Here is a 114236-nt window from a genome sequence, read left to right as displayed (position 1 = left end):
CACACAGCTCTTGTGCTGCTGCTGCTGCCGGAAAGTGTCCCCTTCCAACAGCTTTTGCTGCTTAGGAACAAAACGCCCACACATGAAGGGAAGCCCGCCGGCACAAGGACACACATGGACAGCTGGCAATCCTTCTAGACACTTGCCAGCTGCACCACCCTCTGGATGAGAGCTTCAAACATCAAATCGCTGCCCTCCATGGTCTCTGCCCCCCTTGGGTAGCCAGCACTGTCTAAGGTGGGACTGGGTTCTGGTATGCACCCCTTTCCAACCGCATGCCCAGTCGCATAGTCTGCACATCCACAGCAGAAACATGTAGCTCCTCAATATCGTTTTGATCTTCATAAAATATATTTTTTATTTATATATCTTTGGATTCAGCAAAGAAAAAGTAGGTACTGGAAATATCCCACATTCTAAAAGCAAAAAGGTTCCTTATACTGTTCACCCCACAGATACCTCAGTTTATACAGGAGTGGGTGTGAGGAGAGACGGGCAGAGTACAGTTACCCAAACAAGATGAACGGGCTCCAAGTAAAAACAAGTTAGCCACAGATGGCATCTATTAAGGAAAATAAAAACTTTGAGCTTGCACCAGTAAAATCAACAAGTAGAAAATATAAAAACTTATAATAAACTTCATTTTCCCCCATACAAAAAAAGTGGGCGCTGCTGCCTTCCATTTGGCCTGGTGTTAGAACTGAGGTGACTGAGAAAGGCAGGCGGCCCCTCCCGCTCCCCCCACACACAGGTGGAGGGAGGAAGGAAGGTTCCGCTGGACTGTGTCCCGCCTGCCTCCAGCAGCAGAAGGCGTAGTAGGAAAAGCACAGACCAGCACAAGAGCAGTTCCGGATCTACCATGGGAGACCTGCTGAAGCTGGAGCAGTGGTAGGAGGTAAACTCGCGATGTCGCACACACACTGATGGATAAATAAAATCCACTCTAGTGGTGATTCTGGAAATACGGACTTCACTTGTTCTTAAGCTTGTCAAAGAAACTAAATGAGCTTACATTCTGAAACATCTAGACAGACTGGCTAAATGGTCAAATTTTAAAAAGTTCACTAGCTCTTGGTTACTAGAAAATGGCACCAATGCTATGAGAGACATTTGATATTTACAGATACTCTAAAAGCCCAGCTTCATTCAACTTTTTGAATCTAATTACCCAGATAAAGGTTCCCCCACTACAAGCCAACTAGAATGGGTGGCAGGGAAGCAAAGAGGAAATGGGGGGGGGGGGGGGAAGAGAGGAGGAGTACAAAGGCGCTGGGTGAGGACTGGCAGCTTTGGGTGCTGAGCCCCAGAAGAAACAATAGGACACTTGGGATTTGGACAACTGAACACCACATAAGCAGTGACAGGGCAGCGGGTGGACTCCGCTAAACAAGAGCTCACTCCTAAACTGAATGGACAGTGATTAACTTAGGGACTGCTTTAAGCCCAAAAGATTTGTTTTGAAAGCAAATTGCTCATTTCCTTAATTCCTGTTTTTTATTTTTAAGCCATTTCCCCATATCTTTTCTTTCCCCCCCAAATTAACAAAGTGCTTCGTTCTCTGGGAGAGTAATTTTAACAACTTTAAATGCTTCCATCTTAAACAAAATGATCTCTAAAAGAGCATTTAGATGCTGGGCACTGTTGGCTCAAACCTGTAATCCTAACTCAGAAGGCTAAGATCTGAGGATCACGATTTAAAGCCATCCCAGCCCGGGCAGAAAAAATCCCCTTAAAACTCTTTTCTCCAACTAACCACCCCCAAACCAGCAGCGGTGCTGTGGCTCAAGTAGCCTTGAGCACAATGAGGCTCAGGGACAGCGCTCAGGCCCTGAGTTCGCGCCCCACAACCTACCAAAAAAAAACAACAAAAAAAAACAATTAGATCAAGAGATTGAAAAGAGTGAGGCCAAGGCTGGGCGAGGAAAAGCTATGGACGCCAAGCTCCTCTGGCCAGGAGATTGGAGGAGCATCGCTTCTGCTGTAGCCTCAGCACAGGGGGCTCACTGAAATAGACAACGTTAAATACTTAGCTTCATGAACTCTGCAAAAATGAGCTGATGTGACCTACAAAAAAGGTATATACATATTTTACACAATACAATATCTTAAAGGTCATATTTACAAAAAAAAAATATTCACAGAAACACTGCGAAATTCTGATTCAGAATGCAGTACCTGGCCTTGGGTTTTCAGAAGTTTATTTTTAAAAAGCATTATTGCTCTACCATATAGGCAAAGGGTGACACCAGTACTTTTTTGTTTTTCCCCAAATCATGGCTCCTGTCCAACGGATGTGTTGACAAAAACCAGGAATGTGGCTCACCATTCCTCAAGACCTCAAGAATATTGCATTTTATCCATTATTTTTTAAATAAAGTGCACTCGGCTGCACGTTAGCATATGAAAAATTTGCCACTGCTGCAATTAAACACTGTCATCTCATTTTCCCTTCTGCAAAGCCATTTGACTCCAATGACAAGTCCTGGAGTGTTTCATGGCATCAAGGCTTAATGAAAACCTTCATGGGGAGGAAACCTAAGACAACAGCTAGAGACAGCACTCAACATCGATAAAGGACGAGAACACGGAATGCCAACACCACTGCATAAGAAGGGCAAACGCAGACCTACCTGATAGAAACCAAAACACGATAGAGGCCAGGCCTACACTCTATGTTAGACTGCTGCTAGAGAAACCCTTGCCCACCAACACTTATCTGCAAGGCAGAAAGAAGTGACACAGGAGACGGTTGTTATCAGGACCCCCCCCCCCCCCTCTCTCCAGAATCAACATTGCTATGAGGCAGAAGGCTGAAAACACTGGTTTGGAACACTATGGTGCACACAAGTAAGGAAACAGGTCGATACTGCACTTCGGCTTCAGATCCAGTCCTCATCCGGGCCTGTTCCAATGGCCTCGCTTGGAAGACCGTGATGAAGTGCAAGGCTGGTTTGCGCTTCCAAGATGGATATGTCGTCTCCTGATGACCCCAGCAGTGTCCTTTGGGCAGTGGTTTCTTTAGAGGTCCCAGTGTAGAGAGGTCAGCAGTACTTCTGTTAGAAACAAGAAAACCTGGGTGAAATATGCTCAACACAATATAGAAAACCTACACCTTGCACGGGCTTTGCCAGGTGCCCCAGCTAACGCACAGTAGTGTCCTCATGGCTCAGGGCCTCCAAACTTTCCTCTGTGTATTTTTTCAGTAAGTAATACAGTTCTAGACCCAAGCTGAAAGGTCCTGCCTAGGGCTGTTAGACTGCAGTGGGGGCCTTGGTTCTCTACACAGGAAGACCTGTCTTGAGTAGGGAAGGAACAGACCCCATACCTGGTCAGGACCCGCAGGCATGCCAGACATGGGCATGGAGTTCATGCTCATCTGTCCCAAGTGGCCGCCGCTGCCGTTCATATGCACCATGCTGTACGCGGCAGGACCGCCCTGGTGGGCAAACTGCTGCTGTGGAAAGGCGCTGGGAAGAGAGCAGCACATGAGAACAGTGCACACCGGGCCTGTCACAATTCTGTCCCCATACTTAAGCAGACACAGAAAACCTGTGCCTTCTACTCTTCCCAGCTGTGTGCACTCCACACTTTAACCGATACGAGCATACAGTCTAGACTAGAGCACTCGCCACACTTCATGCCACGCACCCTACTTTCCAGTAAGAACCCAGACCGTGTGACCTCTCCATGCCGAGTGTGTCCTCGGTCTCTGGCATTAGGATGTCAGTCATCTTTACCTGTTCCTGGCCAGGTTTGCTGACGGCCACCCCTTCATTTCTGAGGCCTGGTACATGGGTGCGGTCTGAGGGTGCTGCATCAGGGGGGTCTGGGTGGGAGCCATCCTTGAGGACATCATTGCATTAGGGGGACTAGATACTCGACCAAAGGCTGGATCTGGTTGTTGACCCATTCCTTGAAAAAAGAAAAAGAAATTGCAATGCTCAAATACTTACCAACTTGGAACCTCAAGGTTTCCATAGCAGCCTTCTGCTCTTTTCCAGAAAAACGGTGGGAGAAAGTAATAGTATAGGAGATAAAGTAGTAGAAAAGCTTGGGTGGCTGGTGGCTCACTCCTGTAATCCTAGCTACTCAGGAGGCTAAGAATCATGGTTCAAAGCCAGCTCAGGCAGGAAAATCCATGAAACTCCAATTAATTCTGATTAATCTCCAATTAACTACCAGAAAACCAGAAGTGCCGTGGCTCAAAGTGGTAGAACACTGGCTTTGAGCTAGTGCGCAGACCCTGAGAATTCAAGCCCCATGACCAACAAGAAAGAAAGTAGTACCAAAGCAATCTCCCAGTTACTCTTGCTTAAACAAGAACTTACTACAGGACAATACCCTGTCAAAGTCATTGGCTTTCATGACCACTACACATGGAAGAAAGCACTTCCTATCACTGACCCTCTGGAGAAGGCAGAACCTCTCAAAGGCTGAGCTGAAACGTGTTTAAGAGCCCACACAGTACATTGCTCTTGCTGACTTAACGAATGTTCACAGATTCATCATCATACTGGGACATGTAAGAAGGAAGGGATGGGGAAGAACTCCATAATCTTTCTCCTAAATGATGAGGTAGCTACCTAAAAAACTAAGGCCTGTCTGAAAAAAATAATTATAACAGAGTATGTCTGCCTTGATTTCCTGGGCGCTGCAGCAACCCTTTTTGTTTGCCATCACTGGTGATGGATTCAATAGTGTTTGGTTGGTTTTTCACACACAGCAGGCCTAGTGAAGACACACCCTTAGTAATGGAACTCGGAGGAAGGCACAGTCAGTCATCAACTTTACCATAATTTGGTGGATATGGAAACTGTTGTGGTGGTGCTTGTGGCATTGCGGGTCCTGTCAAAACTCCGTCCATGCTGGGAGAGGCAGTGACATTTGGGGGTGGGCTGAAGGCCTGGCTTTGCTGTTGCTGCTGCTGCTGCTGCTGCTGCTGCTGCGTCATCATCATTGCCACCCTCTGTTGTCGGAAGTGATGACTTAGCAGCTCTCTGCTGCGCTGAGCAACCATCTGCGCATTTAGAAAACCCTGCTAATGCCCAAGAAAGAACACAGTTACACATGTAGAGAACAACCAGTTCCATGCCAACAGTGCCCACAACACTCCTGTAGCCTCTTTGTAATTAAGACAGAAAGGAAATGTACAATCCTTTATGGTAAAGGCTGACTGAGCCCAGCATGCTGGCACGCACCCAGTCCCAGTACTTGGGAGGCTAGGAGGAAGAATGGGGAACTGACTAAGCCCAGGAGGTTTAGACCAGCCGGGGCAACTGTGAAACTCTTAAAAATGAGAACAAGGGTAGTGCTAAGAATCTGTTCGGGTGGAGGGAGGGAGGCAGGGGCACACTCACCTCCCCCTTTAAACAAAAAAGGATGGGGTTAGACTTGGATAAGCAAGGACCTCAGAAGATGTGATGACCCTTAAGCCTCTTGAATGGAAGGAGCAAAACTGCCTGGGAGTTAAGGTAGTATGATCAATGTCTGACAGTTCAGGTAGCATGATCAATGACTAAAAACACATTGACTTGAGCTTACCAAAGAGGAAGAGCATCCAAAAGCAAACTTTTATCATCAATTTGGAAGGCTTTATAAAACTTAAGACAGGGTGGTGATTATCAAGTGCAGTGATTCCCACTTGTAATCTATCTTCTCAAAAAGCTGAGAAACAGTCCACGACAAGCCTAGGCCACAAGTCTGTGAGATCCCTTCTCAACCAGCTAGCAGCTGGACCTAGGGCTACTTGCTTGTCACTCCAGCTTTATAGGAAGCATAAAAAGAAGAACTACTGCCCAGACTGACCCAGGCATAAATGAAAGACTACCTGAAAAGGAACTAGCAAAAAAGGCTAAAGGTGTAGCTCAAGTGGTACAGTGCCTGCCTGGCAAACTCCAGGTTCTGTAAATCAATGAATGAATGAATGAATGAATGAATGAATACAGGATCAGGCAGAAAAATAGAACAGCGAATAAAACAGCATGTTAGTGCTTCCACACAGGCATGCAGTAGTGACAGCCAGGCGCTCCGCAGCTGCTTTAAAACAATCACAACACTACTCGCAAGCACCGTTGAAGAATGCCATGAGGTTCCTTGTCTCTTGAACACTAAGAAGCCGCCTCCACGCAGCCTCCATCCTGGCTGGGGTGCAGAGCTGTCCCAGACCCTCACGCTAGAAGAATCAGTGGTCTCACAGGCTGTCACTGAGGATAAGATTATCTTTTCCTTCTTTACATTTGCTTTTCCAGTATATTACCCAGTAGGCATGTGGCTTCATAATCCAGGAACAGAAGCATTCAGTGTTGCTAGTTTAAATTCCTAAGAAGCTAGGCAACCATTTGATCAGAAGGGAAGTAAGATAAAGTAAACCCATTCACTGGTAGTTTTTACATTCACTCCTCTCCATCCCTACACTTAGTCAGAAAGAGTAAGAATGGTTAAAGGTGAAGTCCAATGGAACAAATTCTTCCGTAAGAAATTCAGCCACCAAGAACTGAGAACCAAGCAGGAGCCACCTGGCAATGGGAGTGACAGTGATGGGAGGGGCCTGCACTCACCTGGGAGCTCACCTGGGGCTGCATCATGGGTCTCATCACGGCGGCCGCACTAGCATTGGGGGTTTCCATTTTCATTTCAAGTGCCTGCCGGCTCTGGTTCAAAAACTGGAGGGAGACAGAATGGTTAGGAGGCAGGTGCGATGCATTAATGAGCCCCAACAGCACTGCAAACTCTCAGCATCGCCCAGGGAGGGCACGGTAACAACCAACTGTACGGCTTAAAGAATACATTAGTGGAAATACAAATTTAAAGTCAGTTTCCTCCTGAGATTACTCAGGCACTTGAAAGAAACAGCTTCAATTTGATGAGCGTAATGTTGAATAAAGTGCCATCTGTTATCTTCTCCTAAGTGACTTTTAGTGAAATTCCAAACAGGAAGGATACACGAACACCACTTTCCTGAGTACCTAAACTGATTTTTAAGACTACTCATGAACTAGTGTCTCTGGCTTCCTGGATCCTCAACTCCAGTCACTCTTCTATGCATTAGATTTCATTTCATCACCTTTAATAATTCAGTATACTTAGGACACAAAATACACAAGTAATTATATTTTTAAAGTACTAGTTGAGGATTAAGGAAATAATGGGTAAAATAGGGATTCTATCTTGAAACATTCAGGACGGAGGGTCTAGTTTTATAAAACATCTAGAAAGTAGCTTCCGTTTTTAAAACACTATGGAAATTGGGCTGAGAATATGGCGTATTGGCAAGAGTGCTTGCCTCGTACACCTGAAGCCCTGGGTTCGATTCCTCCGCACCACATATATAGAAAATGGCCAGAAGTGGCGCTGTGGCTCAAGTGGCAGAGTGCTAGCCTTGAGCAAAAAGAAGCCAGGGACAGTGCTCAGGCCCTGAGTTCAAGGCCCTGGACTGCCCCTCCCCCCCAAATGGTCAGCTATGGTGAAACACACCTGTAATCCCAGCACACATGAGGCTCAAGCACAAGAATTATGGGCTGGAAGTTAGTATAGGCTACATAAGATCCAGTCTACAACAACAACAACAAAAAAAAAAGGGGGGGGGGGGGCAGCGCGTACTACAATTGAGATAAGTTTCATTTGGTTGTTAGTATTAAGGACTTTAAAAGAAAACAAGGATATTTCAGACTAAATAGTCACCATCAAACACTTTTTTCCAGAACAACAATTCTTCCTGGCATTTTTAACCTATATGATGTAAAAGTGTTAATTCTACCACAAACACTCCTTAGCACAAATGAAATCTTATATAGAAATGAGAACAAAATGAATTTCTCTAGTTGGTGCAAGTAGAGACCAATGGAACAAGCAAGGTAGGACTGAGGAGCAGCAGTAATCACCAAGGCGGTTACCTGCTGGCCCTGCAGCCTCTGCTGAAGTTGCATTCGAAGCTGTTTTGGGGTGTTTGTGCGGGGTCTCATGATGCTGGCTCTAGGGTGCATTCCTTGGAGAGGAAAGGTGCCTTGCTGGTTCATCTGATTCATCATCGAGTTAAATGATGGTGATTGTCCCTGAAGATTGAAGCCTCCCTGCATTGGTGGCCCCTGGGTTGGGTACGTCTGTCCATATAATGCTGCCTTTTGATCCATCATGACTGCTGCTTCTTGGCCTTGGAAAGCATCTTGTTTGGGCTCCAAAGCCTGCCCCTGGACAGCAAATACATCAATGAGCAGTAAAGTTAGTACATGTGCAAAAGCAACCAAAAGCAAACATTTTGAAGATGATAAATACAGCCAATACATGTGAACAAATGCTGACATCTTAGAATTCCAAAAACAATCAACAAGCTTCTTGTCTGAAGTTTCTGTTCAGAAATGTGTTCTAGTGCCTAGCATAGAATCTCACATCAAAACAGCACTCAAATATCTTCTGAACTATAATGTTTTAAATGTCTGAAGAAAAATGTATTGTGATCAGCTGGGCACAGGGCGGTGCAGGCCTATAATCCTAGCTGCTCAAGAGGCTGGGATCTGAGTTTGAAACAAGCAAGGGGAAGGAAAGTCCATGATACTCTTACCTTTAATTAACAATCAAAAAATGTCAAAATGTGGCTCAATTCACTAGTCTTGAGCACAAAAGCTCAGGAATAGTGCCCAGGCCCTGAGTTCAAGCCCCAGGACTGGCAAACACGCAAACACACACACACACACACACACACACACACACACACACACACACACACACACACACCCCTTCATCATGATTAATAAAGTCTATGTAATTTGTGCACATATGATTTTAAAGGTTGACATGAAGTGGGTTTTTTTGTAATATGGGTAATTTAAAAACAAACAAACACAAAAAACCCTATGGAGGGCACAGGGATTTGAAGGCCTGGGGCAAGGCCCCTGAGTTCAATCCCCAGTAACAACCACTCCTCAAAATAACCAAAAGGAAAAATAGACCTCCTTTGACCACAATCTCGCTGACTCACACCTGTTTTGCAGAACCCCAAGTTCTCCACTGCCTAAGGACTTCTTAGTTTGCTGTACTTCTTCTGAAACTTTCTTTTGTCTTGGAGTTTTTTTGGGTTGTTTTTTGGGGGGGGAGGGGCGGGGAAGAGGTGTTATTTTGTTTGGGGTTTTGTTTTGGTACTGATACTGGGGCTTAAATTCAGGGCCTGGGCGCTATTTCTCAGCTTTTTTTGCTCACGGCTGGTGCTCTAGAAGCAGGAAAGAAAGGTACAGCATTCCTTGGGTCTGCTTTCCTGGACATGCAAACATGCACACTTATGTCACACACATACACTTTTATCTCCGTGTTAATGCAGCTCACCTGATTTACAAGCTCGGGGATGCCCAAAGCTCTGTCAATTTCCTCCAGACCTGTGGCATCTGTATTGCTCAAGAGTGTGTGTAACTGGTCCAACAAAGCTCTCTCATCACTCTGGCCTTCCAGGTTAGAAGGTGGTCCAAGAAGATCATCCAAGGAATTCCTAAGAAGAGGCCTAGGAAGAGGCTTGTGTTAGGGGCTGGGGTTGTAGCTCAGTGGTACAGAACTTGCCTAACATTCACATGTCCCTGAGTTCAATCCCAGAACCACCAAAGGAGCAAAAGAAAAATTAGAGCTGCTTTTTTGAAAAAAAGAAATAAAAGATCACAATAACCACACACAATGTTTTAATGTACAATCATAACTCGCATGCTATAGATATAAATAATAAACCATCAGCAGTGAACAGTAAATGGCATAAAATTTATTGTAAAGGCTCATTTATTTGAAAACCTCACCAGACCATCTTAACGCACTACTGTACCTAGCTAATATCCCCGATGCCAAAACAAATCTATAAATGCCAGATCCTAGGTATCTGGGGATAGCAGAGATGGAAGAAGGTGCCACTTTCAATACAAGAATACTAGTTATGACACTTGAGAGTCATCAGAAGAAAAGACATAAATATTGTTATCGATGAACAGAGTCTAGAGGACTGTCAACCAAGTTTTTGTTATACTTGGCTCACAGAACTTGTATCAACAAGTGTAATAAAATTACACACACTCAAAGCAACCAGTCAGGCCTTCAACACATGAAAGAGAAGAAGCAATGACATCTATCCTGCGTATGAAAAGTTGTGCAACTGTGAAACTCTTGTCTACTGAGAAGCAGTCTAGTTCATATAATTATGTAGTGATATCACTGTCTACTCAATCCAGTTTTTGTTTGGTGTTAAGAGCTGATATATATTGGGGCTGGGGATATAGCCTAGTGGCAAGAGTGCCTGCCTCGGATACACGAGGCCCTAGGTTCGATTCCCCAGCACCACATATACAGAAAACGGCCAGAAGCGGCGCTGTGGCTCAAGTGGCAGAGTGCTAGCCTTGAGCGGGAAGAAGCCAGGGACAGTGCTCAGGCCCTGAGTCCAAGGCCCAGGACTGGCCAAAAAAAAAAGAGTTGATATATATTGATAGTGGCCTCTTGCATGTAAGTAAAACATGAAATAAAAATAAAAACTATAATCCTGACTTTACAAAAAAATTAAATGATGCATCCATTCATTTTCACTACAATCCCTGAAATGTTTTAAATAATTTTAGAAAATATATTCAATCCTTAAAATTTCTCAGAAAATCTGAGGCTTATCTGCTGAATAGCTTTTATAAAAATGGCAAGGATCGGGGCTGGGGATATAGCCTAGTGGCAAGAGTGCCTGCCTCGGATACACGAGGCCCTAGGTTCGATTCCCCAGCACCACATATACAGAAAACGGCCAGAAGCGGCGCTGTGGCTCAAGTGGCAGAGTGCTAGCCTTGAGTGGGAAGAAGCCAGGGACAGTGCTCAGGCCCTGAGTCCAAGGCCCAGGACTGGCAAAAAAAAAAAAAGAAAAGAAAAAAAAAATGTCAAGGATATATGCCTTTAACTCATCATATGATTGCACCTTATCTCCTTGCAATGTTATGAAAGCAGTCATCTCACCTGCAATAGCTGAACAGTATAGTTCCGTCTCATCCCTCCTTCCCCAAAGACGAGGCTTCAGCAGCAAGTACCTGAGTACCTCAGTCATACAGAACTTTCCACATTCTCTTTCCTATTCTGACTCTTCTAAACCCAATGCTTATATTTTCTGCGAACACAGAATAAAGCCCCACCTGTTTTGTGTCCCTTGAGGACCTTGTTCCATGGACAACATGCTATCTGGCCAGGAAGCTGGTTGAGTAGATGGTGCTGGCTGGCCATAGGGATTGACTCCCATTCCCATGGGAATCTCAGCAGGCCCTGAGAGAACATAATATGGAAAGTTTAAATTTTCAAAAGAGCCAATAGTAGCAATTACCCTTAAAATGTTTTCATTTCTCTTCTTTTATAAAAGGTACACTTACTCATTTGAAGCATCTGCTGCTGTTGCTGCTGTTGCTGCTGCTGCTGCTGCTGCTGCAACATTGGTCTTGTACCCGGTATGCTATTAGACCGAAGAGGCAAAGTGGGCATAGAGCCCCCCATTGCAGGTCTGGGTATGGAAGCGTTGTAATCACCTCCAGGTCTTCCCATGGAATTTGAACTCATAGCTTCCATTCTGTTGGCTTTGGGGTTTGGTAAGCCCCAGTCTCCTGAAGATGGCGCCTGGCTCACAGTCACATTTCTGTTTGGTCCACCTAGAACAGATAAAAAGACTAAGTCTTTTCCATACATAACAAAGATCCTTCCAATATCACATAGGTACACATTATACACACACAACAGTGGCTTTGACAAAACACTGTCATCCTAAGAATTGGACTGGTGAACTCTGAAGATGGTTTCAATAGGCCCTCTTTCCACATACTCATCACAGGTTAGAAAGATGACCTAAGTCAGAAGATTTTAAATAACCAAGACACAGAATAAATGAAGGGCAGTCATGAAAGAAACATATTAGTGATATTATGTGAATGATATGAAAAAACTTGTTACTTAAACCCAAGTATTTAAATGGCCGTAAGTATTTAAAATTTGCTTTTTCCAAAGCAATTTTTAATCATACATATTAGAAGTGACCTACCAATATTTGAGCCATAATTTTCCTGACTATCTATCACTCGTGGATTCCCACCCAATACAGGTGGCTTTGGTAACATGGGGAAAGCATTGATATTTTTGACTGGAGGACTTGAGCCAACAGAAACAGGGCTATCTAGAGACACTGCGCGGTGATATGGAGGACGAATGGACTGTACAGACTGTGGACTTCTCAAACCTGTTGAAAACACAGAAGCACAATGCATAAATGTCTCTTGTTTCAATATATAAGCAATCAAACCAGACACAAACACCACTACTGGCCACACAAGAATGTCATTCTCACAAAACAAACACAAGATAAATAATCTTAGTGTTGGCTGAACTGCTTGGGCACTCTTCATTTCATGCTGAAATATCCACCAGGCTGGTGGGAGTGGCTCAATGTCAGAGGAAATAACGCATGCAAAGGTTCTGAGTTTGGTCTCCAACTCCATGAGGAAAAAAAAGGGAAGTTGGAGTGAGGGGACAGTATCTCTTCCAGACAAATATCCAAAAGGGGGAGAGAAAGAAAAAAGCCCTATATGTCAAATTAAGACAATAATATCAGAAGGAAATTTAATCTATGTTTCAAATTGCTCGTGGTTCTGCCATATGCACCATTTAGGTCTTCGTCAAATTCTCTGTGGTTGAACAAAGCACATGCTCTAGCATCTACTACTCATGTGGATTCCGAGGATCATGGCTACTAGAACATTACTGAGAAATTGGAATTTAAAGGAAAAAAAGGGGGGGGGTCAATACAAAAAGCTTTTAAAAAAACACAGTGTTACTGGCTGGGAATGTGGCTTAGTAGAGTGCTTGCATAGCATGCATGAAGCCCCGGGTTCAATTCCTCAATACCACATAAACAGAAAGGGCTGAAGTGGTGCTTGAGCAAAAGAATCTCAGGGACAGTGCCCAGACCCTGAATTCAAGCCCCAGGACTGGCAAAACGAAAAACAAAAAAAGGAAAGAAAGAAAGAAAGAAAAACACATGCATTGTAGTAGAGCAGTTAGTATATGAGAGTCAGGGTATTTGTTCAGGTTATTAATGCTAATTTTAATACCTGGTCTTAGTGTAATTATACACATCCATACAGTGCACAAAAAAAATCAAAATCTAGTTCTGACTTACCCAAAGAATTAGCTCCCTGAAACATGTGTTGCTTGGTCCCCAGGTGACTGCCATTTGTGGATATGGGATTATTATTGTAAAAGTCAGAACTCGTCAAGTCACCGAGAATGGCATCTAGATTATCCAAGTCTCCAGATCCCTGAAAGTACAATGTTAAAGATTAACTCACATGAGCTCCTAGAGACACTGCTATCGCTGTGGAAATAAAACACATGAGATGACACAGCAGGCACCTGAGATAACGTCTCATTTAAAGGTTGGTTTCTTATGATCCTTCCTCATTTTCCTTGAGCCACTGGTGAAACCACTGGATTTGGTGCTTTCAAATGGACCACTTTTTCTACTTCCCCTAGATATTTAAATTCTCAAACTGTAAGTTACTTTTCCAGCTAATAATCTGCACCAAAGGAGTCCTAATAAGTTGGCAATAAAATCTTGCTCTACACACACCTTCTATAAACAGTATGATTAACAAATAACAGTCTGGCACTTAAGAAGACATTACTGGGGCTGGGAATATTGCCTAGTGGTAGAGTGCTTGCCTTGTATACATGAGGCCTTGGGTTCGATTCCTCAGCAGCACATACAGAAAAAGCCAGAAGTGGCACTGTAGTCAAGTGGTAGAGTGCTAGCCTTGAGCAAGAAGAGGCCAGGGACAGTGCTCAGGCCCTGAGTTCAAGCCCCAGGACTGGCAAGAAAAAAAAGCATTCCTACGTAGCAATAAACAAGCTTGGTGCAGAAATTCGGCCAACAATAGGTGAAACAAAGCAGAATTCAAGACTTCTCAAGTGTATTTATATCTCCTAAAACACAGCTCCTCAAGTAGTTTAGAAATGCTGTATAGAGTGTATTTAGAACCTAAACTGGATCACTAGGTAAAAATCAAAATGATGATGCTGAATCAACACCCCCCCACCCCCGATTACTTCTAACAACCCCTTAATGAGCACATCTGCTCATTGCAACAACAAACCTTAATGAAACATAGCCATTAGCTGGAGAGCAGAGCATAGCTCAAGAGCTAGAGTACTTTCCTACAAAGCCCAAGACCCTAGGTTCAATTCTAAGCACCACTTTGTTTAAAAAAAAGAAGAAAGAAAAGAAAAGGTTGTTTGGCTCGGTGTGGTACATACCTATAAAGCTAACAACAGGGAAGCTAAGACAGGTGGATTCCAAGTTTGAGGCTAATGTGGGCTTCATAGTGAGACTTTGTCTCAAAAAAAAGTTATTTATACTCACATTTTAGAAAATATACACTTGATATTTCTAAATTGCATGATAACACTTTTCTAACACCCAATTACTGAAAATTTAAAAAAAATGAAGGTTAAGAATAACTAACTTTGCTAGGCATAGTGGCCCACACCTATGATCCTAGCTATTCTTGAGGTCCAAGGCCAAACTGGGCAAAAAAGTTAGCAAGACTCTATCTCAAAAAATAAGCCTGGCATCTGTAATTCCATACAAGACAGAGGCTCTCTACCCAAGGCTGGCTTGGGCAAAAGTGCAAAATCCTATCTGAAAAAAAAAGCAAAGGAAAAAGGCTATGTCTCTCAAGTGGTATAGTACTTGACTATGAAGGAGCCTGAATTCAAACTCAGTACTACCAAAAAAAAGTTTATCCAACAAATTATCCACTAATGCAGAAATAATGAAAATACAATGACTGAGAAAGCAGGAGAGAAAATCAATTACCTCTTCACTTGTTTCTGTCTTAATCTTTGAGTCTTTCTCTTGGCTCGAGCTGGGAATGGTAGAGCTGCTGCTCTGGGTTGCTTTACTGTCCATCCCTTCCACTGGGGGCTGTAACTCCCCTTTAGAGAGGGTGTCACTAGGATCGTCCCTGTCCAGCAGGTACCTCAGAAGCGCATTGTTCTCCTTCTTCTTTGGACTTAGCTGCTCCTGCTTGACATCTCCCTCACCACAGGCAGTGACACTGGTGGTGTCTTTCCCTGTGGCTTCTGCAGTAATCTTGGCTACTTCAGCTGGTGAGTTTCCATTCTGCAACAACTTGTGCAAAATGCGATGCTTCTCTTGCAACAGTGACCCATGCACATTGGACGTGGAGGACACGCCTCCGGGTGTTGAGGATGAGACTCCAGAGGGGCTGGTGACATTAGCAGAAGAGTCTTTACAACTTGAATCCAAGGGGGAGTTGGTCAAGGAGGAATGGCCTCGGTCATCAGAGGAGCAGGTAAGTAACTGCAGTAATTTCTTATGGCCTTTGCTTTCCAAAGGCCCCCTTGGATTTTCCGATCCCTCTCCACCGCTCTCCTTATTTTCTTTGTCATTGAGATGATCTCTGCTATTTGACTGACACCCTGAACTCTCCACTGGATTCTGGTCACAGTACAAGCCTAGGGGACTCTTTGAATCCTGACTACTGCTCCCTTTACTTGGCTGAGTCATATTCATATTGGGAGAATTATCCAATTTGGGGCCTGGTGAAGACAGAGTGGATAAGAGAGACGTCCCCACCCCCTCACTGATGGCTTGCAGGGCACTGAGAGAGCTGCTGGAAAAGCTGTGACTTGAGGTACTGCCAGAAGATCCCATGGGGGAGTGCACGCCTAGATGTGGAGAAGAGGAGAATTGCACTATGAGACATTATAAAAACAAAAACAAAAAAAAAAAAACACTACTTCAAAAGTATCTCTCATAAAATAGATTCACTCAGAATTACAGTGGTAAGGAAAGAAAAAAATAAAAGGAAATGCTAACAAGAATACCTGGAACAGGAGAAAACTGGTGTGAGGCCATCTTTGGGCTCCCACGATTACGAGGAGAGATCATGATATTCTGCTGGTTGGAGCCAAGACCAGGACTGCCATGTGGGGGGCTACTCATGTTCAGCCCATAGTTGTTGTTCTGGTAGGAAGACGGTGACTGCATGCCTGGCCCAGGGGTCAGTGAAGCTATGTTACTGGAAGCCCCATACCTAGCAGCACTCATCTGCCCTGTGGTGCTGGGCTCTGCCAAGCCATAGGCCCTGCCACTCAGCATCTGTAAGCTGTGGTTTGGCGACATGCTCATGCTGCCTACCGAACTGCCGCATCCGGCTGCAGAAGATCTAATGCTTTGTCCTACAGGATTTGGGTTTGGTCTATACCCATTCTGTTCTCTGCAAAGAAACACAAGATAAAGCTTTTACTAAAAAAACCACAGATACTATAAGCAGTGAGTCAGACTTAGGAGAAGAGAGCAAAATGGAGGGGAGAGAAGAGGAAGAAAGGAGATTGGATTATTGAGGAAGCAAGGGAAGGGTAGAAGAGGAAGAAGTAACAACTAATTAGGGAAATAATTTTTTTCTTTTTTTTTTTTTGCCAGTCCTGGGGCTTAGACTCAGGGCCTGAGCACTGTCCCTGGCTTCTTTTTGCTCAAGGGTAGTAAGTACTTTGCCAACTTGAGCTACAGCACCACTTCTGGCTTTTTCTATATATGTGATGCTGAGGAATCGAACCCAGGGCTTCATGTATATGAGGTGAGCACTCTTGCCACTAGGCCATATTCCCAGCCCAGGAAATAATTTCTTCTAATACCTAGTGACAAGTCCAATTTAAGTACTGATCACTAAGTTAACCTAATAACACTTTTTAATAAGCTGGGAATTCCAAATGAGCGGCACCACCACAGTACTGCATAGGACCAACGTAGCTATGTTACCTGGAATCTTTGGCACATATTTATTAGCTTACCCCCTAAGTATCTGGAAAATATTCAAGATAATCAAAGAATGAATATCCTCCTTCACATGTTCTTCATTCATCATTGCCAGCACCCATAGATGCTTTTTTTGTTGTTGTTAATTAAGTGTGCTTTCAAACTTTAGAGAGAGTCCTTAAAATCAGTAGAAATGAAAGGTAACACCAAAGTCATCACTTTGTGGTTACCTAAGTAATTATTTATGCACTTGGGGGAGGGGCAGTCCTGGGGCTTGAACTCAGGAGCATAAGCACTATCTCTGGCTTCCTTTTGTTCAAGGATGGTGCTCTACCATTGAGCCACAGCACCACTTTTGGCTTTTTCTGTTTATATGGTGCTGCAGAATCGAACCCAGGGTTCCATGCAAGCACTCTACCACTAAGCCACAGTCCCAGCCCTATTTATATACTTTTTTATCCACTAGTCTTCCCAATCTCCCAGAAAGTAATTATTTAGTGAATAGATATTTTTACATAAAAATATAACCTTAAAGAAAGCAATCTAAGGGGCTGGGAATATGGCCTAGTGGCAAGAGCGCTTGCCTCATATACATGAAGCCGTGGGTTCAATTCCCCAGCACCACATATATAGAAAACGGCCAGAAGTGGTGCTGCAGCTCAAGTGACAAAGTGCTAGCCTTGAGCAAAAAGAAGCCAAGGACAGTGCTCAGGCCCTGAGGTCAAGCCCCAGGACTGGGAAAAAGGAAGGGAGAGAGGAGAGGAGAGGAGAGGAGAGGAGAGGAGAGGAGAGGAGAGGAGAGGGAGGGAGGGAGGGAGGGAGGGAGGGAGGGAGGGAGGGAGGGAGGGAGAAAGAAAGAGAGAAAGAGAGAAAGAGAAAGAGAGAGAGAAAGAGAGAAGAGAAAGAAAGAATGAATGAATGAAAGAAAGAAAGAAAGAAAGCGAGCAATCTAGAAATCTAAAACCCAGATCACCAAATCCATCAATCTTACTTTCTCATTGTTTTTCTTTTTACACTAATAAAAATGGATGCACTTAACACAAATGTAAACTCTCTACCTGTGAAGAAAGTGGGTTGAGACAAAGCCATGGCGATCATTTGTTACAGGGTTTCGGAAGAGTTTGCTTTTTGTCTGTGCAGTCACTATAGTCCCATCAGCCAGGGAGAATCGATACACAGGGGTTTCTGCATGGCCATGAATGTAAGCTGTGGAAAAACACACTATTACTTACTAATATCAACAATTGGCAAAACAAATACACAGAGAGGAGGAAGGAATCATATTTCAAGTACAAAAGTTTTTAAACCATGTGAAAGATTAAATCTGCATCAAAAAAGTAGGTAGGCTCAAGATCATACACACAAGGTCATGCATACAGTTAGTGCTACAGAGCATACCCAACCAACAATAATCAAGACCAAGGGTCTACCCCAAATGTCTTTACCTTCTTGGTAGTGACGTTTCTGGGACCATGACTGCCCATCATTCAGACTAAAAAACCTCTGGATGCACCTTCGGATTATATCTTCAAAGCCAGGCCTCATGGACGATCTCAGAGAATTTGTATCTATATTGACCACCTTTCCTATTATACAGAAAATAAAAGATTCAAATCCTGCCAAGTATTTACTGTTGCATATCCATGGTTTAGCATTAGAGGACTAAATAAAAGATATTAAATCTTCACTCTGCCTTCTCAGAACCTCTGTTGTCTTTTCTCCTTAAGGACACAGTCCTGCAGGAAGCTCTCAGTGACCTGTTCTGCTTTGGGTATAATAATGTGTCTGTCCATCTGGATCCTAGGATTTCCTAATAAGAATATCTTAGTGGCTCATAAGAATCCTAGCTCCAGGAAGCGATTTAGGGTGGTACTCCTTCCTAGATGGCCCCAGGGAGGAGCTGGTCACCAGAAAGCCTAAGTGACTCTGTCCACTCAGGAAGGAAGCTTCAAGAAAAGAATGGGTAAGCCTCTGGGCTGGTGGCCACATGAAGGGACTGTGAAAGACGCATGTCTGAAAGGGGCATTCTCCAGGGGGTTTATGTTTTTGAAGTATACTTCATTAGCTTGCATTTAGAAAATTCAAACTGAGGGTGTCCAAATGAGAAACTGATCAACTTACATGTAATATAGAGTACTTAGGATAAAATGTGTCCCATAGGCAGAATGTGCATGGCCCTGAGTTCCACACCCAGCATGGCAGAGGGGGAAAGTGAATCACATGTGCAATGAGAAAGGACTAATATGGAAGGCACTAAAAGGGATAAGCTTCAAGTCCAAAGAAGCTGTTGCAAAATCTGAGGTTTTTGCAGTACTAAGGATGGAACCCAGGGCTTGCGCATGCTAAGCCAGCCCTAGAATTGAGCTACATACAAAAATCTAGAGTTCTACTGGTGATTATTTTTTTAAGCTTATTAATGGAGAAAAAAGTAACTAGAAAAAGGAACTAATGCAGTACAGGAAAGAGAAAATACTATGCACAACACAGAGATTAGGAAAGACCTTGGCTCTGGGCCATATGTCAAAATAAACCAGATGCTTAGGAAAAGTATATTGAATGAAACACATGAGGGCAGAGGACAGTTTCTCTAGCAGCCAAAAGAAGTACTGCGGAGTGCACCAAACCTGTGAAACAGAAAGCCAAACACCACCGCCTCTACCTGTGGTAAGAAGATAGCTCTCATTCTTAAAAGATGCTAACCAGGGGAAAAAAATTTCTAGTTTGGTAACTTGCAATGCTTTCATTATAATAAAGTAATGGATGAGATGATTTGTAAAGATACCAGTCACTAAACTGCTTAGGTACAAATATTTTTATTTAGCATTTTCAGCAGCAAATACATAGCAGTTATTTAGATAAAAATTAAGACTGCCAGCCAGGCGCCAGTGGTTCATGCCTGTAATCCTAGCTACTCTGGAGGCTAAGATCTGAGAGGATTGCAGTTCAAAGCTAGCCTGGACAAAAAGTCTGAGGGGTGGGATGGGAATGTGGCTTAGCAGTAGAGTGCTTGATTAGCATGCATGAAGCCCTGGGTTCCATCCCTTAAGGAGCGAGCACTGTGGCTCAAGTGGGTAGAGCACAAAGCAGCTCAGGACCAGCAACCAGGTCCTGAGTTCAAGCCCCAGGACCAACAAAAAAAAATAATAATTTAAGACTGTCAAATATTAAGAGGTAGAGAGAGATCCACTTTGGAAATATGACACATACAATTCCTGTCACATTATCAGAAGGCAAATAAAATTTAGTCAATATAAAGTAATATTCAACAGTGTGGCAATTCAAACTATTTTTTCATTTGTGGAAATTTATCTCAAACAGCCTCAAGACCATTAATTAAAGATGACATACATGGATGGACAGCATGAAAATAACTATTCTTACAAAGTATGTATGTTACTTATGTCACACACACACACTCCTATAATAGCCACAGAAATATTTTCTTTGTGTTTAAAACTATCCATTTTATCAAGTCACTTACCAAGGGCTCACCCTGTGGCTAAGTTAGTGTTACATAAAGCCAAGAATATAGGCCTAAAGTCAAGCAGGCCAGCTGCAAATTCTTACCAGTCATGATGTTAGACAACAGTCCAGTCTCACTGTCCCCAAGCCTAGGTTTCCTCATCTCTGACACAGAGCATACCTGACAGGCACCTGGTATCACTACTAGATGATCATCAAACTTGATGGTGAGTATGGGTAATGCTGATAGCATGTTTAACTATGCCAATGTGCCTTATCAACTAGATGTCTTTTCTTGCTTGTTTTTGTAAGCTTGTTTTAAGATAGGCTTTCACTAAGTAGCCCAGGACAGCCTGGAAGTCACAATTCTCCTGCCTCAGCCTCTGGAGAGCTGAAATTATATTATATTACAGGCATGCACCACCATGCCCAGCTCAACTATGATATCTTTAATTCTTGATTTCTGTGGTCACAAAAAATAACAGACTAAAGAATGGAGTTCACGATGACATCAAGAATTACTCTCAGGGGGCTGGGGATATGGCCTAGTGGCAAGAGTGCCTGCCTCGGATACACGAGGCCCTGGGTTCGATTCCCCAGCACCACATATACAGAAAACGGCCAGAAGCGGTGCTGTGGCTCAAGTGGCAGAGTGCTAGCCTTGAGCGGGAAGAAGCCAGGGACAGTGCTCAGGCCCTGAGTCCAAGGCCCAGGACTGGCCAAAAAAAAAAAAAAAGAATTACTCTCAGAAGCCCAGCACCAGTGGCTCATGCCTGTAATCCTAGCTACTCAGGAGGCTGAAATCTGAGGGTCTTAGTTCAATGCAGCCTGGACAAGAAAGTCTGTAAGGCTTATTTCCAACTAACCACCAGAAAACTGAAAGTAGTGTGGCTCAAAGTGGTAGGGGGGCAAAGGGGGAGAGTTACTCAGAGGCTGTTGGTAAATAATCTACTTTTTCAAAAACCTTTTTCTTTTATAATAAATGGATTACAAGTTATAGGAAAAAAATATTAAATTCTGATGCAAAACATTACTTGGAACAAAGGCCTGGTGCCTCTGTGGTTGTTTTTTTTAACTTGGAAGATTTTTTTTTTGTTTTTTTTTTGTTGTTGTTTTTGTTTTTGGCCAGTCCTGGGCCTTGGACTCAGGGCTTGAGCACTGTCCCTGGCTTCTTCCCGCTCAAGGCTAGCACTCCGCCACTTGAGCCACAGCGCCGCTTCTGGCCGTTTTCTGTATATGTGGTGCTGGGGAATCGAACCCTAGGGCCTCGTGTATCCGAGGCAGGCACTCTTGCCACTAGGCTATATCCCCAGCCCCTTAACTTGGAAGATTTTGAAAGGCAAATATATTCAACTTAAAACCAAAGGTTTTAGTAAAATTATTTCAGGGTTGTACAAGAAACACAGGATATGCACATGAAACCATTTAGCACAGTGGGCATAAATAACCCCTCAAACTGAGAGTCTAGAATGGTCAATTATTTGAACTGTGTGACTTTCTAGAGTGAAAATGCACATGCGCACGCGCGCACACACACACACACACAATATTTTTACCTGACAGATCATGTCTGGTAATAAAGCTCTCAGGATTTGATGGAAATGCTCGTTCTCCTGTAGTAATACGGCGTGCCACACAGATCATACAGGATTGCAGGTCTACAATATAAAATTTAACCAGATAATGAATGGCTCTATTTACTTTGGGATATATGTATTCACACAGGCCAGGACACAAATGTCAGTAAGAAAGTTAAAACAGTGAAGTCACAAAACTCCAAGTATGGCTGTTTTGGCAACAGATTCACAAACATGATGCTCTTACCCTCCCCTTCTTCCATCATAGCACGTGGCTGAGACAGGGCAAAGCACTGCATCGTTTCATATCGCTGGCGCATCTCAGGATTGGTGTTCATGTCTTCCAAAATATCATGTGTTGTTTTCATTAACATACGACAATTGAATGTGTGGCTTTTTTGTCTCTGGGTCTCATTTGTCCAGGAAACTCCATTAACTTTGGAAAACAAATTGAAATGACTTTTTACAAATATTACCCTGATAGACTCCAGTCTATCATCAAGAATTCAGGGTAGGGACTGGGAATGTGGCTTAGTGGTAGAGTGCTCGCCTAGTATGCATGAAGCCCTGGGTTTGATTCCTCAATACCACACACACAGAAAAAGCTGGAAGTGGTGCTGTGGCTCAAGAGGTAGAGTGCTAGTCTTGAGCAAAAGAAGCCAGGGACAGTGCTCAAGCCCTAAGTCCAAGGCCCAGGACTGGCCACCCGCCCCCCCCCCCAAAAAAAAAGAAAAGAAAAAGAAATGCATATCAAATTGTTAAATAAGGCTACATTTGCTATTAATCACTTACTTTCCCACAGAAATTAGTTTCCAGGACTTCCTAAAAGGCACATTCAAGTTTTTAAGAAATTAAAGAAATTTTTTAAAATGTTTTGAAAGCACACACTAAGCCTAACTGTAGTAGGGAATGTTTACAACTGCTATCCCCACAACTGAGAGGCAGATGCAGGAGGATCATCAGTGAAGTCAAGGTGAGCCTAGGCATAGAGCGAGACCTGTCTCAAAACACCAAATAGAAAAAAAGAAAACAGAGAAAGCTTACCTGTAGATTTTGGTAAGTTTTTGAGAAAATCCTTTCTGTCCTCTTCATGTAAGATATTGTAGACACTTGTGTTAACCAGGTCCTCTTGCTTATACTGCAGATACTGTGTAACATTTTCTGACACAAATACAATGTTTCCATCCCGATTCACCACAAACAAGAAACCATCTAATGCCTAAAATGGGATATATGAATGGAAGCTGATATGTACCAAACTGTAGCTCCATCCCTAATGAACTGTACATGGCTGGAGTACCTCCCTTTAATGTGACTTGTACTTGGAGGTAGGGCCTTTAAGGAGAATAACAGAGGTCACAGCGTAGGAACCTTATCCAATATAACTTGTGAACCTTATCCAACATAACTGGTATCCTTACAAGGAGAGACTAAAATGACAGCAGGAATGCATAGAAAAGCCCATAAAAAGACAGTGGCAAACCAGGAAAGAGAACGCAGGAGAAAACAATCCTGTAAACACCTTGATCTTGTTAGGGAGACTTAGCTGACTAATAACAGCCTTAGTAAATAAACACAACTGGTTAACATTACTGTTGATTTACAATCACTACAACCACCATTCTACATATTGGCATCATTACTACAGAATATAGAAAAAGCAAAAAGAATAGTGAAAGAAAAAAAGATAAGTATACATAGCACTAAGTCTGTATATGTCTAGACTAATGTCTAGACTATTTTTTGATAATTACAGATTCATAGGAACTTTTAAATAATGAGAGGGGAGGAGGGAAGGAAGGCTAGAGGCGTGTCTAGGTAATAGAGCCATTAAGCACATGACCCTAGGTTCAATCCCAGAGGAAGGGAAGAACAGGAGTAAGGTGGCAGATCAGAAGCTTCTTCCAGCCTCCATGAATGACAAGAGTCAGAGGAACTAAGGGCAGACTCAATTTCAGATACAGAAAGAATAGGAGAGCATCAGAGTCACAAACATGGTAACAAAGCATGGCTGGGAAGTATGGAGAAACAAAGGCTGCACAAAATCAAGGCACAAATACAGCTCCACTCAAAGAGGAGAGGTAGAGGCACAAAGCCAGAATATCAAGCAAGCCAGTTAGCCTTAGTGACAAATGTCTGGGAACAAAATCTAGGATAAGCCCACTCTGCCTTCAATGTAGCAGGCAAATTTGGTGTACAATGACTTGACTCAGTGTGTGCAGCCTGGTATCCATTTAGTCATTCTCTATGCCTCGTAGTGCTATGGTCAGTGCCATCCATGGTTTGGGAATGAGCTACTCAGAAGTTCTGGAAACAAGGAACAGTCTAACTCAAGGAGCCTGGGGACAGGCTGTCTAGGTAGGAAACGGACAGGAGAGGCAGTAAGTGAAGCCAGTTGTGGGGAGGGCTGTACACAAACCCACTGTTGCTAAGAAGTTTGAGCAGCAAGGTGCCTGGTCTGTGGAGGTGTGGTGACAAGCAGATCAGGAGTGAGCCCCATCACCTGAAGAGACAGTGCCAAACCTGTGGTTTGCTGATTCCTCCCCCTCTAGAGGGGAATAGAGGGTGGAGCTACCTGTCCCCCATTCCAGTCTGGTGGGTCCCTGAGTTCTCCCAGCCTCCTTCCTCTCACAGGGAGAATGCAGGGTGCACTTGGTATCCCCCTCCAGTGCAGTGCTCATTCCTGTTTGCCGCCACATACTACAAGAACACCCATAGACTACAAAACTCATTGGGCCACGAGCAGTTCCCAATACCCAAAGAAGCAAAGATTCTAAAGTGAATGCCGACATGAAGCTGGCTCACCCTTAACCACCTTCACCCTTTGGTCTGCCTATACCACCACACTAAACACTAACAGCTACAACAGACTCCACCTCCAGCCCACTAGGCCCCTCCACCTGGCACATTCCAGCATTACAGGAACCAGAAAGAAGCTTCTCTAGTTTTCTGTTGTCCTTTTGTTCTGTTTTGTTTTGTTGAGAGAGAGGGGAGTGACAATACCTAGGCTCACTGGGCTTGCTTGCCCAGATAGATGGCAGGCATTCTACCACTTGAGCCATGCCTCCAAGATGGCTTTTTGGAAACAGTCTCAAACTTTTCTGCCCAGCTGGCTTAGAATTTGTGTGGTCATTCTGAATCTCAACCTCGTGAGCAGTTAGGAAAATAAGTGAGAGACAGTTAAGATAATTAATTTTAGAGTTACTATTAAAAGAAATGTACTAATTTCTCCCTTCTCCCTTATGAGGTTTGCTGGTTTGCTAAGTTAATAATGTTTGATCCTTTCCTTCTTCTCATTTATCTATTGTCCTGATGAGATTTATTCTTTCCTGAGCTCTCATGCTGTGTATTATTTTCTGTGTGTAGTATTCCTTTACATGTGTTTTACAATGCTGACTTGACTGGAAGCTCTAATTCTTAAAGAATGTAGCCGTCTTGGTTGGAAGTTATTGTTTCAGAACTTTAAAGATATCAATACATGCTCTTGTGGCTTTCAGGATTTCTGCTTGATGTCTATTGTTATGATGGTTTTGTCTTTATAAGTAATTTGGTGCTTTCTCATTCTTGCATCTTTCAGTATTGCTTCTTGGTTCTGTACTCTAGGCACTTTAAAATAAAGCAGTAGCTCTTCTTTGGTCATGTGTATTTGAGTTTAAATGCCTCGGGTACTTGGGTGTCCATTTCTTTCATTTCTGCTATAATTTCATTTCTGCTATAATTTCTTTTGTTGTTATAACCTCGAGTAAGTTTCATATGCTTTTAGTCAGTATCTTGGCTCACATTTTTACACCACAGATTCAAAGATTTCATCTTAATTGTGTCACAAAGGTCTTAGATGTTGTGGTCATGCTTGCTTTTATTTTTGTTTTCTGAATGTAGTAACTAACCTGTGTCTACTCTTTATTCTGCCTGATCTAGTCTGGGTGATGCTTTCATTGAGTTTTTATTTGATTTACTCAGCAACTAATTCCCCATATTTCTCCTCTCTACCCACCTCTTAGAATCTCTACCTCTTGCTGAATTTTGCATCCCAGTTGTTAAATTTCTTGTCTAGGTTTTAAATTAACTTTTTTTTTCCTTTGGCCAGTCCTAAGGCCTAAACTCTGGGCCTGGGCACTGTCCTTGAGCTCTTTTGCTCAAGGCTAGCGCTCTACCACTTGAGCCACAGGCTTTGAGTCGTTCATTAGAGACAGAGTCTCGTGGACTTTCCTACTCGGGCCAGCTTTGAACCACGATCCTCAGATCTAAGCCTCTTGACTTGAATAGCTGGATTACTAAGCAAAATTACTAATAGCTAAATTAAATAGCTAAATGTGAGCTATGGCACCCAGCTTATTTGAATCTTTTTTGAGGTCACTAATCATTTTTAAAACTAGACCTTTGAATTGCTATAAAGTTCAGTATTTTGCATTCAATTATCAGGAGTTCATATTTCTTCTATTTCTAAGATGTGCTTTGCCCAGCCACTGAAGTGGATAACTCTTCCTGCTTTATTTTGGGGTACTGTCTGTCTGTGAACAGCCTTCCCCTGAGGCCTCAATCATCAGTGCCACTCAGAGAGGAGAAAACAACAACTATCATAATAGCAACAACACCAAAACAAGCTAGAACTACTGCTATTAAACCAATAATTTAAAAAAAAAAAAGAGGAAATAGCAAAAAACTGAATAGTGTCTAAATAAGGAAGTAACAATAAAATAAAGACGGCACATGGGGAAAATCAAGAAGACTGGTAAAGGAGCTGGGAATATGGCCTACTGGTAAGAGTGCTTGCCTCACATACATGCAGCCCTGGGTTCAATTCCCCAGCACCACATATATTGAAAACAGCCAGAAGTGGTACTGTGGCTCAAGTGGCAGAGTGCTTGCTAGCCTTGAGCAAAAAGAAGCCAGGATAGTGCTCAGGCCCTGAGTCCAAGGCCAGGAACTGGCAAAAAAAAAAAAAAAAAAAAAAAAAAAAAAAAAAAAAAAAAAAAAAAAAGAAGAAGAAGACTGGTAAAGTAAACAGAAAGGGGAGAAAAGTGAAGAGGAAGAGAAGCAAGAGTTTAAAAATCTGCACAAAATAGGGCTGGGGATATAGCCTAGTGGCAAGAGTGCCTGCCTGGGATACAAGAGGCCCTAGGTTCGATTCCCCAGCACCACATATACAGAAAACGGCCAGAAGCGGCGCTGTGGCTCAAGTGGCAGAGTGCTAGCCTTGAGTGGGAAGAAGCCAGGGACAGTGCTCAAGGCCCGGAGTCCAAGGCCCAGGACCGGCCAAAAAAAAAAAAAAAAAATCTGCACAAAATAAAGAACAACACATAAATTACATAAAGATAGGAAAATTTTTTTTAAAGATTCTAAGGGCTGGGAGTGTGGCTTAGCGGTACAGTGCTTGCCTAACATGCATGTCCTTGGCACCACATAAACAGAAAAGGCCAGAAGTGGCAGTGTGGCTCAAGAGGTAGAGTGCTAGTCTTGAGCAAAAAGAAGCCAGGGATAGTGCTCAGGCCCCGAGTCCAAGCCCCAGGACTGGCAAAAAAAAAAAGTCCTGAGTGAAGGTGGTAGAGTACCAGCCATGAGTGAAAAAGCCATTCTGACTCTACCGCCCAAGGGCTGGGATTATAGGCATGTGTTACCATACTTGGATTTTTCTTTTTTTTGAGACAGTCTTGCTATGTAGCCAAGGCTGACCACAAACCCAAAATCTTCCTGCCTCATCCTCCCAAGTGCTGAGTACCCAGCCCATACCATCAAAATGTACAAAGTAATATAAAACTTTATCAGTTAAAAAGCCAACAGGAATAACCTAGCTGAAACATAAACAAGTTTACTACATAAAGAACTTCTGCCCATCTTAGAGAGTGAAACATTTTGAAAATGCTCTAAGTTAATCACATTTACCTAAGATAGTTTGAAAAAGAAACATATTTTAAATTCTTTAAAATCCCAACAATCAGCCAGGTGCTACTGGCTCTTGCCTATAATCTTAGCTACTCAGAAGGCTGAGATCTGAAGATCAAAATCTGAAGCCATCCAGGGAAGAAAAGTTCACTAGATTTCATCTCCAAAATAAGCAGCAAAAAGTGGGCATGGAGGCATAACTCAAATGGGAGGGGTACAAGCCTTGCAAGTTTAAGACCTTGAATCCCAGTGCCACTAAAATAGAATAAAATATCCTAAGATCCCCTCTCAGCCTTTGGCCTAAGATGAAGTACTATGTAGTATCTGTAAGAAAATAAATAAATTAAAAAATTCCTAGGGCCTTATCTACTATGGTCAATGCCCCAGGACCAATCTCAGCACAACCCAGTGTAGAGTTCTTGTCTATCTTTTCAATGTCCCACGTTCAATTCCAGCATAACAAAACAAAACAAAAAATCCCCACGAAGAAAATAAAAAGCGGGGGCTGGGAATATGGCCTAGTGGCAAGAATGCTTGCCTCATATACATGCAGCCCAGGGTTCGATTCCCCAGCACCACATATACAGAAAACGGCCAGAAGTGGCGCTGTGGCTCAAGTGGCAGAGTGCTAGCCTTGAGCAAAAAGAAGCCAGGGACAGTGCTCAGGCCTTGAGTCCAAGCCTGGGGCTTGGACTAAAAAAAAAGAAAGAATGAAAATGAAAAGGGGAGATGGGGAAGCTCAGAGACAGAATACAGCTCAGAGACAGAACATTTGTTTCGCATGCACACAACACTGGGTTTGATTCTTGGGGACCACAAAATCTAAATAAAATAAAACAAATTAAAAAGTTCACATTTGTACCATGCCACATGGTCATTAAAATTTCACAAAAAATGCTAATATACCTAAATATCACCTCTGTGAAATATTAAGTTACCTTTGTGGGATTATGAATTATCCTCGCTTCTTTGTTTTCATAGTTTTGTATGTGTGCTTTCTTGGTTTATAAATAAATTTTTATTAGGGGCAGGACCCCTAAATTAAATACTGAAAATAAGGACATTTTATCATTGTGCTCAGAATATTGGGTTTCCTGTCTTACAGAAAGATATATTGTTTTAGTTCTCAGGCCCAACCACAAAATTTATCACTACAATACAACCACAGAACAAGATACTTTGAAAACAGTTATAATCTTAATACTTACCTGAAGTAAAAGTGGTCCTAAAGAGTCTTTGTCAATAACTCCCTGTCCTGTAGATGACACATCAGCTTTCTGAACATCATCATCATTTGAAATCGCTTTTCCTGAGAAGTCAGAAGATGATCCAATGAAAACCACAAACACTAGTTACAGATTAAATCCAAGTAGCCCCCAGAACAGATACAAATATAGACAAATACGTAACACAGAGACACAGTTTCTGAAAATGATGCCACAACAGTTTTTAAACCTTGAAATATCATAGTTAATCAAGAGGGTTAACTCTAGCCTCAATTGTAGTCTCTAGCTAAACAAGTTGACAAAAGGCAATTAAGCCAGGAGCCAGTGGCTCATGCCTGTAATCCTAGCTACTCAGGAGGCTAAGATCTGAGGACTGCAGTTCAAAGCCAGCTCAGGCAGGCAAGTCCTTGAGACTTATCTCCACTTAACCACCAGAAATGGCATTGTGTCTCAAAGTGGCTGAGCACTAGCCTTGAATGAAAAGTTCAAGAACAGCACCTAGGCCCTGAATTCAAGCCCACAATTGATCCACCCTCTCCTCCCCCCCCCCCCCAAGGCCATTAGAGCTTGGAGCATAGCTCAGTGTAGAAGCATGTGCTTTAGCATGAGTTAAGGCTCTGGTTTGAATCCAGAAGCAACAACACTAACTGCTTAAAAAGGGGGAGAGCGGGAGAGGAAGGGGGGAGGGGGAGAGGAAGGGGGAGGGGAAGAGGAGAGGGGAGGGGAGAGGAGGGGGAGAGGAGGGGGAGGGGAGAGGAGGGGGGAGGGGAGAGGAGGGGGGAGGGGAGAGGAGGGGGAGGGGAGAGGAGGGGGAGGGGGAGAGGAGGGGGAGAGGGAGCAACAAGTTCCTTCAGAAAGATTTGAGTATTTTTCTTACTTTCTATTACCTTGCTCTTTTATTTGTCGTATTTGTCTTACTGTTTCCTTTAAAATCACACATTTATCTGGTTTGACATTGAAATTGTCAATATCACTAAGATTTGCAGATATCAGTTCAGCCAATTCTTCAATATATTTGCTCTCCTGCTCTCGTCTCCACTTTTCACCACTGCAAGTAAGACTAAAAAGAGGGAGAAAAGCCATGAAACACCTATCACACAAAAGCTGGGCAGAACCTCTCCTATACAACACTCTCACATTCCTGGGTAATAAACTAACTCAGCCAATAGAAGCTAACAAATCTAGTTAACAGAGAATAAGAATGACTCCAGTAAAAAACAATGTAAGCCTAAAACCACCTTTCTATTAGCCAAGAGGCCTGGGGAAAAGTTAACTTGTTGTTTCACCCGGAAAAGTTTTTACCTAGAAAGAATATTCCTTACAGGCCTGGGAATGTGGCTTTGTGGTAGAGTGCTTGCCTAGCATGCATGAAGCACTGGGTTCGATTCCTCAGTACCACAGAAACAGAAAAGGCCGGAAGTGGTGCTGTGGCTCAAGGGCGGGGGGGGGGGGGGGAGAAACCAGGTACAGTGCTCAGGCCCTGAGTCCAAGCTCCAGGACTAGCCAAAAAACACCCAATATTCCTTATACATAACAAAAACAAGTATTACTATTGATTAATTATTAAGTTCTATGACCTTAATGTTTCAAGTCATACATTCAAATTCAATGCCAATGACCTTGGCAAATACTTTTTAAAACTATTGAGGAACACTGTAGCATGAGAGCATTTTGTTTCTGATTTCTAATTTAATTCAGGAAAAGAATGGTGAAACCTCACAAGGTCAAATTACAAACTTTTGTTTTTAAAGGATATCACAAACTTCTTACTTTTGCTAATACTGGCCACTTATTCCTAAACCTCTTCTTCAGAAATTCTTCAAAGTACTAGACCATTACTAGAATATTCTAACTGTAGCTAAATCAGCAACAACCAAACTACATCAAAAAGCTCTCCATTTCTTCTGCACCACTGCATTACCAAAAAGCAAAATATTATTTAATGAAAATATTTTTAATCCAATGAGAAAACGTAAATAGGAAATTGAGATGTTATCCTTAAATATCCCAAAACCAAGAATAGTGGTATGGCTCAAGTGGTAGAACACTTGCCTAGCAAGTACAAGGCACTGAAATCAATCCCTAACACCAGGAGGTGGGGGGATATTACACAAAACAAAACAAAGGCAGATAGGGCCAAGATAGGGTGAAGCATCTGGAAATAAATCACCTACCCCTGTCCTGGAGTATCACATGGCAGTTTGCGCTTTCGTGACTCAGTGGACAATAGATCCAAGGAGTTTTCTCCAAGCCCACTCATCTTGAAAATACATCAGCAACTAAAAAAGAATAAGATAAGTCAGAGAACATCCATGTCTCCATGAAAACATTACATGACAGAATACATCCTGTGATTCAGAAGTATGTTCCTAGGGCTGGGAATATGGCCTAGTGGCAAGAGTACTTGCCTCATATACAGAAAGCCCTGGGTTTGATTCCCCAGTACCACATATATAGAAAATGGCCAGAAGTGGCGCTTTGACTCAAGTGGCAGAGTGCTAGCCTTGAGCAAAAAGAAGCCAGCGACAGTGCTCAGGCCCTGAGTCCAAGGCCCAGGACTGGCAAAAAAAATTTAAAAAAAGAAGTATGTTCTTAATAATAAAAACCCCAGAGACCACATTCCATTTCTGCAGAGTGTCCAGCTTCAAGAAAGCAACATTTTTCAGGTCCTACTGCAAATGTGCATACTGATTATCTCCTAAAAAATAAGACATTATCTTCATATGTAATAACACATAAGACTATCAAGTCCCTAGTATTGATAAACTTTTTTTTTTTTTTTTTTTTTTTTGCCAGTCCTGGGCCTTGGACTCAGGGCCTGAGCACTGTCCCTGGCTTCTTCCCGCTCAGCCACTTGAGCCACAGCGCCGCTTCTGGCCGTTTTCTGTATATGTGGTGCTGGGGAATCAAACCTAGGGCCTCGTGTATCCGAGGCAGGCACTCTTGCCACTAGGCCATATCCCCAGCCCTAAACTCTACATTTTTAACTGTACAAATAAATCTTACCCTGTGATTTGGTAAGAAGTTCTCAAATGGTAAATCTACGTAGCTCTTTTCTCTATGGACCATTTCATTAATCCTTGTCATCTAATGTGTTTTACTTCTTTTATGTTAAAAAAAAAAAATCCCACATTGTGTAAGTGACATTGTGAAACACCCCTGAATTCTGTTTAGGAAGTAGATTAAAACAACAAAGGTCCTGGATCGGGGGCATTGACTAAGCTCCACAGCAAGTATTATTTTAATACTGACCAGTGGAAAGAATGACGTGCTTTGTTTAAAAGGTTCATTGAAGAAGAAGGTAAATACAAGCTATTTCTTTTCAAGAAAGAACAGCAGATTTTAATTTTGGTTAAGTTCTTGTTTACTAAAAATATCATAGTGCTAAGTAAACTCTTACTTACAAGAGAAATCATTGTTCAAAAGAGTCACACATTCTAAATGAACATTTTTGATGCAAAAATACACCTGACATTCTACCTAGTTTACAATGTAGCCCTAAGGACACAAATTTCCACTAGGTGGCACAATCCTCTTAGGAAAGAATAATGATAAAATATGACACAATTTGCAGCTCAAGCTTGAAATACATAGCTTTTGTTTTGGATCAGTGATGGGTCTTGAACTCAAGGGCTGGGTGCTTATCCCAGAGCTTTTTTGCTCAAGGCTAGCGCTCTATCACTTTGAGCCACAGTGCCACTTCCCATCTTCTGGTGGTTAATTGGAGATAAGAGTCTTATGGACTTTCCTGTTCTGGCTGGCTTCAATCATAGCCTCTTGAGTAGCTAGGATTACAGGAATGAGCCACCAGCACCGCAGCTAGATAGCTTTTTAACAGCCATCAAAATTAATTAGGAATTCCAGGCTACAGAATTGTCTCTACAAGTATATAGGTATAAACTAGAAATACAGACAACATTCATTTTACCACCATCCTAGTAAGTAAAATGTGAAAGTTCACAAGCTGAGATGTATTAAAAGATTTTCTGGAGGACTCGTCCACCTGATTTAAGTTTATAGAAGAGGAATTTAGGGCTGGGGATATGGCCTAGTGGCAAGAGTGCCTGCCTCATATACATGAGGCCCTGGGTTCGATTCCCCAGCACCACATATACAGAAAATGGTCAGAAGTGGCGCTGTGGCTCAAGTGGCAGAGTGCTAGCCTTGAGCAAAAAGAAGCCAGGGACAGTGCTCAGGGCCTGAGTCCAAGCCCCAGGACTGGCCAAAAAAAAAAAAAAAAAGAGGAATTTAAAATGATTTTGCTTAACAATAGTTTAATATTACAATATTTCAAGTATACTCACAACCTCAGGATGACATTCTCAAAAATACCAATGTCACACCTACTGAGTACCATGGGTATGATCACCAAACAGCACCACAAAATAATTGAAATAAATGTCAAAAGAAATTTCAGTGGGCCTAATATAATGGTGTGTGCCAGTTAACTCAGCACTGCAGAAGTGGGGACAGGGAGCATTCCATAAGTACAAAAGTAGGTTCCGGGTTGGGAATGTGGTTTAGCTGTAGAGGGCTTGCCTTGTATACATGAAGCCCTGGGTTTGATTACTCAGCACCACATAAAAAGACGGAAGTGGTGCTGTGGCTCAAGAGGTAGGGTGCTAGCCTTGGGCAAAAAGAAGGCAGGGACAGTGCTCAAGCCCTGAATTCAAGCCCAGGACTAGCAAAAAATAAATAAATAAAAAATAAAAAGTAGGTTCAGTACAGCTGGTTCATCCAAAGGTTATTTGACATTGAGTGGCAAATAATCCACAGGCTCAGTTTTTAGTACAATAGGGTGGTCATAAATACTGAATAAATAATAAAGGAACAGTCATCCTTAAAGTCATATTTTACACATTCCTTCACTATTCTTATTCAATACAATATTATTATTTTTAAATTTCTGTACATCCCCCCTGTCCTGGAGCTTGAACTCAGGGCCTGGGCACTGTCCCTGAGCCTCTTTTGCTCAAGGCAAGCACTCTACCACCACTTGAGCCACAGCTCCACTTCCAGTTTTTCTGTTTTTCTGTTTATGTGGTACTGAGGAATCAAATCCAGGGCTTCATTGATGCTAGGCACTCTAAGCCACATTTCCAGCCTCTATAAAATGTTTGTACTAAGGAATTCTATGCTATATTAGTTGACTGTATTAAGATGATTAATGTATACTTTAAGAGTACAACTAAGCAAAAGATAGTCTATACCATTTCCTCAAATACAGAATAGCAACTTAGAATCCTTTTCAGAGCTATAAAAAATCTAATAGTATCTATTTCTGAAAAGTCAGAAACATACCCATAAAGAAATTTACAATGGGGGCTGGAATGTGGCTTAGTGGTAGAGTACTTGCCTAGCATGAATGAAAAGCCCCGGGTTTGATTCCTCAATACCACAGCAACAGAAAAAGCTGGAAGTGGAGCTGTGGCTTATGTGGTAAGAGTTCAAGCCCCAGGACTGGCAAAGAAAAAAGAAAATAAATTTATAATGAATAGTGTTTTATACAAATACTCTAGGCCTTTATATACATAGTAATAACCACAGTACGGAAGACTGAAGCTCAGAATATTAAATATAAACATAGTAAGTTAATAAAAAATTCAAAGAATAACAAAAACTAGCATTTGCTGGCTTGAAAACCACTAAATTTTTGGTATATGACAGCATTGATGAGCATTAATGAGTTTCCTTTTTGGTTATTTGGGTTTCAGACAAAAGGAAAAGGCATCCCTCTACAGAGAAAACTAGCCATACATACAGGAAGTACTTCTGCAAAAACAGGGGAGGAACAGCAATAATACCATGGTTCCATCTGAGCAAGCTAGTTTGGAAACCTATGGAAAACCATGTCTTGCCCAAATGGGAGGTAACGGGTTACCCAATATACTGGGAGAGACCAACTAAGTATTTTCCTTTTTTTCTGGATGAGTAACAGGGAAAAGAGATAGATCACTGTTGTGGCAGCACAATGCTGAGCTTCTCATACATACTGGGTGATTAACTCACAATGACCCTGGCAAGGTTTCTATTCTTATTCACAGTTAATAGATAGGGAAATGGATAATTAAATTTTTTTTGGGGGGGGGGGGGGCTTCCATGCCTGTAATCCTAGCTACTCAGGAGGCTGAAATCTGAGGACCAGTTAGAAGCCAGCCTAGGCAGAAAATTCAGTGAGACTCCTATCTCCAATAAATGACTCAGAAAAAGCTGGAAATGGTGCTGTGGCTCAAGTGGTACAGTGCTAGCCTTGAGCACAGAGGCTCAAGGACAGCGCCCAGGCCCTGAGTTCAAGCACCAGGATCGGCAAAAAACAAACAAAAAATCCTACGAGATGATACACAGACACTATGTGGCAGAGCTTTGCCTTTCTTTTATTTGTTCATAAACAACAAAGTATTTTTTGAGCATTTTATCCCCCCCTCCCATACTACCACCACTAAATGTGGTGGATCTGAGTTGATTTATGAAAACCGCTAGAAGCAACATGAAAAAGCTGAGACGTCTCAAGCCATTTAGACCAAAAAAATTATGTAACAAAATAAAAATAAAGGTCCACGAGAGAATTTAAGGTGTTCATACCTAAAGGCTTTACCCCAAATATAAACTCTAAATTAACACTCCTACTCAATGTAGATTACCACCACTCATCTAAATACACAATCCTAAAGCACCAAATTTAAACCTTTTCTTCCATCCACTGTCCACAGTCTTACTGATAAAATAGTTTTCAAAGAACTAGCATCATGGTTGGAAGAAGTGAAAAGAAATATAACCTCTTCGTGTTCAATGAGCAGACAGAGACAAAAGGAAGAAGTAGGTCCAGAAACACTAAACCTGTGATGAAAATATTCTTGTCATGTGGATTATTCTTCATATAAAACATCCTGGTTTTACAGTTCCTTACAGCCAATAATAAGAGGGATAAAAGTCATATTACTGCAGCACTGGGGACCTGAGCCAGGAAGCAACATGCATGTTAGACAACTTTTCTTCCACTTGAGCTCAACCCTCAGTCCTTTTATTTTGTTTTAAGACAAGGTCTGACTAACTGTGAGGCTGGCCTTGAACTCATGACCCTCTTGCCTCTGCTTCTTAAGTAGCCAGGATTACAAATACATAGTAGTAAAGAAAAAAGAAACAAGCTGTCAGCCATTGTGATGGTGGTACAAGCCAATAATCTCAGTACTCTGAAAGCAGGAGGATCTCAAGTTGGAAAAAAGTCCCCCCAAAAGCAAGACGATCTCTAAAAACAGTAATAATAAATAAATTGTCACTCTACTTTTGTTAGTAACAACTAGTTCTGTTTACAAGGACAAAGTATAAACCATCTAATAGGATCCATTTCTCCATTTAATTATAACAGCAGCAACAAACTATCTTCCAGGCATGATGGAAATACCCTGAGGCACACTTGGGAGGTGGCATGTTCTTGTTTCCTACAGGTGTGAAATGAAATCTGAAAGCCTATTAATGGATGACATGCTGCTACACATTGACCCAACTTACACTCCACAGAACCTTTCCCCATGCACGAATCTGTAACATCAAACATCAAACACTGGTCATTTGGATAACAGTGATTCCCAGTGGGCAAAGCAAGTATTTCACATATTGCTACATTTCCTTACACAATCTTTTTTAAGATCCACACTCGTTAATATCACCACCCATCACATCTCAGAAGTATTTTAAATAAGAAAGCAGTCATATTCATGGTCAAAGGTTTAAGTGTACAAAATTCTTTATTTTACATAAAAGCTCAAATTTTGTAACTGATAGGCAATGCCATTAGATGTTTCCCTAGAGTGACAGGTTCAAGACATTTCCTGCCGAAAGGTTCAAAACTTAGATTGTCAGTTGTTCTTTCAAGGAAAATAGTACTCTATGAAAACAAAATGGCCAGTTCAGTTCATAACCACATGGCCCACATGCTTTCCCTCAAGCAAATTATCACACTTTTGATAGACTGACTTAGTTCGTGCACATTTTGGCTTTATAACACAAAAGTATGAATCTTCTTTAAGAGTGACTCAAGGGGCTGGGAATGTCACTTAGTGAAAGAGTGTTTGCCTAGAGTGAAGCCCTGAGTTCAATTCCTCAGTGCCACATAAACAGAAAAAACTGGCAGTGGAGCTGTGGCTCAAGTGGTGGTAGAGTGCTAGCCTTGAGCAAAAGAAGCTCAGGGACAGTGTCCAGACCCTGAGTTCAAGCCCCAGGACTGGCAAAAAAAAAGGGGGGGGGGGAATGACTGAAGAAGAGCTAAGATTGAAAGAAATGAACAAGGTGGGGCACAGTGGTACACATATGTAATCCTAGCTACATAGGAGATGAAGATGTTAGGATTATGGTTCACGACTAAACTAGGAGAAAAAGAAAAGCCCGAACTGAAAAATAATTAAAGCAAAAAGGGCTGAGTTCAAACCCCAATACTACAAGGACGGAAGGGGGGAAAAAACACGTTTGCTGCATTATCAAAGACAAACCTGGGGCTGGGGAGATAGCCTAGTGGCAAGAGTGCCTGCCTCGGATACACGAGGCCCTAGGTTCGATTCCCCAGCACCACATAAACAGAAAAATGGCCAGAAGCGGCGCTGTGGCTCAAGTGGCGGAGTGCTAGCCTTGAGCGGGAAGAAGCCAGGGACAGTGCTCAGGCCCTGAGTCCAAGGCCCAGGACTGGCCAAAAAAATAAAAGACAAACCTAAGTCGGAAACCAGTATGAGATGACTGAAGAAAGGACTTCAGTCCAGTGCCACCACTTGGATTCATGATAAGGTGCCAACAGTTTTACATACAGTTCCTTTTTTACCATCAGTGTAAACATCAAAAGGAGGATGATGGGCAAGTAACATCAGCATTATTATGGAAACAGTTTTAGCCATGTGGACTTCCAATAGGTTCTCAGGGTCTTCCCACAGTTCATAAACCACACTGAAACTGGTTTGGTCTTCTCTGACACTCTACACATTTGTGTAATATATACTGTAGCATTTCCTCTCCAAAAGAGAGTAAACAAGACATGTTTGAGATAAAAGGAACACAGGGCTGGGCAACAGTGGCTCATACCTGTAATCCTAGCTACCCCAGAGGCTGATATCTGAAGATCATGGTTCAAAGCCAGCCCAGGCAAGAAAGTCCATTAACACTCTTACTGCCAATTAAGCACCAAAAATGCCAGAGTGGTAGAGCACTAGCTTTAAGCACGAAAGCTCAGGGACAGCTCCTACAACCAGCCCCAGAACCAGCACATATACAAAAGACCAGAGTAGCAAGGGTCCAGTGGTTCACACCTGTAATTCTAGCTACTTAGGAGGCTGAGATCTAGAAAATCATGGTTTGAAGCCAGTCCAAACAGAAAAGCCCATCTCCAAAATAACTAGGAGAGCTGGATTAGAAGTACGTCTCAAGTGGTAGAGCACCAGACAAGACATGTCTCAAACTGGAAAGTACCTGCCTAGCAAGCATGAAACCAGAGTTCAAACTCCAGTGCTACAAACTAATTTTCAAACAATAGCAATAAACCAGTAGTAGATTATGGGGAGAGAGATTAATAATTTTGCAATCCTACTTTCTCCTTAGGGACAAATTATAAAGCAGGGAATTTTTTTAAAAAATCAAGTCACACTTGGTTATAAGAGCACTGTGAGGAACACATTTTTCCTTGTAGAAGCTTTAAAATTGTGCATATCTTGCACTGTTGTCTTCAGATACTGTGTACTCAGAATGTTTATTATGTGAAGCTCATCAAGACTTTACTTAGAATTTTTCTTGTATTACTGACAAATGACACATGATGAAAAACTTAAAAACAAAACTTAGAAACATATATTGAACACATGTGCATGTGCAAAGCTTTCAAATCTTTAAGATATGAAAAGGAATGAGACACCTGTTACCTTTTGATAAAGGTTGGCTGTCACACACCTGTGTCCAATATATACTCTTTTTCACAAAGCATAGACCCAGAAAAGGCAATTTTTAATCCACCAACTGTGTAACAATGGTTGTACATACATGGCAAATTTTATTCAAGGTCAGAAGTTTGGAGGCTTTCAACCTCAACTTCTAGGTAACAAAGGCTTTATATTTTAAATATTAGAGATTGAAAGAAATACTGGGGGAGGGGTAGTCCCTGGGGCTTGAGCTCTGGGCCTGGGCACTGTCTCTGAACTCTTCAGTTCAAGGCTAGTGCTCTACCACTTAAGACACAGAGCCACTTCCAGTTTTTTGGTGGTTAACTGGAGACAGAGTTTCACCAGCTTTCCTGCCCAGGTTGGCTTTGAACCATGATCCTCAGATCTCAGCCTCCTGAGTAGCTAGGATGACAGGTGTCAGCCACCTGCACCCGGCAAAAGACATATTCTTAACAAAATAGTTTTTAGAAACAAAGCCCAAATCACAAGAAAGTAATTAGAAGATACATTTTTAAAAACTGAGCCATTTTAACAGCAATATACACTGGACTGTTCACAGAGAAGTTCACCTTTCAGATTGTTGAGCTGGTATTTAGGCCAATTATAAGTTGCAGAAGAAAGTTCTACAATGATTATATTACTGGTTTGAATATTTTTATGTTTTTCCAAGTCCAGTATTATGAAATCTTAGTCTCCAGTTGTTTCCACAATGAACTAAAAATCTGTAATTAGGGGCTGGGGATATAGCCTAGTGGCAAGAGTGCCTGCCTCGGATACACGAGGCCCTAGGTTCAATTCCCCAGCACCACATATACAGAAAACGGCCAGAAGCGGCGCTGTGGCTCAAGTGGCAGAGTGCTAGCCTTGAGCAAAAGGAAGCCAGGGACAGTGCTCAGGCCCTGAGTCCAAGGCCCAAGACTGGCCAAAAAAAAAAAACAAACAAACTAAAAATCTGTAATTAGATTAAAACAGTACTTTGTATGCTTTATTGTTCATGATAAAAAGATGAATCTCACAACTTGGACTTTTCATTACAAACTTACTGTAAAAACAAGCCAGGTTAATCTTTGGTCTTCAACTTCATTGACAATATATAACTCAAAAGAAATTTTCTTCTGAAAACATCCCCTATACAGTATGAAATCTATACTGATAAATAAAAATTGTCAAGTGGGTACAGTGGCTTACACCTGTAATTCCAGCTACTCAAAAAAGGGATAGCAAAAGATGTCCTGGTTTGCACAAGGTGCTGGTGGTTCATGCCTGTAATCCTAGCTACTCGGGAGGCTGAGATCTGAGGATTTTGATTCCTATCCAGCCCAGGCAGGTAAGTCCGTAAGACTCTTTCCTTCAATTAATCACCTAAAAGCTGGAAGTGGTGCTGTTACTCAAAGTGGTAGAGTGCTAGCCTTGAGGAAAAAAAGAGCTCAAGCACAGTGGCCAGGTCCTGAGACCAAGGACCCATGCCAGGAAAAAAATAAAATAAAAGTTAAGCATAATTCATTAAAATTGATCAATTAAAAAAATTAATTAACTGGACAGGTGGTGATGGTTCACATCTGCAATCCTAGCTACTCAGGAAGTTGAGATCTGAGGATCCCTGTTTGATACTAGCCAAGGGCAAGAAAGTCCATGATACTCCTTTCCAATAAATTACAGAAAAAGAAAAAAACGAAAAATAAAGTTGGAAGTGGAGCTTTAGCTCAAGTGGTAGAATGCTAGCCTTAAACAAAAGAAGCCCAGGGGCAGCAGCATCCAGGCTCTGAGATCAAGCCCTAGCACCAGCAAAAAATTAAAATAAATAAATAAGTAAAAGAAGATGAGAAGTTAGATCATTTCAAGCAAATTAGTTGTAGTTTTTCTACTTGTGAGCACAGAATTTAATAATAAAAGATCCACTAAAATTATGGTAAGTTTAATTTTAGTAATGTCTTTGGTGAGTAAAAACTAATTTCTGAAGGTATCTGGCACACAGCCATGTGCATCTCACAACCATTTAATTTACAAGTAGCAAAGTGGTTTCTTTCCTTTTAAAAAATATTATTAAGTAGTTGTAGCAAAGGTTTACAATTCCATAATTCAGGTTCTGAGTGCAATACTTTTCAACAATGTGATTCCTTCCTTTGTTCTCCCTATTTCATTTGTTTTAAGAATATATTTGAGGGGCTGGGGATATGGCCTAGTGGCAAGAGTGCTTGCCTCGTATACATGAGGCCCTGGGTTCGATTCCCCAGCACCACATATACAGAAAACGGCCAGAAGTGGCGCTGTGGCTCAAGTGGCAGAGTGCTAGCCTTGAGCAAGAAGAAGCCAGGGACAGCGCTCAGCCCCTGAGTCCAAGGCCCAGGACTGGCAAAAAAAAAAAAAAGAATATATTTGAGGGCTGGGAATATGGCCTAGTGGCAAGAGTGCTTGACTCATATACATGAAGCCCTGGATTCAATTCCCCAGCACCACATATATAGAAAATGACCAGAAGTGGTGCTGTGGGTCAAGTGGTAGAGTGCTAGCCTTGAGCAAAAAAAAACCAGGGACAGTGCTCAGGCCCTGAGTTCAAGCCCCAGAACTGTGTGTGTGTGTGTGTGTGTGTGTGTGTACACACACACATATACATGTATGTATATATATGTATATGTATATATATTTAATAGAAACTTTGACATATATAACATTAGACTGCTGGAACTTAACAGTGATCCTACAACCACAGGTTGATTTCTCTAATAAAAATTTAAGTTTTGGGGCTGGGAATATAGCCTAGTGGCAAGAGAGCTTGCCTCCTACACATGAAGCTCTGGATTCCCCAGCACCACATATATGGAAAACGGCCAGAAGGGGCGCTGTGGCTCAGGTGGCAGAGTGCTAGCCTTGAGCGGGAAGAAGCCAAGGATGGTGCTCAGGCCCTGAGTCCAAGGCCCAGGACTGGCCAAAAACAAAAAAAATTTTAAGTTTTTAAAAATTGAGGTGAAGGCTGAGGAAGTCAACCTGCAGTAAGAACTTGCCACTGAGAGTTGTTCCTTTTTTGCTATTATCAATCTTAATTGAGAAGTCGATGCACTAAAAAGTTTGCTGATATATGCAAAATGCCTCTGAGTTTGCTAATACACTGTAATAAAGCCAAGTTCCTCAAAAACAATTCTTCTCAAAATATATAGGAACCGCTTTTCCGTGATCCCAGCTACTTAGAAGGCAAATTTAAGAGGATCTCAAATTCAACACCTAGCTAGGCAAACATGTATCAAGATCTTGTCTCAAAAACAAAACAAAACAAAAACAAAGGAAAGCATAGTTCAAGTATTAGAGTACTTGCCTAGCATGTAGGAGGCCCTGGGTCAATTACCACTATGACAAAAACAAAAAATCAATGATATGCAAGAAAAAACAGTATTACAGAAGAGAAATGGGAAATTCTAGGAAAGAATGGAAAGTTAGCAACTACACAGACCAACAAAAACACAGAATACCTTTGAGGGACATCAGAAGAATGGAGATGAGGGGCTGGGGATATAGCCTAGTGGCAAGAATGCCTGCCTCGAATACACGAGGCCCTAGGTTCGATTCCCCAGCACCACATATACAGAAAACGGCCAGAAGCGGCGCTGTGGCTCAAGTGGCGGAGTGCTAGCCTTGAGCGGGAAGAAGCCAGGGACAGTGCTCAGGCCCTGAGTCCAAGGCCCAGGACTGGCCAAAAAAAAAAAAAAAGAAGAATGGAGATGAGTGGTACAGAGGAAGAATCTGTGAAGTTTAAAGATGTAGTAAAACAAACTTTAAAGACAGAACTACAAGCAGAAAAAAGGAAAAAGAATACCTAAGAATGGTGCCACAACTACAAAAAGTAATATGCACATACTGACAAGGCCACTTATACAAAACTACAAAAAGGGCAAAACTAGGGACATACAGCAAATGAGCTGAAAGGCCCCTGTGATGGTCAAGGACCAGCGGAGGGGACTATAGTAAATGCAAAGGCACACAAAGGAACTCTATGGGTCTGTTTATCATGATTGTGGCAGTGGTTACATTTGTCAAACTTAATAAACTATAAACCTAAGATGGCTAAACGTTGTATGGAAACTATACTTTCATAATGTTTTTAAGTAAGTAATTAAAGATAAGAAAAATGACAGTGCCTACTGCTACAATATTTAAGTGGTATGAAACAAAATAATGTAACAGTTATTCCAAAAGAAAGTGTACTTTTCTACAGGAATAACACCATATGGAAAGGAAATTTTGTTATAGCAGAGATTACGTTTACAACTTCAGGGCAATAAAAATATTCTATGAAAACACAAACAAACCAGCACATAGGAGGCTGAGACAGGAGGTTCACAAGTTTGAGGCCAGCCTGATGACACATAGTTGAGTTCTAAACTTTCCCAGGCAACACAGCAAGACCCTGTCATACAAGAGGCGGGGAGAGGAAGTTGTAGGATTTGAGACACACCTTCACCCATTTTGGATAGGGTCTATCAATACGGCTGGAGCTACTTTGGACTGAAATCTCCCTATCTTTGCCATAACTAGGATTCAAGCATGCAATATGGCTAAATTTTTCACCTGGGTTGGGCTCAAATCACAATCCTCATCATCTCCACCTTCCAAGTTCTAGGCTCACAGATGTGTTACAATAGCATGTTTGTTCCCTGAAAAATGAATTCTAATAAAGTCATCCAAAAGAATACAATGTAGTTAAAAAATTATACTAAGTCAAATCTTGCAATCATTAAGCTTAAAAAGCCAGCATATTAGCTTTGTAATGGCCCACAACTGTGGGGAAATGAGGGTTAAGACAAATAATAACGAAGAATAGTATCTGACCCCAGGTAGTAGGGAAAATGCTGTAAGAGATTTTATTAAGTGTTTGAAACTGGAATATGGGGCTAGAAATGTGGCTTGGTGGTAGAGTGCTTGCCTAGAATGCATGAGGTAGTGGGTTCATTTCCTCAGTAGCACATACACAGAAGACACCACAAGTGGCACCGTGGCTCAAGTGATAAAGCTCAAGGACAGTGCCCAGGCCCTGAGTTCAAGCTTGGCAAAAAAAAAAAAAAAGACTAGAACATGGACAATGCATCTATATGAATATGTCCATTTATGAAGGTACCAGTTGTACTATGGTTATATAAGACAACTATCCTATTCTGGTGGGTAGAAAGTGAAATGAAAGAAGGGAGAGAGAAAAACAAAGGAAAGGGAAACAGGAAACAGGAGTACAAGAATAAAATGAGTTCAAGTCTTTAACTCTCATTTCCTGCATGAGGAGCAAAGGGAGTTTTTTCTTATTTCTCGTTATATTAAAAAATAAAGCCTTACTATAATTTTCACCTTGTAGGACTCTCATTTTTGTAAGACACCCTGAAATGTTTTTTCATGCATGGACTTAAGGACCTGTGGTTTTGTGTGAAAATTCTGACACTGAAGGAAACCCTCATCTATCCATCATGTGGTGACAGAAATTGGAGAGCCAGCCAGGAGTTAATTCCCACAAGACACAGAAAACAAAATGGGAACCACGCCTAATATTCTTGGCAATTCTCAATTGGGGTATATCTTAAAGAACTGACTTTAAAGAAGAGAGATTAGCCAGGCATTGGTTGGCTCACACCCGTAATCCTACTCAGATCTGGGGATTGGAGTTCAAAGCCAGCCCAGCCAAGAAAGTCTGTGAGAAGCTTATCTCCAATTAACCACCAAAAGGCTGGAAGTGGAGCCATGACTAAAGTGGTAGAGTGCTTGAGCAAGAAGCAGCCAGAGGGGCTGGGGATATAGCCTAGTGGCAAGAGTGCCTGCCTCGGATACACGAGGCCCTAGGTTCGATTCCCCAGCACCACATATACAGAAAACGGCCAGAAGTGGCGCTGTGGCTCAAGTGGCAGAGTGCTAGCCTTGAGCGGGAAGAAGCCAGGGACAGTGCTCAGGCCCTGAGTCCAAGGCCCAGGACTGGCCAAAAAAAAAAAAAAAAAAAAAAAAAAAGAAGCAGCCAGAGATAGTGCTCAGGCCCCAAGTCCAAGTGCTGGGACTGGCAAAAACAAAAAAAAGTTTGTATACAACAAGAGCCTGATGGTGCCAGTGCAATGCTGCCAATCATAATTATTATCCTTAAAATGTCATGTGCAGTGGAAATAATTACCACACTATTTCTTCAAAATGGTAACCTGGCTCTTCTAAATTTCCACCATTTCCAGTTTGGCTCCTTCTCCAAGGCATTTATGATCAAACCCACAGAACACATCTTCAGCAAGTTGTTTTTCAACCATTATTATAGTCTTGGTGCTTTTTTGAAAGGAATAACATTTAAATCTGATGCTAAAAATAGCCATGAAAACTAATAAAATTCTTTAGTTCCCAGCAACGGGAGGAGGAAAGGAGAAGGAAGAAAAGAAAAAGCAATGCAAGTTAGGGAAACTGCAAGAGCTAAAGTCTGGTAGCTTAAAAATCTCTCTCTCTCTGTCTCTGTCTCTGTCTCTCTGTCTCTGTCTCTGTCTCTCTCTCTCTGCTGCAGAGCTACTCAGGGTCTTGAACCTGATCAGCAGGTGCTCTCTACACCTCTACACCTCCTTACCTTTCCGTGTAAGCCAAGGGAAAACTGTATTTAAGAAAAAAGTTGTAAATTTTTGCAAAATTACAAATGAGTACAGATGGATCAAGAAATAGAAAGGGGGGCTGGGGATACAGCCTAGTGGCAAGAGTGCCTGCCTCGGATACACGAGGCCCTAGGTTCGATTCCCCAGCACCACATATACAGAAAACGGCCAGAAGCCGCGCTGTGGCTCAAGTGGCAGAGTGCTAGCCTTGAGCGGGAAGAAGCCAGGGACAGTGCTCAGGCCCTGAGTCCAAGGCCCAGGACTGGCCAAAAAAAAAAAGAAATAGAAAGGGACACAGATAAATAGAAGCATGAAATTATGGAGTCTTGGTCTAAAGGAAGCTACAATTAGGAACAGAAAGTGGAACAAATGCATGAGAAAGGAAAGGAGCAAACTAGATAAAGCCTGTTTGCTAAACATATCAAAGGAAATGAGATTCAAAACTGCAGAAGGCTAAGAAAATGATTACTAACAAAAGACATGTAACTAGGCAAAGCATAATTGCTTTCTTGGCAATCAGACAACTCTCTATTTTCATTTTTCCTATTCTGATGCAACATTCAAGGTTAAGAATAAGGTTATTTGGAATACTATTTGTCAGCACAAACAATCTTGGAAATTAGTCTTCACAAGGTAAAATGGTAAACATGGGCTAGGGTTCATTCAGAATTTGACTACATGTCCTTAAAATGTTTACTCACAGAAGGCATGGAGGGCTGTTTTCTCCCTTCCCGGAGTTTATGCTTGTTTACCTACTCATATGTACATGTAAGTGAATATAAGTGTGTATATGTTCAAGGGAATATTCCATGTCCATTCTTTCAACTAGAATTATCCTTAAAGAGAAAAGCATCAAGTATAAAATAAGTTTAAATTAAATCTTTACTTATTGTCAAAGTGATGTACAGAAGGGTTAACAGTTTCATACGTAAGGCAGTGCATAATAAATCTTAAAGTAAAAGGAAGGGATAGTAATTACAAAGTTGAAATAAAAGTACAATGGATCAAGTTAAAATAAAATGAACAAATTACCTGGCTAACCAAATGATGGTCAAGTACGAGTTTATACTTAATGGTCTCTGAGTCCACTGTTCAGCAAGTATTTTGATCCTGAGAACAAAAAAAGGAGGAAGGGTTGAATTTTATTGCCCTTTCTTCAAATAAATATTAGTATTAGTCAAACATAAATTCACTGTTCCAATCTTTTCCTTCCTTCAACTTAAAACAAAAACAAACAAAAGCTAACAAGTACAATGCCTCTTCCTAGGAATTCGAGTAAGTACCTATTTTGTCATGTATCAATACTTCTGCCTTTTCCTTTTTAAAAAAAAAAGTATGGTATACACAATATACTCTGTCACTGTTTGCAAACATGGGTAAGTGGGGATGGCAGAGACCAGCTACAAATCCTAAGAAATGATCCAAACAGATGAGTGCTCTGAATTTGTAGATCCCTCTCACATGTCCAAAATGAAAGCTTAACAGAAAACAATTACATTAATACCCTGGTAGAAGCTAATACTCAAATATTCCCAGCTCAAAGAAGATCAATACCCACAGGAAGGAACAGATGAAGGAGTACAACAAGCAGCACACAGAGGAAGGGAGGGGGATGTTTTCTCACTCGCCATAAAGGATGTTTGAATCACCAAAAGAGAAATATTTTCAATGGGGAATCTAGGTATAATTCTTTACAATAATATGCAATAAAATATAAAACAGAAACAGACTTTTGCACAAGTAGAAATGAGGAGTAGGTTCTAGTGCGACAAAGTGAACCAAATAAAAACATTTACCTCCCCTGTGAATTCCAAATGTACAATAAAGCAACAATCTGTCACAGATTCTAGTGGCATCTTTATCTAGACAACAACCATAACTACTATATGCCCTAAAGTTAATGACATTCATGCTGGCATTGGCAGGCCTTTGGAAAGGGGATAAGAAAATAATAATACATTCACAAATTCCAAGAACCAACCATATTGTAGCTATAGCCAACTGACCAAGAACATAGGAAAAGCTATCTGCTTGATGTGAATGGCACTACACTTTGAAACACAACACTAAAGGAGAGAAAATGTAGGGAGAGGCACAGCATAGATGGTTAGCAAAGGGAAAGGGATCCAGGTAATCCTAACAGTGTTGTGCAATTACATGTCTACATATAATCAGAGTACAGGTATAGGGTTATAACTGAGATAGGTACTCAAAACAAGCTTTTATATTTTGAATTTGAAATACATCTTCTAGCTGTAATAACATAACTAGTTGTTAGCATTAAACCCACACAGCAGGGAAGATGTAGATTACCAGTCCTTTCACTTAACTTGGTAGCCACCTAGCTCACACTAAGACTTTTTTTTTTTTTTTTTTTTTGGCCAGTCCTGGGCCTTGGACTCAGGGCCTGAGCACTGTCCCTGGCTTCTTCCCGCTCAAGGCTAGCACTCTGCCACTTGAGCCACAGCGCCGCTTCTGGCCGTTTTCTGTATATGTGGTGCTGGGGAATCGAACCTAGGGCCTCGAGTATCCGAGGCAGGCACTCTTGCCACTAGGCTATATCCCCAGCCCCTCACACTAAGACTTTTCAGAGCCATATAGACAGATAGATATACATACACATACAGATATGGATATAGAGATAGAAGTTAATACAAACATATACATACACACATACCCTAAGACTTATATGAGCATTTAATGAAAATATATAATTACTTATTAGTAACTAGCATATAAAGTTCAAAAATTAAATTATTACTAATCCAAGACTATTGAACAAATAATATTAACTGAAGAATCCAAGCAAACTAAAAATAGTAAACATATACATTTTTGTTTTTAAATGAATTCAGTTTTTTTTATGTTGATAATGCACTTATTTTATTAGATGAGGATGGAGAGGAGTATATGTGGACAGAACAACTAAAGTTTTATTGGCCTTTGTTTTAAACCAGATTTCACTCCAGGACTTCACCTCAGGTTTTTTGGTTGTTGTTGTTCCTTTTTTATGGAGGGCTATGGGATGAGAAACACCTAAGAAGTAAGTATGGTGGGGTAAAAAAAAGGAACTCAAGTCAGAAAATGTAAGTACCGCTACCTAAGTTTGGAAAGTTGTTAAGACTCCCTAAGCTAATACTCAAGTACTGTACAGTTGGTTTTCATACCCTGGAAGAAATGTTGACATCTGCCAATCTGCACACCCAGGATAAAGACACACTGTCTACAAAAATCAAAATCTTGGAAGCATAAAACTAACCTATTGGATTGCCTCCTGGGAACCTAGGAATAGTCTTAAAAAGTACTATACTCAACAGTCCTTTAAAGCTATTTGGGGGGGAAAAGTTAAAACTTGACTAGAACCAAGATTTGTTAGGATATATTGTTTTCATTTAAAAAAAAAAAAATAAGCTTACGCTGGGTGCCAGTGGCTCACACCGGTAATTCTAGCTACTCAGGAGACTGAGATCTGAGGATCATGGTTGGAGCCTGCTGGGGCAGGGAAGTCCTATAAGACTCCTATCTCTAACCACCAGAAAATCAGAAGTGGTGCTGTGGATCAAAGTAGTTGAGTGCTGGCTTTGAGCAAAAAAGCTCAGGGACAGTGCCTAGGCCCTGAGTTCAAGCCCCATAACTAACAACAACAAAAGTTTATTTTTACCTTTTTCCTAATCTGGATGTTATTCAATTACACATACAAAAATGAAATCACTAACATAAAAACTCACTGACACTTATGAAATATTAGATAGCTGAGAAAGTGGGTGGGAACCATTTTCTACTACAATTAACATAACAGAAAAATGACTGATGAGACCTTTATCAAAACCTGCTTCACCAGAAAGCTAATGGAGAAGGGGGGTAGAGGGGGATCAAACCAAGCTCTGTTATTAGCTAGCCTGTGAAGACACGCCTGAAGGACAGAACAAAGAATCCAACTGGAAGAGAGAAAAGGAAATCCACTCTACAATGTGGATGCCTGGAAACACAACAGGACAAAAAGTGTACATCATATATAATAAACAGGGCGTGGAGGGAGTACTGGTGGCTCACACCTGTAATCCGTAATCCTGGCTACTCAGGAGGCTGAGATCTGTGGACTGTGGCCCGGGCAGACTCTTTTCTCCAATTAACCACTCAAAAACCAGAAGTAGCACTGTGGCTCAAGAAGTAGAGCACTAGCCTTGAGCACAAAGAGGTTCAAGAACAGCACCCAGGCCTGGACTCTGAATTAACCTCCAAACTATTGTTCTTTCCATGCTACCGCTGTTGCTACTGCTATCATTTACTCAGACTCCTCACTTTTCAAATCCTAGAGATGATAGTCACTACCTTGTAGGACCAACTATTGCTGATTTTCAAATCATTATAAGATAAATTGGTTTGCCAGTTTTTTGGTTTTTGTGAAAGTTGTGTCACATCACCGTTAAATTTAACATTCTCTTATAGCTGGAATTATTAATCAAGTTATAAGTATATCCTTCTGCTACTAACTATAACAAGTGAGTTCATCTCCAGCAATCAATTGCAACCGGATCTGTAGCTATACTAAGGGGAAAAAATGGACTGCATTGGACTCATGTGACAGTATAAAATTATGTACGATGCCATGCTTCTGAGGTAAAAACATATTCATTAAGAACTGGGGCTGGGGGGCTGGGGATATAGCCTAGTGGCAAGAGTGCCTGCCTCGGATACACGAGGCCCTAGGTTCGATTCCCCAGCACCACATATACAGAAAACGGCCAGAAGCGGAGCTGTGGCTCAAGTGGCAGAGTGTTAGCCTTGAGCGGGAAGAAGCCAGGGACAGTGCTCAGGCCCTGAGTCCAAGGCCCAGGACTGGCCAAAAAAAAAAAAAAAAAGAAAAGAACTGGGGCTGGGGGCTGGGGATATGGCCTAGTGGCAAGAGTGCCTGCCTCATATACATGAGGCCCTGGGTTCGATTCCCCAGCACCACATATACAGAAAATGGCCAGAAGTGGCGCTGTGGCTCAAGCGGCAGAGTGCTAGCCTTGAGCAAAAAGAAGCCAGGGACAGCAGTGCTCAGGCCCTGAGTCCAAGGCCCAGGACTGGCCAAAAAAAAAAACAACAAACAAATATTCATTAAGAACTTTTTTTTTTTGGGGGGGGGGGGTTGTAAGGCTTGAACTCGGGCATAAGCCACTGGCTCCTGGCTAGTAAAATCTTTTTAAAAGTATTTCTTAGCCATTACTGTGCTCAAGTCAGTAAAAAATGTATTTGGGACTCAGGAGAAAACTGGTAAGATCCTGATTACTACTTTTTAAAAATACTACTGCCATTTTGTTAAGGGAAAATGAGAAGAAATTATTACAACATAGTAAAATAAAGTTAATGTTAAAAATATATATGCATTATCATTTACTTATCATATGATATACTAAAAAGAATCAAGTTCTAAGAGTGCCATGTCTGTTATCCTAGCTAGTTAGGAGGCTGAGATCCGAGGATCACAGTTCAAAGCTAGCACAGGCAGGAAAGTCTGTAAGACTCATCTCCAATTAATCATCAAAACACTGGAAGTGGAACTGTAGCTCAAGAGGTAGAGCACTAGCCTAGAGGAAAAAAAAGGTCAGTAACAGCAACCAGGCCCAGAATTCAAGTCTCAGGACTGGCAATAATAACAATATCAATACTTTATTCTGAATATTCATTAATAAGTAAGTTATAATACATGTTTAGTTGTAGAAGAGTTATGAAAACAGAAAATTTGCCTTCAGGAAACCTAGGTTTTGTAAAGTCCTGCTCCTTGGAATGACCTTGGGTAACACATTTAATTTAATTAAATGCTTATTGTGTGTCTATTACATGCCAGGCTCTGCAGTGGAACTTAGAAACATAAACAAATCATGGTGCCTGCCATTAATTAAGTAGGAAAATAGAAGCTGGCAAATGCATGACTCAAGTTCCTGAAATGAAAACAACATTGGACAGTAAGCATTTGTTGAACACCAACAGGCTATAGCGAGCTATAGTCCTAGGTCAGAGAACCAAAAGTAGAAAGCAAATTCCTTTAACAATATTACAAAAGAGGAGAAAGAGATGACAGGCCCAGGGGTCACCAAGCAGGGATGGAGAGGATAAGCAAGCGAGTGAAGGAGGATGAACATGGCAGAAGTGGCTTAAATGCCTATAAGAGAACAGAACAATGAAACCTGTTGAAATTGTTTGGAAAGAGATGGAGGAGTGTGGGGAGTTGTATGTACTGCTTACATGTGAGACAAAGGCACAAAGAACCCCACCCTAAGTATGCTAATCAAAGAAGAAGCTAGGATCTGGAATGTGGCTTAGTGGTGGAGTGCTTACTAGCATGCATGAGGCCCTGGGGTTGATTCCTCAGTACCACATAAACAAAAACAAAAATAAAGAAATTTTAAAAAGAAAATAAAGAGGAAAAAAAAAGAAAAGAAAGAGGAAGGTAACCTGTCTCTTTCATAGGAATGTTGTGGTAACTATAAAGCAGATGTGAAATCAAGACAACTCCAAAATGGGGGGGGGGGGGGGCGGGGGGGGCACACTAATAATGAATTGAGAATTTGTAATTTCTGCATGTACTACCCAGGGTTGTAATGGAAACTACATGGGTTTCTTTATAATGAAAGAAAAAGGAGAGTAGGGCACAGGAGCACTCATCTGTAATTCCAGTACTTGGAGAGTCAAGAGGATGAGGAGTTCAAGACCAGCCTGGGCTAGAGCTCAAGACTCCGCCTCAAAAAGAAAAAGAAAAAAGTTAGGGGGAGGAAAATTGCTTTGTGAAATGCTGACCATGTGTGTAAAAAGTATATGGGATACAGGAAGCTGAAACTTAAAATTATTTTTAATTCAACACATCCAGAAACTTAAAACAAAACTATACATTTGCTTACACAATGGATAATAAACAATGCTATTGAAATATTGTCTTAAAATTATTTTGTAACTAAAGGAAAAACTAAAAACTCCCGTTGTCATACCAATTTACTAAAGTCCCAGATCTTTGGCTGACTTGAAGTCTGTAATGACAGGTTACCCAAACAGGCACACCAGCAAGCTGCCTGCTGGTGCTTGCTCAGCCTCTCTCTCCCCCATCTTGAAAAAGCTGCCAGCAGTGCTGCAGGATCACACAGAATAAATACAGGAAAAAGGGTGGGAGGATCGGGTGGGGAGGTGAGCAAAGCTCTGGGCTCCACCAGTGGAAGGCGTTCCACAAGAATTGCTACAGGGTCAAAAGTTTACAGTGGTTTCAATTTCACCTTTTAGCAGCCAATCAGGAAACGGAGGCTGCACGCTGACCCCTCAGGCAGCAAATGAACATTAACTCATTGGCTACCAGGATTGCATATATTTCTAGTCTTATGTTTCTTTCCCCTTTTCTAAGAGCAGGGAAAGGTGGAAAAGGCAAAGAACATCTTAAGTTCAAGGTGACAATTTTATTTTAAACAGGTGTTTGAGGGAAGAAATGATCAAGTAATTATCCTCCTCCTTGAAATTACTTTATCCTGGAGTATCTAATAAGCCAATTATTAATACCAGTATCAAGACAAAGAATGAATTTAGGTGGTTAAGGAGACAGATTTACCTCTGTGCCAAGAACAATGCTGCTTGCATTTCCAGTAAATACTCAGTAACTCAGCTAATGAAGACATTGAATTATTTACACTGAAAATCTTATTTGCATAATCCCGTCATTAATATAAGTGGGAAATGTGCCTAACCTTTTCACAGGATGAACCTACAGAAATATAGGTAAAGCTCCTAAGCCTAAATGCCCTTCTGTAGTCCTGCTTTCTGACACAGTTCGGTACCTAGGAGTAACCCTCTACACAACAAACTGAGGAATTAAGCCTTTTTGGCAACAGATACAACCACTCCCTTAATTAATGTTTTATGTAAATTTCTCCCAAATGCAGAAATCAATATACTAATCCATTAAACAGTTGTCTACAATCTGAACTTAACACTGAGTAGCAGCTGGGAAGGGTGAGACAGAAAGAGGCTTGAACCCAGAAACTGAGGCCAGGCTGGACAACGCAGGAAGACCTCAACTCTAAAAAATAAAGTAGCACACAGGTGGCCTCATGCCTGTAATCCTAGATACTCAGGAGGCTAAGATCTGAGGATCGTGGTTAGAAGCCAGCATGGGCAGAAAAGTCCATGTAACTCTTATCTCCAATTAAGCACCAAAAAGCCAGAAGTAAAGCACCAGCCTTGAGCAAAAGAAACTCAGGGACAGTGCCCAGGCCCTGAGTTCAAGCCCCAGGGTCAGCACAAAATAAAAACACAGACACAGCTATATATACTTAACCTGTAGTACATCTAAAGATTAGATTCCTTTGAGGCACTACAAAAGCACTACAGTAAACACTTGTGCTGTCAAAATAGGCAATTAATTAAATCCTAAATTAGCAGACAGTGCATTGTAGCTAACATATTTCTCTTATTGATATAATAATTGGCTGAATTTTTTAGCAGTCTTACTGACTTAAATTTAGGCTTACATTCAGAAATCCCTAAGAAAGTGATTTCATGAAAGATATTAGTTCTTATCCAAATAAGCAAATTATGAGTTATTTCTGAAAATCAAAAAGCAAAATATAACTACTAAAAGGTTGTAAGTTATAGTATATACCATTCTTCCTAGTTTACATAGCAATTTAATGTCAATTGCTCAAATAGAAAATAAAATTAATGCTGATGTACCACATTTCTTTGCATTAAACAAGTAATTTTCTAGCAAAAACTCTCCAACACTCATAGTTTAAGTTTATGCATATTTGGCAATAAAGTCTTTAATTTTAAAATAGAACTGGTTATTTTAACATGGCTTGCAGAAGATGTGTATAGATATATTAAATCAGGAGTCTCCTATATATCTTTTTACAAGATGGCCTCATTTTGAAAGAAATGGATGTGATAAAATTTTACATCAAGTCAGCATGTTAGCAAGCAGCTTTTTTGTGTTCTGAATTTGATTAATACAAACCAAGGTCACTTCCTGAAAGATGCCTACAACTGCAGCTGCAGGCAAACAAGGCCCTAGAGCTGGGGGAAGGGAATGGGCAATGTCATCTATTAGCACTCAGGATTCCATCTCCACAGACAGCTATATTGGGGGGAGGGGTTAGCAAAGAAGATCCCAGAGTTCCTGGCATAGTAAGATTAAAATATTTCCGTTCTTTAATATTTAAAAAATGTACATGATGCTCATATATAAGCATTGATTTAAAAATATCCTGATAGAATGTGCAAGGCATTTTACTTGGAACTACAAATAAAGCCAGATGCCGAGGTACACTTAACATTCAATACAGTAAAACCTGTACTTACTATGCAAGCACTAACAAAAATATAAAGCCCTTAAAGAAAATAGAGCCGTATTCAAATTTCCTGCATCTATCCTGTATCCTGTGTGACTTAAAAGACATGAAAGTAGAAGTTATTGGAAAATATGTGTAAAGATTTGTTCTGAAATTCTACTGAATTATCTTACCAGCATTCATACAAATGTCATTATGCTTCTGTGTTCAAACACACTATGAAAATTATCAGTAACCAGAAAAAAATCCTCTCCTTAAAAAATTATCAGAGGGGCTGGGAATATGGCCTAGTGGTAAAGTGCTCGCCTCGTATACATGAAGCCCTGGGTTCGATTCCTCAGCACCACATATATAGAAAAAAAGCCGGAAGTGGCGCTGTGGCTCAAGTGGTAGAGTGCTAGCCTTGCTCAGAAAGAAGCCACGGACAGTGCTGAGGCCCTGAGTTCAAGGCCAAGGACTGGCAAAAAAGAAAACAATTATCAGAGAATTTAAGCCACATGTGGTGGTACATGCCTTATAATGCCAGCTACTTGGTAGATAGAGGCAGGAGGACCAAGGTTCAAAACTTTGATAGCTCTGCTAAGGCAAAGTCCTTATCCCTTGGTACAAACTAGATAACTTTATTAGTCAGGAAACCTGTATATTCCTTATAATTTTTTGTATATAGCCTTCAATAAATGAATTGATTTTGGTGTCCTATCTAGCAAATGAGAATAATACTCAAGCCATGGTATTATTCCAGGGACATTTAACAAGTTCTTCACTGTGGCTTTTGTTTTGTTTCAGTTTTTTTCCATACTGTGGACTAAACCCAACACTTCACAAACTACTAAGCAAATGCCCTACCACAAAGCAGGGAGGGCAGTATACACTGTAATTTCAGCACTTGGGAAGAAAGATGGAGCCTGTCTGGGCTCTATAGTAAGATACTACAAAAAAGAGAAGAAAGGGGGGGGGGGGCACCTGGGAATGTGGCGGCTTAGAGGTAGAGTGCTTGCCTAGCATGCATTGAAGGCCTGGGTTCAATTCCTCAGTACCACATATACAGAAAAAAGGCAGAAGTAGCACTGTGGCTCAAGTGGGAGAGCACTAGCCTTGAGCAAAAGCAACTCAGGGGCAGTGCCCAGGCCCTGAGTTCAAGTCCCAGGAGTGGCAAAGAAAAGGGGGGGGGGGCGGGGAAAGGAGGGTAGTCCTACCTACCACAGAGGTACACCCCCAACCATATTCTGAGCCAAATTTCCAGGCCAGCTTTTTGTTGTTTAGAGATGGGAGTCTCAGGGACTTTTCTGCTTGAGCTGGCTTTGAACTATGCTCCTCCTGACCTCAGCCTCCTAGATAGCTAGGGTAAGCCACTATGCAAAGCTAACAAAGAGGTGTTTTTTGTTTTTTGTTTAAATCCTGTTCGAGAATTAAGCATGCTGGTATGTGTCTACAGTCCCAGCACTAGGGAGAGGCAGGAAGATCATTAATTAATTCAAGGCCATCCTGAACTATATTGCAAGGAGTTCTAGATTAGTCTGGAACTGAGCAATAATGAAACCTGGCCTCAAACATACAGTGAGAAGCTCTCAAATTCAGAGAACCTAGTGTGTAGCAGCTAATGAGATTTCTGTATTTTAAGTGTCCCCCAACAGTACATGTGGTAAAGCCTTGGTCCCCAGTGGTCCACTTCTGGAGGGTGATGAACACTTTTTTTTAAAACAGTTTTCAGTTTTCTCTTTTTTTATTTCATTTTATTTATTTATTTTGGCCAGTCCTGGGCCTTGGACTCAGGGCCTGAGCACTGTCCCTGGCTTCTTTTTGCTCAAGGCTAGCACTCTGCCACTTGAGCTACAGCGCCACTTCTGGCCATCTTCTATATATGTGGTGCTGGGGAATCGAACCCAGGGCTTCATGTATAAGAGGCAAGCACTCTTGCCACTAGGCCATATTCCCAGCCCCAAAGGTGATGAAACTATTAAAGAGGCGGGTGAGTCCTCATGAGAGGTCTTTAAGTCTCTGGGGTTAAGGGACCTCCTTGACTTATGTTTTTCACTTTCCGAGTACAATGTAGGTTTTATTACACTATGTGCTCCCATTATGATGTACTGGTTAGGCTAAACCAATGAACACAACAGGTTAGGGACAAAGCCTCTAAAGCTGTGAGGACAAATCTATTCTTTGTTGTTTTTGTTGTTTTGTGAGTCATGGGGCTTGAACTCAGGGCCTGGGTGCTGTCCCTGAGCTCTTTTGCTCAAGATGAGCGCTGTACTGCTTTGAGCCACAGTGCTACTTTGGTCTTCTGGTGGTTCACTGGAGTCTCACAAACTTTTTTGCTCTGGGCTGGCTTTGAACTACAATCCTCACTCAGATCCTAGCCTCTGAGTAGCTAGGATTACAGGCATGAAACACTGGCACTGGGCTCAGGTAACTATTAAAGTAAACAAAAGCTGGCTAATAATAAACATCTTTGATACAGGACACCCCAAAAGATGGGGAAAGGGTCAAAGTTTTCATACTCTTCTCAAGCTGTGGGGCAGTGAGGGGGAAATGGATTTTTTTCTCAATTTCTCCTGACCATGTGGATTATTCCAAAGACAATACAGAACAAAGCACAGAATTAAGCACTAGGGCCAGATGCCCGTAGCTCATGTCTGTAATTCTACTACTCAGGAGGCTGAGATCTGAGGATTGAAGAATAAGGCCCACCCAGGCAGGAAAATCCTTAAGACTCTTACCTCTACTTGACCAACAAAAAGACAAAAATGGAAATGTGGCTCAAATTGTAGAGTGCTAGACTTGAAAGGACTAAGTGCCATCAAATAATTTGTAGGGGACTAGGGACTGGCTTGCTTAGCTATGTGCAAGACCTTGGGTTCAATCACTAGCACTGAAAGAAATAATAACAACAACAATAACAATTTGTAGTGGCAATATAAATCTCTGGACCCCAGGGGTTAAGATATAGTTAAAAGATGTCAACATTGCTACTACAGTTTTCTGGAATTTAAAATACACACACATACTTATGAATTAATGTCATGCTATAAAACACCAAATGTCTTCAGCTCTCTTCCAGGAATGGTGCTTGGAAATCTGCCAAATGCAGAGGGGGGAAAAAACTGACTTCTCCATGTTTTGCAGTACAGGAACCAGCCAGTCCAACAAAGTAGAAACCATGTACAATATGGTAGAGAATGCTCATAAAAAGGCTCTCTCCCTCAGACCTGGTCTGCTTACCTAGCTGATTACATGTTACATGTTCTGGGAGTACACAAGGATATCTGAAAGGAAAAAGAACTTAGCACTGGGCAAAATACAAATACACATACACACACACACACACACACGAAAAAATAAATCCTCTTGGTATAAAAGTGTTTATTTTATATGTATAAATAGTGGACACCCGTCTTGAAGGAAGCATGTAGCAAAATCCTTTGTTGAAGGAAGGTGGATCAATGATCCAAGTTTTGTAAGCAGGCCCACCTTGAAGTAATTGGGCCCAATTGATAAAACTGTCCAAGAATAATGGAATTTTCCAGAAGTCAGATCGAAAAGGAGTACTTATCCCAAGGTAAATCTGAGCCAAACTCCAACCTATTTTTTCACCATAAATACCTGTGATATCCATGTCTGGGCCATATATTACCTTTCTTGATCTCTAAAGCTCAGTGTGTCCTCAGATTCTTTTTTTTTTCTTTTTTCTTTTGCCATTTGCCTGTCCTGGGCCTTAAAATCAGGGCCTGAGTACTGTCCCTGGCTTCTTTTTTGCTCAAGGCTAGCACTGTACCACTTGAGCCATAGCGCCACTTCTGTCCATTCTGTATATATGTGGTGCTGAGGAATCGAACCCAGGGCTTCATGTATAGGAGGCAAGCACTCTTGCCACTAGGCCATATTCCCAGCCCTGTCCTCAGATTCTTTTTCTGCAATGACATGGAAAACTCAGAACTGAAGGCTGTCCTTCCTTTGAGACCTCCTCCCTTAAGCATCATCAGTCCTCAATCTGGTAACAGTTCTTTGGTGACTCCACCCAGAACAGCATCATCAGTCCCAGTAACTTCCACTCATCCCAAATTCTTCCACTGTAAGTGGGGATTAAAATACTATCTAATGAATAGGACTTGTGAAACAAGTTAATTTCTCATGATTCAGAAGGTGGACACTTAAAAATAGTACAACAGGCTGTTGGCTCAAACCTGTAATCCTAGCTACTCAAGAGGTTGAGATCTGAGGATTGTGGTTTGAAGCCAGCCCAGGGAGTACAGTCTGTAAGACTCTTACCTCCAATTAACCACTAGAAAACCAGAAGTGGAGGAAGGCTGAAAGTTGTAGAGGGCTAGCCTTGAACATAAAAGCTCATGAAGTTCAAGTCTCATTACCAAATACATACACACACACACACAGATAGAAGAGAGAGAGAGAGAGAGAGAGAGAGAGAGAGAGAGAGAGAGAGAGAGAGAGAGAGAGAGAGAACATACAATACAGTATCACTGTGAACTATTAAAGCTTTCAGGAAGGCAATTTCTAAATACTTATCCAGACATAAAAGACATCCTTTGAGCTGGGTGCTAGAGGTTCACGCCTATAATCGTAGCTACTCAGGAGGCTGAGATCTGAGGGTTGTAGTTCAAAGCTAGCAGAGAGAAAAGTCCTATGTGACTCTTATCTCCAAATAACCACCAGAAAACTGGAAGTGGTACTGTGGTTCACAGTGGTAGAGTGCTAGCCTTGAGCTGAAGAGCTCAGGGACGGCACCCAGGCCCAGAGTTCAAGCCCCATGGAAAAAAAAAAAAGTTACTAGGCTGGGAATGTGGCTTAGTGGCAGAGTGCATGCCTAGCATACATGAAGCCCTAGGTTTGATTCCTCAGTACCACCTGCATAAACAGAAAAGGTCAGAAGTTGTGCTGTGGCTCAAGTGGTAGAGTGCTAGCCTTGAGCAAAAGAAACTCAGGGACAGTGTCCAAGACCTGAGTTCAAGCCCAAGATTGGCAAAAAAAAAAAAAAAAAAAAAAAGCTACTTTTTATTAGCAAATCCATATTTGTCATTTTATTTTTCTATGCGCTGACAAATATTCATTAACAGAATAAGCACAAAAGATCCAACAGAGCAAAGTCTATGGTATGCACATATACAGAGAAAGGAGTAAAAAAAGGAAATTCTACATAAATAGTTTTCACTTTTCCCTTATATTTCTACCATGAAAACTTTAAAAAAAATTTAATAAACATTTTAATAGTAGCCAGGCACCTGTGGCTCATGCCTATAATCCTATCTACTCAGGAGGCTAAGATATGAAGATCACAGTTTAATGCTAGTCCTGGCAGGAAAGTGCCTGAGATTCATATCTCCAATTAACCACCAGAAAACCAGAAGTGGCATTGTGGCTCAAGTGGCAGAGCACTACCTTGAACAAAAGAGCTCAGGGACAACCATCCAGGCCCCAAGTTCAAGCTCCATGATGGACCAAAAAACAACAAACAAAAATTAACAGCTGGGTGACCACGGCTCACACCTATAATAAAAAGTCTGAAGAGTCTCATATCACCCATTAACCAGTAAAAAGCAATAAATGGAGGTGTGCCTGATGGTAAAATGCCAGCCTTGGGCAAAAAAGCTAAGCAAAATCCCTGAGCAAAAAAGTCAAGGTAGAGCAAGAGGCCCTGAGTTTAAAAGCCCCAGTACTGGAACAAAAAACAAAAGGAAGGGAGGGATGGAGGGAAGGAAAGAGAGAGAAGAAAGAGAAAGAAAGAAAATGAAAAAGAAAGAAGGAAAGAAAGAGGGGGTGGGAGGGAAGGAATAAAATTTTGTACTTTTAACAAAAATGACATTCTTAACAACAACAACAAAAAAAAAAAAACCCAAACACCTGTGCAGTGTACCAGCTTTTGAAGCTAAGGATTTCATATGCTATGGTTAAAGAAAACTTCAGTTAAAGAATATAATATAAATTATATATATATATGTGTGTGTGTGCATATATATATATACACACATATATATATAATGAGGAAGACTAGTCTCTACCTTAGGCTTATGTTCAAGACATTCCCAATCAACTTCTATTTAATAAACCTTCAGTTTCTATTTCTTTTTTTTTTTTTTTTTTGGCCAGTCCTGGGCCTTGGACTCAGGGCCTGAGCACTGTCCCTGGTTTCCTTTTTGCTCAAGGCTAGCACTCTGCCACTTGAGCCACAGCGCCACTTCTGGCAGTTTTCTGTATATGTGGTGCTGGGGAATCGAACCCAGGGCCTCATGTATATAAGGCAAGCTCTCTCGCCACTAGGCTATATCCCCAGCCCCCAGTTTCTATTTCTGTAGTCAACTCTAACCTGCCAGATTTAATCACAAAATATTTTTTACTTGCTAATTATTGCCAAACCAACCACTCTCGCTTTTCCCTCCTCTCCTCTCAAAGCATCATAGTTAAATATGTGCCTGGAATACAAAAATCATTCCATGACTACCTAGGGCAAAATAAAATTGGAATCCAAAAGTCAGACAAATCAGTTTGAAAGATTCAGCATTGTAGATTCCTATGAATGGCAATTTTCCTCCATTACTGAAGATAATAATCCAAATTTACTACACTAAACAATACTGACCTGGAAGGCCACAATGGGAATGGAACCACCTTGTTTTATGAGATTTTTGTTGCTGACTGGCTTGCTTGCTCTGGATTGTTTGTTTAGCAGTATTGGGGATTGAACTAGGGCTTCTCTTGTGTTCTACCACTTAAAACTAAAGCAACTTCACCTTGTTTTATAGACAAAGAAAATGCAACACAGAACTCTATGAACAAGTTCAGAGAGTAAAATACAGATAGGGGAGGATTAGTGCAGGACCCTGGCCTCTCAGCTTAATAATGTTCTAGATCCTATTCCCTTACATCATAGCTCACATAATTTTAAATCAGCTCCATTTACCAAATAAATCAGTAAACAATACTATTAGATAACACTTTACTCCACAAATCTACACAAAAGAAACTATAGTATACTACCTGACATATTTGCAATACTATCTATAGAACTCTTCCTTCATTGAAATTTCAAGCATGTAAAAATATCTTGATGAGACACTGCAAAGGTGTGTGCTCTGAAAAAGCAGAGATGAAAATGCTTTATTTTATCCAGTTATCCAACTCTCCTGAAAGTACAGCAACTAGTCAGGTTCCAATTAGCTAAAAGATCGCACTTTCCGACCACGTAGGTTTGAACTGCTTTTTTGCTTGTTTGTTTCCGTAGCACTTTCCTTTTCACAATAATGCTTCTCATCTCAGATTTCAAAGTCACCTTCCAACCTAATGGAAGCATGTAGCTCTGATTTTTTTCTCTCCATGGAACAAGACTCAGAATAAAGATTAAAGCAAGCAGGCATTTCTTTTCACGTTTCCCTTCTCTGGCAAGCCATTTGATGATAACAAACATACAAGAACAGTTTTTCTAGCATAACAGCTATATTTATACAGATGAACATTCAGAAAATGAGGACAAGAAAAGTTAATAGCATTATGAGACAAAAAGTACATGACATAAAAGCCAGGTAGAGGGGCTGGAAACAGGGCCTAGTGGTAAAGTGCTCATCTCGTATACATGAAGCCCTGGGTTCGATTCCTCAGCACCACATATATAGAAAAAGCAGAAGTGGTGCTGTGGCTCAAGTGGCAGAGTGCTAGCCTTGAGCAAAAAGAAGCCAAGGGCAGTGCTTAGGCCCTGAGTTCAAGCCCCAGGGCTGGCAACAAAAACAAAATCAAAAGCCAGGTAGACAATAAACTTTTGAAATGTAGTTTGCAATATAGAGATCTTCTGGTCTCATATGAACAACTGCTGACTCAACTGGCAACTTCAAGCCAAGTTTACCAAAAAGAAAAGAAATGCTGAGGAATCTTTCTTTGCTCTTCCTTCCTATGAAAAAATAAATACTAAAGGAGATATGTGTAGACATCCTGAATAAAATAAATAAAATTAAATAGCTTGACTTTATTCATTTTGTGACTTTTAAAATATAAGTATTAGAATACATGACTTGGTTATTTTATAAATGTATCATTCATTTCTAATCTTGCAGGTTAAAATTCAATATTAAAAGAAAATACGATTATCAATACTGTTAACACAATATATTGTTCATAATTTTTCTAACACTGCTTGGGTGATACAATGTAATAACTTCATTTTATCTACTGAGTGTTGACATTTTTCTTTAAAGAAATCCAAGTATTCTGTACTATGAGTGATGAGTGACCTTGAGGCAGCACTGAGAAGACAGTCACCATGGCAACACTACCACAAAAGTGCCTCATCCTCAGGAAAAGGACCAACCTAGTGCATCAGAATTTTTAAAACCAAGAAAAACAGACCTTCTTTCAAGATCCCCTCAACCCACCCAAAAAATGCTAACAATGTTCATACTGCCTTTCTATTTTAACCTCCCTACTTATTACAGACCGGACAGGGGCATAATCATTATCTTAATGGCAAAAAAAAAAAAAAAAAAAAAAAAAATCAAGCCATGCAAAATTGTTTTCCTTTTTGTTTCCTAAACTGCTAAAATACAAATAATAATTTTTCACTTTTAAAAGAATGCATATATAAAATTTTTCAAAAGAATCAGCACTGTTGTAATCTTTTAATCACTGTCAAAAATGAAACAAACACTGGCTGGGTGTGGTGAAGTGTGCCTGTAATTTAAGTTCTCAGAAAACTGTGAGGCAAGAGGATGGTGAGTTAAGGCCAGCCCAGGCTACATATTGAGACCCTATCTTCAAAAGCGAACATTTATGCTGGTTTTAAAAAAAAAAAAAAAAACACGCTTATTTTCCAGCCTACACTTGTGAGGAGGATGACTCATAATTCCACCCTTCTCAAACTGCCATTGAAAATACAATAAAAACAAGTGCATTAAAAAAATATTATGACTAGGTTTTCCTAACAAGAAAATAAAGGAATTCCCTTGCATGTAATAGATGGCTACTACTCTCAATTACTCCCTATCTTTAACCAAACTTAGGTAAACTTCCATCATCACTGTATTTCCTTTTTTCTTTTCTTTCTTTTTGTTGTACTGATACTGGGGTGTGACTATAGGGTCTAGAGACTATCCCTTAGTTTTTTCGCTCAAAGCTGGTGCGCTACCAATTTGAGCCACAGCTCTACTTTGGACTTTTTGGTGGTTAATTGGAAACAAGAGTCTCATGGACTTTCTTTCCTGCCTGGGCTGGGTTTGAACGACGATCTTCAGACCTCAGCCTCCAAAGGGGCTAGGATTACAGGTAAGACTCCCCCCAGCACCATGCTTTTTTCTTTTTCCTTTTAACTGGCTTTCTACAAACAATTCCAGTCTAAAAAGATTAGGAGCTAAAATAAAACCAAAGATCAGGAACTTCCCTAATACATCCTCTACATTATTTGAAAAGGAAAGATAGGGGCTGGGAATATGGCCTAGTGGTAAAGTGCTCGCCTCATATACATGAAGCCCTGGGTTTGATTCCTCAGCACCACATATACAGAAAAAAGCCAGAAGTGGAGCTGTGGCTCAAGAGGTAGAGTACTAGCCTTGAGCAAAAAGAAGCCAGGGACAGGGCTGGGAATGTGGCCTAGCGGTAGAGTGCTTGCCTTGTATGCATGAAGCCCTAGGTTCGATTTCTCAGCACCACACATATACAAAAAGGTCAGAAGTGGTGCTGTGGCTCAAGTGGCAGAGTGAGCAAAATAAGAGTTTAAGTACCCGGACTGGCAAAAAAAAAAAAAAAAAGCCAAGGACAGTGCTCAGGCCCTCACCACGCCATACCCCAGGACTGGCAACAAAAACAAAACAAATAAAACAAAAAGAAAGATATTCTACAACATAGAAAATGACGTATGGAGGATAGGGATAACTGGGGATTGAATACAAGGACTTGTATACTTAGGCCATGCTCCCAGTTCCAGAAAAATGCCTTAATGCCACAGACCAGGGAAGAAGGGCCCATGTATTCATTTAACAAACGAAAAAGAACATCCATCATGTGCCAGACCTACTTAAGTATTTTTATCATTGAACCAAAGCAAATAAGACTTCTCCTGTCCTTCATTAAATGCAATAAGTAAATTACTGAAGATGCCTACTGCTATGAGGAGAGGTTTCAGTAGTAAGATTATGAGTGGGCTTGACTGAGAGGTAAGACTTAAGGTTTTAAATAGCTAAAGCTAGTCCTATATAAGGAAGAACAACCCACTGCAAGGGCATGCCCAAAAGCAGTAGTATGCCTATAGTGAATGAAGAACACTGGATCAAAAGCAGAGCAATAGCCAAGTGCTGGTGGCTCACACCTATAAACCTAGCTATTCAGGAGGCTGATATGTGAGGATCACAGTTCAAAGCCAGCCCAGGCAGGAAAGTCCTATGAGATTCATCTCCAATTAACCACCAGAAAAACCAGAAGTGATGCTGTAGCTCAAGTGGTTGAGCACTAGCCTTGAGCTGAAGAGCTCAGGGACAGTGCCCAGGCCCAGAGTTAAAGCCCCACGACCACCACCAACAACAACAAGATCCCTCGAACAGCAGTTTTTGAGAATATGCAGAGCCAGGGGAAAAAACACAGGGAGTTCTATCCCATTGTTATTAGAGTAACTCACAGCCCATGCTGGCTCAGTGGAAGAGCTGAGACACAGGTGGATTCTAGATACAGATGTGGAGGAAAGGGAAAGGAGTCAAGATCTTTACCCTGGGCACCTAGAAGAACAAAGTTGCCAACAAATAAGAAGGAAGTAGTTTCTAATGAAGAGCAGAGAAAAAGACCAGGAGCTCAGTTTTCGAAGTAGTATGAGATGTCAAATTCTTACTCTAAATGGCAATGTTGAGAAGACAGTTGGCTCTGTGGACAGGAAATCATTGGGAAGTTCATTTCACAAAAACAATATGCAAAGAAGATCTAACACATGTACTGCAGGAATCCTACAGGAACAGCAACAACAAAAAAGACAATGGGAAAAAGGAGAGAAAAAAAAAGCAGACAAAAACCTATAACCTTGAAAGCATACACTGTAAGGACTCACTGTATGCCTGAGGAAAAATCAGTTAAACATATGAATATCATGCCTAAATCTACTTTAAAACAAAAAACTTTATCTAGACAAAGACAAAAAATGCTAAGTCACTCATACAGAAATACAGATGTATATCAGAACCCAATACTTATGCTCTGTACCAGAAATCATTTAAATAACATTGCAGCAAATCAGGAAAAAAATTTAAAAACTTAACAAACCAGCTCTGAAACATGAAAAAAGTGCACACCACTTTTCAAACACAATAAAACAGAAAAACCCAAGGAATACTTTTCTCATAAGCATTCCTGAGGAAATGGAGTGTCAAACTTGAGGAAATGACAGGAAGACAATGAATTCAAGGCCAGTCTGATCTGTGTAGCAAGATCTTGTCTCAAAAAGAATAGTAGGGGGCTTGGGAATGTGGCTTGGTGGTAGAGTGCTTGCCTCGCATGCATGAAGTCTGGGTTTGATTCCTCAGTACCACATAAACAGAAAAGGCCAGACATGGTATTGTGGCTCAAGTGCTAAGAGTGCCAGCCTTGAGCAAAAGCAACTCAGGGGCAGTGCCCAGGCCCTAAGTTCAAGGCTCAGGACTAGGAAAAAAAAAAGAATAGTAGATGTAGGGCAGTTGCCTAGCATGAACAGGACCCCCAGATTCAATCCCCAGCAACACAAAAGGGAAAAAAAGGAATAAAAAAGGGGAAAAGCCCTAAGTTCTGTCTCACTCAGATCACCTCCAGATAGTTAACTAAAATGACCCAAATTAGGCCTAATTCCAAAGTACATTTCTCCCACTTGTCCAGCTTTTACTACTTACTGGTTTGTAAAATATATAACCTACTTTAAATCCTATGTTCAGAGGGAGGAGGACAGTAGAGAGCAAGTCTGCAAAACTACAAACTTCTTTTCAAATGGTATTTCCACATGTTTGGGTCAATGACTTTACATTATGTATCTAAAACCAAACAACTACTAAACATAAAAAGGTCTAGAATAAACCTATCAGTGGATCACAATAGCTCAACAGCTAGGTACACATGATCATACAAGATGAGGATAAGCAAAAACAACTCCAAGAGAAGGACACAGGAGGATCCTACTGTTGACGTTATCTTTAAAGTTCTAGGTGAATTTTCTGTGGCGTACCCTACGTGGTATATGATTGGTACACTGGATATTGTATATATGCCTACCTGATCTAGGGAAGGGAAATAAAAATGAGGGTGTAAGATATCACAAGAAATGTATTCACTGCCTTATTTTGTAACTGTACCCCCTTTGCACAACACCTTGTCAATAAAATTTAATTTAAAAAATCCTAATGTTCAGTGTTATTAGTGTTTCAGAACTGTAGTGTGAAACACTGGACCACTCTTTGTTGTGCTTCTTTTTTTGTACATTCATGATATAAAAGGGGTTAGTGATTCTTTCCAACTTATCATATCATGAATACTGTTACCATTGGCAATGGCACAAAACCTACACAACTGACAATAAATGTGGCAATGCCCTGAAAGCATTAAGGAGAATTCTTTCACCCTAAAGTCTTTCTTTTCTTTTTTTTTTTTTTTGGCCAGTCCTGGGCCTTGCACTCAGGGACTAAGCACTGTCCCTGGCTTCTTCCCGCTCAAGGCTTAGCACTCTGCCACCTGAGCCACAGCGCCCCTTCTGGCCGTTTTCCGTATACGTGGTGCTGGGGAATCGAACCTAGGGCTTCATGTATGGGAGGCAAGCTCTCTTGCCACTAGGCCATATCCCCATCCCCTAAAGTCTTTCTTTTAAAAGTACATTATCTCTCCATTTAGTTAATATAAATATACAATGACTTCTGCTTTTCTATGATTTTAGTTCAAGTGTTCCCCAATATAAAAATATTGGGGCTGGGGATATAGCCTAGTGGCAAGAGTGCCTGCCTCGGATACACGAGGCCCTCGGTTCGATTCCCCAGCACCACATATACAGAAAACGGCCAGAAGCGGCGCTGTGGCTCAAGTGGCAAAGTGCTAGCCTTGAGCGGGAAGAAGCCAGGGACAGTGCTCAGGCCCTGAGTCCAAGGCCCAGGACTGGCCAAAAAAAAAAAAAAAACCAATATAAAAATATTAAGACACAGGGACTAGGAATGTGGCTTAGTGGTACAGTCTTTGCCAACATGCATGAAATCCCAGGTTTGATTCCTCAGTACCACATGAACAGAAAACACCAGAAGTGGTGCTGTGGCTCAAGTGGTAGAGTGATAGCCTTGAGCAAAAGAAGCTCAAAGACAGTGCCCAGGCCCTAAGTTCAAGCCCCAGGAAAGTAAATAATTGCCACTAACTGGACATATCTCCCAGGAACTCACTTATATCTTTCTCTATCTAGACTAGCCTCAAGTGGTACTTCCTTTCTCTGAAGTCCAACAGCAAATTTTTGTACAATTTGGCAATTAATTCTGCAACGACTTGTTAAATTTCTTTCATCATTCCATAAGATGGTATTGCACTCGCTAGTTAACATTATTTTCATATTTCTAATCTCCCCTAAACTGATTGTATGATAAGGCCATATATTGTTTTACACAGACACACAGAGCAACTAGCTCCTTTTAAAAAGGAAAAATAAATTACATTAGGAAAATGTTTTTGTCTGAGCTCAGCTTAGGTCACAGTGACATGGCCAAGAAAGTCTAAATTGTCCATAAATAGGTACCTATGATGGTGCTTTCCTCCAGAAGGTGGAGAAGAAAATTGAAATGAGCCAGCACAACAAGTATACCTGCTTCTTCCATGGCAAAATCAAGATGAGGAGCCAAGCTATGTATGGGAACCTGGCACTATGTTCCAATACATAACAGTGGCTAGTGGTGCTGAACCATCAAACACACAACACTTATTCTGCCTCAACAATCAAGTCTGCCTCACAAGAGGAAAAGACTTGAAAGACCAGTAAATAGTGACCACTTGAGACATCCCTAATCTACAACAAATGGGTTAATTTACATAACAAAAAAGAAATGTCTAAAGCCACAAAAACTACTACTTTTCAAGTCAGAGTTGACAAGCAGATGCACTATTTTAAACACTAAGGCTGGTAGGTAGGTAAGGGTAGGTAATATGGACCTGGCCTTGAAAACTTGAGACCTCCATTTGGATCTCCCATCTTGACAGTTTGTACATTTAACCTATGAGTTTAAATTTGTTTTGTTTCATTTTTGCCGGTCCTGGGACTTGGAACTCAGGGCCTGGGCAATGCCCCAAGCTTTTCCACTCAAGGCTAGCACTATACCACTTTGAGCCACAGTACCAATTTTGGTTTTGTTGGTTAATTGGAGATGAGTCTCACAGACTTTTCCTGCCTGGGCTGGCTTTGAATCCTAATCCTCAGATCTCAAGACTCCTGAGTAGAAGGAATACAGGTGTGAGCTGCAGCCCAAATTGAGTTTCACTTTATTCAACTCTAAAATGAGACTATCTACCGTCACAAGGTTTGTGACTGTCAAATGAGACATTATCTAAAACTACTGGCTTTATTTTAGAGATTCTTGGATTTTTTTTCATGTCTTCATGTCCTTGAAACCAGAATTAACAAACTATTAGAGCATATCTAATAGTTTAACTGGCCATTTTATACTTGCTTTCCCAGTAGTACATACAACAGTCATGCATTTGATAACTTTGCCTTCTCTTACAATGGAATGTAGTAGTAGCTGGCAGCATCTCGACAAATCTTCCTCCTGCCTTAAGTGATGTCCTAACATATGGTCAGGAAACAACTCTTTAAGTTGTAATTCACTTCACATCCAAAGTGCCTAGCACTTTCCCATACAGTAAGTACATCGTCAATAAATAGCAATTGTTGATACTTATTCTGAATTTACTCAACAAATATCTGACAATCCATTGAACACCTTATACCATTCTGAGCACTAAAACCACTGCAATATACAAATTAACTCTCAGCACTCAAGAGTTCTTGTTTTATTAGCACATACAACTTCTATGGCACAACAACGAAGCTGAGTCAGCAAACTGTCTCAACATAAAAACTAAGCAGCCCACGGAGGAGCTGCTAGGAGGAGGTTGGGCTAACAAAGGAGGTAAAGGAAGATGAATATGGCCAAAGTAGTCTACTGGCATATATGAAAATAGAACAATGAAACCTGTCAAAATTGTTTTAGGAAGGAGAAAATAATGGGGGGGGGGGAACTGGTTGGGAAACACTATATACATGTGTGGAAATATTTAACTCCCCTTGAATAACTAGTGTACACTAATAAAAAGAATTAAGCAATCCAAGAAACATTAAAATATAACAATCTGGGACTGGGAATATGGCCTAGTGGCAAGAGCGCTTGCCTCCTACACATGAAGCTCTCAGTTCGATTCCCCAGCACCACATATATGGAAAATGGCCAGAAGGGGCACTGTGGCTCAGGTGGCAGAGTGCTAGCCTTGAGCGGGAAGAAGCCAGGGACAGTGCTCAGGCCCTGAGTCCAAGGCCCAGGACTGGCCAAAAAAAAAAAAAAATATATATATATATATATATATAACAATCTAGCCAGGGCCAGTGACTCAGGCCTATAATCCTAGCTACTCACAAGGCTAAAGGCTAATAAGTAAGATCTGAGGATTGTGGTTCAAAGCCAGCACGGGCAGGAAAGTCTTTGAAACTCTTATCTACAATTAAATCACAGAAAAGGCCAGAACTGGACGCTGGGAATATGTCCTAGTGGTAAAGTGCTTACCTAGCATATATGAAGCCCCAGGTTCGATTCCTCAGCACCACATATATAGAAAAGGTTGTGGCTCAAGTGGTAGAGCTTGTACAAAAGGAGCTCAGGGACAGTACCCAAGCCCAGAGAGTTCAGGTGTTAGGATGAAACATACATACACATACATACATACATACACACACACACAGACAGATACATAGACAGACAGACTGATAAATAATCAATCAATCTAGGCATACCATTAGAGAAAACCTTAACAGCAAAGTCCTAGAAGCAGGACATCCAAGCTTTCTCCTGCCAACAATAAAAGTTTAGGGAAAGGCTGGGCTCAAGTGGCTCATGCCTGTAATCCCTAGCTCCTCAGGAAGCTGAGATCCAAAGATCACTGTTCAACTCCACCCCAGGCAGGAAACTCTGAGACCCTTATTTCCAATTAACCAGTAAAAAGCTGGAAGTAGAGCTGTGACTCAAGTGAGAGAGTGCTCACCTTGAACACAAAAGCTCAGAGACAGCCCAAGACCTTAGGTCAAGCCTCAGGATGGGTACCGAAAGAGGAGGAGGGGGGAGGGGGAGGGGAGGGGGAGGGGGGAGGGGGAGGAGGAGGAGCAGGAGGAGGAGGAGAGAAATAGTTTAAAGAAAAAGCCAGAATAAATGCTGAAGTAAAAAAAAAAAGAGGGGGTGGAGTGGGGCACAAATGAAGGGCACTTCATCTCTAGTTTCAAGAAACAAAACATACACTTCGTTCATTTCAAAGAGAATAACGAGTTATTTACAAAATGCAAACACCGTCAGGAGGCAGAACAAATTATAGTTATATATCTTTTTAAGTCATCGTACAATGTGTTCACAAATCATTTTTGCAAAGGTCTTATAACTGTAGTTAAAGAGTTGAACATCAGGCTCCCTTGGATAGAATGTTGTAGAGCTCAGGTTTACTACCGCCCTCCAACTCAAACAAATTAATATCACATACCTTATTTTTAAAGGCATGCCTAAAAATCACATCATGAATTACTATTGCATTCTCAGACCCAAAGATTTGTTTGTCTCTCAAATCAACTAGAAGTCACCTAAATAGGACATTTAAATCCTCCTAGTTTTCATATGTGGTCATTTGTTGAACTAGCTTCCAGACTACCATGTAAATATAGCGAGAGTTACATTCTATAATTTTTTTTTTTTTTTGCTGGTCCGTAGGCTTGAACTCAGGGCCTGGGCTCTGTTCCTGAACCTCTTTGTGCTCAAGGTTAGTGCTCTACCACTTGAGCCACAGCTCCACTTCTGACTTTTTCAGTTTGTGTAGTACTGTGGGGTTCATACATGCTAGGCAAGCACTCTACCACTCAGCCACACATTCCCAGCCCCAATGACTTTTATATTGAAAAATAGCTATCCAGAGCAATTCATTCTGAAAAGATGCCAGTAATCTAAAATCAAACTAAGACATACAGTAACTTTGAGATTTTCTTACATCTTGTTCTCGAGCTTGTGTGTATAATTAACATTTACTGAGTGCTAAAATGTACTCAGAAAGTTATTAGTCCCTGGGTACACAAATTCTGTGATCCAATAAAAAGGTACTCACTACCTAGTTCAGGGAGAGTGACATTAGTGAAGAATTTATTACACACACCATCTTCTGTAAGGGGCCAAGTGCCAAGCAAGACTGTAGACAATAGAGGCTTAGTGGAAGAATCACAAGTTCAAATGAAGATGAAGAACAAAAGATATAGTCAGTGGCTGTGGACATAGGTGTGGATGATGATATAACATGCTTAGCATTCCCTAGGCCTTGGGTACAATCTGGGGGGGAGAGATGAGGAGAAAGGGGAAAGAGAAGCAAGGGGCTATCAAGTTCCAGGCGACAGTGGCTCACACCTGTAATCCTAGGTATTTAGGAGGCTAAGATTTGAGGATCTAGGTTGGAAATCAGCCCAGGGGCAGGAAAATCAGTGAGATTCTTATCTCCTATTAACCAACAGAAAACAGGAGGTGGTGCTGCAATTCAAGTGCCAGGGCACTAGCCTCCAGCAAAACAGCTCACAGACACCACCCACTTCCCTCAGTTCAAGCCCCCCCAAAAACAACAATAATAATTGAACTGAGAATTAAAGGATTTGAGGGTAGAGAATGCTTGCTTGAGGGGATCAAAGAGGAGGAATCTTGAAGCAAAAAAAAAAAAAAAAAAAAAAAAAGCTTCTGAAGAGGGGCTAGGAATATAGCCTATCTTGCCTATCATGCATGAAGCCCTAGGTTTGATTCTTTTTTTTTTTTTTTTTTTTTGCCAGTCCTGGACCTTGGACTCAGGGCCTGAGCACTGTCCCTGGCTTCTTTTTGCTCAAAGCTAGCACAGCACTCTGCCACTTGAGCCACAGCGCCACTTCTGGCCATTTTCTATATATGTGGTGCTAGGGAATCGAACCCAGGGCTTCATGTATACGAGACAAGCGCCCTTGCCACTAGGCCATATTCCCAGCCCCCTAGGTTTGATTCTTCAGCACTACATACATAAAAAAAGCTAGAAGTGGCGCTGTGGCTCAAGAGATAGAGTGCTAGTCTTGAGCAAAAAGAAGCCAGGGACAGTGCTTGCCCTGAGTTCAAGCCCCAGGACTGGCCAAAACAAAACCATATACATGCAACTAAGAAACCCCCAACTTATCACTGTACAAACAAAGGCTTGTGAAAAGGTTCCAGGGATAGTGGTACATATCTAGAGTCCTAGACATTTGGGAAGCTGAAAGAGGATACCTTGAGCCCAGAAGTTTAAAGTGAGCTTCAGCAACACACCCTCTCAAAATTAAGATTTAAAAATAACAGGCTAGAGAGAGCAAGGGAAGGGGTGACACTGCCCAAAAATAAATGTGCTCTTTACCTGACTCATGTAACTGTAACCTCTTTGTACATCACCTTTATGACAACAAAAATTTGAATTAAAAAAAAAAAAAAGGTTAGCTGGGTACCAATGGCTCATACCCACAATCCTAGCTACTCAGGAGGCTGTGATCTAAGGATCATGGTTCAAAGCCAGCCCAGGCAAGAAAGTTCATGAGACTCTTATGTCCAATAAATTATGAAAGAGCCAGAAATGGAGCTGTGGCTAATGTGACAGAACACTAACTTTGGTTCAAGCCCCGGACAGGCAAAAAACAAACAAACAAACAACAACAAAAAAAAAACCCACAAGTTAACTCAAAACCTGCATTTCCCTCCCATTTTTTAATACCACTAATAAGCTATCTGTCACCTAAGATTGAAGACAGACATTTATAGTGTGGTTGTGATATACTCTCAATGTTCTTTCTGCTTTGGCAGCTTACAGAGGCAACCTGTGCTTCCATTGCCAAGAAAATATTGTCCTTAAACTTCTGAAGAGCCAAGCAAACGGTACAATTTTAATACACAGTCTACTGATCTTTTGAGGAACCTAAAATAGTATATAAAAACATCTAATGAATATTGAGCTTATAAAAACCTTTATTAAAAATATTTGTAGGGCTGGGGATATAGCCTAGTGGCAAGAGTGCCTGCCTCGGATACACGAGGCCCTAGGTTCGATTCCCCAGCACCACATATACAGAAAAAAACGGCCAGAAGCGGCGCTGTGGCTCAAGCGGCAGAGTGCTAGCCTTGAGCGGGAAGAAGCCAGGAACAGTGCTCAGGCCCTGAGTCCAAGGCCCAGGACTGGCCAAAAAAAAAAAAAATATTTGTAAAACTGTTTTCCTTTTCTGAGTATTCTATGTAGTATAAAATCCTAGAAAATTTTTATTTGCACAGTAATGATTTACATAGCTGTTCAGATGCATGATAAATCTACTCTGATTAAAAAACTTTTACAGGAAGAAAATTTGAAATTACAAGATTTTAAAGTATTTTTCCAAGTTCAGTGTTTACAACTACATTAAGTCAGAGATAAAGCAAATATACAGTACCTTGGATGTGTGAATTTATGCACTATCCATTACAAGCTGGCCAGATGTCACCTTATCATTGACATAGTAACTTCAAATTCCAGGCTGAGTGCAAGTGTAGTTGCACCAAGTACAACAGTACAAGCAAGACTGCATGTCATTATGGGAAATAGTGGAAAATTTCACAGGCTGACATCCAGAACGTCTGCGGTTCTTTTTCATATTTTTTCTTCCTGCAAAGCAGTTATTAGACCAGTAGTCTGACTTTTTTTAAGCTGGAAATTTCCACTCTTTTTTTAAACTACCTTTTTAAATCTTCTAAAATTTCAGTGTAACAGAAATAATTCAGATAGAAAAGAATTAAAATTTATCTTCAAATTAAGAAATTGGTTAATTGAAATGCATGTAATATCTATATAACAGTGTATCTAGGGAAATGCATAAGAGATTTAAAGTTACAATAACTTAACATAAATGTGACAAATAACATGTTGTGATGCTGATTACCTGAACCAGAGCAAGAGTATGTGTAGGTATATGTGTTGTCTTTGAATGCATTCCATACCAATGGGTTAAAATACACAGACTGAGATTTTCAGATCAATTTCCTAGCATGTGTAAGACCCTGGGTTTGAACCCTAGTATTGAAGAAGTGATTTTCAGTGATGTTTAGAAAAAAAAACAACTAAAAAGGGCATGACTCCATGTTTTTGTTCTTTTTAGGGTGCTGGGGTATCAAATCAGACCTTAGCATGTGCTAGACAAGCACTCTAACACATTGAACTATATTTACTCACACAATGTTTTTTGGTAGATTTTCAGCACTTTTTCATTAGGATGACATCAGACCAATGTATTTGATGTTTTTCATTTTAATTTCTTCTCATAAATGAGGAAATAGACAAGGATTTACTGATTCATGTGGATAAACAAATGATAAAATTAACTTTCAGATCACTTCACCTCAAAAATGACTTTTAAGGGCTGAATGTGGCTTAGTGGCAGAGTGCTTGCCTAGCATGCATGAAGCCGTGGGTTTGATCCTCAGTAACACATAAGCAGAAAAGGCTGGAAGTGGCTCTGTGGTTCAAGCAATAGAGTGCTAGCCTTGAGCAAAAAGTTCAGGGACAGTGCCCAGGCCCTGAAATGACAAAAAAGAAAAAAGAAGAAGACTTAATAGATAAATACAGGCTGGGAATGTGTCTCAGTGGTAGAGTGCTTGCCTAGCATGCATGAAGCACTGGGTTTGATTCCTCAGCACCACATAAACAGAAAAAGCCAAAAGTAACACTGTGGTTTGAGTGGTAGAGTGCTAGCCTTGTGCAAAAGAAGCTCAAGAGCAGTGCCCAGGCTCTAAGTTCAAGCCCCAGGACTGGAAAACAAAGTTAAATATACTAAGCAAGAATGGTGGCATACACTTGTAATCCTCTCTAGAGGCAGGGAGGATTTCCAGTTCAAGGCCATTCTGTACTATATATGGAAACCTAGTCTCCAAATTTAAAAAAAAAAAAAAAAAAGGAGACAGATTAAAAGAATCATACTTGGTGAGAAGACTCTGATGACACAGAAAAGACTATATTCTGATACCCTGAAGACAGGAAGAAAAGAACTAAGATAAGTTCTTTAAGAAGAAAACTTAGAACTAAGGTAATAACTAAGGTAAGTGACAGGAAGTCACAAAACTGGAGAAATAGAGAAATCAAGCCAACAGAAAGAAAGTAAAAAGGAGCTCCAGGGCTGGGGATATAGCCTAGTGGCAAGAGTGCCTGCCTCGGATACACGAGGCCCTAGGTTCGATTCCCCAGCACCACATGTACAGAAAACGGCCAGAAGCGGCGCTGTGGCTCAGGTGGCAGAGTGCTAGCCTTGAGCGGGAAGAAGCCAGGGACAGTGCTCAGGCCCTGAGTCCAAGGCCCAGGACTGGCCAAAAAAAAAAAAGGAGCTCCAACCTATCCTGAGGTCATGGGAGGCAGGGGAATACTCCATTACAAAGCCTAGACTTAATAAGTCTTAGGCCTGTAATCCTAGCTCCTCAGGAAGCTGAAATCTGAGGATCACAGTTTAAAGCTAGCATAGGCAAGAAAGTACAAGAAACTCTTAATCTCCTAAACACCAAAAAGAGCTCAAGTGGTAGAGCACCAGCCTGGAGCAAAAAACCTTAGGGACAGCACTCAGCCCTTGAGTTCAAGCCCCAGAACAGGCACCAACCAAAAAAAAAAAAAAGGGGGGGAGGGGGAAGATGGAAGATAACTCTTAGAAATAAAGACCTCACTAGCACAAGTAAAAACTCAGCTGAAAGCCTACCTAACAGAACAGGTTAAAATATCAAAGACTGAAAATAAAGAATTCAATCAATCAAAGACAGTTCTCAAATCTAAGAAAGTATACCTGGGATTTGCAAGACCTCTGGGACAACACCAAAACTATAAATCACAGATATGGAGCCTTTTTTCTGTCAAGCGCCATTTGGATATTTAGAATATCATTTGCAGACTACACAAAACTATCAATATAGGTGAACAATCCTGGGCAACCAACCAGAAGCATACAACAATGTCTGTCTCATAATGTACCAACTGGTTTTGATGACCTTCTGGCCAGGGTCCCACACCCCTGGTACAAAAGAAAAGAAGACATACTGTACTTGATAAAGATATAGATAACCTATTCAATGAAATAGCAAAAAAATCCCCAAATTTAAAAAGAGGGTGTCATCCATGTGATGGAGACTTACAGAACTCCAAACAGGATGGATCAGAGAACAAAAACCAGAAGTCATAGTATAGTAAATACTAAATATACAAAACAAGGGATGACTACTGAAGGCTGCAAAAGAGAGGAAACAATCATTACATAACAGCAAGCCCATTTAAAAAAAAAAAAAAAAAGCAAATTTCTCACACAGCTACTAAAGGCAAGGAAGGCATGAAAAGGCATAAAATCAAGCCCAGTTGTCAATCTACTATACCCAGTGAAGCTGTCCTTTATAATTGAAAGAGAAATAAAAACCTTCTAGGATAAACAAAACCTGAAAGAATTTCCAACTAACCCAACTCTGCAAAAGATACCTAAGGGAATACTACGTAAAGAAGGAATTAAAAACAGAAAAATACAGTAAAGAATAAACCCTACTAGAAGAATAGATTAGCAAAGCAAGAAGAGGAAAGAAGCAAGGATCACAAAAACAAAATTACAGTAGTAAAGCATACCTTTCAATACTAACAGAAAATGTTACTAGTCTTAACTCTCTTATTAAAAAAAAAAAAAAAAGGTAGGGCTGGGAATATGGCCTAGTGGCAAGAGCGCTTGCTTCCTATACTTGAAGCCCTGGGTTCGGTTCCTCAGCACCACATATATGGGAAACAGCCAGAAGTGGCGCTGTGGCTCAAGTGGCAGAGTGCTAGCCTTGTGCAAAAGGAAGCCAGGGACAGTGCTCAGGCCCTGAGTCAAAGCACCAGGACTGGCAAAAAATAAAAAATAAAAGGTAGAATGACAACTGGGATACAAAAAGAAATGTGCTGGGCACTAGGTACCTCATGCCTATAATCCTAGCTATTCAGCTGAGATATGAGGATGATTGCTCAAAGCCAGCCTGGGCAACAAAGTCTATGAGACTCTTATTTCCAATGAACCACCAAAAAAAAGCCAGAAGTGGCACTGTGGCTAAAATGGTAGAGTACTAACCTTGAGTAAAAATGTTAAGGGGCTATGCCCAGGCCTTTCAAGCCCCAGGACTGGCAATCATCATCATCACAAACAGACATAAACATGATCAGTCAACTAAGAGTTAAGAGATAATTTGGGAGCAAGTTTGGCCTAGCAGTGGCGTGCTTACCTAGCATGCATGAAGCCTCAGTACCAAATACACAATGCTAATGCTAGCCTTGAGTAAAAAGAGCTCAAGAACAGTGCCCAGGCCCTGAGTTCAAGCCCCAGGACTTGGGGGGGGGGGGAGAAATAGCAGGGGATGTCTAAACTAAGGGAAACATGGTGAAGAGAGAATACTAGGTCATCCTTGAATACTGAGTAATTGTTTAAATATTTTCAAGAACTGTTAAATTTCAATGTGAAAACAAAAAGCAAGCTGATACAGCTACTCTACAGGATGACTTAAATTCAATAATCCATTTCACTGATGACAGCTTTGCTGAGAATAGACAAAATAACACTATTTTTACACCAGATAGAGGACGTGAAAATGCTCTCCTTTCTTGCTCCCTCATACACATCTAACCCACCTTACAGCACATGCTATGGTGAAGTAAACAATTTAAAATCATCCTGTCCCTCAAATTTTAATGATTAATCACCACTAAAATCTGTATCTGATTTCACATTGTTATCTAGTGTAAGAATCTTGAATTCAGTTGATGTTTGATCAATAAAATTTGAATAGGAAGTCAGACATGGCAGTAACATTCCTGTAATCCCAGTACTAAGGAGGTTAAAACAAGAAGACCAGTCTGAGCTACACAATTTCCAAGCCAGCCTAGCCTGGTCAATATAGCAACATAGCTATCTCCAAAAACAAAAGCTAAGATGAAGCTCAACTACAGTTTGCCTAATGAGGCCCTAGGTTCAATCTCATACACAACAAAACTAAAAATTAGAGCAGGGTATGGTAACTCGAGTCTATAAGACTAGGTACTTGGGAAAAGGATATAAGAGGGAGCCCCCACAGTGGCATGAGCCTGTCATCCTCAATCACACAGGGATGCACAGGTAGGAGAATCACAGCTCATGCCTGCCCCGGGAATAAAGCAAGACCCTACCTCAAAAATAACCAATGCAAAATGGCACTGATGGCATAAAGGTTCAAATGGTAGAGCACCTGTTTAGCAAACAAGAAGCCCTGACTCTGAATTCAATCCTCAGTATCACAAAAAAATAATAATAATAATTAAAAAAATAAATCATTCACCAGGCACTGGTGACTCATACCTGTAATCCTAGCTTTTCAGGAGGCTGAGATCTGAGGATCATGGTTAAAGCCAGCTTGGACAGCAAAGTGCATGATGAGATTCTTTATCCCCAATTAACCACCAGAAAACCAAGAGTGGAGCTGTGGCTTAAAGAGGGCTAGCTTTAAGCAAAAAGAGCTCAGTGACAGCACCTAGACTCTGAGTTCAAACCCCACGACTGACAAATCTAAGAACCTATATAATAACCTATATTTACAGACTTTTCTAACATAAGGAACCCTGGAAACCTTAAAGTACACTCCTTTATTTCATAAATCTAAAAACTCCCCGGCAAGATGAATCTACCCAAATTTAACAATCCATGCTTACATAGTATTCTAAACTCTTCACTGCTAGGAATTCTTTCCAAGGTAACTAACAAGTTTTTTTCACCAAATACCAAAATGGGGAAAAAGTATTTAAGGTTTTTTGTAAGTAAATTTAAGTTGTTTTGAAACTGCATAGATGATCATGCTGCTCTATGCAATAGCAATTAACTTTTCAACAAAAACATCAGTTAAGAACATTTAGATTATGATAAACATCTGCTCTCAAAGTTAAAATAATTTGGCCTTAGATTTATTTAAGCAGAAGAGCTAAGAATATTTACTCTAAATGTTCTCCCCTTTTCATTGTTAACCCCTTTCTTTTCCCTGGGTGCTTTCTTTCTCCTCTTTTGTACTTTAGTTCTCAAATGCAAGAGAGAACAATACCACAATACAACTGCAGGCTTCCTGCCTACCAGGCAGTCATTCTTAAGACAGAACTTTCAAAACACTGCTTGGGATGCTTTGAAATTCCCTCTTTCAGATTTTCCCTCCTTCATGGAACATCTATTTAAAAGAATGACTTCAAAAATGTCTTGCTGCAACCAATCAAAATTCTCTGAACAAACTGAAACCGGGCAGCCTGAGATATGAAGGTGGTATTTAAATGCCTGAAACTTGATAAGTATCAATCAAAAATATAGAACACAAAGGAAATTTAATTGCAGAAAATACTTATTTTTCATGTATAAATAAAACCTGTTTTTGAAAATGTCCATTTTATTTATTTGAAAATGATCTCCAAGTTAAAGAACACAGTATTACCATTACTTTTCTTTAAAAAACTGGCCAATGAATTGACCTGTACATTGAACAACTGAAAAGGGCTATTATTACTGACCTAAAGATAAGTTACACTAAATGAAAATTCTATACTAAAATGCCTATTAAAAAGCTGCCAGGTACCTTTAAGCATCAAGTTACATGAGGGTCTGAAGAATCTCTCTTCCTCTCACTACATTTTGGTAATTAATCAACTTAGAGGGTAGGTTGTTGAGATAAACCAGTAAAGCTACTCAAGACCCAGGACGGAATAAATTATCTGCCCAGCTCACATAGGTTCTTGCATTTTGGCAAAAGCATTAATGATGGTAGGTTCAAGGCTGAAAGTGTGGCTCAAGTATAGAGCACTGGCTTGGCAGGCCTGAGGCCCTAAATTCAAGCCCCAGTGACATCAAAAAAGAAAGCAAAAGAAGGTCCATGATTAACAACTTATCAAATTTTTATAAGAGAATTTTTTTCCAAAACTTCTAACACTTCAAACAAAAACGAACACCTAATTTATTTTAAATAATATTTAATATAGCCTAATAATCCCAATACAACAAAATAATTTAACCAGTCCCCTGGAGTTTATTATAATGGGATTTAAACTATACACTCAACATTCAATTAACCATAAGGCTTATCCTAATTGAGGATTATACTGATTTCTGCAGTCTTCCATCTAGCCATCTAGCACTCCAACTCAGCTGCCATAGCTACCAAAAGCAAAGCCCCAGGGAGCAGATTATCCCATACTCTGTGGTACCCAGGCCAATACTCCTTTCTCACCATCATGTGGATAATTAAGAGTTAAATTTAGAATTCTAATCAACCTGCTTTCCAAAATGTGAGGTTTTATAATCTTCACTAACAGCTCTAACCACAGACATTACCAAACAAAATTATCTTCATAGAATAAACAAAAAAAAAATGTAGACAAAAATCTTACCAACAAAATTATCTTCATAGAACAGTAGACAAAAAATGCCATACCTTTTCTTAAATAGACCAGTTTTTTTTAAACTAACAGATTAGAAAAAACATGACACAGATGTTAACCAAAAAATAAAAACAAGGAAGGAGCTGGGAGGGAGCCAACCAGAAAAGACACTGGTCCATATGCTCTCAGGAAATTCTTTTTAAATAAGCAACACCTGCCCAGCTTACAATCCTAGCTACTTAGGAGGCTCCATCTGAGGACCATGGTTCAAAGCTAGCCCCAGCAGGAAAAGTCTGTGAGACTCTTTTTTTTTTTTCTCCAATTAACCACCAAAAAGCCAGAAATGAAGCTGTGGCTCACATGATGGTGCTTCCTTGAGCAAAAAAAAAAAAAAAAAAAAAGCTCAGGGAAAACACCCGGGCCCTGTGTTCAAGCTCCAGGACCAGCAAACAAAAAATAATAATAACAGATTCAATTCCTTGCCTTGCCTCCAGGCTACCAAGTTTACTACATAGATAGTTAAATAAACTTTTATTACTGTTCCCACTATAAATGCACCTAGATAGCAATACCCACCAAACAAGATTAACACTGACAAAACTGGGAACTGGGAGTATGTAGTCTAAGGTTATCTGGTTTGTGGCTAAACTAGCTGGCCTTCTAGTCCACACAGGTCTTTCCGTTCTAGTCCTGCTGTGTATCTTCCGGCCACTTTCCTGTTCATTTGACAACTTTCTACAAGAAGGTTGGAAAAGCAATTAAGTCAATTTGAGTGGCATATGATACATCTGGAAGGTTAGGCTGTGGATAACTCAAAATAATCTCACAAACCTCTCAAAAATAATGAACCAGGGCTAGGAATACGGCCTAGTGGCAAGAGAGCTTGCCTCCTATACATGAAGCCCTGGGTTCGATTCCCCAGCACCACATATATAGAAAACGGCCAGAAGTGGCGCTGCGGCTCAAGTGGCAGAGTGCTAGCCTTGAGCAAAAGGAAGCCAGGGACAGTGCTCAGGCCTTGAGTTCAAGCCCCAGGACTGGCAAAAATAAATAAATAAATAATGAACCAAATGTATTTACCTAACAAACATTACCAAACTGGCGGATGAGCCTCACTGAAAGAGAGCCACTCCTCCTTCCTTCTTAAATTTATTTTGTCATCTCCTCCTCAATCTCAAAAAGCACTCATAAAAATGAGAAGATGCAGGCTGGGGATATAGCCTAGTGGCAAGAGTGCCTGCCTGGGATACAAGAGGCCCTAGGTTCGATTCCCCAGCACCACATATACAGAAAACAGCCAGAAGCGGCGCTGTGGCTCAAGTGGCAGAGTGCTAGCCTTGAGCGGGAAGAAGCCAGGGACAGTGCTCAGGCCCTGAGTCCAAGGCCCAGGACTGGCCAAAAAAAAAAAAAAGAGAAGATGCCAACATTTTACTGTAACACTCAATCTCAAAGCTATCCCAGGAATCTAAATGTATAGTCATTCTTTTCCTTTCAATTTACAGAACTATGAAAAAGAAGAAAAAGCTAACAAAATTTCAATGCTAATTTTCTCCTTCTAGAGCTTTAACTACTCAATAATGGGGGGAGGGGTAACAAGAAAAGACTATTATTCAGTGCAGTAAGTTCAAACCAAACTCTAGTTCAATGGATGAGAAACTAGAATATCTTTTCAATCATGATAAACAACTAGTTTTATGGTAGCAGAAAAGCACTGGCAGTAACTGTATTAAACTGTGGCAAATTTGCTACTTAGTCACATAGCCACTGGAGGCTATACTTACCCTAAATTTGCAACAAATTAAAAGTTTTCAAAAATCATTCTACATCTTCTGGCAAAAATTTGAAATTACACAGCCTGAAAAATGCAAAAAATAAGCCCTAAAGCCATTTATGTAACAATCAACTTAGGGACAGGGCAATAGTGAGTTTTTTTAAGTCTTACCCTTGTGTCCAAGCTACAAAATTCTCAAATGCATACTAGTCTAGACTTATATAACTAATACCTACAAAATTTGAAAAAAAAATTGTTTTGTTTTTGCCAGTCCTGGGGCTTGAACTCGGGGCCTGGGAACTGACTGTCCCTGAGCTTCTTTTGCTCAAGGCTAGCACACTATCATCTGAGCCACAGGGCCATTTCCGGCTTTTTCTGTGGTACTGAGATTCAAACCCAAAATTACAACCTTTTTTTTTTAATTATTTTTTGGGCTGGGAATGTGGCTTTGAGGTAGAGTGCCTGCCTAGTATGCATGAAGCCCTGGGTTCGATTCCTCAGCACCAGGTGGAGCTGTGGCTCAAGTGGTAGAGTGCCATGAACAAGAAGAAGCTCATGGACAATGCACAGACCCTAAGTTCAAATCCTGGGACTGGGGCTGGGAATATGGCCTAGTGGCAAGAGTGCTTGCCTCATATACATGAAGCCCTGAGTTCGATTCCCCAGCACCACATACATAGAAAATGGCCAGAAGTGGCACTGTGGCTCAAGTGGCAGAGCACTAGCCTTGAGCAAAAAGAAGCCAGGGACAGTGCTCAGGTCCAAGCCCCAAGACTGGCAAAAAAAAAAAAAAAAAAAAAAAAAAAATCCTGGGACTGGCAAAAAAAAAAAAAAAACCCAAGCAAAAAAAAACTTTAGCGTGATGGCCCTGACATAATGAGGCTTTCTCAACATACTAGTCAACAGGCTTTAGTTACTTAGGTGTGTGTAGCTCAGTGATTAAAATGCTTGCTTGGCATGCATGAGGCTCTTAGTCCTCCTCCTACCACCCCCCCAAAAAAAATCATGAGTAAGCGATCATTCCAAGAACTTTTTATTTACACATTTCCCAGAAAAGGGTCCAGGGTCCAATACAATAGTACACTCACTTCTTACTGAATGAATTCTCATTTATTTAGGGGGTGAGGGGCACAATAAAATTCTTTGCACCGAAGTTATGCACAATAAAAATTTTTACAGAAAGGAAATGCACAGCCTACTTTCAAAATACAGTGAAACTCCTTGGGGGAGGAGGACTAAAAGTAAGGCCCATGTTAACATGCTAACTTCAGCCCCCAGGACTCAAAATATATGCAGATAGAAAGTATTTATAATTCCTAACAGTCTAACTGCAACACTACTGAACTGGTCTAATGATCTGTTTTAAGTAAATTTTTAAAACCATTCTAGCCACCACACCCATAATCCCAGCACTTGGGAGGCTGACAGAAGATCTCCAGTTCAATCAAGGCCAGCCTGAGCTACCAATTGAGACTCTTCCTGTCTAGTTTCTAAAAATTCTAAAACTTGCTTTGGAAATCTTGTTTATTATGATGAATGTTGTATTTTCAAAGCCTCTGTAGTTAAGGGAGATTTTCTGGTAGAAGCATTTCTTATAACTACTGTAGAAACAGACAGCCTCCATTTAGTCCACAAATCCCATCTACAAAACGTTCTTCTACACACCCATAGCTGGCATTTGACTTTCTTTTTTAGTGGTGGTTCGACAATTAAGTCATTTCTACCAATATATAACATACTCTGAAGTTTAGGATCACTAGTAATTTAGATTACTGTGCATTTAAATTTAAGACCCAAAGCATCCTCTAGAGACAGGAGCTATAGTGTTCAATATCATTTTACAAACAGAGGCTTCATCTTACATACACAAGATGAACTCCTCGGGGCTCTTCTCCCTAAAGCCTGGAGATGGTTATTTCTTCACAGGTGTTAGTGCCTAAACCAACAATTGCAGCAAGTTCCAAAAGGCCTAAGAGTATCAGTATTTAAGACAAAAAAAACAAAAAAACAAAAAAAGCCCACACTATTTCTTTCCACTACATCACCCCTTTTTTGTCCATTTTCTCTCCCTGCTTCTCCCTGATATCCAAGAGGGATGTGTTTCCAAAGAAAATATTAAAACAGAATGAAAAGTCAGAGATACGCTTACAAGATAGTACCTGTCATTGCCTCAGTGGGGAAAGGGGGGGGGGGGAAATGTACAGATTCGTGTTTGAATGTTTTATACCTTTTCAATTGGGCATCCTACGCGGTAGAACAGTTCACCAGATGCCGGTGGCTCATGCCTGTAATCCTAGCTACTCACTCAGGAGGCTGAGATCTGAGGATACAGGTTGAAGCCAGCCAGGTCAGGAAAGTCCATGAGACTGTGGTCTCTTAACCACCAAAAGAGCCAGAAGTAGCGACATGGCTCAAGTGGTAGAGTAACAGGCTGGAGCGGAAAAAGCAAAGTACAGCCCACAGGCTCTGAGTCAAGCCCCAGTGTAGGCACAAGAACAGATTGATTTAAAAGGAGGAGAAAAAAAAAAAAAAAAGGCCAGTTCACGAACGTACAGGTTTCAATGAACATTTTCATGCAAACAGCAGTCGTTGAGGATCTATGATTTTCCAACAGCTCTTCAACAACCTGCCGCTTACAGTGCAGCCAAGACAGAGCAAGATGGGAGAGGCACTTCCACGGGGGAGATGGAATAGCGCTACTAACCCACTACCACTCAGCTCCCGCGACTCCCCCACCGTGCAGGGAGCGACACAGCTCGCGGGGACCGCCTTCCTGTTTCTTCACTCTTAATAACAAAAACAGGTTGCCTTTGAAGCGCTGCTCTGAAACTACTAAAAGGAAGTCTTTGCACGGGGGGTTGGCGGGGGGGGGGGGGCGAGAAGAAGCTACAGAAGTTTCGCCCCGGGGAGAAGCGCGGACCTTTACCCAGCGCTGCACCGTGAACCCGGGGCTCGGAAGGGTTCGCGGGCTGTGTCCCCCCCCTCCCCGCCCCCAACTGCTCTCTGGCTGAACTTTTCGGCCCCAGATGCCCTCAGACTGCCCGGGACGCCCGCGCCCCGCACGGACCCGGGCTGCGGTCCCCGCCGGCGGGCGACTCCGGGTCCACTCTACGGGCGACGGGACGGAGGAAGCGAAGGGCCGGTGGTGGTGGTGTTGGTGGTGGTGACGGGAACGCGGCACCCCTAAATTTCCCGACCCCGGGGCTCCCCGACAAGCCGACACCCGCCCCCCGCCATGTCCACCAGCAAACTGACTGCCCAGCGCCTCCCGGACCCAAGATGGGAATCCTGCAGGAAACAGGATTCCCCGGGTCCGGGGCTGAGGGTTTGCCGGAGGGAAGCGAGCCACCGACGCCAGCCTGGTGCCAGCGCGGCCCCGAGGCCGGGCGGGGGTCCCCGAGGCCGGGCGGGGGGTCCCCGCCGCCCAGCCATGCCCTTCCGGGTAACCGCGGAGAGGCGGCGGGGCGGCGCGGGGGGCGTCCGCAGCCCCGGGGACACAACTTCGGGGACCCGAGGGGGGCGCGGGGGGCCCGGGTGCACCCCGAGCTCCCGGGCAGCCCCTGCGCTCGGGGACTCCGCTCCAGCCCCCGAGCCCGCCGTCGCTCCGCCCGGGCTCCTCTCACCGCCCGCGAGCTGCCCGGGGACGGAAGGGGAGCGGTGGCCCCGACACCCCAAACTCCATCCCCGCACTCCCCGCCCGCCCTCCCGGCGCGCCCCTCAGCGCCTCGCAGGAGCCGACGCCGCCGCTGGCGGCGGGCAGCCCGGGCGCCGCGCCCTCTCCCCGCCGTCTCGCCTCGCACCCCACCCCTCGCCCGCCGCCGCCGCCTCCTTTATCTCCACTCACCGCCAGCCGCCATTTTCCTCGCAGCTCAGCTTTTAAATCGGAAACTCGCCGCTCTGCCCGCAGCCGCCGCCACCGCCGCTGACTACGCCGCGGCCGCCGCCGGCGCTGTGAGGGGCTGAGGCGGCAGCCGCCAGAGGCGCGGCGCGGGGACCGCTGGGATTTGTAGTCCTCGGGCCACGCCCAGCACTACCGGTCCCAGGGGCCCGTGCGCGGCTGGCCTTGGGTCTCAGCGCCCCCGCCCCACAGGCGGCGGAGGACGAGGGCGTGGCCACGGGGGACCCGCCTCGACCCCCCGGGCATCCGCGGCCCCAGGCCGGCCCGCAGAGGCGGGGTGCCCTCTCCCGCCCGGGCTCGCCTCCATCTAGAAATATCTCATGGAGCATTTATTGTATGCCCAGCACTCAGATCGCCCCGAGTTTCCAGAGGAGCCACTGAGGTAGGAGGGCAGGAGCCCTGAGGCTGTTCACTAGGCACTAAGTCACTGGGTGGAAGGTTACAAGGCCCGAGAATATTCAGGTTCCCCCCCACACACCGGGTGTTTATGAAGTGCAACCGGCCAACAGCATGCCTTACAATGGAGAGAGCGGGCGGAAGCCACCTGAACCGAGTCGAGTGATCGATCGAACTTGGTGTCAACCCCCCCCACACACACACACAGAACGAACTGTCATTACATGTCTGCTGATGTGATGCAATGCGGGAAGCCCCCAAAATAAGTAAATAGATAAAAATAGCTCACCCGAACTGAACCGTGAAAGAAAATAACCAAACCAATCCAGAAGGTGAGACCTTCCTCAAAGCCACTAGCCTAGACTCAGAAATGGCAGTGCACCCAAGGCGTGAAAACCAAGTAAAATACAGAGGTTTGGTTGAACATGTTTTCTTTTTCCTTCCTCCCCCCCCCCCTTCTTTTTTTGTTTGTTTGTTTAGCTGGTTGGTTGGTTGGATCCAGGTGTGTGTGTGCACACGTGGGCATGCACAGTGCATGCGTTGTGCACTGGTAACTGGGGCTTGAACTCAAGGCCTCTTTTTCACTCTGCTTTTTTCCCCTGTGGGCACTCTGCCACTTGAGCCACACCTCAATTCCTGATTTTTATTTATTGCTTGCTTGTTTTTTGCTGGTTAATTGGATACAAGTCTCTGGGATTTGTCTGCCCTGGCTGGCTCAGAACCTTGGCCCTCAGATCTCAGCCTCTTCAGTAGCTACGATTATAGGCAGGAGTAAAGGGAACAAGTTTTAAATGGAGTATATGTTAGATAATAATATTGAACCTGCAGCCAATACCTTCGGTGTGAGTAAAATAAAATAACCTGGCACCAGCCCAGTGACCACCAACAGGACTGCCATAGCGGCCTCCTCACTTTTCAGATTCCACCCTTCCCATGCCTAGAGTCCTTTCTCCTCCACATAGCCAAATTGGTCTTTGTCTCTCATCCAAAGTACTTACATCGGGCTGGGAATATGGCCTACTGGCAAGAGCGCTTGCCTAGTATACATGAAGCCCTGGGTTCGATTCCCCAGCATCACATATGTAGAAAATGGCCAGAAGTGGCGCTGCGGCTCAAGTGGCAGAGTGCTAGCCTTGAGCAAAAAGAAGCCAGGGACAGTGCTCAAGCCCTGAGTCCAAGCCCCAGTACTGGCAAAAAAAAAAACACAAAACAAAAATACTTGCGTCCCTCCAGTGTCCTATACCACCCGTCTCTCAGCTTCCCTGTCGCCCCCAGGGCTCCTGCCCTCTCCTCTTCCACTCCTCCAGGTAGGTACACCTCAGGGCCCTTCAGTCTCTCCAGCATGCTCTCCAGCTCCGAGACCTTGTACTTGCTCTTTCCTCTGCCCAGAACCCTCCCTCTACCCCCTAGAAATCCAAATTGCTCACACCCTAAACTGGTGATTCAAGCCTGTAATCGTGTCTACTCATGAGGCTGAGATCTGAGGATCAAAGTTCAAAACCCAAACTGGGCAGGAAAGACCATGACATACTTATTTCTAATTAACCACTAACAAGGTGGAAATGGAGCTGTGGTTCAAGTGGCAGAGTCCTCGCCTTGAAACTGCACACAGGCCCCCAAGTTAAAGCCCAAGGACCAGCATTAAAAATAAATAAGTCTTTTCTCTGATTGCACTACTTTTAAGACCTTGCTCACTCAAATCCCCATTCCCTGCCCTTCTTCTTGGCTTCATTTTTCTTTTTTTCTTTTTTTTTTTTTTTTTTTTGGCCAGTCCTGGGCCTTGGACTCAGGGGCTGAGCACTGTCCCTGGCTTCATTTTGCTCAAGGCTACTCTGCCACTTGAGCCACAGCACCACTTCTGGCCATTTTCTGTATATGTGGTGCTGGGGAATCGAACCCAGGGCTTCATGTATACAAGGCGAGCACTCTTGCCACTAGGCCATATCCCCAGCCCTTGGCTTCATTTTTCCTCGTTGAAACACTATGTATTTTTCACTTAGGTTATTTCTTATCTCTATTCCTGACAAGAATAAAGGCTGCCTGAAGGGCAAGTCTTGTCTCTTTGCTGGTTTATCCTCTGAACTCACCATAGAGTTTACCAAGAACACGTGCTCAGCCAAGATTGGCTGGGGGGTGGGGCTGGGAACGTGGCCTGGGGCTGGGAATGTGTCTTAGCAGTAGAGTGCTTGACTAGCATGCATGAAGCCCTGGGTTTGATTCCTCAGCACCACATACATAGAAGGGACCAAAAGTAATGCTGTGGCTCAAGTGGTAGAGTGCTAGCCTTGGGCAAAAAGAAGCCAGAGACAGTGCTCAGGCTCTGGGTTCAAACTCCAGGACTGGCAAAAAAAAAAAAAAAGATTGGCTTGCAGGGAAGAATTCACTCCTTTACCAAACAACTAATGATGGACAACTGGGTTTGATGCTAAGTGGTCAGAGACAGAAGCTCAGACCTTTCATCTGGGCAGCTGCTAATGTCTCCCAGCTACTCTCTTCCCATTTCTCATTGGTTCTCTGCAAGCCACCCCCACCTACTAGCCCCAAGGATCTTGATAAAATTACATATTAAAGACATGTCACTCAGAGGTGAACAACTTCCAATATATCTCATTGCTTTTGAGATAAAACCTCAGCCCTAATTGATTGGATCTCTACTCCTCTCTGGGATTCCAAACAATATATGGCTCCCTATTTCGCATTCCTCTGCCATACAATTACTTGTCTGAACATAACAGGCTCGCTCCTGCCCCAGGATCCTTGCACTCACTGTTTCCATTATCTACAACTTTCTTTCCTCATGGTTTGTTCCTTATTATTGTCCAGGCCTCTTCTGCAAAGCCTCCTCCTCAGGTAAAACTTACAAAACTCCATGCATACATAAACTGACATTACACTGCTCTCCAAGGATATACAATTCAGATGTTTAACACCATCTCAGTTGTTTCAGTTGTCTGTCTCCCAGAAAACGCGATTGAGGCAGAGAATCTGTTTTGTTTTTTTTCTCTGAAGTGTTCTCAGCACTGAGCTTAATATTTGGCCTGTAGTGGGCACTTAGCAAATACTTAGGAAAGAAAAGAATGAGGGCAGGGAACCCTCCTGCAACATCCTCTAAATCAGAGAAAGACCAAGCTGGCTCATGCCAGGAATCCTAGCTACTCGGGAGGCTGAGATCTAAGGACCCTGAGTTGAAGTCAGCCCTGGCAGGAAAGGCCATAACACTCCTGTCTCTAATTAACTAGCAAAAGGCAAAAAGTGGGAGTGTGGCTTGTTAGCATTTCCCTAGCCTCAGGTCCTCAGCTCTTCCCACGCAGCCCCAGATCCACCCTTACCTAATGAGCCACTCCTACTCACTACCTGCCTACTTCCCCTTTACCCCCAGAGAGAAGCTGCCACCTGGATAAGGTGCAGACGCCATGGAGCTCCCTCTCTCGTGGGAACTAGGGCTCCACTAACAAACCTCCTTATGAACCTTCGTCTCCTGTCTGTGATTATCTCTGCATGGTCCCCTGGGATGGCCAAGACCTATGCTTTCATGGCTCAAGTGGTAGAACACCAGCTTTGAGCAGAATAAAGCCAAGCAAGACTCCAAGAGGTCCTGAGTTCAAGTCCCATGACCAGCATGAGAAAGCAAAAGCCAGAGTATGTGTGGGAGAGAGAGAGAGAGAGAGAGAGAGAGAGAGAGAGAATGCTGTAACAAGCATGGCAAGAAGTGCTCAATTAGCAGGTTGAATTTAGGGTTTGCCTGTGCTTGTTTTTTGTTTTTGTTTTTGTTGGTGATGGTGGCCCTGGGGGGTTGGACCCAGGGCCTCATTCATGCCAAGCTTGGGCTCAACCATTGAGCTTCACCCCCAACCCTTATTATTATATCAGTCTTGCACATCTTCTGTAGATAGGAACATTTCCAAAATAGTGCTGGAGGAATGGCTCAGTGGGCATAGTGCCTGCTTAGCGCGTAGGAGACTCTGAATTCCAATGCCAGTACCATCAAAAGTTGGACTAATTCTCTAAAACAGTTGGGGACCAGAAAGGGTTGCTCACACCTGTAGTTCACCACTACTTGGAAGATGGAGGAGGAGAACTGAGGCTCGAGTTCAGCATAGGGAAAAGGATAGTAAGACCCGATTTTGAAAACAAGCTGAGCTAGGTAGCACACTCCTGTACTGGGGCTTGAGCTCTAAAACAATCCCCCTTGGCTTTCTCACTCAGGGCTGGCACTACACTACTTAGCCACACCTTCCATTCTGCCTTTTTGCTGGTTCACTGAAGATAAAAGAGTCTCAAGCATTTGTCTGTCAAGGCTCCTGGTCCAGTCCTAGCCTCCCAAGTAACTGGGATTCTCGGCATAGGAGGAGTACACTCTTATAATCCCAGCTCCTCGGGAGGCTGAGATGGGAGGATCATGGGTCCAAGCAAAAGCTCAAGACTCTCTCTGAAAAACAACTAAAGCAAAAAAAAAAAGAACATCTAGAGATGTAGCTCGCTCGGGTGGTAAGGGTGCTTGCCAAGCAAGTATGAGGCCCTGAGTTGAAACCATAAGACTGAAAGAAATGTTTAAAAGATGGCACTCGCCAGAAATCATAGAGAGACCTCATACTGTCTAGGCCCTTTTCCAGGTTCTTTACATCTTGTATTCACAATAGCAGTAGGTACTGGGGCTTCTGTAGAAGGGCACAGCCCTCTCCAGAGGAGTCAAAGGGAGCATTGATCAAGCCAGGAACTCATGTTCACTCCTGTACTTTTCCTCCCTTACCCCCCCCCCCCCACACACACACATCAAAGACATCTGGCAGGTAAAGGGCTCCACGGTGTGGTCCTCAAGGGCCAGCTTCAGCCTGCTGTCTGTTCACAGAGAGCCTCATGGCCACCAAATGGCTGCCACAGCTGAAACATCACATCACAATCCAATCCAAATGTGGGCAGCAGAAGAATGAATACCAGTTTTCAGATGTAAAACCCTTTCCAGAAGCAGCCTCTTCTCTACCCCAACACATGTCCCTTACATCTCATTACAGGAGGAACCGGACCACGGGGACATCTCCAGGTGCAGTGGAACATGGAGGTGGAAGGGGCTGCTGGCTCAGCCTTGGACTTTACGTGAACAGTGAATGCCCCTCAGGTGCCTTGTCTAGCCTGGGGGCCCTGCTACAGTCCCTATGGCACTCACAGCCCCCTACATTATGCCCTGAGGATTGAACTGAAGACTGTGCATGCCAGACCAGTGTTCTACCACCGAGCTATGTCTCCAGCCCTTGGTTTTCTGAGTCAGAATCTTGCTATGTAGCTCAGGCTGGCCTCAAACTCCATACCCTTCTGCCTCAACCTCCTGAGAGCTGACATTCTAATCCTGGCTACTCAAGAGGCTGAGATCTGATGATCACGGTTTGAAACTAGCCCAGAAAGAACCCATGAGACTCATATCTCCAATAAGCAGGGGAAAATAAAGCCGGAAGTGAAGCTGTAGCTCAAGTAAGAGAGCACCAGTCTTGAGCAGAGAAAGCCAAGGGCCACTGCCCAGGCCCTGAGTTCAAGTCCCACTACACACACACACACACACACACACACACACACACACACACACGCTTTGCCAAGTGAGGTGGCTCACGCCTGGAACCCAGCTACTTAGAGAGAGAGATGAAAATCAGGAAGATCTGCATGCCAGACCAGGCAAAAAGTTAACAAGACCCCATCTTAATCAATAAACTGGGCATAGCAGTATTGATCTGTGGTCCCTGCCATGTAGGAGAATTGGGAAAATAACTCAGAAGCAAGAAAGGGCTGAGGACCTGACTGCTGTTGTGGAGAGCCTGCCTAACTAACATGCCTGAGGCCCTGAGTTCAATCTCCAGGATGCAAAAAAAAAAAAAGACAAGCATAGGACTTGGGTCCTTTACCTGCTAAGCCTGTTCTGCTACTTACAAAGCTGTGTGATAATCGCTAGTTTCCTGAACTTTCTGTGCCTCCATCTTCTAAAATGGAAACAGTAATATATATATATATAATATATAAACATTCATTTTTATATTTACATTCTATATAAATATTATACACACACACACACATACACACACATACACACGGACAGCAGCACTCCCTGTATCATGGGGTATCACAAGGACTGAGAAAAACCATTCCTAAAAATCTCACTCCACAATGTCCATAGTGACACCATACAGGGGACCCAAACATGGCGCCTGCCAGGGTTAATCAGAAGACACAATGTGGCTTTCCTCCCTTTCCTCCTGTGTTTGCCTCAATGTGGTTCTTTCTGTCTGAAGTAGAAATCAAGACCTTGCAAATGCCTGTGACCTGTGACTATTAGGAATGGATACCTAATCTGAAGGTAAGCCACGACTCCCGTGCTTCATCTAGGCTCCTTCAGACAGACAGACAGAAGGATGGGATTTAAGGCCAAGGAATATCTTTTTAATTTGTTGTCCTGCTCAAAGGAAAGACAAGACATTTTTGAGAAGAACCCTATGACAAGCTCATCGTTCAGTGTTTCTGACCTAGAGTAACCTTGTTCGTGCTTCTTTCGTTCAACCCAGATGAGGGTTGGGCCAACAGGATTTTTTTCATGTGCCAGAGCAAACTAGAATTGGTCCTTATGTTGGCTGCAGGGTAGTTGTCCTGCCCTGTGATGCGCAAGTATCTCTCTATGGCTGGAAGACATTGAAGCCCAACTCCTTCCTAGTTGATTGGTTTATTTGCTCTGTGTGTGTGTGTGCCCGCACTGGGGCTTGAACTCAGGGCCTGGACATTGCACCTTCGCTTTTTCCACTCAAGGCTGGTGCTCTACCACTTGCGCCACAGCTTCACTTCTGGCTCTATGGTGATTAGAGGTCATAGTCTCATGGACTTTCCCGATCCAGCCGGACTCAACTCAGAATCCTCAGATCTCAGCCTCCTGAGTAGCTCGGATTACAAGCATGGGCACCAGTGCCTGGCTTGTTTGCTTTCTGAGACACTCAATGTACTTATTTCAGGGGGGAAAAAAAACTATCAACTGTGAGCTGGTGGCTCACGCTTGTAATCCTAGCTACTCAAGAGGCTGAGATCTTAGGATCCTGGTTCAAATCCAGCCAGGGCAGAAAAGTCCATGAGACTTCTATCTCCAGTTGACCACCAGAAAACCAGAAGTGGTGCTGTGGCTCAAGTGGTAGAACTCTAGCCTTGAGCTGAAGAGCTCAGGGACAGCGCCCAGGCCCAGACTTCACACCCCACGACCAACCAAAAAACAACAACAACAACCACCAAAAAATGAAAAACTATAACAGACATGAAACCCCCAAAATTTAAAGCTAAAGGGGAGAGCACAGAGCACTTATCTAGCATGTATGGGTCCCTGGGTTCAACCCCAATACCATAAATACAGGAAATACATAATGGTAGGAACTCAAAAGGTACACTCAAAAGGTATAGGGAGGTAAACAGTGAAACATCAATCTCTCCCATACCATTCCACATCATTCTGTTTCCACGGAAACCACTGTCACCATCTCACTATAAAAATATATATGTGTGTGTGTGTTTGTGTGTGCATGCGTGGGTGGCTTCTTAGGCAAACAAGAATATACTAACAATATTATAGTCCATTTTCTCTTGACTTAATAATTGTTTCACAAGAATTGCACAGGCTTGTGGGTATTGTTTCTCAAATTTTTTATCTCAAATATAGGAAGATTTACAAGTATAAACATAAATCATGATGTTAAATATATTTGTCACTGTGATTCACAGCCAAAAGTTTAACAAGATAGCTAGGAAGGCAACACGTCCAGCCTCCACATTCTTCTTTCTTCGAATTACTATTTTGTTTTATTATTTATTTACTTATTGCCAGTCCTGGGCCTTGGACTCAGGGCCTGAGCACTGTCCTTGGCTTCTTTTTGCTCAAGGCTAACACTCTACCACGTGAGCCACAGCACCACTTCTGGCCATTTTCTATATATGTGGTGCTGGGGAATCGAACCCAGGCCACGTACATGAGGCAAGCACTCTTGCCACTAGGCCATATTCCCAGCCCCTATTTATTTTTGTAGTGCTGGGGGGTGTCAAAACCAGAGCCTTGTGCATGCTGGGCAAGTGCTCTTCCCTGAGCTTCACCCTCGCCCTCACAGGCTGGGTATTTGTTTATTTTTCATTTTATTTATTTATCTTGGCAGTGCTGAGGTTTGAACATAGGACCGTGCAGTAGCTAGGCAAACACTTGGCTTCTAGAGTACCTGGGATTACAGGAGTTCAACACCACACTACACTCCTGTGCTTGATAATGATATGTGTGTTTATTTTTACATTTCTATCTCATATTTTCTTTTTTTTTTTTTTTTTTTGCCAGTCCTGGGGCTTGGACTCAGGGCCTGAGCACTGTCCCTCGCTTCTTTTTGCTCAAGGCTAGCACTCTGCCACTTGAGCCACAGCGCCACTTCTGGCCGTTTTCTGTATATGTGGTGCTGGGGAATTGAACCCAGGGCCTCATGTATACGAGGCAAGCACTCTTGCCACTAGGCCATATCCCCAGCCCCCTCTATCTCATATTTTCTATGTAGTTTTCTGTTGAGTGCTGCTGGGGATCAAATCCAGGGTCTCATACAGCCTAAGTACTTTATTGATCACTGAGCTATAAGCCCAGCCCAGAACTAAGAACCTACTACCTCCAAAATGGCAAATTCAGGTGGAAAAAGAGACACACCTGTGCAAAGTCCCAGGTGGCAAGTGAGCAAGACCAGGGCCAGTGGGAGGCTCACTGTCCTCTGGAAAGCAACTCAAGAAGGCTTTCTTTCTTTCTTTTTTTTTCTTTTTCTTTTCTGTCAGTCCTGGGGCTTGGGACTCAGGGCCTGAGTACTGTCCCTGGCTTCATTTTGCTCAAGGCTAGCACTCTACCACTTGAGCCACAGTGCCACTTCTGGCTTTTTCTGTGTATGTGGTGCTGAGGAATGGAACCCAGGGCTTCATGCATGCTAGGCAAGCACTCTACCACTAAGCCACATTCCCAGCCCCCCAGCAGGCTTTCTTCAGCCAATTCTCCCCAGGGTTGTCTTGGAGATATTTAGATATGCCCTCCCTTCCTCTTCTTTTCTTTTCAGATTATACAAAGAAAAGCCAGAGACATTCTCACTCACCCGCTTCCTCTCTCAGAAGCAGTATCTATTGCCATTTGGGGGTGGACAGGACACTCCTAGGGCTTGAATTCTGAGCTTCTTTTGCTCAAGGCTAGCTCTCTACCACTTGAGCCACAGTGCCATTTCTGACTTTTCTGTTTGCAGGGCTCCATGCATGCTCGGCAAGCACTCTACCACTTAAGCCACATTCCCAGCCCCTCAAATGCCATTTTTGTTGTTGTTTGGGGCAGGGTTTTGCTAAGGAGCCTGGGCTGGCTTTGATTTCCCTATGCAGCCTAGCTTGAAAAAATCCTGGATCTTTTCGCCACCAGATATTCCTGCCTCAGCCTCATGGAATTCTGGGACAAACCATCATGCCCACCTGCAATGATCACCATTTTTTTTCAGTATGTCTGTAAAAGACATATAGGTGTTCCTCAACTTGCAGTGGGATCACGTCCTGACAAACCTATCAAAATATGGTCTTAAGTCAAAATAGGTTGGACACACCTAATCCATAACACATCAGACATTAAGAACAGAACCAGGCTGGGAATATGGCCTAGTGGTAGGGTGCTTGCCTAGCATGCATCAAGCCTGGGTTCTATTCCTCAGCACCACGTATATAGAAAAACTCAGAAGTGGCACTGTGGCTCAAGTGGTAGAGTGCTAGCCTTGAGCAAAAAAGAAACCAGGGATGGTGCTCAGGCCCTGAGTTCAAGCCCCAGGACTGCTACACACACACACACACACACACACACACACCAAAAATCATGAAGTTGCATTTTTTTAATGTAATGACAGTGATCTTTTTTAAAGGCATAAACTCTTTTCCAATTATTGAGTAATTACAGAGTAGGAGCCTTGGAGGACTAGACGTGTGGAGGCACGAAAGCAACGTCTGTGCCCAGATGTATGTCTGTGCCGTGCTGAGACCGGCTTAGAAACCCCACAGCCCTCTGGCTGCTACCCATCAGCCCCCTGGCTGAGCCTGCTCAGTAAGTACCCTACTGTACTTCAGACAGGGAGTCCACCCCACCCACGGGTGGAGTCGGCCCCACCCACAGGCATTGGGGCAAAAGGGCAGAAGTCACTGTCTTGGCCCCCTGTGCTTCAACCTTCCCCTCTCCCTCCTCCTCCTTTTTTTTCTGCTGTGTGGTACTGGGGCTTGAACTCAGAACTTGGGCTTGTCCCAAGTCTGCTCAAGTTTAATGCTTCTCTACCGCTTAAGGCAAGGCTCTACTTCCAGCTTTTGCTGGTTCATTGGAGTTAAGAGTCTCATAAACTGTTCTGCCTTGGTTGGCTTCAAACCATGATCCTCAGATCTTAGCCTCCTGAGTATTTAGGATTACAGGAGTGACCACCAGCCTCCTTCTTCCTCTTTGAAATTTTAGAGAACTTTTATTGTACTGTGTGTGTTGTACTGTGTTTTATTGTATTGTGTGTGTTGGGGGGCAGGGGTGGCTGCCAGTCCTGGGGCTTGAACTCAGGGTCTGAGCACTGTCCCTGAGCTTCTTTTTGCTCAAGGCTAGCACTCTACAATTTGAGCCACAGAGCCACTTCCAGCTTTTTCTGTTTATGTGGTGCTGAGGAATCGAACCTAGGGTTTTATGCACGCTAGACAAGCAAGCACTCTACACTAAGCCACATCCCTAGCCCCTTGTATTGTATTTTTAAGCACTCATCAGTTGTACAAAGAGCTTCCTCTGACATGTCCCTCTACACACCCGCACCTTGATGAGACTCCTCTATCCTGTGTGCTTGTCTGCTTCTGCTCATACTACAGCTGGTTGGGTCCCATGTGGCTGTCACCCAAAGGTAGCCAATGCTTAGGATGGTCCACGCTCTGAAAGATGGCTGGTCACAAATAAACCTGAATATCTGGCCAAGGCTTGGCACTGGTGGCTCATGCCTGTCATACTAGCTAAGCAGGAGGCTGAGATTTCAGGATCCTAACTCCAAGCCAGCCCAAGCAAGAAAAGTCTAGGAAAGTGCTGGGGATATGGCCTAGTGGCAAGAGAGCTTGCCTCGTATACACGAGGCCCTGGGTTCAATTCCCCAGCACCACATATACAGGAAACGGCCAAAAGTGGCGCTGTGGCTCAAGTGGCAGAGTGCTAGCCTTGAGCAAAAAGGAACCAGGGATAGTGCTCAGGCCCTGAGTTCAAGGCCCAGGACTGGCCAAAAAAAAAAAAAAAGAAAAGTCTAGGAAACTCTTATCTCCAGTGAACCAGCAAAAAGCTGGAGGTAGAGCTGTGACCTGAATGGTAGATAGCAAGAAAACTCATGGACAGTGCCCAGGGCCTGAGTTCAAGCCCCTTGATGTCCCATGCATGTGTACATACACACACACACACACACACACACACACATACTTGACCAAAGGGGAACCTCAGGTGACCTGTCCCATTTGGGATGAATCAGCTAGGTCATAGAAGGATTTGAAGCTGAGAGGATAAAACATATATAAAACAGGAGCAGCTGGAATTATAGAGAAAAGAGACGGATGTCCAGCATGGTGGTGTGTGCTTGTAATCTCAGCATTTAGGAGGCTGAGGCAAGTGGATCCAAGTTCCAGGCCTGCCTGAGCTCTAGAGTGAGACCATGTCCCTAACAATAAAAACAGAGAATACAAAGCAAACTGAAGGGCTGGGAATGTGGCTTAGCGGTAGAGTTCTTGTCTAGCATGCACAAAGCCCTGGGTTCAATTCCTCCATACCACATAAACAGAAAAGGTAGAGCAGTGCTGTGGCTCAAGTGGTAGAGTGCTAGCCTTGAGCAAAAAAAAAAAAAAAAAAAAAAAAAAGAAGCTCAGGGTCAGTGTTCAAATCCCAGGGCTGGTTAAAAAAAAAACAAACTGGGGCTGGGAATATGGCCTAGTGGCAAGAGTGCTCAGCACCACATATATAGAAAATGGCCAGAAGTGGCACTATGGCTCAAGTGGCAGAGTGCTAGCCTTGAGCAAAAAAAAAAGCCAGGGACAGTGCTCAGGCCCTGAGGCCAAGCTCCAGGACTGGCAAAAAAAAAAAAAAAAAAAAAAAAAAAAGCAAGCAAACTGAAAGCAAATCCATTTCCAGAAAATATAGCAGGGTAGCTCACCTAAAATAGCCTGCCCCTACTTCCAAAACATCTAAAAATTCTGAGGGAGAAAAGAACAAATATTCTTTCATATGAGTAACTGAATTCATGGGAAAGTAAGGGACAGCCCCAGATGCCAAAAACAAAACAAAAAAATGAAAAACCTACGGCAGCAAGTGTGAACTGATACCAGAGGCTTGAGTAGAAATGCTGACAGATACAAGGACAGGAAATGGGGCCTTGGCTCATCCTATCTAAAACCACAGCACAGAGCCGCCTGCAGGAGGGAGGGGTCAGCAGGGCTAAGAAAGGGTGGGGGACCCTGAACTCTGAGACCACTGACAATTTGCATGGAAACGATCCTCTCAGATGGGAGGGGGAGTCCTTGCCTAGCACACACAAGCCCCTGTTCTCTCCCCAGCACCAAACAAAAAACGTCCCTGGTTTCACCTTCATTTCCTTTTTAACCATGACCTCATCTCAGGCATGTTTCCTAGGGTAGAGATGGATGGGTGGCAAGAAGATGGCTCTCACAGACCTCCGATTCTAGTAGATGAGGGACTAGAAGAGGGAACAGATAATTCCAAAGGGCACAAAGAAATAAAGCATATCAGAGAAGTGGCAAGTATTTTCAAAGAAATGCGACAAGCCAGGTTGGGGGGGAGGGGGGGGCCACGAGCCTGTAGTTTGAGCAGTCTGGAGGCTAAGGCAGGGGGATTGTAAGTTTGAGGTCAGCCTGGGCTAACATAGCAAAACAAAGCTGGAAGGGAGGGGGACAGGATGGGGACAGGGGAGGTAAAAGGGAGGGAAGGAGTGATGGGAGGCAGGGGAGAAGAAGGAGGGGAAGGAGGCTGACATACTTTAGTATGTCACACTCCTGAGAGGCAGGAACAACACGGTCAGTGAGTGACAGACCTCAGAGGGAAGAGCATGTGCAAAGACCCAAAGGCAGGCCCACACTGAGGGCATTTCAGAAAGGCCAAGCTGGGCTGGGAATATGGCCTGGTGGTAGAGTGCTCGCCTTGTATACATGAAACCCTGGGTTCAGTTCCTCAGCACCACATACATAGAAAGAGTCCGAAGTGGCGCTGTGGTTCAAGTGGTAGAGTGCTAGCCTTGAGCAAAACAAAGCCAGGGACAGTGCTTGGGCCCTGAGTTCAAGCCCCAGGACTGGCAAAAAAAAAAAAAAAAAGGCCAAGCTGATGGAGGGACAGGAGATCACCAGTGCAGCTCCTCCTCCTCGCTGGCTGCTGCCTTCCCAGAAGGGACTCAGCCACAGTCAGAAATTCTCCGCATCCTTAGCCCAGCACAGTCTTCCCTAAACACTGCGAAGCATCACCTCTAGCCACCAAAAGCTCCCCACTAGCATAGGACCCAACAGACCCTGAGAGCCTCAGTTGCTTTGGAAAACAATCTAGCCATGAAAACAGTAAAACCTGGAAGTCCCACATGGCCCAGCCGTTCAACTTCTGGTGCAGAACCAAGAGAACTGGAAACAGCTCCACACAAGATGGGCACGGGTGGCTTACCCCTGTAATCCTACCTACTTCTAGGAGCTGAGATCTGAGGATCAAGGTTCCAAGCCAGCCCCCAGACAACTCTGAGAGACTCTTACCTCCAGTTAACTAACAAAAAGACAGGAGTAGAGCTGTGACTCAAGTGGCAGAGCACCACTTTTGAGCAGAAAAGCTAATAAGAGCATCCAGCCCTGAGTTCTAGCCCTAGAACAAGCACATAAGGGGGAGAGGAGCCGAAAGGGTGTGGCTCAATGGAAGACACTTGTCTGGGTTCCATCCTCAGAACAATTTTTTAAAAAATTAAAGACAGCGGGGCTGGGGATATAGCCTAGTGGCAGGAGTGCCTGCCTCGGATACACGAGGCCCTAGGTTCGATTCCCCAGCACCACATATACAGAAAACGGCCAGAAGCGGCGCTGTGGCTCAAGTGGCAGAGTGCTAGCCTTGAGCGGGAAGAAGCCAGGGACAGTGCTTAGGCCCTGAGTCCAAGGCCCAGGACTGGCCAAAAAAAAAAATTAAAGACAGGGCAGGAATGACTGAAGCTGGCCCAGCACAGATCCAATTTAGCTGTACCCATGGTGCAGCATCCCACCTGGTCAAGGTCAAGTAGTCAAAGCAAAGGGGAGGTGCCTAGGCCATGATAGTGGTTTGACTCAGATGACCTGGAGATTCCAAGCTAGCAAGCAGGCCTGGAACTCCACTGTGCAACTCCAAATCACCAGGTAATTTGATCCTCCCTGCTTTGGCCCTTTCAACAAACATGGAGTCATCTCACTTTATCAGGCAGGCCCTCTCTATTAATCCCCAGGCCAAGAATGGTAAACCACACCTGCTCCAAGGTAAGGGGAAAGAGAATAAAAGTTCACAGGTACACAAAAGTAAGAGTTACAGATTTGTGATCAGAACTACAAAAGGAACCAATGGCTCCTCTGATAGGCCACACAGCCAGTGTTTATCTACTAAGTCTGGCTGGATCCTGTTTGCTTGTTTGTTTACTTTGACTAGGTAATAGGGACTGTGCTCAAGATTCCAGAGGGGCAAATGGCTGAGGGCAAGATTCTTCCTTCCAGACTCTCCTTGCATCTACTACTTCCTCCTACAGACAGGCAAGGCTTCTGTTTGTCATACTGGAGGGATTATAGCTTCATACAAGGAAAAAAACATCTATTCTCTCTTATATTTCTTAATTTTTGTGCCAAATCTGGGGCTTGAACTCAGGACCTGGGATCTGTTCCTGAACTATTTTGCTCACGGCTAGCATTCTACCACAGCTCTACTTCTGTTTTTTGGTGTGTTTTTTTTCACTCTGTGATAAAACTTCCTCCCAGTTCTTTATGGTGTCCCGGGTCTGAATGCTTTCCCAGGTCTGAATGCTTTCCTGGTGACAAGAACTTGAAAATTCTGGGTGAAGTCTCTATCTTTTCCAAGCTAAGAGCCACCCTCTCCCCCCCCCCCAAAAAAAGAGTAAAACAATAAAAGTTAAAGATGGGTCAGGTTCTGGTGGCTCATGCCTGTAATCCTAGCTACTGAGTGTAAGAGTTATTAAAGTAGGTAGCCAATAAAGGAAAACACCAAGCAGTATTCAGGCAGGAGAGAAAAGTTTATTCCCCAACTGCTGGCCTGTGGCCAAGATGATGCATGGCCAGAGAGAAGGGGTGACCCTAATCTAGGGCAGGGGCAGGGAGGTGTGGCCAGGTGGATTAGGATGTGACCTCAGGGAAGGGGGAGGTAACTGCCTCCAGGTCTGCTGGTTAAGCTGGTAACTGGGGGGACACTTAACCAGGTGTGGGGGGGGGGGCATCTGCATGGAGCCCTCTTGGAATGGACCTTACACTGAGAAAGCTGAGATTTGGCAGGAAAGTCCAGGAGATTTATCTCCAACCAACCACCAAAAAGATGGGAGTCTGGTAAAACACCAGCCTTGAACAGAAGCATCCCTGGCTTCATTTTGTTCAAGGCTAGCACTCTGCCACTTGAGCCACAGCACCACTTCTGACCGTTTTCTATATATGTGGTGCTGGGGAGTCGAACCCAGGGCTTCATGTATAAGAGGCAAACACTCTTGCCACTAGGCCATATTCCCAGCCCTCCATGAGACTCTTATTTCCAATCAACCACCAAAAAGCTGGAAGTAGAACTGTGGCTCAAGTGGTAGAGCTACTACCCTCAAGCCAAAAAGCTAAGGGACAGGGCTGGGGATATGGCCTAGTAGCAAGAGTGCTTGCCTCGTATACATGAGGCCCTGGGTTCAATTCCCCAGCACCACATATACAGAAAAAAGTGGCGCTGTGGCTCAAGTGGCAGAGTGCTAGCCTTGAGCAAAAAAGAAGCCAGGGACAGTGCTCAGGCCCTGAGTCTAAGCCCCAGGACTGGCCAAAAAAAAAAAAAAAAAAAAAAAGCTAAGGGACAGTAGAGTGGCCAAGCCCTGAGTTCAAGCTCTAGGGCTGGCACCACACACACACACACACACACACACACACACACACAACATACAGACATAAGACGTACAGCACACAGCTGTAATCCCAACTGTGAGGGGACAGAGGTAGGACGATCCAGGTACAAGACCAGCCTGAACAAAAGCATGAGACCCTATTTGAAAAATATCTAAACCAAAAATTGCTGGGGGCATGGCTTGAGTTGTAGAGGCCCTGACTAGCAAGTACAAGGCCCTGAGTTCAAACCCCAGTATCTCCAAAAACAGTAAATTAAAGCCCAGAAGGTCATTGTTTCAGACACAAGTTCTTACACTAGGTTGCAACAGGCCAAGCTAAAAATAAAAATGGAGTCACTCTAGTCAGCAACCTGAAAGTTAAACTGTTTATCTGACTTCCTGAGAAGTCAGGAAAAAGATAACAGTGGAATTTCCCCCCCACAGACCAGTTTTAACCTGCTTGCCAGCGAAGCTCCGGCCGCCGCCGCAAGACCATAGGCCGAAGTGGATAGCCGCTTACTTGCCTGTGCTGTCTCCCCGCCCTACCTTACAGGGCTAGCAAGCTGGATGTAGCCAACTGCTTTTTGTTTTGTCTTGTTCTTTGCCGGTCCTGGGGCTTGAACCCAGGGCCTGAGCACTGTCTTTGGCTTCCTTTTGCTCAAGGCTTGCACTCTACCACTTGAGCCACGACTCCACTTCCAGCTTTTTCTGTTTATGTGGTGCTGAGGAATCGAACCCAGGACTTCATGCATGGTAGGCACGCTCTCTACCACAAAACCACACTCCCAGCCCAAACAAGGCACATTTTCATTCAAGCCCATGTATGTGCTTTGTGGCCTTGGAAACATAATACATCCTCACCTTCAAAATGGAGACTAGGGACTATCCACCTTCCCAGGAGAGGCTCAGTGAATGAATGACTGGAGATATCACAACGGGAATTAGATAGCATGGCTCTTTCATTAAATAAGGCCCACTGCAGCATTCAATTGCCTCTTTCGGTAAAGGGCGGTACTGGATAGGCAGAAGAGGATCTGGTTTATCACAGAGCACAGAGATTTTTGAATTGTTGTTTTACTGTTTACTTTGTTTGTTTTGCTAAGTCGTAGCTAGTGAGTGCTTCAAAAGTCGATAGATGCAAGCTGGTTTTAAAGACAGCTTTGTTTTTCTTGGCATATTTTGAAAGAACAAAAAGAAGCAGCAAAACCTTGCACTTCATCACTCCTTTGGTTAAAAAAAAAAAAAAGATCATGGGGTGGGAATGTGGCTTAGTGGTAGAGCGCTTGCCTAGCATGCATGAAGCCCCTGGGTTCGATTCCTCAGCACCACATAGACAGAAAAGGCAGAAATGGAGCTGTGCCTCAAGAGGTAGAGTGCTAGCCTTGAGCAAAAAGAAGCTCAGGGACAGTGCCCAGGCCCTGAGTTCAAGCCCCAGGACTGGCAAAAAAAAAAAGAGCAAACAAGTCCATTAGGTTGTAAATGTGGCCCCAGGCTGGTGGCTGAGTGGCTGAGGACTTTCCTACCTTAGTGGTTACCCACAGTGGGGAGCAGCCCTGGGGTCCAGCAGCGATACCACCTGATCTCTGCCAGTGGTTCAATACACTGGGCCAGGGTGCCAGCGCAGCACAGCCCTCCCTCCCCGGGCACTGGAGCCCCCACTTGAAATCCAGCAGAGTAGGCTTTCAAAGGAACACTGGGTGAAGACAGAAAGGGACCTTTCCTCTAGATAGGACAGGGCCTCGGCACACCAATGGCCTCCCCTAAACCCTGCTCAGGTCAAGGAGGGGTGAGCCCAGGTTCTGAGGCACCTGACATTTATATTATTATAAAAGATGCTGGGTGCTGGTAACGCCTGTCATCCTAGCTACTCAGGAGGCCAAGATCTTCAGATCTCGGTTCAAAGCCAGCCTGGGCAGAAAAGGTTCTCAGATTCTTTTCTAATTAGCTGCCAAAAAAAGTCAGAAGTAAAGCTGTGGCTCAAATGATAGAGTGCCAGCCTTGAGCACAAAAGCTCAAGGACAGAGACCAGGCCCTGAGTTCAAGACCAGGAAAACACACACACTCTCTCTCTCTCTCTCTCACTCTCTCTCTCTCAAGGAAGGAAGGAAGGAAGAAAGAAAGAACAAATGACGAACAATCGTTCTAGATGCTGAAGTATCCTGCAATATGGTACTATTGCTACTAACTCCAAATGAAGTCACTAATAGACACAGATTGGCTGAAGTATTAACAGTGCACATGTCTTTATCTAGTTGGTATCAAATAATTCTAATATAGGAAGGGAAACAGTGGCCGGGGTAGAGGTGTGAGAAAAATGATGTACCTCGTCCTGCCACAAAAAGTATTGAGTAATGCCAGTATTTTTTTTTCACCAGTCCTGGGGTTTGAACTCAGGGCTCTAGCACTGTCTCTGAGCTGCTTTTGCTCAAGGCTAGGACTGTACAACTTGAGCTACAGTGCTGCTTCCAGCTTTTTGTGTATGTGGTACTGAGGAACTGAACCCAGGGCCTTCAGTGTGCTAGGCAAGCACTCTACCACTAAGCCATATTCCCAGCTATGCCAGTATTTTTTGATGAAACAACAACAAAATGTTCAAAGCCAGGTGTGGTTATGTATACTGTAATCTCGGCACTCGGGAGGAGGCTGAGGCAGGAGGATCTGGAATTTGAGGCCAGACGGGGCAGCCTAGCAAGACCTTGTCTCAACAACAACAAACAACAACATTCCACAAAACCACTTTAAAAGTGGCCAGAGATGAAAATTTCCTGCAGAAAAGTTTTATATTTCATTTTATGTGTTCTGTTAAAAAGCTGGTTTTGTTGGTTTTAAAAGCCTACGTAAAAGTCATTAATTTGTGGTTGATGTCTACCCTTTTGAACAATGACACACTCTCCAGAGTGACGCAGACAGTTCGGGTACAGCTACTCAAGCAGCCCTGGGCAGCAAACCACCCAATACTTTCTTTCCTTGGAGTTCTGACCTGAGCCAGTCAAGGTCAAACTCAGCCAAATGTCCCCAGTACCAGGGAGGGGGGAAGGGGGAGTCATGTGACTGTTCTTGCTTTGCCTGAACTCACCAATTCTCTGAAATGACAATGATTTAGAAGGATCGTGGATATTCTAATTAGTGGGGTATAATTTAATCTCAGAGCTGTGGAACTTGAAAGATCTTCTAAATGTTCATGGAATAAACATTAAGCTTTTGAAGATGAATGGGCTTTTCTACTGAGTTACTTGCACTCTCGCATCAAGCACAGAGCCTGGGATGTATTAGGTGCTCAGTTGTTGACTGGAACAGGAGTTAATTAATCCTATCAGAGAATGTATCATTCAAGGCTTCCTGACTTTCCGCTGTGCCTGAATCCAGGGCCAGGCCTTCCAGTACCACTCTCCTTCTCTGGAAACAAATGCTTATTTTCCTTTTAGATCTATCCTTCCCGTCCCAGTTCCATGTGTTTCGGAGGGCTGATTTCTTTTCTTTTTTGTCAGTCCTGGAGCTTGAACTCAGGGCCTGGGTGCTGTCCCTAAGCTCTTTTGCTCAAATGCTCTACCACTTTGAGCTACAGCTCCACTTCTGTTTTTTGAGTAGTTAATTGGAAATAAGAGTTTCCCAGGGATTTTTCTGCCCAGGCTGGCTTTGAACCACGATCCTCTGATCTCAGCCCCCAGAGTAGCGGGGTTGACAGGCATGAGCCACTGGCGACCATCTTGGAGACTAATTTCATTCGTTCAAATCCAGAGATGGGTACAAGCTGGGATTTGACCAATTGCTATACTCCCTTTCCCTGGCCACATTCATCAGAGAGAAATGCATGACCCAAATTGAAAGTCAGGGTTGATCTGTTTTCCACCACCTGCCTGTGAACAGACTCTTCCCGCCCTCCCCCCCCAACCTGGGGCTTGAACTCAGGGCCTGGACACTGTCCCTGAGCCTCACTGTGCTCAAGGCTAGTGCTCTATCACTTGAGCCACAGCTCTACTTCCAACTTTTGGTGGTTAACTGGAGATAGGAGTTTCATGGGCTTTCTTGCCCTGGCTAGCTTCAAACCACAAAGATCCTCAGATGTCAGCCTCCTGAGTAGCTAGGATTACAGGTGTGAGCCACCAGCATCTGACTACAAGTGGCAGAAACTAAAAATCAAGAGAATTACAGGAGCACATGAATGCAGGGTACATATGGTACCAGCTTCAGGTGTGGATGTCTCCAGGCACTCTCAGAGAGGTCAGTGTGCACTTCCTGTCTCTTAGACCTCTGTATTAGCCCTGTTCCTTTTGGAGACAGCATCTCCTTAGGTAACCCAGGCTTTCCTCTCAGAGGGGATCCTTCTGCCTCCCCTCCAGGAGATCTGGGATTACAGGTGCATTTCACCACACCCAGCCAAAGCTTCATTGTACCTAGACTTGGTAGCTCATGAGGCCAGCAGCAGATACAGCAAGAACACGTTTTTTTTTTTTAACCTATATTTTGTCTTTTATTTTTTGGTACTGGATCGGACCCAGGATGTTGCAACTTGCTAGGTAAGTGTGTTCCCACTGAGCTACATTCCAGCCCTCACTTTTGATATTTCCAGAAAATATCCCAGAAACAACTCTCTCCACACTACCTGGGGTCACATGTCCATATTTGAGCCAACCCATCCCCAGGGCCAGAGGTGAATTTCAGGGACTGACCTGAGTCGCTTGCTTTTTCCAGGAACCTCAGGTGGGAGTCAGCCTCCCCAGGAGCCGGGAGCCCACAGCAGCTGTGGGGGTGGGGACTCCTCTCTCGGGAACCCTGGAGGCAGAAGGGGTTCCCAGGTAGACTGAGGTGGGGAGGCGGGGAACGATAAGGGGGAGTGCCCGTCCTTAGAGGCGTGGCTGTAGGGCGTGTCCCGCCCTCGGGGGGGCGTGGTCACTGGGGAGTCGGGCGTGGGTGTGGTGGGCGGGGCCGAGCGGGTGGGTGGGGCTGGTGGGCGGGGCTACGCCGGCACAGCTTCCTCTGCCCGGGTGCAGGAGCTTCCCAAGGTCAGAGAAACCTCCGGTCATGGACCCGGCCCTAGGAGAAGCCAGGAGGGGACAGCCCGCCGCCGAGGGAGCGGCTCCGAAGGCTGGGCAGCTTTCTGTATCTGACGCCATAGTCACCCCAACCCTCCTTGTCAAAGAGCTGTGCAAGCCGCTGGGTTGATATACGGATACTGGGTCTAAGTGGCGCCACCTTAGCATCTTGGTGGATGCTGGGGGCTTTCTGAAAGTTCTAGAGGTGAAATCCACTTGGAATCCACTCACCCCCCCCCACCCCTCCCGCCGGTGACAGGCCCTGAACTCATGGAAGCAGATGGGGCGGGGACTTAGACAACTGGTTCCCCGACCTGCCAGACCTGTACCTGGAACTCTGGAGACTCTGAGCTCTCCCCGTCACCCTGCCCACCTTCCCATGACCCTATTTAGGTCCCTCCACCCCTACCACCATTGCACTGTTGCGCCATTGCACCACGCCTCCTGTCTCCTGACTCCCCAGGGCACCGTGCTGTCCCTCTCCAACTCTTCTTTAAGCGTTGATCTGGCTTGCTGAGATTGTTTTCTGCTCTTCCTTTACTACCCTTGTGGCTCAGTTTCCTAACAGTATTAAATGTATTGGAGGCTGCAAGGTTTTTTTTTGGGGGGGGGGGCATGAGCCCGCTTGCAGTCATAGGCTTTTTATAATTTTTTTATTTTTTGCCAGTCCTGGGGCTTGCACTCAAGGCCTGAGCACTGTCCCTGGCTTCTTTTTGCTCAAGGCTAGCTCTCTACCACTTGAGCCACAGCACCACTTCCAGCCTTTTCTGTTTATGTGGTGCTGAGGAATTGAATCCAGGGCTTCGAGCATGCTAGGCAAACACTCTACGGCCAAGCCACATTTCTAGCCCTCAGGCTTTCTAATAAAGACTCCTGATTCGAGGGGCTGGGAATGTGGCTTGGTGGTAGAGTGCTTGCCTGGCATGCATGAAGCCCTGGGTTCGATTTCTCAGTACTACAAAAACAGAAAAAGCCAGATGGGGTGATGTGGCTCAAGTGGCAGAGTGCCAGCCTTGAGCAAAAGAAGGTCAGGGACAGTGCCCAGGCCCTGAGTCCAAGCTCCAGGACTGGCAAAAAAAAAAAAAAAAAAAAAAGTCTCCCCAAGCTGGCTTTGAACCTTGATCCTCAGATCTCAGCCTCCTGAGTAGCTAGGATTATAGGTAGGAACCACTACCACCCACTTTTTTGTTTCTTACAGAAGAATCATACTATGTAGTCCAGGTTGGCCTTGAACTTGAAATCCTCCTGCTTCAGTCTCTCAGGATCTTTGAGATATATAATGGGAGCTTGGAGTGGGCAAATGGACACAGCTTTTTCTTTTTTTTTTGCCAGTCCTTCCTGGGGGTTGAACTCAGGGCCTGGGCACTGTCCCTGAGCTTCTTTGGCTCAAGGCTAGCACTCTACCACTTGAGCCACAGTCAGTACCACTTCTGGCTTTTTTCTGTGTATGTGGTGCTGAGGAATCGAACCCAGGGCTTCATGCATGTGAGGCAAGCACTCTACCACTAAGCCACATTCCCAGCCCTGGACACAGCTTTTAAAAGGTGACCCCAAATCCTGCAGGCTAATTGACTTGACAGGGTGGCTCTTCCCCTCCTCCCCTCCCCTGCCCTCCCTGCTCCCCTCCTCCTCCTTCTTCCCCTTTCCTTCCTCTTTTCTCCAGTTTCTCTTCCTCTTTTCTTTTTTTATTGCTGAGTGATTTGCATGCTATAAAACTCATAAAGCCCTTTTAGAAGTGCATACAATTTGGTTATTCTATGGGAATGTTAGTGGAATGCAGGTGCTTCAGTGTGGGGGTGTGGGGTGTTGTATTGTGCTGGGCATTGCACCCCAGACCTCACAAAGCCCAAGCACACACTGTGCATGCGTTGCGCCCCAGGCTGAGCATGCTGTTTTCTCATGTGTGGCAAAAACTATACATGATAATGAAGTTTAGCTGGCCCCTCCTTCCTCTCCCTCTCCGCCCTCCCCCCTCGGCCTGGTACTGGGGCTTGGACTCTAGGCCTCTTGCTCTTGCTTGGCTTTATCACTCAAGGCTGACACTCTACCATTTTGAGCCACAGCCTCACTTCTGGAATTTTTCTGGTTAATTGTCATCTTTTCTGACCAGGCTGACTTCTAAATGTGATCCTCAGATCTCAGCTTCCTGAGTAGCTAGGATTACAGGCATAAGCCAGTGGCACATGGCTATTCTTTGTTCAAAAAAATATAATTTTTTATTAGTAAGGTGTTGCAAGGGAGGTTAACTGTTTCATAAGTCAGGTAATGAGTACACTTCTTCTTGGACAGGGTCACCCCTTCCTTTGCTTTCCCCCAGTCTCCTCCCCCCACCATCCCTGCCTTCAAGTTGCATAGTTCATTGTGGCTCTTTCTTATTGATACAAGCTGGCCTCAAACTCAAGATCTTCCTGCCTCAGCCTCCAAGTACTTACGAAGGTTCACCATCATGGCTAGCTTCAGAAATATATGCAGTGAAAGCTTTCCTGGCATTCCTTCCCTTCAGATATGTGTTGTGCACAGTTACTATGGAGGTGGGAGTGTAGCTCAATGTAGAACCTTTGGGTAATAAACCAGAGGCCCGGGTTAGAGCTCTAACACCCACATATACCTCTCCACTGAGTCCCCAGAAGATGTTTATGACAGTGAAAGAAATTTGGTTGCCTTTTCATGTTTTGATTACAACTTAGTTCTCTACCTGGTGCCAGTGGCTCACGCCAGTCATCCTAGCTACTCAGGAGGCTGAGATCTGAGGATCACAGTTTGAAGTCAGCCCAGGGTAGGAAAATCCATGAGACTCTCATCTCCAATTTACTACCAGGAAGCCAGAAGGGGAGCTGTGGCTCAAGTGATGCCACCAGGGCCAGCCTTGAGCAGAAAAAGCTAAGCAAAAACAACAGGCCCTGAGTTCAAGCCCCAGTACAGCCTCATACAGAAAGCAAGAAATCGGGAGAAAAGAGGGCAGGATGGGTCTAGGTGATCTGCCTCAAACCTCAAGAACAGAGAATTTTTTTTCTTTTTTTCTTTTTTTTGCCAATCCTGGGGTGTGGACTCAGGGCCTGAGCACTGTCCCCGGCTTCTTTTTTGCTCAGGGCTAGCACTCTACCACTTGAGCCACAGCGCCACTTCTGGCTTTTTCTATATATGTGGTGCTGAGGAATTGAACCCAGGGCTTCATGTATGCAAAGCAAGCACTCTACCACTAGGCCATATTCCCAGTCCAAGAACAGAGAGATTTTTTTGCTCTTAGAACTAAGGTGATTTTCTCCCCGTTCCTTTTACACTCTTAAGTATAAAAATAATAACAATAATAGTGATTATTATTTAACATCTCAGCTACTTGTCTGAAATACTTTCTTCCACTTATCACCGTGACCTTTTCTCCTTTTTTTTCCCCTCTTACTTTTTTTCTATGTTCCACTTCCTCAATTGTGTAACTTTAAACCAAGCAGTGGTAGCAGATGAGGAAGACGAAGAGGCCAGCCAGAAATAGCTTTTCTACAGGAAGTCCCACCTAGTCCTATCCTGCTTGTCAGCCTGAGGCAAAGACAAAGGCAAAGCCCAGGTCACTCTTGCTCTGTGGAGCTGAGTGACCACCCAAGTCCCCCAGCTACAGCTACCCCTGCCCCAGGCAGGCCACCAGGCACAAGGGTGTGAAAGTGACAAACCCGACCTGGGAAGGCTGGAAAGTTGAACAAGTGCTTTTGTGTTACCAGAGATTTGCTGATGCTTTTTTGTGTGTTTCTTGTTGGTACTAGGGCTTGAACTCAGGGCCTCTCTGCTCTTGCTTACCTTCTTTTGCTCAAGGCGGTTGGTTACTCTACCACTCAGCCCACAGCTTCTTTTCTATCTTTTTGCTGGTTAACTGGAGATGAGGGTCTCTCGGATTTGTCTGCTTGAGCTGGCTTGGAACTGGGATCCTCTGGTCTCAGCCTCCAGATTAGTTAGGATTACAGGTGTGAGCCACCAGAACCCAGCTTAAAGATAATTTTTATAATGCTGATTGGGGTATGGGAAGTTGTTTAGGTGAACCTACCTAGGTGACAGCTGGTGGGGGGGGGTGTGGAATCGGGAGTGGGGGTCAGCCCTCAGGAGAAATAACCGGGGCAACGGGATTGTGGGGGTTGAGATGGAGAGTGATATGGGGGTAGGCAGGCTGATGGGAACACATTGTACACATGTGTGGAAATGTCACCATGGAAGACCCCTTGTGCCACTAATGTATGCTAATTAAATAAAGATGGGTGCTAATCCTCAGGAGGCTGAATTCTAAGGGTCATGGTTTGAAGTTAGCCTGGGCAGAAAAGTCCACGAGACTCTTTTTTTTTTTATTTATTTTATTTTATTTTTTATTTTATTTTTTTTTGGCCAGTCCTGGGCCTTGGACTCAGGGCCTGAGCACTGTCCCTGGCTTCTTCCCGCTCAAGGCTAGCACTCTGCCACTTGAGCCACAGTGCCGCTTCTGGCCGTTTTCTGTATATGTGGTGCTGGGGAATCGAACCTAGGGCCTCGTGTATCCGAGGCAGGCACTCTTGCCACTAGGCTATATCCCCAGCCCCCCACGAGACTCTTATCTCCAATAAATTACTCAGAAAAAGCTGGAAGTGGTGCTGTGGCTCAAGTGGTAGAGCGCTAGCCTTGAGTAAAATGAAGCTCAGGAACAGTGTTCAGGCGCTGAGTTCAAGCCCCAGGACTGGCAAACAAAAGCAAAAGTAACAAACAAATACATAAATGGAAGAAAGGAAGTTTGTGTTTATATTGATCATAACTATAACACTAAACAGTGATTGCAATGAAGGAATACCCTTTGACCTCTTTTGGCTATGGTTTGTTTTTATAGTAGAATCTCACTGTCAGCTCAGTACTGGGAAAAAGCTGTACCTCAGTTACATAAGCCAGTGTGTGACTACTTGTTTACAGGTCATCCTCACACAGGGAGATGTGAGGGGCAGAAGACAAACGTTAAGTCCCTAGGTTGGAGGGTCAGTCCTAAAGGAAGGGTTTGGTTCTGTTTTTGACTGAGGTTCAAAGCCAGCCCAGAGAAGTTCAAAAGTCCTTGGGACTCTTATCTCCAATTAACTACCCAATAAAAGCTTGGAAGTCGAATTGTGGCTCTGGTGATAGAGCACTATCATTGAGGAAAAAAAATCTCAGGGACAACAATTAGGCCCCGAGTTCAAGCCCCAGGACTGGCAATTAAAAAAAAAAAAAAAAAAAAAAAGGAGGCAGGGATCTTTAACTTCCATTCCCTGCATGGGAAGCACAATATATTTCTCTCTCCAGTTCTATACTAAAACAAATCCTTGCTAAAATTTTTTATAAAGGAAAAAGGTCAGGCACTGGTGGCTCACACCTATAACCCTAGCTACTCAGAAAACATGGTATGAAAAGTCTGTGAGACTCATAATGAACAATTAACCACCCAAAATCAGGAAGCAGAGCTGTGGTTCAAGTGGTAGAGCACCATCTTTGAGTGGAAAAAAGCCAAGGGGCAGAGTCTAGGCTTTGAGTTCAAATTTCAGGACCAGCACAAAGACAGAAAGAGAAAAGAACTCAGAGATCTGCCCATAAAGACTTAGCTCCCGTGGCTCAGGGATTTCCTACATCACTAAG

At 43.1% G+C, this 114236-nt stretch overlaps 1 protein-coding gene across 6 annotated transcripts; it reads right to left on the bottom strand.

Moving 5' to 3' along the window:
• Nucleotides 1–2273: 2273 nt before the first annotated feature.
• Ncoa3 (nuclear receptor coactivator 3) lies at nucleotides 2274–87117 on the bottom strand. 6 transcript variants are annotated; one of them, XM_048349582.1, is made up of 23 exons: nucleotides 87017–87117; nucleotides 46495–46572; nucleotides 31136–31240; nucleotides 29849–30021; nucleotides 28944–29044; nucleotides 22897–23071; nucleotides 22100–22288; nucleotides 21832–21933; nucleotides 18259–18399; nucleotides 17872–18019; nucleotides 15883–16274; nucleotides 14849–15723; nucleotides 13154–13292; nucleotides 12020–12214; nucleotides 11361–11633; nucleotides 11130–11256; nucleotides 9316–9487; nucleotides 7893–8186; nucleotides 6558–6662; nucleotides 4792–5038; nucleotides 3738–3912; nucleotides 3326–3467; nucleotides 2274–3056 (listed from the first exon to the last, which is right to left on the bottom strand). In XM_048349582.1, the coding sequence occupies exons 3-23, from the start codon at nucleotides 31219–31221 to the stop codon at nucleotides 3042–3044; spliced, it is 4266 nt and encodes a 1421-aa protein (XP_048205539.1). In that variant the 5' UTR covers nucleotides 31222–31240; nucleotides 46495–46572; nucleotides 87017–87117; the 3' UTR covers nucleotides 2274–3041. The 6 variants fall into 6 exon arrangements, with proteins under 6 accessions (XP_048205539.1, XP_048205543.1, XP_048205542.1 ...); XM_048349586.1 differs by having other exon boundaries at nucleotides 2274–3053; XM_048349585.1 differs by having other exon boundaries at nucleotides 4792–5035.
• Nucleotides 87118–114236: the final 27119 nt, after the last annotated feature.

Source organism: Perognathus longimembris, chromosome 6 (assembly GCF_023159225.1).
Source record: "Perognathus longimembris pacificus isolate PPM17 chromosome 6, ASM2315922v1, whole genome shotgun sequence".
In the NCBI taxonomy this organism is placed as follows: domain Eukaryota; kingdom Metazoa; phylum Chordata; class Mammalia; order Rodentia; family Heteromyidae; genus Perognathus; species Perognathus longimembris.
This window is presented reverse-complemented; position numbering and strand designations above follow the sequence as displayed.

Coding starts and splice junctions, on each gene's coding strand:
- Ncoa3 (XM_048349582.1), bottom strand. CDS start 31,221: ATGAGTGGGCTTGGAGAAAACTCCTTGGATCTATTGTCCACTGAGTCA. Junction 13,293..14,848: donor AGACAGAAACAAGTGAAGAG/GTAATTGATTTT, acceptor TTGTACTTTCAG/GGATCTGGAGACTTGGATAA. Junction 5,039..6,557: donor AGCCCCAGGTGAGCTCCCAG/GTGAGTGCAGGC, acceptor CTTGGGCATTAG/CAGGGTTTTCTAAATGCGCA.